This window comes from Lissotriton vulgaris, chromosome 2_1 (assembly GCF_964263255.1).
Source record: "Lissotriton vulgaris chromosome 2_1, aLisVul1.2, whole genome shotgun sequence".
Lineage (NCBI taxonomy): Eukaryota > Metazoa > Chordata > Amphibia > Caudata > Salamandridae > Lissotriton > Lissotriton vulgaris.
Window position 1 is genome coordinate 329,754,796 of NC_141687.1, and position 144,179 is coordinate 329,898,974.

At 45.3% G+C, this 144,179-nt stretch overlaps 1 protein-coding gene across 1 annotated transcript; it reads right to left on the minus strand.

Moving 5' to 3' along the window:
- Nucleotides 1–6,640: 6,640 nt before the first annotated feature.
- ADORA2B (adenosine A2b receptor) lies at nucleotides 6,641–101,048 on the minus strand. The gene is made up of 2 exons (XM_086955066.1): nucleotides 100,374–101,048; nucleotides 6,641–7,564 (listed from the first exon to the last, which is right to left on the minus strand). Exons 1-2 carry the CDS (start codon nucleotides 100,697–100,699, stop codon nucleotides 6,850–6,852), a joined length of 1,041 nt encoding a protein of 346 aa, XP_086811192.1. The 5' UTR covers nucleotides 100,700–101,048; the 3' UTR covers nucleotides 6,641–6,849.
- Nucleotides 101,049–144,179: the final 43,131 nt, after the last annotated feature.

The following is a 144,179-nucleotide window of genomic DNA, read 5'->3' on the forward strand; positions in this document are numbered from 1 at the left end:
AGGCCATTTATCTTCATTTTATAAAATCGGCAAAATGATAGACTACCCTGTTGTGGTGATGTTGTTCCTTATGCTCTTCTAATGTTGAGATATTTTGAGATGCTCTGATGTCATGGTATGCACGGGTGATATGGAGGTCTAGTGGTTGCAGTTGCTCTCTAATGCCATTGCACTTTCTTGTGATGTTTTAAAGTTGTTTTAAGAGGATATTTAACTCGGAGATGTTGTTGCTATCTCGTGATGATGTTCAGCTGTATCCTGTTGCTCTTACACTGCGGTGGTATTGCACTTTGTGATACTGTTGAGGTTTATTTCTATGGTACTGGGCACTATCTTAAGTCATTGTACTTTCCAGCAATATTTCTTCTAAATTTCAGGCATTAAACCACAATGCCCATCTTTGGGGTGGTTACCAGACCCAGATTTGAAATCAAAATGAAGGAATTTTGGAAACAATCTGAAGAACTGCAAAAACATTAAAAGAAAACCACTTTCGCCATAAAGGTTTAAAATAGTAAAATAAGTATTTACTTTTCTGCAAATATATACATTACAGTAACAAATGGATATGAACAATTAATTGACGTAATGAAGCTGTTTGACAGAACACTAATCGACCAGTTATGTGTTACAGGACAAATACAGATATGGATAGCACAAGACATTCTCTCTGGCATTTAGGCTCAAATTCACATTTTCTTTGCAAAAAAATATAAAGATATAAGACATGTTTGATTCGTATAGTTTACGAGAAACATTTCCTCAAACAGCACAGTATTTCAAGGTGCTGAGCAGATGAGGAATAGCGCTTCATTTTTCGATGGGCCTAAAGAGCAAGTTCACCTGTAACTTTGGTTCCACATCCAAGAGATCCCAACTACTACCTCCTCATCTTCAGAACATTGAAAGGTTAGAATGCATGGACAACTCTTCCCAGGGGTCACATCTTGATGGTGCAGTCACCTCACGCGGTCATTGTGGATACGGATTCCTGTCCTGGACTTGTATAATAGTCTGTAAATTTGGGAGTGGTTATGGTTGGTTTGCTTCCTTTGAACAAATTACACAAACACATCTGATGGTCAGGCAAATGTTTCCTAATTGGATAAAATAAAGTAAGATGGCTACCCTGCATGTTAAGTTGAAGATATTCTAGGGTCCAAGGGTAAAGTCACAATTAGTTCCCATGTTTTGTGTGCAGAAAAGACAAGCGATCAGCAGGAGGGCAGACTGAGGACATGAGCTTGGCTAAATCAAAGGCCGGTCTTATTTTTAAGATGTAATTTGAAAAGATCACCTGTGACCTATGTTTGGCCTAGGATGAATAACTGTACAAAGTTTATGCGAAACTGTATCCAGAAAGAAAAGTAGGGTTTGTGGAGGATGGAATATATATTTTTTTGCCTTTCTGCGCTTTGATCCAAACCCCCCTCCCCAGTCAGCAGTGGATGGTGTACAAGCAGAAGATAATCCAAGCAGAGCTTGTCCGCTTTTGAGGGCACTTGTGGTTAAAGTTTGGGCCAAATCAGTGACGAAGCCTATTGCGTAGCGGGCTGGACCTTAATAGTCCTCACAAAGGTTTTTTCACAGTAGAATTGTGAATGTAGACAGGAAAGTATGCAACGCTCATTTGCTTACAAAAAATAGGTCCCATTTGGGGCAGTGCAAGTCCCTCTGAAAAGATATAAGAAAATTCCATTCGTTTCATCAGTCCCTAAAACACTGCATAATCTTAAAATAGAAATAGTGCTTGTTCCTTTCACACCATTTAGCAGAAGGTGAAATGGATTCATTGAAATCCGAATGATTTAGATCCGGACAGGTTTTTAATTGTTGATCTCTCCCTCAAAGTAAATCTCCTAACAGTACTTATGTTACCCAACTAGTGTGGTTATACGGACCAAACGCATCCACGAGACAGAGTTTGGAGCCTGCAACATGTATGAAAAGCCTACAAGTGTTTGTGTTGCTGGCTTTCGCCTGGTTTACTCACGCTGGGGCCACGTTACCTCTCCGTGGTTTCACAAGAGCCTGGTGGGCCTTCATACAAGATAGCACTTGTGTAACCACAAGACAGACAAGTGCATAGGGGAGGTAATGGGGTAACTCGGCCATCTGTATTTTCCAATGCACAGGGTGCGGATGCTTGAAATTCTGAGAGCAGCCCAAACAGAACCAGTTGGACCACATTCAGATTACATTCTTAGCTTCAGCACTAGATTCTTGCATTACATTCGTGCTGGCTCTGTTCCATCGACAACCCATCACCTGTACCTCCCATTCAGTTTGTCATTCACTTCTTTCACTGCATGTGGTCGTTAAGTGAGAAGTGACTTTGTGAAGGAAAGTTTTCAGGGTCACTACACAAATACATTGGGAGCAAAGTGATAATTTATGCACTCACTAAACCAGGACAGTGGAAACCCAAATTCTGACACTCTGCTGCAACCAACTGTGTACTACCTATCGTCATTGCCCCATGTTCTGCCAGATGCATGGTTGGCACAAGTCTAGGTGTTGCCCAGCTTCTTTTTAGTGGTTCTCTGGTGGATGCACATACCATTCAGCTGTCTGGTTTACATCTCCCCTGGGACTCAGGAGGGTAAAATATGCAACATAAAACAGTGCACTAGATTGGAAGGACAGTGATCTTGGTCACATTGTGGTATGTTGTTGGGGGTTAGTCTGGGTTTTTGATGCCCACAGTGAATAACCTCTCCCTCCCACACCCATGACAAACCCCCACCACAGTCCCAGCATTTTCCTTAGTGCAACATTTACATTTTTCACACAGCGCAATGTCTGAAACATTATTAACTTCAAGAGTCATTCAGTGCATGTGTATAAATAACAATAAGGCATTTTATTTCCTTGAACCTTGGGGTTTTACACAAAAGTAAAAAAAAAAAGTGGTGATTTTAATAAATAAGGCAATTACACTTGTGTTATATAATACATTAGATCCTATTAGCTCTAATCGATACAGGTGACTTTACAATTCTGAAAACACTGTACAGCACCGGGAGTCAGCAAAGGTGCCTGCTCTCCCATGTGATAAAGTGTTGAATGCTTCAAACTTAAATGCAGGCCAGGCTTCGAGTGTTTAAGTAACAGCTTGTAAGCTCGGATCCTTCTCTGAGCCTTGAAGTGCCTGGCGAGTAACAAACACACTTTCCAGCATTTAAAATGTAAGTTCTGGGGGAGTTTGTCACTGCCCTCCCCAAGCATATCCTTCATTTAAAAAAAATAGAGGCAATAACAGACCGATAGCTTTTTGAGTGTTGACTCATTTCAGGTCATCGTGCCACACAAAATGTGAACTATGGCTCAGCTCTGCTGGCTTTCTTTGTCAAGTGGCACCTGTGGGTGTTTATTGTGTCTTCACAGGCCATGGGTGTGTCTATCACCAGTGATTCTCTGGAGTGTGAAAGCAGCTATCAAATCAATGTCCTCCTGCAAAGGGCCTATATTCACACCGTTTAGTACGGGCAGCACCACCGCCAAAGCCAAAAGGTCTGGTTTTGATGCTGTATCGCATGGAAAGAATTTTTGCATGCACTGTCACATTAAACTCAGACCTATAGGCTTTGACAATGCTGGTTTTCTCAGCTTTGTATTCAAAATGTACACCTTGATGGAACAAATCGAATGTACATGTATGATTTTCTTTTTGTTTTTTTAGGTAGAACTTGTGCAGGACTAACATAAAACAGCCTTTCTTCGGTTGGGAAAACTGGTCAGTTGTTCTGAAGCAGGACTACAGTCCCCAGAATGGAATGTACTTGGTGTCTGGTGGAAGTAGTAGATGTGGGTCACAGTATTATTTCTAAGGCTTCACGCAACGTCAGGCAGCAAGCAAAACTGCTTTGCTTTGCGTGAGGGGGGAGTAGAAATGTGCTATATCTACAAAGAAATGGCACAGTTCTAGTCTCTCTACGCACTTTTATGCAGCCATGCACCAACGCAGGCACGAGTTTCAGTGTTGTGGTCCGCAGAGTTTTTTTTCCACCAAAACTATGCTTGAAGGCTATTCCATCTATATATATGTACTGAAGAATGCAGCACACATGCAAAGAGGAAAAAACAATGAGAAAGATATTTGTTTTCGTTACACCATCTCCAGGGAGATGCTAAATGTTATCATAGATCCATACCTACAAGTCTTTGTAGACATGGATCTGGTTCAAAATCGATGGGTGGATGCACGGGAATGCTCATGCGCCACCCATGGAACGCCTCGCAGTTGCAAAGTAACACAAGGTTACTTTTTTATTTCAAAGCATTGCAAATTGTGATCTGCTAGATTTACAAACCAAGGCAAAAGACTTTATACCGGGTCTGCATTAAAAAAGTTTGGTAAACTATTCGTAAATCTGGACATAAGTTTGCATGTAGGACAGGGTCACTTGAGCATTGCTAAGTTCTGGTTTGTGCTGAAAAAGCCTGGTTCAGGAAAGAACTCTAAAAGCACCATATTGATTTTGAGTTCTCTTCCTATTCTGAGGAACTATATTGGCCTGGTTGGTGTCCAGTAGGGATAGTGGTTTCATGTTCGGATTAAAACCTAAGGTCCAGATTTATCAAAGGATTGCATTGCCCTTGTGTGACGTAGGGCAACGCAATTCTTAAGTCAGATTTACCTTCTGTGGCACTGCATTACTTGGTACGGTCACTGCCTTGCATTACTGTGCACCAGGAAGGCGTTACATGGGGGGGAGGGGGTGTTCTCACACATCCACCCATGTATTTTGGCGCATTCCCAGATCTGCCAAGACAGGTAAACATGGGACTGCGTCAAAATTCTACCCCTTCGCGACAGAGGAAGCAACTTTTCTATTTTTATTTTATTTCAGGGATCAAAGGGCACACCCATCATGTTATGAGGCAAAGACTGAAAATATTATAAAAACTGTTTTAAATCAGGCTGTTATGATGTATCTAAATTTGAACAAGTGAAGATGAATGAAAACATTTCCAATATTAAATACCTCACAAGCTCTTCTCTGTAAAGTTTTAAGAGATATGGAAATTTAAAAATCGTATCTCCTTATTAGGAGTGCCACAGACTGAAGAGAAAACCTGTTGCACCCAATTGTGTTTAGGCTAGTTTCACAAAGGACCAACTTAAAAAAAAATGTAATACTTCCTCTTTAACTCCAATTCACTCCACAAAAAGGAATTGCCAAATGGTGGTCCAGGTATTGTACACGAGAAAAAAGGAGTTGTGTCCCTATCCGTATTAAGAAAGGGCAGGGATACGACTCCACTGCAGCTGCCCATGAAGCATTAGTGTAGAACAATAAAAAAAATTATTAAAAATCACACAATGGAAAACCTTTTTTTTTAAATGACTCATTCATTCATGTTTGGACCTTTCTGACAATTACCCCAGGCTATTTTGGGTTAAGCGGTCCTTTACTTTGAGGGGAGCTTGATGAACTTTAAAGAAACAATATGCTTTTTAAAAAAAAACACACACACAACAAAATTGTGTGTAGCTGCTGACACTGGTCTCTGTTATGGCTACTGCTTCCTGGCGAAATCGACCAGTCTGGACAAGACCAAATTTGAGGTAGCAGAGACGATGTAAGCACAGGCGTGCATTTTTCTTTTCCTAGTTAATATTTGGGTGTCTTTAAGCTATTTTTATTAACCGTCCTACCAACAAATATGAGGCCATTTTTAGTGTTCTCTGCAGTAAGAGCATGAGGAGGCAGGAGAGCTTTCAAGACCTGGTCTGATGACATGTAATTGTCTCACACACAAGTTAAGGCTGATGAAGTAGGCCCATACCTGGGCCAGGTTTGAGGATGTCATGAGGTTCTGAACTACAGTCTCTTCTCAACTTAGTCAGATTAAAACTGCAGATCGGAACGTCCTGAAACCACCAGACTGAGTGGAAACCATACCTAAATTCGACATGTCAAAGGATTTGGAACTGCATTCTCAATGTGATGATGCATTTTTAGATGCTGTCTACTGGTATTTTCCAATCATCTTGCATTCACTAAATTGTAGAAGACAATGGCACAGTGTATTGGATGCTACGTTAGCAACAGTGCTAGGCTATTAGTATAAACGCCACTCCATGAGATTCTGGGAAATGCAGTCCTGCTCTTACCTAAACTAAGTAGGGGCATTTTCCATTATCTGGCAGGCTTACCATGTCACGATTTTGCTGAGGATTGTACCAGCCAGCCTGTAGAAGACAAAGGTCACAACAGATACTAGAATGAAGCAGGCGGAAGCTAGAAAACTAACAGGATTGTTTGGTACCAAAGTTATTGCAGATTTCCCAAGAGCGGCTGCCTGCATGCTAGCCCTATCATGCTAGCTATTTCCGGCTATCTTGCTTGTACTACCCTCGGAGTAGCACAGATCCCCTCAGGTGCCCTTCTGTTGTATGAAAGGTTCCAGGAAGCAGAACTTCGGAAAGTCACTATAACTTTAGTACACATTCGCCTCATAATGTATTAACACAATTTCATTTTTAATTACGGAGGTTTCTAAGAGTGAAGCGATGTCTGTCTGAGCAACACAAGAGGCTACGATCACCATGGCAACCAAAAGAACAAACCTTGGAAGAAACACATCACATCTATCTGAGGAGGTCACAATGATGTGCACATAAAGAAACATTAAGATCCATAGATGAGGCTCTATTATAAAAATAATTCAAATGTACAATTCTTAAAAGTGTTCAGTTCATTCTTCACATCCTATAAGTCCGGACTCCACCAATGTGCATAAGATGTCCATCCATTGCCAATGAGAGGACAAGGGAGATGTTCCGCTGTAAACCATAACTACTGGAATGATGATCGAGGTGTCTTTGCAGGCACTACTGTATCATATTATGGCATTGGCTGCACTCACGCTGCTGATGTGCATCTGTCTGTTGTGGCTGGCTTTGCCATTTGGGCACTTGGAAAAATTGTCCTTCTGGCAGACAAAATACTTGGAGATGATCTTCCGAAACGTGCAGCGGAAGTCCTGAATTTTGTAGGCATAGATGATGGGGTTGACAACAGAGTTGGCATGTGAGAGGATGATACCCATGAACATCACCTCACCTGGCTTTTGCAAGTGAGGCGCAAAGAGAGTGAAGCAGTTCAAGATGTGGACAGGTAGCCAGCAGAAGGCAAAAAGTCCCACGATGATCGCCAGCGACTTTGCGGCATTCACCTCCTTCTGCAATGTGGACTTGATTGTTCGAGAGTTGTCTGAGCTGATGCACTTGAGCTCGATCTGCCGCAGCTGTTTGCGGGCAACCATGAAGATTTTAATGTAGATGCCCAGCATGAGCAGCAAGGGGAGCAACACACAGCCAAAGAAGTTGAAGTAGACCATGTAGCTCATGGTAACCACACTCTCAAATAAACAATTGATGGAGCATCCCTGGGAGCTCCAGCCAGTCTCATTCATGTTCTTAGTTCTGTTGACCCCACATTCATCGTCCCACCGGTTCCAGCCCATGAGTGGAGTGAGACCAATCCCAAAGGAGAGGATCCAGATGACTGCAATGGTGCCTCTTGCTCGTTTCCCCGTCACCAAACTCTTGTATCTGCAAAGACAAATTCAGATATTGATCAGTAAGGAGAGTCCAGAAGAAACAATGCCTGTAGTGATACATAGCAAATATTCCCCCCTAAACAGTCTTGAAAAGCATTATTACACTAACTCGAATAATTGTTCAGTCTCATGTGCCACCGGTTAGGTGGCAGGATTCTATAATCTAGGATGCCTTCCTGTAAAACACGTTTTACTCAAGAAGGCAGACCACCTTAGTCCAGGAAGGCTGAATCCATGAAAGATTTGTAAGGGTGGCCACTATCTATGTAAATTAATTCCATCCAGGTGGTGCACTTGAAAACCTGGTATTGATCCGGTCCTTCAATGGACACTTCTGTTGTTTAGTCTTCCTTCTTAGAAATGTCATTGTTACAACCTGTTACTAGGTAGCATGAGGCTGTGTATAATACCTAACAAGCACACAGGGGCCATCTAAGAATCACTGCAGTTTTGCACAATTTTTTTCCAAGAGTTAGCTCTTGATACTTTGAATATTACTTCCTACAATTTGAGTCAGAATACACAACTGTGATTCTAGCTGGATTGCTCATTCATTGAGGGGTGCGATGGCCTGGCCACGGCAGGCCAGTGGCATCCAACAAGGATCACATAGCCAATGGTTTTCCAAACAATCCTGCTCCGACCCAGGTTGAAGACTCCGGTGTTAGCCAACGGAAAAAAACAATTTATCTTGAAATGTTGCAACTAAATACAGCTAACCCAGCGTATGACCCTTGTGAGTATATACTCTGTAGTTAATAGGTTGCTTACACTATATGCACCTGCTAATCATGCCTTAATAGGTTTCACTGTTGCATGATCGGAGTGGATGAGGGCGTAGCCAACAGAGCAAGAAACACAATCTGTACCTACACCCTCAATCCTAAAAAACATTCTTGTATATAGACGAGGAACTGCTAGCATGGTTTATTCATTACTGGACCTCTTCCGAGCCGTATCGGTGCCTTAAAGGCAATATTGCATTTCCTTAATAATGCATATGTTATTCTTGATAGATAGTTCCAAGTGATTAAATAAAAATAAAAAAGGGTGATCACATTTCTCGCAATCCATTGTGAACATATCGTTATAAGTGTACTTGCTGTACTGACATAAGAAAAAGACATAACTGCTGGACTTAAGAATACACTTTACATAATTAATTGCCCCTACGCTGCTATTACGGTCACCCAAGTCAGTGGTAGTAATTTCATCAACTTCTGAGGGTTCATGAAAGTCACCTTGCCGGTATCTGAACCTTGGGCCAGTGGGCTGCCGCTGCACCTTCTCCTGTAAGGATACCTACCTTGTGCCATCGTGAGCAGCATGAATGCTACCACTGGGATGGTTTGTGATGCAATCATGGCAGGTTAAGGGTGCATTGCCACATTTCCTTGTATAGTCCTAGGAGTGTTGATGCCTTGCTGATACCAGGCATCACTCATACAACAGATATAGAAGCTCCTGGAGCCCGGTAAGCCGACATAATCCCTGTTACTCAGAGCGGGATAACGCTGTGTATGTGCCCAGGAGGATCTTTGGCTCAACAGCATTTAAGCGTGGAGAGAAAACAAGTGATTTGCAGCCAAGGCTCTGATTAAACATTACGAGTGATGCAATGACGAGGCCAGAATTACATTTACAGAAGGGAATCAAATATTACTCTGTCAACATGGAAAATTGAGCTATTCGTTCTGCAATTCACCAGCTGGAAATCCGAGCATAAATATTGGTCGATTCGTGCATGTTTGTCATGCCTTGGAACGTAGAATAAGTCAAAATATTGGACGACACCACGAAGAAGGAGATCGGGAGTGAAATACTGAAAAATCCCTTCACTATGCACTCTGCTAGACTCACGCACACACCCTAGCACTATGGCGCAAAGGTGTGTGCGTGGCGCTCAGCAGCACATTCTGCACCGGCGCTAGAGAGGGAAGGAGAGGGCCATCTCTCTGTAGATATGGCTATCCTTGTCATGCAGGACTCAAAAGTGCTGTGCTGCGTTATAACTTTTAATCATTCTGGCCAGAGTGAGAAGGGGGCAGGACCAAAAGAAGCCAGCCTCTGCAGCTAGTGTAGTGGGGGCAGCATGTGCATCTGGTGTGATATGTAAAAGGCCATGCTATTCAATGCCATTTTGGAGGGATTAGGTTGTGCTTCCAGTGTAAAAGGGCAGAGGTCTAGGCTGCGCAGTTGTTGTGATGGGGGTGAGGGCATAGCAAGCATAGACCGGCTAGTCGCCGCTGGCAGTGCCATAGAAATGGTGCCAAAAAGGCCAGGCCTTTTTTAGCATCCAACCTTTGCTGCAGATAGAAGAGTTCCATTCACTGCAATTCTTTATCTTCCTTTACAACCCAACCGTCCGACATTTTTCTCACTGCAGTGTTCACACTTGTTGTCTTACACAGTACTCAGTGCCTACCCCAAACGTTATACTGCTTTAGGCAAAATACTCTTTGAACAGTTTCCTTTTCACACCACATAACCCACAAACTTCAGCAAGATGTAGATCATTAAAGAAGAATGAAAACACATTGAAGAGAACGAACACACCTGCTGATTTAGACCGCTGTAGGCGGGGCTAGTATTAACCACAGCACTTGGTGGTCCTGCCCTCTACTAGAGCCTCGGTCTAGCTTTCCTTTTAAGTTTGGGCTCCAGGGCCCATTTTGTTCACTGTGGTTGTTATGATCGTACATCCATTTACATCTCAAATCTAGAGTAAGCACAATTCAGGATGGGGTAACATGGTTGTGAAATGTCTATGCAAACCACTGGGACCCAAGTGTATGTTACAGTGTGATGGCATTCAGAAAACTAGGATAGAAAATGGGTTTCAATCGCCATGGATTGCCTTCTTTCTGCATGGGGCGGCACCACAGGATGATAAACAGAAGACTGCTGGAAATCTGTTCCCAAGGAAGATGCAAGGGCCTCCTCGCATCCACCAGGGAGGTGGGAAATCGAAGCCCATGCTCAGTTAGCGAAAGGAAGCGGTCATGGGGTTCAGGCAGCTTGTTGTTAGACAGCTTTCTGTTGAGCCAATCACAGGTATTATAGAGGGATTACCAGGAAAATGTCCTCCATTTCATTTCCAGGGAAAGTCAGACAATACCTGCTGCAAATAATAGGAGCTTCGCAATTGAAACTCTTTGCTGCCCCTGAAGAGTGAGCCAGGAACACCTTTCATCAAATTAATATGGTACTAAGGCACTTCCGCTTTGGAAGTTCTCCAGTTACCAAACGCCATTTGTGTTGCAATACTAACTCAAATTACTAATTGTACGATTGTTAGACAAACCACACCGTGAACAGATTACTACATTTTTCACACAGGTGCTCCTCAACCCTTAGTAAAGTGTCAGGATATAAGAGGCTTGGGTTTGGGCCAAGCGGGTTTAGCATTGAAAGTACCTTGTACAGAAAGCCTCAGGGTGTCAGATTTAGAGCCCATCCATCCAATGCCCACCCCTGTACTACAGTGTATAAGCCGGGATCTTCCTCAGCTCTTCAGGGCAGTGAAGCCCTGACCCCATGAATATAGACCATCAACAAACCACAATGGACTTGAATATATCCTCATTCTTCCATTCCATTGTGGGCGGGTGATGGTGCAAAAGATTGCAAGTCTTTAACAAATCACAGAAAGATGTGGCATTCTAGGACGGCACCAAATTGACCATTCTTGGAGGAAAACCAAGCTGACGCCCCTAAACTCAAAGTTTTTGAATATTTGTATGCTATTTCTTCATGGGTGACCTGTGCAATTACCTCTGGAGTGGTGGCCCATGAAGCCCATGCTTGGTCTCCTCCAATGGGAGGACATAAAAATGGGTGTACAGGGCGAAGAGAAAGATGCTACCTGTTCAGTACCAGTTCTATGTGACACAGACCTACCCTGCTGCTGTTCTTGCTGTAACTATTCAGAGCGAAGGAAACTTGAACCGAGGCTACCGGTGCTTTATCTGCTGCAAGTCCAAGACAGAAGCCTGCCCTGCTCTTGTGTGTGCTGTCCAAATGTGTACGAGGGAAACTTGGGCAGCTGCTCCCTTTGTTGTGGTTGTGACTGTTCTGTGCATGTGAAGAAATCATGTACAGCCATTATACTGATCTGCCTGCTCGGTATGGGGCACTCTTGAACTGCTCCTGCCAGTGCTGCCCAACAGTTGTGTGCCAAGGGATATGTTACTGCTGCTGCCCATACGGTTGGGGGTTAAAGAGTGAGGTCAGAGTGTTAGTGTGTTTTTGTTTGTTTCTGATGCTGTGCCTACCTTCCGGATAAAGACATTGTTGGGGTGTGCATTGTCCTCCTGCTGTGTCTGCATTGTGGGTGGAGGCATTTTGTCAACAGCGCTTTGGGAAATTAGTCTCCCAACCACTAAATGCATAGAAGTATTCTTTGAAAGAATGGTCAGATTTTGTGATACGTTTGATATTAAAGCAAAATAAGGGGTGAGTAATACGCTTTTCATTCATGGAATTTCAAACAGTGTCTTATAGAATAAGCTGCAGCTGTTATAGCCATTTTGCATTGATATAACAGACCTTTAATTCGAAATAAACCATTTTAAAACCAAAAGTATTTCACACAAGCTCTTAGAGGGGAGCTCTACACTCAATACTAGCTATTGTCTGAGAAACGGTAGTAGAACTTGGTCCTTATACGACAAATTAACCATATAACATTTTGGTCTCTCGCTGTGGCCTTGACTGGTCCTATCGATTCCTCCACTCTTAGAACTCCAAGCCTAATCTCAGACCGCGCAGCGAACTCCGCAAGCTCGAAGGGGTCGCAGAAGGATAGATGTGATGGACATGGAGCGTTGCGTGATCCATACTAAGCGACAAAAGTCCGGGATCTTGTGAAGTCAGGCTGATGAGGAGAGCTGAGGCAGCTCGATATCTTTGCCACCTCATCAATACTCCCACACGCTGGCAGCTGGGACACGAGCAATGAAACATTGGGCATTGCTCAGTAGGTCTTCTGGGGCCCTCTCACGCTCATATCAAACAGACGGCAGGTGCTTAGCTGGACCCCCAAGGATACCCTGCGGAGACCAATAGCAGAGGAAGCATAAAGACACAATTAACGCCTAATCCTTTCTCCGAAATCGGAGCAACAACGCAATATCCATCAACAGGGCTGAGCACACGAAGCCTTTTCGTGGAAAAGGACACGTGGCAGCCAGAAAATACAATAAGATGCGCAGAGGATGACAAGACCATATCCCTGATCTCTGCTGCCCACTCCAGTAAAGGCCAGAGGCGTGGCACGGTACGTGCTCTGTGCGCTCTGCTGGGCTGCACGGTCTGTGTGTTTATTGTAAATCAGTTCGAAGACCGCTTCACATTGCAAGATTACCGACGACGAGATAATTTGGTTACTGTCAAGCTTTGTGCTCTTTCTAGGAATTCAAGCACATAATACTATTGAATTAATATAATTGGTCATTGATTTATCGTACATGGAAGGAAATCTAAACCAGCAAAACAAATAATTGACTAGTTGTTTTTAAGACAATTAAATGAAGGTCATTCTCAACATGGCAAAGGAGAACTGCAGCTGATGGCGTGACCTTCGGGAAGGACAATTACCGAGACCACCGTTTGAAGAAAGTGTGTGTGGGGGGAGGGTAGGGGGGACATAGGAAGCACTGTTAACTTTCCAATATTTGTGATGGGTTGTGAGGTGATAATATTGGGTGAGGGATAACGAAATAGCTTCACCAGACAAGGGAATCAAGCCGGCCATATAATGATAAACAAAAATGAACTGATCGCTTGAAGCAGGGCTGCCCAACTAAGTTCCAAGAGCAGTGCCAGATCCATGCCAGATTTGGAAGATATCCACTTATTGCGTTTTCGTACATTGAACCCAATTGGAATTAATTTATACAGTCAGCCCATGAATGCAGGATCTATGCTGGATTTTAATGATATGCACTGTGTTGGAGACCACTTGAAAGGAATTTTGCCATTAAAATAGGTCACTACCATGTTCCACATGAGGGAATAAAGCAACTAGTATACAGGTAATGCCCAACATAATTACAGATTTATATTTTGAAGAGACAAGGGCACCCGAGCTGTGTAGAAGGGACCTTGGGTGTGAGTATCTGTATAGAAACAATGGTCCCTCACAACATTAATTTGCTTTTGCATTTAACACAGAGATACAATGACATCTATGTTCTTATATCCAAATAGATGTTTATACTTTAATACAACTATTGCTCAAAAAACAAAAAAAGGGGGACAAATTACAACAAACAAAACAGGTTGCCAAACTCCAGCATTGGACATGTTGCCCAGAATACAAGTGAGCATTGTGAGCCAAGGAACATACACATTTGCACCATAGCAGTTTGCAAAAACAAAATTCTCATTTGTGTCAAGGTGCTGATGTCGACGTTTCGATCCCTTAACTAGGTAATGGGATCATCATCAGGACATTATAATTTATGCCTGAGAACAAGGTCTGCAGTTAGGATTCACAATGAAGGTCCAGGTGAGCGTGGGCCTTCTACGTCAGCAGCAGACTGATAATGTTGGTAAGGACTGAATCTTGTGCGCTTTGCATCAAGGTCATGATAGAGTGGAGGCCGGTCATCTGGATTGGGCCGGGAGGGGTTTCCAGGGTTCAGGGTATTGTGGGGATCTTGTACACAATGCTTCGATAGGTCATGAGGTAGTAGAGTCGACGCCAGGCATCAGGGTCAGCCCGGAGGGAGCTTCAGGATCCGGGGGATAAGCAGATCTGGTGCATTACCAAAACCATGGTGAACCCGCGGTCAGCGTGCCATGAAGAGGTCTTAGATTTGCTTTTCATTACTGCTTATCCACCAAATCCTGAAGCCCCACCCGGGTCGAACCTGATGCCCAGCGTCTATGCTACCCCATCACGACCTACTGAAGCACTGCATAAAAGACTCCTGCAATTCCCCCAGACGCCAAAATCCCCCTTGGTGCCGACCCGGACGCCCAGCTTCCACTCTAATGTGACCTTGAAGCAACTCGCACAAGATTCGGTCCTTACCAACATTATCAGTCTGCTTCAGATATGGGAGGCCCACGCTTACCTGGACCTACATTGTGGATCCTAACTGCAGACATTGTTCTCAGGTAACAATTATAATGTCCTGATGATGATCCCATTACCTAGTTAAGGGATCGAAATGTCGACTCCAGCACCTTGACAGAATTAAGAATGTTGTTATTGCAAAGTGCTAAGGTGTTAATGTGTATGTTCCTTGGCTCACAATGCTTACTTGTATTCTGGCCAACATGTCCAATGCCCGAGTTTGGCAACCTGTTTTGTTTGTTGTAATTTGTCCCACTTTTCTATTTTTTTTGTTAAATTCTTTGTATTGAAATATAAACAACCATTTGGATATAAACATAGATGTAATTGTATCTCTGTGTTAAACGCAAAAGCAAATTAATGTTGTGAGGGGGTAATGTTACTATACAGCTACACAATTACGGAAGCACTTGCTGCCAAGTTGTTTTAGTTAATAGCCTCATTTATTAAAGTTATAAGGCCTGCTTCTAGGTACACACTTGTGGCATATCGGAGTTGGAGATTCTCACCTACTGGTGAATTAAAATAATCTAGATGCTGGTGATATTTTCCCCTCAGCATAAAATAGTCTCTAAAAACGCTCTAAAACAATGTGTACACCCTCCAATACAAAAAAGTTAAAAATAAATGAGACGCATTGCACCATACATTATGTCCAGGAGAACACGGTCACTTACAAAATGGGTTGCTCCTATAAGAAGTAGGCATCTAACACAATTTTATGCCTTGTGCAACCAAGGAGTAAACACAGTATTGTACACTGTTTGATTAAAAAGTAATACGTTTTTAAGGAGTAGTTGCCATCTGGGCATACATTTTAAGAGGTGCCATTTCAATATGAAGTGCACATTTGTAATCGCCTTGATTCACAACCATCTTCTGAGGGGGTGTAGTCTACGGTCTACTTATTCCAGGATTAAGTCACACTTACTCATGAAAGACACTTGCCAATTTGAGGATAAGCCTTTTAGTGTTAAACCTAGTATTGAGCTCTGTTGAGGTAGCTGTAGCCCAAAGGCCTACAAATTCAAAACTCCTCTGAAGCGACTCACTCAGAGCCCCCCTCCCCAAACTCGGAATCGATCTAGTAATAGACCCAGAAATTCAAGGTGTCCTATTAAACTTGCTACTTAATGTACCCTGGAAAATTATTTTCACCATTTTACCACGGAATTTTGTACAAAGTGCAATTTTGAACTTGCCGTTGGTAGGTAACCTCGGATACAGGTTATTGACAGGGCAGTTTGGGGGGAAGGAGTGGGGGGGAGGGGAGTTGTCTGTGCGGAATCCTTTGGAAAAAGTAAAGAAATATTCTGTGGTAGTCAGACTGGAGGCCAAAAGCATGACACTAATATGGAGAATTTCCCAGTTCTGGAAACCTTCGAAATGGAGAACTCTTTCTTAAACTGTTACTGGACTAATTACTTCTGGCTTGTGAGGGCATTTGCACAAAAGTGGCTTTATTCCGATAAACCATGGTCTTCTAGTCATGCAGGCTGCCCTGCAGAGATAGAAGAGGTCTAACTTGATGAAGAGTTTTAATATGGTAAGAGGTTAAATGACAGTGACAGTTTGGCCTCCGAGTGAGCATTCGCACTCGAAAAATTGACTTAGGAGTGTGGCTACAGACTGCAAGAAAAACCGTTTGTATTCACAGTTGTAACCATGGTGTTCAATAGACCGTGCTCTACTGATGATTAATGAGTAGACATCTTTGTTTCCGAAAGTAGAAAATTGACCAAGCACCAATGTATTTACTGCTTTTCCTCAGTTTAGCATCTAGTGATTTCAGTCAGTTCCCTGGTAATGAAAACAGAATGGGAATCAGGACCAAATGTGTCTTCCTATTAGGTGGTCGAGTTTATGGCTCTGATTAACAAAAAAATTGAGAAAGGAATGACTGAAAAATTAAGTACGGAATATGTAGGTGTGTATTATTAGTCCCAAACTCAAACTTGAATGCTGTACACACATGGGAAAAATGTTATATATTTCTCTTTAAAATGTATATGTATTCCGCCCAAAAATACGATTAGTGCTTTTAAAAATAGGTTTGGCCTCAACTAAAACATATCCTTGGCAGCGCATTGCATTAGAGTAGGGCACTGAAGTAACTATACGCCTGAATTCTGACCTACCTGTAGTTTGTTGATGCCGGTAACTCGCACACATTTAGTCTGTGAATGTTTACCTTGCCACACCTTTTTTCTTGACAGTCCTCTGAAACCATGCTGGACCGGTAGGTACCTTGGCAGAATTTGATATGCAAGTGGATGACTTACTGAACTTTTTCTCACAAGTATTCTGAGGCCGCGTTGCACCTGGTAGCTCACAAGCATGTTGTATGAGAGTACGTACTTTGCTTAGAGTGACAGTTAATCAACACAAATAACAGATATGCTCTTGAAAATCCAGATTTTTACGTGGAAGTACCCCTTGCAGAGAACTAAGTGTAATGTGTGTGGTCGAAAGGTTTTATGGGAGAATTATGCATGTCACAAGGAAAAACAACTCCACTTTGCATGCCCCTCCCTACACATGAAGAACGGACAACCGATCACTTTTGTAAAGATTTTTATTGGTTTTTCAAGGTGACATGATAGAAAAACAGGCCACAGGGCCCAGTAGATGATCAAACGGTGCAATTAAGGTCCAGTACGGTTAACCCCCCCCCCCCCCCCGCTCAATGTCATGAGGTCTGCCTTCCTCACTCAGTATCAGTTCCTCTTATCTGTTGGACAACAGGAGCACCTTCATTCCCTTCCACCTCCCCTCCTCGTACCTAGCCTTATGGAAATATCACAGAACACCTCTGCATAATGAACAGCCCAGCAGGATCCCTCATGTGAATGCCACCCTCCGCCCGCTTCCCCTCCCTCTCCCCTCTTCCCCAAACACCCTGAGAAACTCACACCACCCATTCTCCCCCCCCCCCCCTTTCCCCCCCAGGCAAGCCGCTGGCTCATTAAAAAGGCCATTCATATCTATCTAGTGCATCCACCGTAGTCCATGTTCCTTACATCTCAAACCCCAGGGGTCAGTATTGTGGAGAAAGTCAGTGGATGCCCTCAGTTAGCCCTACCCAGACCCCACCATATGCTCAGGCTTGCAAGGAACCTCCGGGTTCAGTCGCCCCATGCTGCGCCCATCCCCTCTAATATGTCTTCTGCGTCCTCAAGCGGGTGCTTCACCAAGTCCACCAGTGCCACCCATGCACACGCCATTTCCATCGACTTTCATTCCCAGTGCGCATAGCCATTCGCAGTCTGCAGGTCCCCTCACTCTCCGCCCATTTCACTAGTTCCCTATTCCATCTCAGCAGGTTGGGGGCATTCCTTGACTTCTAGTGCATAGTAAGTTCCCTCTTCGCCAATACCAATCCTAAGTCAATGAATTTACTAGTGAAATTTGTCTTAGCAATGTGCGGAAACCAATGTAACAGGCAACAAGCAACGGACAATTGGTCCATGCTCGCTTTTAGGAATGCCTAAACAGTGACTCTGCCAGATCACAAAACTGCTGAAGAACGGCATTGAATGGCCTTTGAAGTATATGAAAGGAAATGGGGTTCTCAAAAGAAGTGCACACTTGGCTCTATAAAACCAGTGTATCGTAGATTATGCAACACTGAAACCGAAAAGAGCAAGCACAACTAACAGTAGGTGTTTCCTAGAACCATTTTAAAAGCAACGGTAGTTCCTAAAAAAAAGGGGAAAAAACTTGTGCATGGGTCTAGTAGGACTCCAAGCAGAGGTACCCCATGGGAACCCGCCCCGAGGACTGCTACAGCAAACTTCATAGGAAGGTAGAATCTTCCATCCACAGCACTCTTTGAGCAGCCAGATTTGGGCACCTCCTCACCATCTACCTGTCCATCACATGCACAGCTACTTAGGCCAGCCCATGAAGACAACAGCACACCATCTCCCCAAGCATGGCATGCACTCCCCAGTCCACCCTACACATTCATCGAATGCTCTCCCCCAGGCACACCATCACTCTGCCTAGCTCGGGCAGGCTCTGGCTCGCCATCTACCAATCCACTCTGTACACTCCCAAAGGACAGTCCTACACAGCCCAGCCACGATAGACTGGGGCACTTCATCTACAAATCCATCACATTCACTCCACATGCACACCATCACTCAGCCCACCCGTACTCTGGTATCCATATCTACTGGTCCATTACATACACTATGTATGCCATTACTCAGACCAGGCATACTGGGGTACCCCCATCTACACGTCAATTACATGCAAACCGTCATTCAGACCTGCCCAGGTGGACTACGGCTTCCACTCAGGGTTACCAATGGTGGCCTTTTTGCTATGTCATCGTCTCTAGGCAATGCCCTGCACCACTGCCTCCTGTGGAACCAAACTAGGACTCTCAGGTAACGCACAAGACTCTTGCAAGCTATTAAAGAGGACACAAACACCTAACATTAGCGCATTCGCCATCACTCTGGTAAAGTAGTCTTACATCTGGAAAAAGAAACGTTAGGCATGTGCACAGTGTCTGAGACAAAGGTACAATGCACTTTACCATACATGCCAATATTTTCAACCTGTGAAGTGGAAGAATTTTTTTTTCTTAGCAGAAAACGGGGGAACATATTTTCTCCATCGATTAATACTGCAGTAGAGGCAAGTTTAGGCGGGAGCCACCCAACAAAAAAAAAAAAAAAAATCGGGAGCATTCCGTCCAAATCGGGTCTATTGGCATGTATGACTTCACGCGAGTACACAATTTACGCTTTGCGCAGTTTCGCTATCTAAACTAATTTCTTCATTAAAAAAACATCCCTTCACCACCATGTAATACTGCACCTGTGAGCAGGGCTGGTGCTAGGCATGGGCAGTGTGGGCAGCTGCTCAGGGCCTCCCACTCTGCCTACCAGCATGGGGCCCCACACAATTGCAACACCCCACTGCTCCTCATGTACCCCTGTCCTATCCAATTGAAAGAAAAGTGTCTCTTTGCAATTGGGCCATGGGAAGATGTCCTCTCCCCAGGCCTCTTGGAGATGGTGTGAAAATTCCTATGGGAGGGGACACTTCCTCTTATCCAAATTGCAAGGAAACACACTTTGCAGGTTTTTGCTACAATTATGCCTCCTGTCTGGCTTCCCATTCAGAACCACCTATTGTCAGCACTTAAACTCTCCCCCCCCCCCCCCCCCCCCCCCAACTTTAAAGCTCAGCCCCAAGCAATTCTCACACCTTCAGCCCCATACGAGTTGTAAAAGAGGTGCTTGTAGGTGGCCAAGAGGTGGAGCTGCGGCCTAGGAAGAGTCTCCACAAAGAAGCTTCCCCGAGCCCAGAAGGTGTCACTTATGTAAATTATAGGGGCCTCGCACATTCCCCTTCGCCCGGGGCTGAAAATCCTAGAACCCCTTCCTGTGAGGTAAACACACTGGTGCAACGGTAGTGAGACCACCATCTCATCACAAGGGGTCAGTGCTGCCAGGCAACCACCGAGCCAACCATTTCTCAGCGCTCAGCCTCGGTTTCGTTTGCATACAGACAATGGGCCAATCAGCAGGGGTTTCAGTGACGGCAGGGCGCGCTGCGTGAAGGAGCGCGGGGCTTGACGGGCAGGTGGCTCGAGTTTCGGCTGAAACGCATCGATGATCTTGGCGTATGTGGGAAAACGCTGGCGGAACAAGGTAGGGCGAGGAAACAATTTGATTCCTGGATGTAAATAATATGGATTATGCGCCAGCGAAAGGTTATGATGTATCAGTCCGGAACGAAACGGTTGTCTGTACTGGTGTTTATGGTGCCACTGCAAGTAGTGTTCAAATCAAAACATGAATCGACACCAGAGAAACAGACGCCGCAAATAAAGCGAAATAAGCGTTCGACATAATTGTTTTTCCCCAATTTAGAGCACAAAGAAAGAAAACTACTTTCCATATTTATTGAGATTGAACTGAAGATTCTTTTGAAGTGCCTTTAAATATTGGGAGTATCATTCGCGGTATACTTCATAAACACATAAGCATGGTCAAACCATAAATCTGGTGTTGGCAGGCTGGCACAATGGCTAGATATTTTATTCCACTCCTTGGTCACAAAAATATAAAGAATACACGATACCGTCCAAACATGGCAGCCATTGCTTTGCCATACATTTAAAGCATACAGGGTTATTTAGAGCTGACATAGGACGTTTTTTAAAACTTTGAATACACTGGAAATAGGATACTGGTGGAAAGAAGGGTACTTTTTTGACTTTGAATTACTATAACCTTAAGACATAGGCTAAACACACATGGATCACTTACAAAAAAACCGAAAAAAATGGAAGGAAAAAAGCATTGGTGAGGTTATTGGCCCACGAGCTCTGGCAATGAAGTGCACTTCTTTTTAGCCATATGTGCACATATGAGGAAAAAAATGCTGTCAATCAGTGTAAGAAGGCCAATGTCGAAAGTGGGCTTACCGTGTTTTTTGTTGTGGTGCGCAAAAGCAAAATGTAAATGGCAGTTGAACTGAGAAATGGGCGGACCCAAAGCCATCTGATGGATATGTTAATGTATGGATTTAATATTACATGGAACTGAGAGCAAAATTAAATATAACCTTACAGTTTGCACTTTTTATATTGCATCATTAATAGAACAGCAAAAAGAAAAAGCCAAGAATCCACATAAACCATTTTCATTCATAGTTGTAGGTTGTGGTGTGTATAAACCTGCACAAGGGTCAATTTGTTTCTTAAAATCTCTCCAGTGTGACTCGTGCCTGCCTCTTGTCCATACCGAAGATGTAAATAATGAGAAATCATACATGGTTAATTCCACAGTTGTCTTGTTACTGTTGTAGTTTTTATTGTTTTGGCTATTTACATAGGCGTATAATATTGTGGGGTACTTAAGGCTGCAGATGGACAATCTACACCTCACCCACCACCAAAATGCGAGAGCCAAACACCGTACATTCTGCATGGCTCTCGCATTTTATTCATGGGCACTTCGGTTTGCATTTATTTACGCACACCACTTAAGCATCAATGGTAAAAAAGACCAACCCAGCTTGCCTACCTTGCTCCATCACCTCTGGTAAAGCCACAGTGTGCGGGAGAGAAGACAGTAGCAGGGAAAGAGCGCCACTACATTCAACATATGTGTAAAAGAACAAGGCGGATTGAAAAGGCTTAACTGGATCACAAATGGTTGAAGATAAATGATAAGACTACATAAGTGGAGTTCCCAACCTTAGTCCTTTTCTCTTTCTCCCTACTGGCTGCACAATTCCTCCTGCATGCTTCTGTCCCTGCCGTGGAGCATGGACCTAACAGCTTCCAGGTTACGGCCAGTGTCCTTCCAATGGCCAAATGCTGCTACAGGTAAAAAAATGTTTTAAACTTTTGGCCATGCACTCTATAAGAGTGCAAGGCAGTATACGCTCTTTCCACCCCGCCCACCTCCTGTTGTGTGGCCCTCCCCCTCCAGATGGCTGGTCTTTCACTGACCAGACCATTGTCCTTTTAATAGTTCATTCTGCTTAATATTGTCAAGGAGTCGCTGATAGTATATTTCAACAAGCCATTTCAAAGTTTCTGAGTTGTTCTCTACTCCTTGTGGTTTAATCAATGTTAGTTAGCATTGTTTGAGATCAGTTATGGCCTCTTACATGCGATCTGTTAGCAAAGGGCTTTTACGCCTCATCAAGGGTGTAATGCACTACGTAATGCTAATATAATAGAGTACACTTTATTCAGGGCTTTAAGTGAGATGTAAAAACTGGGTGGTTTCTCAAAGGGTCATGGTTGTTGTACTGGCTTAAAAACACATGCTAATAAAAAATAAAATCTGTGCTTAGCATAGTGTTCCACCTGATTGTTATTTTGCAGCTTCTGTCATTGCATCTAGATATATAATACAACGAGTAATATTACACCTAGAACAAGCCAGGACTAGTGGCTTTGCAAATGGTTGTCAGTTGCATAAGATAAAATAACAACCATGGCTTCATTGTACTGCGTGGGCTAGGGTTTGAAAAGAAAAGATCACTTAGCGGTGTCTGACCGCTGCCTCTCCTCCGTCCTCTTCTGTTCCTGACTCCAGGCAGCACACAGGCTCCAAGACTCCCTTAAGCCAATCACAACGCTGTGGTGATGCTAGTAATATTTCTAGCATGACAGAAGGGTAGTAATGTCATGCTGGTAATAATATTACCACCATGACAGCAGCGTCATGAATGGTCTGAGAGGCTTGGTTTGCCGCTCAGACAGTGCTTGCGACTGTTTTCCACGCAGTGGTTCAACAAAGCCGGGTGGATAAATGCTAAGTGTGCATGACGGTTTGGCCGTCTTAAGACGCCCGGTCAAACGCTCATGCGCACTTTTGGTACCCACTGCTCCTCCTCCCCGTTTGGTGCTGCTGTCCGTCAGAATAGCACAGCCCTCTCTGGCTCAGTACTGAAAAATAAAATGATAATAACATTGTGTTATTATCATTTTATTTGTCCTTTTTGCATTGCTCAGAGAGCAGTGGGGTGGCGCTCCTCCGCCCTAAGGAGGATATGCCACTAGTTAATGTAAAGCGCATTCTCAGTTCAAGTCTGTGCTATATAAAAAAGCAATGAAGGATGGTACTGCTGCAGAGGGTGAGTTCAACAATGGGGCGCCCGATAGGGACAGGTCTCGGCACCAGTTGTATTTTTTTTGTAGAGCTGCCGGGGCTGGGTACCGGCAGGATCCCGCCCACTTAAAGCCCTGTCTTTATTGCCACACAGCTGCGTGCAGCGGCAACTTGCTTTGCTCGCGGCGACACAGTTTTCAAATACTTATTTGCTGTTGTGGAGAATCCTGCAGTTCCAGGGTCTTCCTCATCTCCCGCTCAAAGCTTCACTGGCAGAAATTGTGCTCCAACAGATACAAATGATTTTTATGCAGCCAAATGCTGACATCTAAAGAACTGCTAGCAATAGAGTGGACTGACTACCAATGGTAATAGTCAAATCTTAAGTGAGAGGAAGGCAAACACTTCAATCATCATCCTCTGCTGGTTCACTGCCAACGGTGGCTTTCAGCCAGGTGCTCTGTGCCTCTTGAGGTAACCGTATGCCCCGTCTCGAGAGCTGCAAAGATTAACACACCATTGGGACAGGAGGACACACTGGCTGGGCCTGTGCAACTTGTTGTAGAGGGGCTATTCTGCCCATGAGGTCACAAACAATGGGCCGTTCTTTATGCTTCTTCGTGTAGCATGCCCTGCACAACTGCTTCCAGGCACTTGAGCACATAGAATCAGGCACGTAATTGGGACACAGTAACAGAATAGAATGTAACTAGAGCAAGAAGGCAGGTAAGCGCCAAGAGGCCTTATAATTGCTTATCAATGCACTAAAGTAACATACCATAACACAACAGAGCATCATGAGGTCAGACCATGGTTAAACTGGCCTGCACTTGAAGAGGGCACACTTCGACTTTAGTCGCCACAGCTCCTAGTACTGATAATCACTTGTTGGAAGCATAATCGTTTCAAATGCCGCCAGGTCGCAGAGCTATTTAGATTTGCTACTGTTTTTAGCCAGGTTGCATAGCAGCATGGGCTGCTGTGCAAAAAGCCTTATAGTAAATTAAAAGCGATATGATGCAATCAGTGCCAGCCGCACCATGACACTTTGTTTTTATTTACTTTAAGCCATGTAGCACAGCTCGTGCTGCTGTGCAGCATTTCTACAACAAACATTGACAAAGCCAATAGACCTTGCATAGTTTTGTGCTAACACTTCCTGCATCCTGCTTTTAATCTTTTAAGTAGGCAGGATGTTGGCAGGGGTGTGGCCATGAGGAGTTCAGCAGGTGCACAGGCACTGTGGTCAGTGCTGTGAGGGATCGAATGTACTCCAAATATGGCAATCTTTCATTATCTTTCAGCATGCTAGACTTTGGGGATGATGGAACAGAATGATTTGCACAAGTGGGAAATAAATGTGAGCAGGGTCTAGAACTCCAAGTAGAGCTTAAAGGGATTCAAAATATAAACAATTGCTTATAGATACTCTACCCTGTAGTGGGGGCTTTCTAGACAGTGCTCACTGGAAGCCACAGTAACCACAGTGAGGGTGGGCGCCACACCTCTCACATTCTCAAATCCCTTTACTGGGAAACATATTCAGTACAAATCCAGACATTGTCAATCCATCCAACGAAAACAGTGGCAGCCTGGGCAGGGAATCTAAGCTTAGGGGAAATGGCTACGAGTTTCCGCATTATTGAAATACATCCGCACTGAACCTTCTCCTAGGCAAGAGATGCAAAGCAGGCTGCAAACCTGTTTCCAACAAGGCAAAGCAACTAGCTTATCGATGTACACCGCCAAATATAGTGGACAGCTTAGACCCTCAATTATATTTATGTACCCTGCCTCAGAAGCAGTAAGCAGTATTCCATCTCCATTCTGTTGGGCCTCCTTTGGGTTAAATTTAAGTTTTCTTTTTGCGGATTCACCCTCTAGTCCCTACATTAATGCACAATTTTATAACAGTAATAGAAGTTACAGAAAAAGAACATTTTCATGCTTTAGCGCTGGAACACTCTCCAAGTAGTGCGCACTTTATGAGCTTTTTCATTCATTCCTTTATAATAACCTTGATTTGTAAAGCGCACACCTACCTCCGAAGTGGTTTTCTGGCGCTGGGGGCCCTCGTGAAGATTAAGCGAGCTATTGCCCAGAGTCACATGGTGCTGGGCAGACCTGCCGCCAGCGATCGAACTGTTAACCCCGTGGTCCAGAGTCAGGCACCCTGGCCGCTGTGCCACACCTCTTCCACTTCATATTCCTATTCATTCAAAGACCTCATTCTAAACGGGGCCCAGGATCTGTTCTGTCTATATTTGACACAAGCACTGAAATGGTGCATTTAGGCTGAGCTACTAGGTTAGATAAATAATTGCAACATCGGTCAACAACTGCATATTTTCTAGACATTCATAATCTTCATTTGCAGTTCCCTCCCTGCCTTCCTAACCAAATCATCTTCAGTGCCCATGACAGCTGCATAAATGTCATCATCACCTTATTACAGTGTTACAAAGATCCCTCTAGACGTTGAGTCTTATAGAGAGAGAGAGAAACAAAAGCTGGGCCAATGTTTTCCTCTGAAGATATATTAAGAAGGCACACAGACATACTCTCAAAGGCAGTAATATCATAGTTAAAAAACAATGATCATTAGAGCAGGTCATTGAGCGAGGCTTTACAAGATTAGCTAGCGATAGGGCCGTGCAATAAATCTCGACATGGCCTAAAGAGATGTTCTGTTGGAAGGCAGGGCCAGACCTCGCTGCAGATGGCTCCTCCAGTGTGCCGCTATAACTCAGCAACTCCAAACGCCCAAAGGGCCGCCCAGTGATAATGCCTCAATAAGTCTGATAGACCAACCAAACACTCTGAAATCCGGGTTGTTGCTGTTGCATAACTAGGCAAACAGCGCAGGTTGGTTTCTATCCCTAAATGGAGTTATAGACTCACATAGTGTAAATTACTGACTGGCTCTAGGCGGAGCAACAAAGACAAGTTATTAATCATTGGAATAGGAGCAATTAACAATTCTACAGGAAGTGAATGGGAGGACAAAGGAGCGATGCACATTGCTACTGTCTGTATGGAGGGGGCTATGTAGTGTGTGGGCGCTCACTTGGGGCTCAATTACGGGTCTGACGGTCCACGGGCGGTCAGACTCTGGGTGTGATGTAAGGGGCAGTGGAAAGTGAGAAGAATGCAGATTGGTAGGAGTACCAAGAGAGAAAACACAATATTTTGTAAAGTAACCAATATTTTTGAGGACTTTCAAAACAGAGTAAAAGACTGTGTGCATTTTTGTCTGTGTATACAGAAAAATTCCTGCTGAAATGCAACTGATTTCTCACAATACCCAGCTGAAAGCACCTGTACCCAACTACTTATCAGAAAAAGATTTATTGGGGAGGTGAGGTAACACCCCTCCATCTACGCCCCTGTTAGCACCGAGTCCTGCCTATGGCAAAATTTAGCTGCAATAGTTTCAGAACTTTGACCAATGGTTGTCTTGGCCAGGTTACATTAAGGTCAGAGTGATGCTACTTCTACTACATGGAATTTGGAACCCCGCCTTGTAACTAGTGAAGATAAAAGTGGTCCGACATACCCCACTGAAAATTTTCATACCCACAGCTTCCGATTAGATCTAGAATTTCTGGAGAAATCCCACTGAAATGGTTGTTGGAGCATCTCTGCCATTATAAATATATTCTCAACTAATCATTAAGGGAAGTGGAGCTTCTCACCAAGTATTTTTAACTAACGGTAGGACGGAAACAAACTATTAAGGAACATACATTTCCAATAGCTTGCCTCGGACACCGAAGAGGATCACGTACATACACAGGCCATAAATTTAACCCCGTAGATTAACCAAATGAGCTGAAAATTCCGCTCCTTGAATATTAAACATTCTTAGGACATTTGCACTCATCCAGAACACAGAAGCAGCAATCTTCTTACACTCACAACATTTCAGTAGACTGATCAGGTTTCAGCCCTGTTGGTGGCAGTTTAATTGTCATAAAAATTGAATGTCTGGAACAGAACTTAGTGTGCCTACTCAACAGGTAGATCTGCGATCACGGCAGCCCAACCATTTCTAACTCGCCAACAAATCCTAGCACCCCAGTTCAAACCCCTGCCATCGATAACAAAAGGCCTCTATGCTCACTATTTAAATCAATGTCAAAGACTGCCTGGGTACCAAGTAACTGAGCAGCGACAGCAGCTTGGCCGGACGTGCAGCTTATACTAACAGGCTGATGTTTCCATCCGTGCTCTGTTTAAGATTCATTAACACTCAGGCTGCAGGGGCTCCCTTTTCTCCCGATTTCCGGCTGTTCTTCACGGTTGATCGGAGATAGTGGGCTGCTTAAGAATATTTGTTGTGAAGAAATGCTAAAAAAAATAAAAAAATGTCTTTGGTTAGCACGAAATCACCAAAAGTTCGTCTGTATTACTTTATTGCTTTTCTATCTACCCCCATTTCCCCTCCTTCATCTTATTCGCTTTTGAAGCAAAAATCCAATATTATATATACTGAAAAAAACAAAATCACTAAAAACAAATCACCCAAACATCCAAATCTTTTAAAACGGAGGTGGATAGCCATTGTATGCATGCTGAAGCGCTATATTGTGGAATTCTCTCACATCCTTTTACTGTAAAATCCAAAGTACCTTCATACTGGAATCTCCATAAATATGGAACTCTTCGCTGGAGACTAACTCCTCAAATACTACTCTCCTAAGAAGGTTCCGCCTTTTCTTCATTACATCATTCTCTGCTACTCTGGTGTACCCTCAGCAGCACTCTGAAATGCAAACCTATCTTCAGCCCTACATTCAGCTGATGGTCCAGCTATGTCACACCTCCACCCATTTCGCACCCAAATGTGGTAATTTCTAGGGAACTTTGTGAGGCTAACCTCCAGTGTTGTGTCAAGTTTACCTTCTTAAATATCTCTTTTCTGCCCGTTGTATTGTCACCTGGAATCTCTGTCCCAGTTTTCCTATTTTCTCAGCCTGCAATCTTCCTCTGAAATTCCTGTCACAAATGTTTGCTTGCGCTTTTTTGTACACCAGAAGCTCTTTATCTTTGTATCTTGTTTGAAAAGTTCTTTGAACTCACTGCAGGGCACACTGATGTTCTAGCTTGCTGCAGATCTTTCTCAAGCTACGTCCTATGTAGTTACATATTTTGATACCATTCAGCTGCAGACATACAGTCTTCCATTCCCTTCTTCCAGAAGATGCAATCATTCCTTCTTGAATCTCCAATTGGTGTAAGAAAGTAGACTTTCATTAAGGGCTAATGGCAGTCCTCCGTAAGATAAGATCTTCCACAGGGAGAGCAGGTGAGCAGCTGTCTAGTGCTTTTCCGCTAGTGGCTGAGGATAGTTCTTTGAAGTGTTTGAGCTCAGCTATACCCCTTCCATTGTCTACAGCACTCCTCCTACACTTGTACTCTGGAATGGAGAATAGTCTGCCGGCCTTTCTCTGGAATGGAGAGCAGCCTTTCCCATGTCTATCCTTAAGCTGTCGAGCAGATCTCCTCCTCAAACCTTCATTTTGGACGGGCAGCAGTCTTGCTCCTCGGCCTTCCTTTTGTACAGAAATCTGTAATCATCCCCATCTCTTCCTCCTGTATGGAATGTAACCCTCCACAATTCATCTCGAAGGAAGGCCATTCTCCTCAATCCATTGAGATCAAGAATCCATCTCTCTCCTCAGCTCTTCCTTTAGGATAAAGCCCAAACTTCCTTGGTGTTTCACCTGGGATACAGCTGCGGTCATCAGACAATTCTGAGGAACAATAACTTCCTCATCGCTCTCTCTGGGTTTAGGTAGTCCGCAGCCTCTCTTTTGGGATTGATGAATACCCTCCCTAGTCTAGCTTGAGGGATCCAGAACAGTTGTCCTTAACCCTTGCACTCGAACAGAGGTAAATATGTTGTATTCTATCATCTGGGACAAATATCTGCCCCAATTAGCCTATCATTTACCATAAAAAGCAGCCCTGGACATGGCCTCTGAGATCAGTGATCTTCAGTCCATCCTTTGGACAGGAAAAGCTCTCCCACAGTCCTGAGCTTGAATATGATAGCAGACCTCCAAATTCCATCCTCTGGGGTGGACAGGAACCCACTCCGTCTGTCCTCTGGTAATAGAGATGGAGGTACCTTGTCAGCCTACTTCTCTGGGGTAGCGCAGTCCACATTGACCTGCTTCTCAAACAAGCTCAGCCCTATTCACCTGCAATGACAAGTGCTTCACATCTATGGGTTGATAGCATTATCGTGAGCTGTTCCTCTGGGGGCTGCTTTATTGAACTATCACATAGCTTACTCATGTAAAGCAAAATTTAGTGGTACATCACTTTCGGTTGCATCATAAGCATTGCAATTGAAAGGTTTCTCTTCAAATGTGAGCCACTGCCATGAACATTCTGTAGAGAGGTTTAGGAGGCCAGCAGGTGCCACACAGATAGGTCGAGGAGCCAACAGGTGTAGGTAAGGTGAAGTTATTTGTATTAATGGTAAGGTCTCCTCAACAGATGTACCAGCACACCAGAACAAGAGACTTGTATGTCGATAGAACCAAAGAGACAGCTTGCGATGCAGCACGAACAACATTAGTAAGAAATAAATATAGTAGGGAACAAAAGCAAACTAAAGTAAATGTAATCAAAACATGGTAAGTACAATGATACCTGATTCAGTCCATTGTCATGCGGTAGATCACACTGTGAGCAGCAATATCATGAAAAACAGCACTGAGAACAACCGCTGAGAGCAATGCTCCATACCAAAGAACAGTGATGTGCACAGTGAGGATTCCTGGTTGTAGGTCTACGTGAAGGACTTCAAGCAGAAATGGCCCCTTGGAGTTCCAGGCTGCTGGCTTCACTTCCTCAGACTGGGCCTTGTCATGTTTAGTCTTGCAAACATCCTTTGACTCAGACAAATAAAACAAGGACTTGAGAAGCACGCGTTCTTCGGGCTTCCAGCAGTGCCTGTTTTCTGATATTTGAATTGTTTTCTCAAGGATGGGGAACCAAAGCCTGCAGCTGGAGCAACGTTTGTTATGGTCACTGAGTATGAAAATAAAAAACATGCCCGGATGTGTGTGGATGCAGACATGTTCAAAATACAACATTTAAGTCCATTACTGGACGCTGGATTTTCAACCTCTTTACAAGCATCAAAATACCTTTTGATTAGGGAGAGGGCATGTAAACATTGTAATTTACTTTGTGCTAACATTTAAATGTTAATAAATAACCAAAAGGAACTTTACAGTACCTCCTCCATTCGGAAATGCCTGTCTACTGGACGTCTAATAGTACTGCTATTGCTGGCCTATTGAATTTATTTAGCATTTCTAAAAAGCATATATGTTTTTGTCCCAATGTAATATAGGGCAGCATTGCAGATATGCTCCTGTACAGTCCTATTAAATGCACAGCTTATTAGTGCGGATACAGTTCTATTAAAAAGCTACCGCAAACCTCTTGAAAAAATGCTGATGCTGTTCAATTAAAGGTATTCCATTTGTGGTGCCAAATACTTGTCTTAGCCATTGAAAAAGTGCTGGTGCGGTCTCACTAAAAGAGATTGCAGTCACAGGCCATGCTTCATTTGCCTATGGAACAGAATCTGCTTCAATATTCTGAGAAAAGATGAACTCCATTGTATCTCATAATATCGTGCAAATTCAACTTACACTCAATCCAATCGGCAGTTCAGATGAACAAGAAACGGGGAAAGCATCAAGACAGATGGAACCCCTTCAGTGCATAGGTTGACCCACAATTTGGATCCACCCGATGTGAACAATGCCACACTCTACAGTTTACATTAAAACCAAAACCCAGCACAGCATCAAAGATGCATGCACTGCTGTTCTGCAGTGCATACTGGGAATTGCCTTCTGTCGATACTAGTAAGATAGTCTAACTGACTTCTGTATTCCAAGAAATTGAAACATACCTATGGCTATTCGTCTTAAAGAAAAGAAAATTAGAGTATGATCAAAAATGCTTAGATGGATAAGCAAAAAAAAATATAGGTTTGTTAGTTTAATAGTGAGAGGGACTAAGTAAGAGACAGAAGAACTATATGGACCAGGCTCTCACTGACCATTACTTAGATTCTGTAGTTTATTTTCTCTCCTGGAAAAGTTGAAAAGTCTGCAAGTTTTGGGATCAATGCACAGTTCAAAACTGTAGAGATAGCATTCAGTGGCTTGGCAGTGCTTGCTTTCAGAACCAGGGAAAACTCATCTTTTAACAGCACCACCCAATGCCTCTTATAAAGCGTCCTTCAGTGGACACATCTTTGTGTAGAGATCAGAGTTTGTCCATTTTGTGAATTCACTATCCATGCTGCAGAACAACTTCTGGTTGTCTGACCAATAAGATCCACGTCTGTGAAGAGTTTGTGGCATGCATACCAACCACAACATCAGAGTCAGTATGATTAGAGAGTGAAAGTATGGGTGTATGTATACCATGGCACAAACCCCAGATAGTAAGCAAAGTGTTCCAGCCCCAACAAAACATGTCTCTCCGAATGTGTGACGTTACAACACATGCCTTTACAACGCAGTTTTTACATTACAACTTCCTTTACAACGCATACATTTACATTGCATGCCATTACAAAGAATTTGTTTAACTACATTTACAATGCATTCCATTACATCGCATTATACCTTTACAACGCATACCATTACATTGCATTTAAGTTAAGTGTTGTATAGTGTAGGGGTAAACATTACAATAGTAGGGGATGCAATAGTAGGGTAAGTGTTGGATATTGTAGGGGTACCATGCGTTGTAATAACATGCGATGTAATGCCTGCGTTGTAGTGACATTCAATGTAATGGCTGCGTTGTAGTGACATGCGTTATAAAGGATGTTGCGATGTAAAGACTGCGTTGTAAATGTAGTGTGATGTAATTACTGAGTTGTAAAGGTGGTTTCCCCGTCTCTCCTCACACAAACCTTTTGATAATTTGACGGCAGTGCTAACAAGTGGTAGTCGTTTATTCACAAGGCAAGAGGGAATTGCCACTTGTACACGACGTACCGGTTTTCACTTATCAGTCTTTACTGAGTCAATATTCCTTTACATGCGATAAATGTAAATTAATGATCGAGGCCGATATAAAGGGGTCACAGGACCTAGGCCAGTGGAAAGGTAGCTTCAGCAAGGGGCGAGTACAACAGACACTCCGCTACACTAACACCAGGGCTTTAAGTGGGCCGGGTCTCAAGGGGTCTGAGCACTGGCAGTTTTTTTCAGGGGACCTCGAAACGGGTCTCTATCGGGCTCGGTTTTGAGCCTTGACACAGGCGGTCCGTTTTTTTTTCGGACTGCAGTGACAGCAAACAGTCCGGAAAAAAAGTGCCAGGGCGCAGCCCGATAGAGACCCGTTTGGAGATAGCAGGCACATCGATGTGCGCTGCTCACACTGCTCACTTCTCACTACTGGAGAAGTTACATCATGGCGTCACGCATGGTGAGTTGTAGGGTAAGGGAAATCCTTTAAAGAGTCATTTTCTCTCTGGATTTTCCTTCTCTTCTTGAAACTCGGGAGCAGCAACATTGTGGTAGGGTCACCTGGGCTTTAATTGGAAACTTGGTCAATATTATATACAAGCCATAGTTCCAGCTTATTTATCTTCTGCAACTAATAACCATTGACAAAGCCAATAGTCCTTACTTGTTGTAGGTATGATGTTACTTGTTGCATCACATATCTGGAAACAATGACAGAAACAGCAAAAAACAAGTCGGGCGGTACACTATGCTAAGCACAGATTTTTAGCATAAGCAGGGGCGGCTCTAGGCTCATGGTGGCCCTGAGCAGAAAGCGTAGGTAGGGGGCCCCGGAAGAGGGGGTCTGGGCGGGGCGGTGGGGGGTCAGGGTGATTGGAAGTGGAACTGAGCCGGAGGCCGCCAAATCCCTGCCAGTGGCCGCCACGCAAACATGTATCCATCCTCAGAGGATTATTATATTAAGGATATATATTGCCGTGGTGGCCCCTGTGGTTTGATGGCCCTGTGCAGGTGCACAGCTTGCACATGCCTAAGGCCGCCCCTGGCATAAGTGTTTTAAAAACACGCCCCTAATTACACTGGCCACACCCCTTTGAGAGACCCCCCAGTTTTTTCATCACACTTAAAGCCCGGACTAACACACAAGAGGCACCTGGTAAAATGGTCAAGTGCACACCTGTCGGGGACTCAAGTGAGGAAATATCTCGCAGTGGCATTGGTAGCCTTAGGGATACTTGCTATACAAGCCGAATTTCTAGGATGAACTGTCCCTAGGCCTTCGGCTATGCTGCATTCCAGGGATGTTTTCATAGCATAGCGCTGCAGTTTAATACAGCCATCTAGCGAAAGTTCCTTCGGTCATTTTTGGAAATCTCCACTAGGTGCCGTCACTTAACTAAACTGCTTTGTCACTGGAACACTCTAAAATATCACAGCTGTTCAGCTCGCGCAGTCGCTGCTAGTGCGTCATGCAAACAGTTACATACATTAAAATAAAACGACAGCCTTGTTGGCCAAATAAAAAAAAGACTGGAAAAGTAGCGTGAAAATCCTAAGTGGGGGCTCGAATAAATCAAAAACCGAGGCCTGCGTGCACCAGACGTCACACAAGGATTCTACCCCTCTCCTGAAAGCAAACACCATAAAACAAGGCATTTTGCACATGCCTGAGACATGCAGAAACATCACAACTAAGCACAGTGCAGATCCAGACTACTGGAAGCCCATTGATGTTCTTCGGAGTGCAGTGACATCCAGACCAGGCGCAAGCAGGCGAGCTTGTGAAACTTCAAACACATGCGAGGGAGCCAGCAGGACTGCCTAGAGTAGACAATCCACCAGAGACTGACGAGCAGGAGGTTTTCGTCATCTTGTTTGAAAACGTGTCAAAGTCACAATAAATGAGATGGCCAAGCTATACTCATTGTTGTCTGGTGTGCTTTCCACTTATGCTGCTATGCAGCTTGGGTGTCTGGAGACAACACCTTTCAGTACTTTTGGTACTGAAACAACACAAACTGTCAATGTCGCCACCAGATGCTTTCTTAAAATAGCTTAATTTATTACAAATGAGAACACTAACCCATATTAAAAAAGTAAGGGGTACTGTTCAATTGAAGGGCATCAGGGATCCCCTTAAGAATATTCTCTCATCTCTATGGACCGGTCTTTGCAACAAAACGCTGGTGGGACAATGAATTGTACAGTAAGTTAAACACAGCTTTTATGTAGTGCCAAGGAAGAAAAAGGTATGTTGTAGGCCACGATGGAGGAGGTTCATGATGTGTGTACTTTAAGTAATGAACCTCATTTCCTGCAAGGCGTTTAGTAAAGTTTCTTTAAAAAAAATCAATCAATGTAAAAGATTTACATTCAGCAATATAGGTGAAAGTTAAGTTTTATTTATTCTACTGAAAAAAAATTAATAATTTGCTGGGGTTTTCTTTTGAAAAACTCATTGTTGGATCTTTTACCATCAGTTATCTGGAGATAAATCTAATGACGTCATTTTGTCCCAGCCAGTAGGATCATATAGATTGTAAATAAAAGAGGGGAGAGAAAAAGCCCCTGGAGAACTAGACAGTTCTTAGGAACACTAGCACGGGCCTGAGCCGACCAGGTTTTCTTCCTCAATGGAAGGGCTCTTCTATCCAAAATTATCTAGTTTACTTTCAAACACATCCAGGAGGAAGTCATGGTTTACGGTCTTGACGCCGACTGATAACCTGGGTTACTTTCTACTGTCACCTGTGTGCAAGGCAGAGAGCTAATCAGTCAGTATCTAGACATTAATGTCTTTCACGTTGGTTTTGTAACTGTTGAGGCAGCTCAGCTTCCATCACTTACCCAATTATCTATACATTTGATAAGGAGTGTTCGGTTCCTAACTCTGGGCGTTATAGGTGTGCCTTTGTAAAAAATATTGTAACCACTTCCATATTAAAGGGGCCAGTCAGTGCAGCAGAAAGAAGAAAAAACAAAATATCTTTACACAGGGCTGTAACTCTAACCATCACCATGCCAGAATGTTCCTTTGCATGATGAGGACTACTTGAGCCCTACTTTAACATCATTCACTAGGTGGCCCCTTCAAGTTCTTCATCAAAAAACAAAGGGATGGATAGAATGGTTGAATTAATCGCAGCCACTGGTGATCAATCGGGCCACATCCCAATCAAACATGTTTCGCCCACCATGCCACCCCAGTTTGGACCCAGCCATATGCAAATGAGTTTTGACCCTACTTCAGTGGAGACAGTCCAGTTCAACCTGCCAGGCCAGGTCCTCCCTGAACAAGAACACGAGCAACCTAGGACCGATTTTACCTTTATTAGGGCTCATCAGCCAGGTCCAGCTTGGGTCCAGCGGCACGGCCGCAGTTGACAGTGAACAGTTAATTAATTTGGCCAGATGGTGAGGGGAGGGGACATACCAATGATACCTGGATTTTTATTAATGTGTAGGACAAGTGTCAAGTGGGGACGATAACAAGTCCTAGTTTCACCTTGGGCTCGACTCTTCTAGAGACACCAGACTCCATTTTTCACAAATAGCAGGAGATTGCGTCACCTGGGTGAGACTTTCCCCATCAGGGAATGTCATCTAAAATGGTTGAGATTTTGATGCTTTGGTAGACGAAGTCAATATAAGAAACCCCATAACTGAAGAGGGGGGTCACAATAATTCTAAAAGATAAGAACCACTTCAACAAATAACATGACCTGTGTCGGTTCCCATTCCAGTTTCTGTAAATTGAGACCCTCAAACATTTCTGTTGATCTCTGTACAAGGAAAAGGACAGAGAACCAGACATTGAAATCTTCTCATATTATTTACCCTGTTAGATATAGAAGCCAGTTCAATCACCTGCACGATCAAGACTTCCTAAACCCTGGAGACCCTACTACGATCTACACCACCCCTACTACTCACACTAACCAAGGGATACAGGGTTGTGTTTACAGCCTGAGTGTGCATCTGTAAGGACTAGTCTCAAAGCGAGAAACGGATTGAGACAATAAGAGGCCTATTGGCTTTGGCGACATTTACTTTCATGTGGTGATGGCAGCACATACAGCGGCTTGTCGCAAAGATGCTGACTTATAGCCACCTTCGTGACACGAATGCTAGGCTGCATGAGACGAGGTAGCCCTAAGGCGTCCAGACACAGGAAGACCCAACCCGCCTAGAGCCCAGCTAGCAGTCATTTTCCTCCGATTTATTTAGCAGTCAAATATTTGCACAAGACGTTTGTCACGAGTTACTGCGGGTCATTAAGCTCAGTCTACATTGGCACTGATTATTTAACGCCCATCCATTTTTTTCTTCCGGTTTGTCTTGGACGGGTGGTAGCACAGTGGATAATGCGTACACTGTAGAGATAGAGTAGTTATCCGAAGGTCCCAGCCTCGGAACGAACACAGTGGGACTGACTGGGTGTCGCATCTTAACAGTAAGGTTATAACGAGTTCTGTTTGCCAAAAAAAAAACATATTCTTAGTGAGTTTCGCATTAAAGGCATCACTTTTTGATCAGGGAGGACATCAGGGAGGACATATACGCAAAAGACGACCAGTTAGGTTTTTTTAAAATTCAGATTTATGATGAATATCTCTGTTATTTGATCTGGTCTGTTGTGGAGATCTGCATTTCGAGCAGCGACATCCTCACTGGGGCAATTTAGCAATTACATCCCCCCTTTTGTAACAATGCACATGAAAGGATGTCTAAACACCTACCCCTCTCTCTGAACAGCCTACCACACTAACCCAGTAGAAGACTTAGAAAAGGGGTGCTTTAGAAATCCATAGAATTGAGCAGAGGTGTCAGCTTACCTTCATGCTAGTGTGTGATCTTGAGTCATTCACACACCCTTAACCTCACACGTGATCAGTGATTGCGATAGTCGTGCATGAGGTTTGGTATATCTGTCAGGCAAACTGTTTACGACAGGAAGCTACAATATGCAAAATTCCCTCGAACAGCAGAATCGGCATCAAAGGAAGTCCTTCGGGTCTGGGGTGTCACTGCGGGGCAGGGGATTAAGGGAGGGGTTTATACTTTACATAGTCACTAAAAGAAGAATTTCATCCGGTCCCAGGAGGGAGACGCGGGGTCATTATGAAGGTCACTCCAAGAGAGTAAAGGTGGAAGTCTTTTGAAAAGGAAGACGAGGCAGAGGTCACTAAAAGAATAATGTAATTTAGATAATCAGGTGCGTAAAGCCATTAAAAGAGGAGCCATCGTGATGTCATTGCAGGGAAAAGAGCATTCGATTTTTTTTGCAGTTTTTTTTTTTAACTATAGCGCGAACGCGACTCGAAGGTATCAATGCGCTTTACATGAGAACCAGTTGCATTACAGACGGACACATTCATGTTAGGCACGGGGAGATTAATGATTAGCCCCGCATCACAGAATGCTCGACCGCTCTTGCCGTTAAGCCACATCCTCTCCCCTGCTGCAAGCATTAACTGTAGGGTCTGGGAACAATTCCTAGGAAGGATTCTACGCCTTGTGGATTCTTGGCCGCGTTAACAACTGAGACCACAGGAGCGCAGTTAGAAAACTGCACCAGTATATTAATATTCATTCCAAGGGCTGCGCGTCCCCTTTGGAAGTGCCGCAAGGGGCCTGCAGCACCAGAGATTAGTCACGGATCTGCCTCCCGCGAGACGCGCCCCGACGCACGTCTCGGGGGGCCTGACGGAAGAGCGCCTGGACGCCTTCGAAACGAGAGAACTGCGCGCGCGGTGACGAGAATTAATAATATTCAGGTGAGCCTCCTCGTGACGCCCAGGGTTACTCTAGATGGGGTGAATGCGCCGCTCTCATTACATTCCTGGATAATCATACCAGGCGGGTTGTACTGTGTGGCTCGGAGGCACTCGAATGACCTTTAATGAACGTGGACCTTTAATGATCACCCCGCACGCTCCCCTATGTGCAAGGTGCACCGAAGCTACTTACTTTTACGAAAATAGCCCACGCCGCACATTAAACCGCACTCCATACGAAGATTACACACGTGGGCTTCACTGAAACACACGGAGGTGTTTTCATTAAAAAGCCGTCTAAACGCACTCCATTTACAATGGAACTATAAGCTATTCCCCTTTATTCCTTAGCTACTCGTGTGAAGGGAGGGAGTTCGTGTCCCAGCTCAATTTGTCCCCTCCACCACTGCCCTCAAATGCTGCCCGTGACAATACATACAATAATAATGACTATAAATACTCCTAAATGTATTTCACTGCAAAGCTGCGATTATCTGAACGCGCGCTAGTGTCTTTCTGTCCAGCTACAAGTGTGAATAGATCTATATGTATATACACAGTTCCCCTAGGCGAGAGAGGTTTCATTGTGTGGTTTATAGTTTAGTCACTTCACCTCTTCTGGGTGCACAGTGTGAACTCGTGTTTTGAAGCACAAAGAAGGTCTATCAACAGAGAGAAGCTGGGTCCTCTGATGTAAAGTAAGTGCAGTCACTGCTCATCCACCCACTCTTCAACCTTCACAAGCCCCCAAAGGTGCCACAGCAGCAGTTTGTGAAACAGCAGAATGAGGTTTGATCAAAGGTCCATGTGACGGGCAGATATCCATTTTTGGACCAAATACATATATTAATCACATGTGACAGAGTGCTCTCAGCCTGGTCTACAACCATAAGCAGGCTTGGGAATATCTTGCAGGGTGGGAGGCTGGTCCTCTAGCCAATGACTAGCCCATCTACAAACATCCAATACTAGCTTTTTCTAAAGTCTATAGTAAATAGACAAGGGCTTCCTAAAAAGGATGTCGATCCCGAGCTCTCCAACCAGTTGGAGAGGACCAATGCTGCCACTATTGAAACAACCGAACCCAGGGCTCCCTCAGCCCTGCCAAGTTTTCCGTATCCATGCGTGATGTTCAACTCTAGTCAAGTTTTTTTTTATTCTGGGATTTGCAGTCTGGTTTATTCCATCATAAAGGATTAAGTCTCGGAACTCAAAGGAAAAAAATCCGGACTCGAGCAGCACATCACGCATGTACAAGGGAAACTTGGACGCAATGGTCCCTTTCAGACGCTTAAGAAGCAGGGTCCTAATAGCAGCCCAAAGCAGAAAGAATAAACAAAGCCAAGCTTAAATTAGATGCATCATTTGTGTGCTACTCGCAGCAGCTAGCAAAAGGGGTCCTTAGCTAACTATGTGCACTTTTAATACCCCCACGTCCTCCATAAGGTGAGAGCTGAGAAAGGAGCAGGATTCCTCTCCGAAGAGAAACTGGATCATGCGCCCTCCTTGCTCTAGCCCACTTTCTCCCCCCCCTTTCCTACCCTCCCCACCCCCTGGATGAGGCTTCATGTGTGGTGCTTTTGTGCAGTCTGGCCACGGCACTTCTTTGCAAAGAATGGCTTGTTCTTGGAGTGGGTACATAGGGCTCCCACAACCAGTGGTGGCTGGTAGGGAGCAGTGGCGGTGTTAGGGAGGGTGGTGAGGGTTATAGGGAGGTGGGAGAAAAAATAATGAAAAAGAAAAACAAAACTTACCTGGTGGTCGCCGTTGCCAGCCACTGCCTCTCCTCCAGCAGGAAGCACACAGCCTCCCAAAATCCCCTGACCAATCACAACGTGAGCGCTGTGCTTCAGCCCTTAGAGAGGGACTAGGAGGTTGGGCATGTTCTACACCCAGGCTGTAAAAAACAGCCTGTGGTGAACAGGCATAGTGCGCATGAGGGTTTGGCCGGCCCGAGACAAACTGCCTACTCGTCATGTGCACTTAAGGTGCAGTCACAACTCCTCCGGCCTCGACGTCAGGGGAAGCCGGCCCCACCGCGTCTTAACAATCTGGCTGCACTGCAGTGCAACTGCAATCCTAAAAATAAGATGATAATAAAGGACGTTCCGTAATTAACATTTTTTTTTAACTTTGCGCTGCTTTAAAGCAGTGAGACAAGATTCCTCCGCCTTAGTGGAGGAGCCACTTCTGCCCACAACAGCGACCACAGCTGCGCTGCAAAGCTGTTCATCACACTTCATTTATTACAAAACCCATTACAGATGCCCCACGTACCACTGAGGATGGTACAGACTTCTGCCCCCGGGTGAGATGGGCGGTTTTCAGTACCTCAAACTGAGCACCACATAGAGCGGGTGTATCTATACCATGTACGTCCATAACTGAGATAAGCAACAGAACTCTGTACAATGGGGACAGCAGAGGAGGGCCTCAAAAGGAGGCGCTGGCCAGACAGAGGTCCCTGTAGAGAGCCTCCTAGACGGGATTTAAGATTCCAGTAAGTTGACACATCACTTCCTGGTAGGGGAGAAAATAAAATTGGTGTGCTATCCTCAAAATAAAGCATTTTTCATCTAGAGGTGGGCGAACCAACAAATTATCAGGAAAAGCATGCCCCGAGCTCAAGGTCAAACTTAGATCCAGGAGCCAGTGTACAAGGCGAGCCCTTAAATTGTTTTCTATGTAAATCATATAGCACACATCAGGGTGGTTCCTTCGTTGGAGCAGAGGAGTGTCGCCCCACATAAAATGAAAAATAAAATGGTTCTATAATACCATTTTATTTTTCATTCGCCCATGCTGAATTGAGCGTCAGGGCGAGCCGCTGCTGAGTGACAGCAGCAGGGAGGAGAGTGGGCTGGCTATGCACTTTTCAAAGTCCGCATGTTCCTTTTGGCTGGCTATCTTGCGACGGCCAGCCAGACATGCACACTTACTGCAGCATCCGTTTAAAAGAGGTCCAGCTCTGAAGCGGAGTGAATGACATCTATTCAGGTAAGTTAAAAAAAAAAAGTTTTATATATAAATACCCGGCAACCCTATGGATGCCAGCCTCCACTGATAAAATATAAAGCCTCTTCAAAATAAAAAAAATAAAAGTGTATTTCTTTAACATGGGCATTTTGTGATTAATAGGGCACATTATAGCATTACACTGAAGTTCTTTTTAAAAGTTACGTTTTGTACAACTGGTAGTTTGAATTCACATATTTGAACATGCTTTCTTAGGCTACAACCAAGAAAAAATAAGTTTTTGTGAAATACAATATTTGCCTGAGATCACACAATTTAAGCGGAGTAGCCGCAATTAATCCAGGTTTTCTGGCTTCACTTTGTACAGATAAGCCAGTAAATGGGTATCTATTTGTATTCCATTATGTTAGGGCTTTGTTTTTACCTTAGTGTATTTATTTTTCTGCAGTTTCTGAAATATAGCACAAACTCTACATAAGGGTATTGGAGCGCTTTACACGAGCACCACGTGCAATACACAAAGTCACCTGTATGGTTCATAGGCAGGAGGAGATTTATTTAGTGATTTGCCTGAAATCATGGTATGTGGAGTCGACGCCGATACTCAAACCTAGTTCCCCAGTTGGAAACGGACCGAAACGCCCCAGGATAGAGTGAGGGAGGCAGAAGTTAGATTAAAACTCTGCTTGTTATGGCCTTGAGGCTCTAACAGGACCAAGAGATGAGCCAGAGTCCGGCTTCAAGCTCGAGTTTTCAATGGCTTGGACATTTTCCCAGTTGCATATTAGGATGTGTTGTTTTGGGCAGCCATGGAGATTGGTGAATCGGGAGCCTTGAGTTTTCAATGGATTTACGTCATTGTTCTGGTAAGTTGTGATTCAGTTTATGATGGTTTGGCGTAATAAGCGCAATCCTAGACGTTTGCTGTGTTTCATCATAAAGGAGATCTCCAGTGTGGTTGATTTTGCCTGCGCAAGCTCCAACGTCATAAGTGACGCCCATCCCCTGTTGTTCGGAGGGCTTCAACCAGGGTTTACCACCCACCAAGAAATGGCAATATTAAGGCTGGCACAGAGTTTGCACAGTGGTGTTGGGTGAAGTGTCTGCATTGAGCAGCAGTGTACAGATTCCACAAGGCCCGGGAGCAAGAAAGTAAATCTGGCTCTTTACATCAGGCCCGCAGGACGTCAGACTGACGCATCAAAAGCCCCACGCATTTCCTTTTTTAGGCCCCTCTATTTCTAAGTATAAAGCTATTGAATTAACTCAGAATCTCTGGATTGAAGGCTATGAGGATGAGTCATGGATTCGGCTCAATTTTTTTCCATTTTTACACTTCTTCCTCTCCAGTCAGAGGGTGATGGTGAGCTTGTCTGAAGATAAGGGGGGGCGGGGGGGGGGGGGGGAGCGGTGCTGGTCGTAATGGCTTTGTAAATGATGCAGCTGGTTTTGAAGATAGTATGGGCCGGTTAGGCCACACCCTCGGTAGAAGGCATTTCATGACTTATGTTTTGCATAACCTTTCAATTCCATGCAGTACTTGGAGATAAGAGTCTCTCACTGTTCAAATATTGGATGGGCTCGAATTACATTCGTAGTAAGACTTGCAATAAATGTGTATCTAGGTACCTTCTACATACCTCTGGCTGCCAGTCTGACAGAACACTGTACAGAAAAAGTGTTAATCTGTACCAACTCAGGCATACCTGTTGATCCATCCAAGGAGAATCAAATGTGGAGTTGATCTTAGTGGGATTCAAACATAAGACACACATATTAATGCAGCAAGAGCATTGGCCACTCGACCGCTCATGATCTATTAAAGGTTTGTAGCCTTTTATCAGGTCTTATCACTGCACGACTTCGGACTATTGCCAGCAAAGAGAATAAACACCACAGACTGACATTTAAATGAACCCTCTACCTTCAGCATTGAGAATGAACACCATAGGTTGTGACATTTAAGTGTACCTACTGCCTCCAACATGGAAAGTGAAGATTATAGTCTACAATATTCACTCTGATCTTTAGGTGCATCCAATGCCACCAATTTAGGGAATGAACATCAGAGACCAGAAGTCCATAACCTTGAGTCTATGACACGTAGTCAGGGTGTCCATGACTGTTTATAGAAAGTTATTTCAAGTAGCTATAACTTATGCCCTACGGTAACTATAACACACACCCAAATGTTGCAGAGATATTATCAAGGATGTCACGACTGATGTGATATGTGGGGCAATTAGCAATGCATGGAGAGAGCATGGGTTATAGTTATTTTATACGGTTTTGTGGGAGTAAAATCTGAACCCAAATATAATGTCCCTGTAACCTTTGTTTTTTTAAATTCATTTCTAAAAATTTTTAAAAATATATTTCCTAACTATATTGTCTCTGTAACTTTTGGTTTTGTGTGAGTGTGTGAATGGAATTGTGAGTAGGTGTGTAAGTGGCTGTGTGGGTGTGCAAGTGGGTTTGTGAGTGAATGGGTGAGTGGATGTGGGAGTCTGGGAGTAGGTGTATGAGTGGCTGTATCGGTGTGTGGGTGTGTAAGCAGGTGCGTAAGCAAGTGTGTAAATGTGTGAGTGGGTGTCTAAGTGGCTGTGTGGGTTTGAGTGGGTGTGAGAGAGTTTTGTGGGTCTGAGAGTGGATGTGTGAGTGGCTGTATGGGTTTGTGAGTGGTTGTGTGGGAGTGTAAGTGAGTATGTGTGGGAAGGGGCGTGGTAGTGGCTGTGTAGGCCTGTGAGTGGGTGTGGTAGTGGTTCTGTGGGTCTGAGAGGCTGTATGGATGTGAATGGTTGTGTGAGTTGCTGTGTAAGTGGCTGTGTGTGTGTGTGAGTGCATGCATGAGTGGGTGCATGAGTGGCTGTAAGGGAATATTTAAAATTAAATAAATCAGGAGAATGTATTTCTCCAATTGACTTCTATTGCAACCAGCATCAGGTCTATCCATCGCTGCGTATGAGACTTGCAAGTGTGCTGCCGAAGGATCAGCGATCACAAATTAAAATATATGTTTTTTCCAAACCGGTCAGAAGCACAGAGAAATTGTTATGGCAGGCAGAGAAAGTGTGATAAAAATAGTTTTTACTTGCAAGCAGGAGCAGGTTACTGTTAGTGCATAATCTGAAACACACAAGACCAGCCCCTGCCATCAGAAACATGCAGTGTATTTGGGTTTTGCATGCAGGAGGTGGGAACCTAACCTTGAATTTGGTAGTCTCTCACCTGATTTGAAGTGAGTGGCTGTGTGTGCGCGGGTGGCTGTGTGGGTCTGTGAGTAATGTTGTGAGTCTGTGAGTGGGTTTGGTAGTGGCTTTGTGGGTCTGTGAGTGGGTGTGGTAGTGGCTTTATGAGTGGTTGTGGCTTTGTGGGTGGGTGTGTGAGTGGCTGTGTGGGTCTGTTTTTTTGAAAATTGGAGTCTTGATTCGCCACGCTGAGCGCCACAGTGTATCTGCGGATCCTCACGCGCGCAAATGTTTTTTTCCCCCACAATTTCTTTCCCATGAGCAGTCTCTCACAGACCCCTCTATCAGTCCCATGGGTTCAGGATACCTCCATCCTGACCCCTTATATCCTATTTCTAATGACTACTGAACAGATTTTCACAAACTTACAAACATCACTCTTTCTGGACCAATATCTAGCTTTCTGCCAAATTTGGGGTAGTTCCGTTTAGCGGTTCAGGCTGTAGTTGTGTCTAAAATCCCTAAAAGAAATTGCACAGGGAAAATGTGTTTTGAACCCCACCGCCCCCCTTTTTGCTTGGCCCCTGCTATACAAATCACCCAAAACTTTCCAGACATCAGCTGAAGTGAGTGGAAAACTAGTTTTGAACATTTTGTGACGATTCGTCAAACAGCTCCAGAGTTATTAGCAAAAAATGCTCTTCCTGTGAAAACTAGGTCTTAACTAGAGCTACCTTTTGCTGACTATACTGTAAAATTGAACATTTTAGAATGCTCTGTAAATTTGATATTGGAGGATACAAATTAGGTTAGTATCTTTAGCTTGGGATCAGTATAAGTACAGCTAAAAGAATATAGTATGGATGACTGGTTGCCTTAGTTGAAGCACTGGTGTAAGCAAACAAAAAGAGCATGGTTTAGGAGCAAAAAAGACAAAGGGACATGCTAGAATCCAACACATCGCTTCATCTTTTAGAAGTAAAGCCACATTTTTGAAAGTTACAACCATCTCATTCAAATTAAAACTTACATTTTTGTATGTTTTGTGTTTGTGAAATAAAATATTCATAATTTGTTTGATGTATACTTGTTTCTCTATATTGGTTTTCAACCCAAATAATAGAAATTCCTTAGGCATGGGTCCCAGTCTTCCAGTAATGATTCAGTGGGGGACATAACGTCAAACGTTTAAGAACTGCTGCCATAAACTGACATGTAAATGAACCCCTTACTAGAGGTGGGTGAACCACTGAAAGCTTGAGGCAGGTACCTGGCTCGTGTTAAGCTAGAGGCCCTCTTGACCACTGAGCCAAACTCAGCCAAGCTTCTGTGTACCTTCAAGCTGCAACCCTTATATATAAAAAACATAAAACTAGAGCAGTGTAACCCTTTGATGTAAAAAAAAAATAAAAATAAAAAATGCAAGAGTAAGACATAACCATCAAGCAGCTGAATTGCAAGTGAAACCAGAAAACCAGGGATCAATTCCAGGTTCCCTATGTGACCAAACTGTGTGATCCTAGTCAAATATTTAATTCCACAGAGCCTCATTTTTCTTCATTACCACATTTGAGATAACCTTCATGTATGCAAGCTCAGGATGTTCATTGCACAAAAACCTCTTGTGTTTGATTTAATAGACTATAAAGATGCTTCACGCGTAGTAAGAGTCTCGGCCTCTTATAGAATACACATAACAACTGACTTTCATCTTAGTTCAATAATGGCATTGTCGTCAGGACAGGGAGGAGTGGGGAGAAAACTTTGTGTTCATGTTAAAAAATATCACTTATAATGGATGCCTCTCAATGCAGTGATATAATCCAAAGTACTAAAGTGATATGCTTCCGCATGTTAAAGACATACAATTTTTTATTTTGAAGAGATATTCTATTTTTACTTGATTTATGATGCTTGATTTCCAGCGCAAATATTTTTCAGGCTCGGCTCATGCACAGGTTCTTAGATCCAAATCAGACCCTTGGTTCGACTCTTCCTGTTATTCGTTGACTTGCCCACATCTAACCTCTACTTTCAACATGGAGAAGGAACACTATAGTTTGTGACGCTTAAATATACCCAGGGCTGCCAACTTGGAGAAGGAACACCTTGAGCTGATGTTTAAATCCACCTACTCACTCTGACTCTGAGAATACTTAGCCAGACACCTCGTCCGCGGAGTTTCATAATGAAGAGCCTTGGCAGTGATCCAGACCGCGTTGGCTCAGGTTGCACACACTTTTCACATAACTTCCTCATGGTCCCTGGAACTTAGAACCATTGAATTAGAATGAGGAATGTGTTCCTTGTCCAGAATTCGTATCACGTGCAGAAAAAGATAGAAAGCAGCGCATCAGGTTCGGTTTCTAGAGTTAAATCATTTTCTGCAGAAAACATGAAACTTTTTTTTTCGATTTACATCTCACCCTTAAAAATTCGAATACGCTCGGGAATCAAATCTTTCAAGAGTCTAGGCGGGTTTGGGGTAAATACAGCACAATTCCAACAAAAGTAGTATCTGATGATTAAATATGAAATGTACAAATGTACCACCTACGAGGGTCGAGGGGAAGGGCGTATTCTAATACAGTTAATGCTGAAAAAGTCACAGTTAACCATTTTTCTGCAACAATCTCTTGGTTGTTCCAACTTTCTCATATTAAAAAACATTTTAATGCAGGTAAAAGATCCTGGGGAAAAAATTGTGGGTAATTTTTCCCGGAAAACATTTTTAGTAATAGTTATCAAAACATTTTGTGCAGCACAAAACTTTCTTTTAGAACTTCTTAACCGCTATATTTTTGTAACACCATAGTAGGTTTAAATAAAACAGTGACCCTTGGCAGATGTACACTTGACACTTCTTAATCCCAGTCAAGAGATGGAAGGAGCTGCCATTCGCACATTACAGGTGGCAACAGAAATGCAACCAGAATCCTTCTCACTACATTACCCCACCTGCAGCCAGGTTTTTGAGGTTACAACACTACTCCTAAGCCTCTCGAGGAGTGCCCCAGAGTTTGGCCCAGTAACACCACCCTTAGTTTCAGTAAAAAAGATATATTAAATAAGTGCAGGGGAGTAGTTTTTTTTATTGAGTTGGCTGCCATCGCAGCTGTAGGCGGAGTTTCTCAAATCACAAGAAAGCAAAGTCTTGATTCTATCTCATACCACTGTCATCCAGCTGGGCTTTCTTTAGAAAATAAAGAGTGCCCGTGCCCAAAGATGTAGCTGCCGAATATCAAGGCTGCATAGTCGCGATTCCACTTTATGCCTCCCTCAGCTTACACTCCTCATCCCTTTATCTCATTCTTGCATGTTCTTTTTTTTTTTTAACTACTTTCTCCCTTTTTAACAATTAACAATCTCCTTTTTCATCCCCTTTTGGTGTTTTTTTTAAATCCTATTCTGGGACAAAATATTATGAGGAATATTAAGTGCGGGTCCCTAAAACGAGTGCTGGTGTGCCTGACCTGCGACCACTGGCTCCATTTAAGAACCCTACTTCTCTTTATATCCCTCTTGCAGGTTCTTTTTATCAACCATGTGTTCTCACTGTTTTTCTATCTTTTTTCTTCCAACCTTTTCTGCATTTCTCTCTCTTTCTCTAGATCAAAGTCTATTCATGAAAAGTAAATAATGGTCCCGCAAAACGAGCACCAGTGCCCAGCACCTGCAACCACCGGCACAAATTAGACACTGCCTACCAAGGAGTTTGAGTGCAATCCTCCTTATTGTATACTGAATGGCAGACAGCAGGGGCCTCTCCTGCGCCAATCGATCTCTGCATAAATGCAGATGAGTTTTTTTGTTAACATCTGCGTTTATAGTTCTAGATAACCTGTGAGAGCAGTGGTCTATTACCAATGTACTTCAGAGATCCCAGAAAAGCAAACAGCTGTCCGAGAATAGAAGCTAGTCCTCATGTTCTGCTGGTTGCTCCTTGCCAATGATGCCCATTCCAATAGAGCTAAAAGGCAGATTTATCTATGTGACTGAAATGCCTCTTAATATATGTGTGAAGCACTGGCCCCATGACCTTGGTGGGCATAGAGTTTCAGTACATGTTCAGACTAGATTCCATTTCCTGAAGCTGGATTGTCTTTGTCACAGGAAGTCTTGAGGATAAAACCAATTGGACAAAAAAAACACAACACAGTTTACTTAGTTAATTGAAATCAGTGCTTAATTTGAGCCGGTGATTTCCAGTGTTCTGCAACGGCACCTAATTGTCAGCACTAGCACTTATGGTAATATGCCACATGGTGGCACTGCTGGTCTAATTTACAGATGAGCACAAGAACAGTTGCTTATTAACTGAACGTACATTAACAAATTAAAATACCTGCCATCCTAGCCATTTTTTGGCTTTGGGGGCCTGGAATAGTGCAAATTGTCACATTTGTAGGAGTGTGATGGTTAGTAGTTGTGTTGGTACTCTGGCAATGCTGGCAGGTTCAATGGGAGATGCACATTGCAGTGGCCTCCTGAAACTGGCACTTATTGTTTCACAAATGAAGCACTGATTGAAATAATGCCTTCTTGAAAAAATAAAATAGATAAAAATACAACTTAGTACAATAAAATATTTTGTGGATGTATGACGTTAGCACGCATACTATTACCACGCATACCTTTACAACGCGGTATTTGCAACGAATACCGTTACAACGCATAGCGCTTTGAGGTGCTGGATAGTGGTAAGTATAATTTTATATTCCAACTCCAGTCCCCGTGGACACTAGGGAAGGTGTTGGATATAAAATTAAACTTATTCCCTATCCTAGAGCGCCCCCCAGCGCAATGCGTTGTAATGGTATGCGTGGTAATGCCTGCGTTGTAGTGGTAGTGCGTTGTAAAAAATGCGTGCTAAACGTTGTATACCGTATAGAATACTGCAGGAGCTGAATACAGTACCGGCATTGCAGAAGTGCTACGGTCAGGCTAGTTTACTTGTGGTGGTTCTCCACAGATTCACAGCTGGCATCGTTTTTACAGTTAGGTGTTACCCCGAAACTAGTCCCAGGATACTTGTTTCTGGTCCAGGGAGGACCGGGCCTGGCAGTTCGGGCTGGACTGTTCCCATGAGGCACAGGGTCAAGACTGATTTACATATAGCTGGGTCTGAACTACGGTGGCGAAGTGAGCTAAAGAACTAGGATGGATTCAACCCAGATCTGTGACTGGTGGTGAGTCTGAAAAGTTTCAGCCATCCGTCCATCATCTCCTTGTGTTTGTAATTAAACGCTTACAGCTGTATCACTGTAGATACAAAGGCAGTCTATTTCCATGATCCACTTTGCATACATAATATAGTTAGTGTAGGTCCACCGTTATCACAAATGTATAGTACCGCTACATAGTAATTGCTATCTTGATATAGTGATTATAGGTACATACTTACCAAAAGTACATATTAGCATCATTGGTACGGGAACCTAGTGAAGATATATAACCAGAACAACCAAAAGAAGAGACAAAGTCGTTCAGATTTCTCCCAATTGACAAAGGCTGGACATGCATCTAATGGTGCCCAGCACATGAAAAAAAGAAAACTTTTAGGAAACAAAGCAAATTTTCTTCTGAAGATGGAAAAGTGTAGCCTTTTTTCTCATCACCGACTAGCAGATACAGAAAAATTCCTTATTACCTCCTGGTAATACTACCAGCAAGAAAGTCGAGGACAAAATAATCAATAGCAAACACCTCTAAAAAAATAAAAAAAATCAAGCCAATCAAATTTAACCATTGAATGAGGCTTGAGCAACCCCACAGATTCAGGCCATAAGCCGCTGTGGCGGCAGGGGGCCTTCCTTCGCCTCAGGCTGCAAGTGGCCGCCCTTAGCCTCAGGCTGCTAGGGGGCCGCCCTTAGCCTCAGGCTGCTAGGGGGCCGCCCTTAGCCTCAGGCTGCTAGGGGGCCGCCCTTAGCCTCAGGCTGCTAGGGGGCCGCCCTTAGCCTCAGGCTGCTAGGGGGCCGCCCTTAGCCTCAGGCTGCTAGGGGGCCGCCCTTAGCCTCAGGCTGCTAGGGGGCCTTGCAGCCCGAGGCCTCTACGGCTCTCCAGGCTGCAAAGACCTGTGGTGGCCTCATGCTACAAGAACCCGCAGGAACCTCAGGCTGCAAATAGCCGGAGCAGCCTCATGCTGTGAATAGCTGCATTGGCCTCAGGCTGCAAGAGCCACGCAGGCTCAGGCAGCAATTAATTGCTGGCACAAACTGATGTAATTCTCTGGTTCAGGTTACAGAACCCACAGCTTCTGGCTGCAATAAGCTACCTGATGCTGCAAGACCCCACTGGCTTGTGCTTTAAGGTACTGCAATGGAAGCACTGGTTCAGGCTGCAAGAAATGGCAATCCCAGGCAGCAAGGTCTATTTTCGGAATCTGTATCATCTTCGCACTGGTCTCTGGCCAAATACTGATTATCTCCATTAGACAGAATTACAAAGGGCAGACACATCACTCTCAGCATCTGTTTCCCGTTCCATCGCTAAATAACTGCCCCTAGCAGTAGAATGGCCTCTCAATACCCATCACTCATCTCCAACTCACTTGTGGTGCTGTGTTTGTGATGTTTCCAATTCTGGAATGGTATTTTTATATATTGTGCCTGTGAGGACTATATTGCCCAACAAGAACTGCATCCTTTCAAGTAGGAAGAGCAGTCATGGCTGCCACGTGTATTCTGTGCCAACTGATTTATTTTATTTGTTTGGCGCCACATGCCGCTCGCCAGCAGCCCACAGCCAACTATGTTCCATCACAACTAACAGTGTAATTCCCTTTCACAAACTATCCAGGATGTGAGGTTAGAGAATAGAGAAGAGACTAATGACTCACGCTCAAAGAAAGAAACAAACTCAGTATGTGATAATCTTTCGGTGACGTAAAACACGTTTATTAACGAGGCTTGGAACTGCTCTAAACACATTTATTACATCCCCAAAATTGTAAATCTTTTTGTTCTTGATGTCTCGTGATCCATTACCTCAATTTTCTTACAAATTAAAAGTGATTTATTGCTTATTCAAATCATAGATACATGGCCAACTCTCTAAACATTTTCCATGTTTAAGGATATCTTACACAAGGACAAAGATGCATCCTCACACGCAATTTCCAGATGTAGATTACAAAATGATAGGATCTGCAGAGGTTCATGTGCGAAAAAGTAATGTACGATTGACAATCAGGTTTAGAAGCTTTTCCCATTTCAAGTGTGGCACTTTGAGGTGGGAAAATGTGCGAGTTAGAAGAGTGGGCAGTGAAAATGGAATGCAGGTCAACAATGTTATAGCTTAGCCGGTAGTCACAAACATTTGGAAAGCCTTTCCTACTCCTATTTGCATTTCCATACATATAATTAAATGGCCCAGGTTTAAAGGATTCAGTAGGCATTAAATGGTGCCTGCAACACCCTCATCTAAATCTGTGCAGAAAGCCCCTCTTCACTTCTTCAGGTGAATAGGATTTAATCTTTTAAGGGAGTTAGTACACTACCGTCTATGCTGGCTTCCCTAAGAAACAAATTTCATAACAGTGGGTTCAAAACAGAGTAGCAACAACGGTGCTGAAAGCCCTCTATGGTCTCCTAGCAGAAACAATTGAATTAAAGATCTTCTGCACTATACATAGAGCTTTTAGGGAACGGGCATTGATGCTACAGCATCAAGCAATAGGCTCCCTTCCATGCCCTATCCAAAGTCTTGAGGTCCACCAAACCTTTCGCCCCCGATTACTATAAAAACAGCAAGAAGTAAAAAGCAGGACAAAGTCATAAAAAGCAACCAGGTCTCCAATCCGGACCAGTCTTGATCAACCCCTCAGAAAACAACCATCCGATCTGAAACTCCTCAAGAATACTCTTCAGGGAAACATTTAATGTGGTTTGCCAATAACCAACTCACCAACTCTTTGGTCCCGAAAAAAAACCGCCCACAGAGATGCAGAATAACAGAAACCAGGCAGATCACCCCATCCTACTCTACCCTCGCCATCAAACCCAGAATGGTGATGTTTGCATTACCAAGAGCATATATATGGTGGAGGGATACAGGAGTACACTAAGGAAAATTACAATTCCATGCCTTATGCCTGGAGAATTTGTGAATTATATAAAATTTGGAAATCGTTTCAGTTTACATGATCAAGCCTGCGGGTCAGGCGAAACGCGTCCGTTTGCAGTGGTCACAATAAATTAATTTGTGGCCAGAACGTGGTGTCGTCTATCCTGTGTGCTTGCTGACGAGGGAACGGAATATATATATATATATATATATATATATATATATATATATATAAATAATCTATCTATATCTATATATATATATATATATATATATATATATATATATATATATATATATATTCCAAAGTTCCCCACCAGAACATGCATAACTCGACACGAAAGTTATTTGCATCGGCATGCCGGTTCCTTTATTACCCTTTAAAAGCCTGGTGCTAGTGGATGTCTGAGTGCGTCTTTGTTCTGGCGGGGAACTTTGGAGCTTTCATTATATGCGGCGTCCCCAGCCGCGAAAGATGCACCACCCTACTAAGGTTGGGACCCACGGGCTCTGTAGTTCACAGAGCCACTACGTGGGACATTTGCTTGGGATATTGAACGGCACCCACATGTGGAGGCCCATTTGTGGGCTCTGAACTTTTTGGCAACAGCAATATTTACGTGCACCCATTAGGGTAGAGTTCGCGGATCCAGACTACAACACCCACAAGTCCATACGCTCAACAGAGCAGCCCATCGAAGGGTGAAATTTTTCCTTGTGTGTGTATGGGTCAGAACAGCACGAAAGACTGTTGAAACCTCTGATGAAGTGCAGCAGCACAGAAACGCGCCAGGCATGCATAACTTACTCGACACGAAAGCGGTTATTTGCATCGGCATGCCGGTTCCTTTATTACCCTTTAAAAGCCTGGTGCTGGCGGATGTCTGAGTGCGTCTTTGTTCTGGTGGGGAACTTTGGAGCTTTCATTATATGTGGCGTCCCCGGCCGCAAAAGATGCACCACCCTACTAAGGTTGGGGGCCACAGGCTCTGTAGTTCACAGAGCCACTACGTGGGACATTTGCTTGGGATATTGAACGGCACCCATATGCGGAGGCCCATTTGTGGGCTCGGAACTTTTTGGCAACAGCAATATTTACGTGCACCCATTAGGGTAGAGTTCGCTGATCCAGACTATAACACCCACAAGCCAATACGCTCAACAGAGCAGCCCATCGAAGGATGAAATTTTTCCTTGTGTGTATGGGTCAGAACAGCACAAAAGACTGCGGATCACGGACACAACATGAGCTGGTTGCCGATTTGAAAAGCTTTTTTATTTAAACCATAAGGTGAAAGGTGAAAGGTGCAAGTCACAAGACGCGTTTCGGACACGGACTGTGTCCTTGGTCATTCAAGTTACTGTTGAACAACCGGGAAATTTTAACTCACAGGCACTTCCTAGTCACGTGGTCGGCAGGAAAATAGGGACAGTCTGCTGAGAAAGAAGACCAAGGATAAACCAGAGACCTTCTGTGACCAATCGGTGCAATGCACAGGTTCAGTGGGTGAGGGCAACACAGGCAAATAAGTCATCATAATATCGAAGGAAAAATGTAGTTGAGACAGACGCATGTCTGCTGAAAAAACGATTAAATCAGTGCAGGGAGGAGGTCTTCTTAGAAACACAGCGTAGAGAGAAAGCATAACTCAAAGAGACTAAAAAAGAAGAAATGCAATCATTAACGAAAACATAGCAATGGCTTAAAAAAATAAGTTGAAGCACCAAGATAAATAGTTACTGCTAAAAGTAGAAAGTACAGAAATCTTATATCCTCCCCGCCTGCACCCATGTACGCACTGAATGCAGGGTGGATATGATTTCCCTACCAAAACCCTTGGGGGGGGGGACAACACTGAATTATGTTTCTCGCATTGACTGCCAAGCCCTTTGCACAGTCTCCCTCCGTCTGCCATGCCGGCAACAGAATTAGACAATCACCGTCTGCTGTAGTTTCCAGCTTCTCTTATTGGATCAGCAGGAGCATCATTTTCTCCCTCTGTAATGGCCCACTGCCTGGATTTGTTCTTATAATAGTTCCCAGTAATAGGAATGCTTCCCTCCAGTCATCTCAGGTGGTGGTGATTAAGAGGACATTTCTACCCCTGGAGGCAAAGGCTGCACAGGGGATACAAAAACATCTACAGATTGCCCGTCCAGTCATTAGGACGCCCACCTCTGAAGTGAGGAATCAAAACTATTGTTATTGGACTCTTTCCTAGTACAGTGTACCTGGATATACAATTCATCCCAGGGAAAATGAATGCGCACCATTGAAAAGTTAACGGGACCAACTATACTAATGAACAGGGGTTCAGAGGGAATATTAACATGCAAATGTAAATTTTCATGTTACTACCACTACCCTAGTACAGGCGAAAGGCGAATCGCCACTTGACTATCTAGAGAAATCCCCTAAATCTAGAGGAATCCCTTGTAGTCTGTTAAAAGGAAAAATTTGCTATATCCAAAGAAATTCCCTATTGTCGACTAAATATTCCCATTGAAAAGAGCAAGGTCCATTCTTACTTTTACAATTTAATAAAAGCGTTCTCTGGTTTGGGTTAAATAAATATGTAACTGATACACATTGAAAACATTGTGCCATAAACCATATATGGGGATCCCCTGAGAGTAAAATGCTGTATATCACCACTGTTGCACATACATACATACATACATACACACACACACACACAACAACCATATATATGATTTTGGTTGTTCAAAACACTAGGTCCCAACATGATTCGAAGTGAATGAAGAAGAAAATTAGAATATGGATAAAGCCTAAAAAGTCAGGGACAGATTTACTTACATTTCATGCAACGAGGCGCAGCTAGGTTGCGCTGCATTGCTTGAAAGACACATTAGAAATTTACCATTTTACAAAGATATGGTGCATTTCAGCTACTTCCTTGCACTGGTGCGTTGTGTGCTGACTAGCACCAACGCAGGCCCCTTTGCACCATGGTGCAAGGGCGCATGTGTTACGAGCAGGGTTCTTTTTGTGCATGAAGGGAAACCTTCCGGCAAAAAACAATCCATAGTGTCATTTCCTTCTTCTATGTGTAATGCAGAATGCTCACACATAAAAAAGGTAGTAACAAGGAGAAGTAAAGATATTTCTCCTCGTTACGCCAGAGTCTGAGAGGCGTACCATTTTGACACCTTCCCTGGTTTACAACTATTTGTAAAGGTAGGAATGCGCCAAAATCCATGGGTGGTTGCGTGGGAACGCCCCCACTCCACCCAGGGAACGTCTCCCTGCCGCAAGGTAACGCAATGCACCGGAACGCACTGCCTCACGTTACCTTGGATTTACTAACCCACGCAAGTGGCTTTGCGTTGCTTGGTAGATCCCATTTAAGAGTTTGTATTGTCTTGCGTGAAGCAAGGGCAATACAAGCGCTTAGTAAATCTGGCCCATAATGTGTAAAGAGAAAAGGCAAAGCTACGGCCTACAGAAATCACGGTGTACCTATTGATGCAAGGCGTGATGCAACAGATTTGGTTTTAGTAGGGAAAAATTGCATAAACATACAAAGGAAGTGTTTCAGGACCAACCTTAAAGGAACATGGGCAACTGCAACACCCAACTACTTGTAAGCTACATAGCGACGTCCGCACATGTTTTTGAGTGGTTAACCGGAAGGCAAATTCACAAAAAGATATTACCTACTACCTGGGAGGATTTTTCAAAAGGGCCATTAGTAGTGGTTCCGCTTCACGTGATTTTTTTATGCTCTGCTTCAAAAGTGCACTTTTTGCTGAGTTCTACTTTGAAAAACTATCTTACTAGCAGCAACTATCAAATATTTACAAACCAAAATAAAGCTCCCTCTGACCTCCTTTCAGTGTTATGTTCTATAGTGCTTTACGCCAAGGTTACCCTAAGGATCTGAGGAGGCCAGAAGAGATGGAAAACAAACGGTCGTGAGCGGGGAAGGGTTGGAACAAAACAGAGAATGAAGAATGAGCATGAAGAATGAGCCTCGTTGGTGGGATATAGGACTGAATAATGCAAGCCTTTACTACGCGTGTAATACAACGCTTGCATTACATTGTCGGTCCTTACAGTGAATTTTTGTGGTTTTATCCATCTATATACACATACATATTCATTTTTTTAAAGTTTTACTTTTTTGGGGGGAGGGGGACAGACCAATCGCCATATACATCTCATGTGATCAAGGCCTCTTTGAGGCCGAAACGCGTCATGGCGGCAGTGCTGGGTTTATGAAATAATAAACACTTTTGCACGCACGTTTGGGTCAGTATCCGTCCTTTCAGTGGAATTGGATTCATGTGGCGGAGTTCATATTTATTACACATATATACACACACACACAAACATCGGTACCCTTTCAAGCTTGTGAATATGTATGTATGTATATATGTGTCTGTGTGTATGTATGTGTAATAAATATGAACTCCGCCACATGAATCCAATTCCACTGAAAGGACGGATACCGACCCAAACGTACGTACACACACACACTTTTTTTTTTTTTTATAACTTTGAGTACCCCAAACTTCCCAATTCTTTTTGAATACTTCTAACCTCCTTTTATCCCTACCCACCTCTTCACCCTACAAATACTCTTACCTCATGTTACTTCTTCTGTCCCTTGAACCCCAAAAAACACACTTATCTCCCTTTACCTCTATCCACCCCAAAATAATAATACCCTTACCTCCATTTACCTCCATCGACCCATTACCATAAATAATACCCTTACCTCTACCATCCCTAAACTCTAAAATTACCCTTACCTTTTTATCACTACTCATCCCTACACCCACATATTACTATTACCTCCCTTTACCTCTACCCGACGATAAAACCCCAAGTTACCCTCATCTCCTTTTACCTCTACCCACCCCAAACCCTACAAAAATACCCTTACCTCCTGTTACCTCTACACACTCCTAATCCTGAAATCATACTTACTTCCCTTTACTCCTATCCTAAAGTTACCCTCATCTTTCTATACCTCTGCTCACCCCTAACCTTTACCTTAACATCCACATCCTCTTAAACCCCTAAAATCACCCTTACCTCCCTTTACTTCTAACCCAACCCTAAAATTACCCTCACTACTCTTTGACTTTACCCAACCCAAACGATAAAATGATCTCAAATATGAAATAAAACAATCTTTACCTCTATCCACGCTTACCTGTATCCACCCCTTAACCATAAAATCACCCTTACTACCCTTTACCTGAACATTAATACTTTACTTTCTTAAAATAACATGTAATTTAGAAATATATATATACACACATATATACACACGAACATATATATGTGTGTGTATATATATATATATATATATATATATATATATATATATATATTTATATTCTCTTTCTAAATGTGTGTATGCATATTTACACACACACACTTTCCTGTACGGTAAAGTACCACATGGTAAAGGGTGCGTGGTAAAGGTTAAAACCTATACTATGTACTTACCTGTGTAGTAAAGGCTGTACTGTAAATGTTATGGGTGGTAAAGTCTATTTTCTCCCTTGTGGGTGGTGTGGCATTCTACAAAATATTCATATCACACTGGAATGAGAAACTGTGTGTGAGAGACGTTTGTCACAGGCGTCCGACTGGCAGTTGCGTAGCAGGACAGGTAGTGGGATTGGCACTGGGGTGGGATAAATGGGTGTAGATGGAAAGAGGAGATGTAAGGTGTCGAGGAGAGGTAGGGAGCAGTGCCTTAAAGCAAAATGAGCCCCCTTTCTTGCCGAATGTGGTTCGTTGGAGTTGCTGAGACCTGCATTACGCCCCGTTAGGGAAGACAATTAGTGACATGGGGATGAACCGAAGCATAGCAAAGTTAGAAATCATGGTAAACAGTTTGAAGAGTGTTAGGGCAGGCCAGAGAGAGAAAATCAGGAGACCTCTTCCTCAGTTTCCTCTACAAGTAGAGTCCATTTCTCGAGCCGCCCACGTCTGACAGATACATTTACCCGTGTCATGCCCTTACTTGTTCTCCACTTTCTGAACACTGGGACAGTTAAAAATCCTGAATAAGCACAATGCGGGGGCGTAACACCTGCAGCCACTGCGGTGCACAGTGCCCCAATCCTACAGGGAGCCACCAAATCTGCAGGCAGCCCCTTTGGTGCCCAAGGGCAATAATTATCTGTAAGATATGGGAGACTGTGTATATAAAACTTTCATCTGATCTTTATCGCATTATTTGTAGTTTTGCACCTCACTTTTTTAGGCAATAGAGCCTTAAATTGCTTGACGAGCCGAAATAGGTAAACTATGTTCAAAATGGCAGGCCACGCAACCATGGGGTGAAGCCTTGAGCTAGATTAGCAGGTAAGGCCAAGTACATCAATGCGACGGGCAAGCGACCGAGGGAGATCGGAGTGGAGGGTGCAGTCTACTTAGTGTCTTACCACTCTTCTTCAGTTTCACTTTTACAAACACCAGTCAAACCACTTTGGGAAGCACCGCCCTGAATATGCATGTTGCCAATTATTCTCTGCTAAGCTTGGTCAAAATGTCACCCAGCTGTTGTGATCCCTATTGTTTTAGTCCAACATTCGTTCATTTGGTACTCAAAAATGCTGTACAGAATACTACTGCATGCAACAAGTGGACCGATACATGGTATATGCAAACCCTCACATTAAGGAATTACCCTTGTGAGGCTGCATTCCAGGGCCAGGTGGGCATAAATAAAAAGAAAAGAAAAGTTAGTTGAAGGAGCAGTAAGAAGGGGCGAGAGGGGTCAGTACAAGAGGTCGACCATTGAGATTTTTGTGGGCCTTCTTCATATTTGAGTATTTTGACTAGGATCATTATTTCATGACACTTTTCATATAATGTTTATAGAGACAGGTGTTGGAAAGAGCTTCATTTGAGGAAGCCGTGGGCATCTCAGGTTTCAGAGAATTTCTGGATATCTCACAGCATATTTGCCCTGTGTTATTTATTTACCGGGGTAACCATCGGCCCTGCCGATGGATGGGATATTGCTACCGGCATCTGACTATGTGCGCGGCGCAGTGCAGACTGAAAGGGTATGCAGCCTTCGTGCCGCATCTCGCCTGAGACAGTCACAATACTAATCCAAACGCAGAGAAGGGGTTTCCAAAGGTTCTAGTTGCGACTGGTTAGGACAGTGCGCTTTATTTGTGATACTGAGACACGCCCTTTAAGTGCATTAGTAGGTTGTCATACTTCATATTCTGTTGCATGGGTTTCATTAAAAAAAACACTACAAATAAGTTAAGCAATGCCCACAATACGGCAATAATTGAGTTGCATTGATTCACACTTTGATTAAAACCAACCACAATGAAAAAAAAAATGAACGCTCATTTATACATGCAGCTGTTTCTGGTCTCTGAACAGTAAAGCAGCCTATTTCGTGCCAAGCTTCGTTCAAGTCCGTTTTAGGTCATTTCCAATTCTGATTCCCAGGCGCCGGTTCACTTCTCACGCACGGGGACCACTGAGTAGCAAAGTAATCAGACCTCGGAGCCTCCACTAGGAGCCTAGGAGAGAAATTCAATTTGCTGCTTTGCACTCCTTCCCAGCCACGGTGCCAGCTGGGACTGTATGGGGTCTCGGTACTCTTTAGCGGGAGAGATTACAAGACCCCTAACTCCAGAGGCAGGCAGGCTGCAGAAGACCTACAAGGCCTCATCAAAAACACTGGGAACGTCTCTTATGCTCTGCAAGTTTTGAGCCTGTGTCTTGAATCACCCATTGGATGGAGCCCTTGCTGATTGAGTGGGCCTCGGGAGGGCGGGCCCGTTCATGCGCCATTCCATTGATATTTACACTCAAGAAGCTTCAGGGAGTGCCGCAGAGACGAGGGAGCCGGGACTACCGTCGCGTGCAGATGGACCCAGCACAGGCCATGGGCTTGACTTCCTCTAGGTTTCATATTGTTCCATGGGTGGGGAGTATGCTGTTGAGAGAGTGTTTCCCAGGGAAGGAGATCCCAGTATGGACTCGGATGAGGAAATGAAAGGGGTCAGTAGTCGTGCCCATTGCCCAGATTACGCTCTATTGCAGTCGTCACTGCCACTGCAGACCGGTGGTTAAAACCTCCCGTTGAGAGATTTAGAGTATTCCTGGTCTGGGCAGAGGACGTGAGAGTTGACTGCTGGGCTGTTGATAGATAAATTGATTTATAAATATAAATTAAGGATGTTTTTGGGTAGTTGAGGCTATTTACAACCACTGCACTATTGCTGCATGATACTGGGTCAGTGAAGAAGTGGGCTTTACTATATGAATGGCTCTTAGCTGTCCAGGACCGCATGGTTACACTAGAGATAGTCTTAACATGGTATTGGCTTATAAGGTCACACGACAATGAGGTGTGCTCGAGCTGCAAAATCAGTGCATACGATGCAGGTTTTGAAATGCAGGTGCAGCTAGCTCAGCTAAATAAAATGAGTTTCATGGAGTTACCACGCTGAGTCAAGGGACAACATGCGATTCGGTTTACTGAAGCCATAGAAGCAGCAAGGAAGGATAGTACATCACTCAAACCTGATCCCATTTAATGGCTGAGTTAGACTCGTTTCACGCTTTAGAATAAAGCTATGGAGGCCAGCCCCTCCACTTTGGAAATTATTCACTCAGCTTAAGTCAGACATAAGCAGACTGATTTCAAAGTACAGCACTGGGTACAAAGTGGCCATAACACTCTTATTAAATAATCCTGGAGCGTAAGGTTAGGGGGAGCAGTAGGTAGCAGAAAGTAATTCCAGAATGTGGTCCCTTAGTTCACATTGAATAGGAAGTAGTAGTCTGTCCTTTAGGCTCTCTGGACCCATTGCTGTTCTTCCCCAACATCGCTCTGCATCCCGTACACCTTTACAGCAGAGCTTGTTGTAGCCGCTAAAGTATCCTACAACTGGCCAGAAGCTAGATATTCTGACTAGGGGTCTTGGTGCACTCTCATCGTTGGGAGTCTGTTAGCAGTTGGCTCTCAGGGGTCAAGGCAGCAGCAGCAGAAACAGAGTAAAGAGGATTCTCAGTGACATAATTGTTTCCATTCTTGTGGCTTCCATCCCTTGCCCTTCCTCTAACCCTAGAGCAACAAAGAGGCCAACAGTGTAATGAGGTATCAGCCCACTGAGGTAATTGGGTGCCTCATGTCACCTGCATTACCTATGGCATTTTGGTGATATGAAAGTGTTTTCCCTTCATACCAGCTTGGTGAGGGAACCAGTGTCAGACTCTGAGAATTAGGACAATGTAATCAAATTGGGGTTGCTTATTGCTCAGTCGTGCAGCCCAGAGGAAACTAGCTTTGAGGGCAAGAGGTTGGTACCACAGAATCTTTTGCAGGGAGTGCTGACTCCAAAGTGAGAGATGACAATGTGGAAGGCGTGAAAAAGGAGAAATGATTACATCGTGCACATGAGAATGGCAACAAATGAACATGGAGAGCTGAGCCAAGGGTCTGGCTGGGAAACAGCCTTTATAACATGGCCTTAAGCACACTTGCTGTTTCCCCGCAAGCAAAACAACGCTTGCCATAAACCAGATTATGCGTGGTTAAGGCAGTCGGTGTTCTAGCTGTCTGAGCGGATGGGTGGGGAGAGAAACCAGGAGGATCGCGTCAGGAAGAAGGACCAGGACGTGGCTTGGTAAGTTGGGCTGGGGCTGGTGGGAGGTTGGAGTAGGTTTTAGGGTTGGGGGCCGGGGTCAGAGGTAATTTTTAAGCCAGGGGGAACGAATTTAAAGGCTTAGAGCAGGGGGAGTGCAGTTTTCAGGTCTGGGGGCCAGATTTTACGGCTCAGGTAAGGGTGATGGGTTCATGTTCGTTTTTGGGCTGGGGGTTGAGTCTTAGGGCGGGGGGTTGGGGTAGATAAAAGGGCTGGGGGTTGCATCTTTACTACACATATACCTTTACCAATCATAGCTTTACAACAAAATTGGTTGTAAAGACATGCATGGTTATGACATCGTCGTTGTAGAGACCGCATGGTTAAGGCATGCGTGGTTAAGGCATGCATGGTTGTGTCATACAACCATCTGGCTGGGCTCTAAGAGCCTGTGCACGAGCTGAGCTCTGAAAATAGTCGGCATCTAAATGATGCAACTAACATTATGTGAACATTATAAGCGTTTTAAAACAAAACAAAAATGAAATTTCTTTAGCATGCGGAAGACTATCACCTTACTACATCAGATTATTTTTTACAGCACACACTCCGGACTAATGTGTTGGAAGGTGCTGTGATATGTAACAAACAAGAAAAAGGAGGCTGTGAAAAATAACATATTTGCCTAGGATCAACAATTTGCTCAAGGAGGAGAAGCCAGGATACATCCCAGGTTTTCTGGTTTCATATTAAGCATTTCATGCACTAGATGGCTACTACCTCTTTCTCTTTTTTTAACACCAAAGGTTTATGCTTTGTTTTTAATTCCTGGCAAGTAAATGTGGTGGCAGGTAGAGGCCACATTAAAGCATGGCTCATTATAGGCTTTTGTGTTCAAGAGTACCTTGAGCTGAGCCAGAGCTAGTCTTTCGGTGAGCCTGCAGTTTCTCGCCCACCTCTCATGAAAAGTAAACACAGTACTTGAGAATATCTGGCAATACTTCCAAATCTGCAGAGGAACTGCTAGATCTAAAAAATGAATGCCTCACGTAGAAAACATTTGAAAACCTTTACGCTAAGACTGCTGCTGAACCCTGACAACAGATGCAAAGCACTCTTCAGAGTACTTTAACGCTAGGCAAATTCGCTTTTAGAGCAGTCAACAACTAGGCAAATTTGCTTCCACTTTAACACTAGGCAAATTTGCTTTTAGAGCAGTCAACAACTCAACAACTAGGCAAATTTGCTTCCACCGTTCATTCTCCATCCCCCATTCTGTTGATAAACAAGACATCAGCAGCTTCTTTACGAACAAAACTGAGGCCGTCTGCAATAACACAGACCTTTCCATCACTCCGGATCTATGTACTTCCACAGCTCCATGAAATATCTCTTCCTGGCATGCTTTTCAAATGCTTACTTTAACCCACTACTCTATTCTCATATCCAATCCTTCAAAGCAAGATCTTATGACAATCACATTCTCACTTCGTTAATCAGGGGGTTGTAATCTCAGGAGTCCGTTGTCAATCACAAGGTGTGTGTTGTTGCCTCAGAGGGTGTCTCTTGTGCATCACAAGATTGGGTGTTGTAGCCTCCGAAGAAGTCTCCTGTATACCAAAAGGCTGGATGTTTTACCATTGTATACAATCTGTTATGTATCAAGTTAAGTACTGCAGCCTCTGATGGCATCTGGTGTAGATCACAAAGCTGGCGTGTTGTAGCCCAAGAGCTTATGTGGTGCTTCACAAGGATAGAGGTTGTAGCCTCTGGTGGAGTCCCATGTAGATGACGGGCCTTGTGATGGTAGCCTCAGATGGATTCTGTCTGCATCAAGCGGAAGGGTGTTGTGTCCTAATATGGAATCTTGTGCAGATTATGAGGCTGGTGAGTTGTAGCCTCAAATAGCGTGACTTGTGTGTCACAAGGTTGAGGATTGTTGTGCAACATTGAGACTCATGTTGCAAAAGGCTGGGTACTGTAGCATCCTGTGTATGTATATTCCAGTTGTATAGGGTGAACCTAGCTGAAAGGCACAGAGTGATGTACATGATCAAAAGCACAATCAAATTCTGATGATATGGAATGCCTGTGAACGATAAGTGAAAATTGATTGTCACTGTATCATGCTATATAGTGTCTTTTAAAGAAGTCAGTCTTCAACTCTTTTATAAATTAGTCCTGATGTATACAAAGGGTTCCCATTCCAGATCCTGGGTGCATAGAAGATTCTCTTGTGTATCATGAGGCAGAATGTTGTAGCCTCAAATGGAGCCTTGTGTGTATCTGGGTGATGTAGCAGAAGATTGATTCTTGTGTGTTGTTATTGTTTTCGTTTCAAAGTCTCATATAAATCACAAGTTTGGATGTTGTAGCCTAAGATGGGAGTCTTGTGTATCATGAGATTGGATGCTCTTGCGTAAGAGTGAGTCTTGACTCATGAGATTGGATGCTCTTGCGTAAGAGCGAGTCTTGGCTCATGAGGATGGGTGCTGTTGCCTAAAATGGAGTCTTGATGAGACCTTGTGTTGTAGTTTCAGAATCTCATACTGATCACAAGGCTGGATGGTGTAGCCTCAGATGGGAGTGCCTTGTGATTCATGCGGTTGGATGCTCTTGCGAAAGATGGAGTGTTTTGTCTCATGATGATGGGTGCTGTTGCAAAGGCTGGAGCTTTGAGTAGCATGAAACTGTGCGTTGTCCTTTCTGAATCTCATACAGATTACAAGGCCGGGTGTTGTAGCCTCGGACGGCATCTCTGGAGCCCTGTAGCCTCAGATGGGGTCTTATCTTTTAGACCTGCAGGGTCTCTGAGCGGAAGCACCGTACCTCCCCCTGCAGTGGGTGGAACAGCTCTTTTTAACGCGGTGTTCTGAGGGGCCCACAGGTGCTGCCACAACACAGCAGCGGTGACAACCCAGCTGAAAAGAGGCTGCCAGGTTCTCCCCGTAGACACGGTGGATGTGTCGGGTTACTTCCGGTTGTGAATAGCATCGATTAAAGTCCCGCTGAGTCGCAGCAGGTGTCCATCTGCCCTTCACAACCCCGCAGCCGCCAGATAGCTGGCGATCACCCCCTCCCTCCTGGGAACAGGTTCCTGGCAAGGAGCCCGCACCGCAGCCGAGCTGGCAGAGAGTGCTCACCCACCATATCCTGGAGGAAAACAAATGCATGCCTTTTAAAGAGCCAATCAAGAATATTAACTTGTGAAATATGTCTTGTTCATGACATATGGTTTGTCAGTAGCATCTTTTTCAACTCCTTACTATTATATATGATTTCATAGGACTGAGAGGTGGGCGAGCCAATAAAATTATAGGGAGGACGGAGCCAGGGCCTATGCACCAGCCGAGCCGTGCAAATGTTTGGTATGTACACCTTGCAACAAACATCATGGAAAAAAATATGATGAAGTCTCTTCAAAGCGCAAGAAAACGTATTTCTTTAATATCACTACATTGAGAGGCATGTTTTTAAAAAAAGATAGTTTTCAAACATGAACTTAGAACAATGCATGGTCCCTTTATCCCCGCCTGCCGTGACGACAAAACCATTCATGAACTGAGTCCTACTTTCGAGAACCCCCCTTGGGCTGCAGAAACTCGTGGACAAATTTGTGGATTTTATCAAAGGGAGGAAATTAAAAATTAATAATTCAAAAACTTTTATTTTGGCCTGCGGCAAGAAAGTCAAAAATCTAAGACCTTTTACAGTTATGGATCATACAATACAAGTGGTTGAAAATTTTTGCTACTTAGGTATCACTTTTAATAGCGGAGGGATGTGGGCCTCTGAAATGATCAATGTCAGAGCTAAAATGGGCAAGTGTTCTTTTGGTATATTCAAGTTCGCATCAAAGTTAGGCTCCAGGCGGATACCCGATATGTTGTACCTATATCGCCATAAATGTGTTGCCCTGGCCCTTTACGGTTCAGGTGTTTGGGGCCATTGTAATCATAATGTGCTCCAGGTGGAGGAAAATAAATTTCTTAAAAAGCTTTTGTGTCTACCATCCTCTGCATCAACAAATCTGATCCATCGGGAGGTTGGTCTGGATCATCTTTCCGACCTAATCAGTCTAAGACCTCTTCTAGTGTGGAGATCTATCTGGATCAAGGAGCAGACGGGGTTCACAAAAAAGATCATTTTAGACTGTCTCCACTTGGACAAATGTTCCCGTATCCCCTGGCTCAATTATATCATTCATGCATTTAAAGATGTTTTTAACTTAAGTGTGCGTGAAAACCCATCCTGTGTTATAGACATCCCCAAGAAAGAGCTTAAATATGTATTTTTAAGGGCCAGTGCTGTGAAGCGTAAGGCTGCTACTTTCCAGTATTCTACACATGTTTTTTATGATAGATATAATATGGTAGGTCCGGGATTCGCAGGATACCTTAAATTGGTTACCATTCGTTCTCATCAATATGTATTGACAAGATTGCGGATGGGGACCGTTCATTTGCTTGTTGCGTATCCATATATTAAGATTCACACTACTGCCCCCTGTCCATGTGATGGGATCACAAAGCAAAGCTCGGAGCACTTTTTATTGTTATGCCCCTTTTATCTTCATCTGCGTAAAACCTATTTGAAACCACTTTTTAAAAAATATAATGTATCCACTATTGAATCTGCCATGAGGCTTTTATTTGGTCTTGATTCGCATGATATCTGCTTTTTTACTGCTGTATATATTTTAAAATCGGTACACCTGAGAAATAATATGTCCTTTGACCCATGAATATGTTCTAAATAAGCTGTATTTTTGTGTATTTTATGCTGTATGTATGTACTTTTATGATTATTATCAACTAATGATCGAATAAAGTTTTTGAATTTGAGTGGTAAGTCAGTTTGCGCCTAGATTCGTATTATACAAGGAGTCACCTTATAATTATTACATTTCAAACTAGAATCCTTTAGTACAGCACACATCTTTGTACTCGCCTATTTCAAGATGCTCTCATGTGCATTACTGATAAAAGGCAGTTGTGGTAAGAGTAAATAGTAGCAAAGGATCACCCAATTTGGTCAAATGGAGAAGCTGGGATTGAACCCAGGTTTTCTGGTTCACATTGTTCATTCCAGTCACTAGATTGGGATCTCTTTTTCTCTGTCGTTTTAGATCAAAGGTTAATGGTTGTGTTTAATTCTTGGCGCAGGAGGTTAGGAAGGCAGAACCACATATAAAAAGACAGGCTCGTGAGCCAGACATTTGGTGTGAGTCTTCAGTGGCTCACCCCCCTCTACTTGAAGTATGCAGATGTGCTTACAGATTCTCAAAGCACTTGTGGAGTGAATAGTAGAAACAACTGAACAGAGACAGGCCAGTTCCTATACCAATATGCTATGTGTATTTGTAAAGCTCAATCTCGCCTGTGATCTACAGCAAGCTCTAATTGTGCAAGTGAATGGCTGGGGAAAGAGAGGGACCAGGCGAAAAAATAAAAGTAAAAAAAAATAAACCACATACATAAACCAGCAATGTCAATAGGTCTGGCTTTAAAGTAATGTTGCATGGTATGGTGAAGCATTACAAGTAAATAGCATGGAAATAGATATGTATTTCTGTGGAGGCAAAGAACCGTGCAAAAATATTGGTGTAGGGTAAAAGATCAGATGAAAGCTGCACTGTCAAGCAAGACCTAAAGTACCATGTAGGTTAAGGAAGGTCCTCCTCCCATCTGGGCTGCTGCCAGAGAAAAACAACATGCAGTATCTACTTATCTAAGATGCTTTAATAACATCCCAGCATTGTGTGTGACCCTGTAAGTTCAAGCTTAGGCTGCTGGATAAATAAACAGAAAGATCACAGATGTGAGGGCAATCGCTTTTTTGTGGAAGCATGACTTCTGCCCAATCAAAACATGTACTCCTAGCTGCCAACATACAGGAGGAACCAAAGCTCCTTTCTAGTTATGATCACATTACTGCCCGACGTCAGCTGTGCAGTCACGCCAGACCATAAACAGCATATTTGTGTGACAGTTCATCAAGTCACAATATACGGCACAGAGTACAAAAAACTTTTTGGCAGTTAGACTACCAATGAAACAGCACCTGTAATAGAAAGCAGTTCTTACTGCTAACAAATTATGTGCAAAGAGTCCAGAAAAGAGAAAAACAAAAAACACAAAGGCTCCAGCACGGACAATGCGGTATTTGTAGAATAGCAATACTGCACATGGTATTACCAATACCAAGAGGATAGGTAATTTTAAACGTCAGTAACACTAGAAGATTACGCTAATCCCATACACGACCACATAAAAAGGGGAGTAACATGCAGAAACACCAATGCGGTGTTAACTCATGGTAATATTGCAGGACTCGTAGGTCCGCTTTGGGCCGAAACTCATCATATTTCTGCTCCAAACTGCACCGAGAAGCACAGTCTCTTGTATGTGGGCACAACAAAAATAGACATTGATCTACTGATCATATTTCATATTTCCTCATTTCTGTTTATGGTACAGACAAGAATGTCAAACCTTCATCAACTGGACTGTTTTTAGTTCATAAGAATGCAACTTTGCACAAGGCGTCGGCTGCATTTTCCACAGCAGTCAGTGGTGGGGAGTGCTAGGTATTCACCGTGGTGGGGTGCGCTAGAAAGTCACTAGGGTGGGGTTGGAGGAATCTTCGACTCCTAATCTAATGTCCCTTAACCAGTGCTTAATTAGCAAAATAATTCGTGCTGGTGCCCATAGTTTTGCTCAGAACCTGCCCTGCCACCATTCAAGGTCGTTTGAGTGCCAAATACCAAGGACGTGCAGTCTTAACTTCGCCTGATGCCAATTTGAACCAACACCAGTCACCCGGTTATCTCACTCTTGCACGTTGTGTTTTTCATCAATGCTTTCTCCCTTAGTCTTTCTCTCCTACTTTTGTGTTTTTCCCCTCATGCTCTGGATCAATGTCTGTTGAGGGAAAATAAGTGCTGGTCCTCAGAAAGGAGTGCGGATGGGGCCCCACCTGCAAGCAGCAGCTTAAATTAAGCACAGTCGAGAGCTCTTGCTATACATAGTAACCAGCCTGCTGCATTACTCCAGAAACATGCATGGCTGTGACCCCTCTCTGACCCCAGAAAAGACCAAGCCTGCCCTCTTGCATACAATAAGCAATGGAGGGGTTTAGTGTTAGAGTTTTGGAATATTCAGAGCTCCACTGAAGACAATAAAGAGACTGATGGACAATAGAGGCTGGTTGGTACAGGCCTATGTTTCAAAATTCCACTGCATGCCTGTCTGTTCTCTCCGATTGTTAAAACATTCTACTCTCAGTGGATGGCATGTTCCAATAGCATTGTGGCCCTTTTGCCTATGGCGGTACCAATCGCAATATATGTTTTATGCTTTCCACTTTGTTTTAAGGGATATTTTTGAAGCACAAACCTAGCCTCTTAAGGGACTCTGGAGAACGCAGCAGGTGAGGATGAAACTAATTGTAGTGTCACACTGATAAGACAGTAGGGTGGAGAGGTACAATCATAAAGGCATGGGCTGGTTTATTTACATCGTCATGAGGTTATGTTATGTTATGTTATGTTATTTATTCTTTTGTATAGCGCTCGGCTACTCAAAAAGAGTGTCCCGGCGCTTTATTGGAAAAGGAAAACTGCGACAGAATAACATAACACCGATAAAAGAAAGAACAGAGTGCCAAACAAAGACCCACAAACAAAACAGGCTACTGAGTAAACAACCAAGTTTTAAGGCCTTTTCTAAAAGCCAACAGGCTAGTAGCTCCCCGCAGAGCAAGCGGCAAGGAGTTCCACAACTGTGGTGCCAGCAATCCAAAAGAGCGGCCTCCGAGGCGCGCTCTCTTTACACGCGGAACAACTGCCAAGTACAGGGATTCCGACCTCAGAGACCTGGTAGGTTGATAAAAGACCAGTCTCTTTTGAAGGTACTTTGCTCCCCCCTCGTGGAGAGCTTTATAGGCCAGAGTCAAAGCCTTAAAGGCGATCCGTTTCCGGATGGGAAGCCAGTGCAAGGTTTTCAACAGGCCCGAAGCACTGGAGCGTCTATTTAGACCATAGATTGCCCTTGCAGCGGCGTTCTGCACCACTTGAAGCCGCTGCAGCAAGTACTCTGGGAGGCCCAGGTAGAGAATGTTGGAATAATCCAACCTGGACCCAATCAGAGCCTGCACTGTCAGTTTCCTGTGCTCCTCGGACAGCAGGGGAAGAAACCTCCGCAGCATCCTAAGGATGCCGAAGCAGGTGCCGACACCCCCAGGATCTGGGATTTCAAAGTTAGCCTATTATCCACCTTGACCCCCAGATTCTTGGCAACCTGGGAAGAGCAAGACGGGGGGAACATATTCATCGGCCACCAGGCCTGCCAGTCTGGCTCTGTGTCACACCCAAAGAAAAGTACCTCGGACTTATCGGAATTGCACTTGAGGCTGTTCAGATGGAACCATTGAAAAACAGCCCCAAGGCAATCCCGGATACTCTCCCCATCAAAGTCACCTCCTCTCTTACATGAGAAGAGGAGCTGGGTGTCGTCAGCGTAGGATACGATCTGGGCGCCATGCGACTCCACCAACGCCGCCAACAGGGTCATAATGATGTTAAACAGGGTCGGGCTCAAGATAGAGCCCTGTGGGACCCCGACTCCCAGAGGCGGCATCACGGCGGAATCAGGCGGAGCCCAGATCGTTTGCCGGCGGCCGGCTAGAAAGGAGGAAAACCAGTCGAACACCGTCCCCCGTAGACCTATCTCAAAGAGTCTTGCGAGAAGACCATCATGGGGAACGGTGTCGAACGCCGCCGACAAGTCTAACATCACCAGCATGGCTTTGCCCCCAGAGTCCAGAACCCCTTTAATGGTTTCTGCGACCTCAAGGAGCGCAGTCTCTGTGCTTAGATGGGGATGAAAACCCGATTGGGTGGCATGCAGGATCTCGTTGGTTTCAAGAAAATTGGAAAGCACACCCTGAACGTGTTTTTCCACAATCTTCGTGAGAGCCGGCAGCAGAGAGATGGGCCTATAATTAACCGGGGCCTTCGGATCTAGGCCTGGTTTTTTGAGCAAAGGAATCACCATCGCCTGTTTCCAGGCTTGTGGGACCACTCCCTGACTCAGCGAGAGATTTAACAGCGGGTTAGCCAGTGGATTGATCACCTCCGCACCTTTCGCTAGAAATTTAGCAAGGCATGGGTCGAGGGGTGAACCCGATTTTAAATTGCCCATTAGAGCTAAGGAGTCAGGAGCAGAGATCGGTGGAAACACGCTCAGCGTCACACCTGGCCAGGTCTGCGGCGATATGGTGGTCTCAGGTTCAGTCTGGACCATGGGCCCTGGTGGAGGGAATGAATCCTGAATGCGTTGGATCTTGCTCGTAAAGAAATCAGCAAGGTCCGTAGCCCAGGTACCTGATGGCTTTTCGTCCGAGGTGTTAGACCATGGGGAAGTGAATTCTCTCACAATGGAGAAAATCTCCTTGCAGGAGTTAGAAGCAGCTTCTATTCTCCTGGCTAGATATGCTTTTTTTTCCAGGCGAATGTCCCGGTGATAGGCCTTAACCACCGTCTTGTAGGTCAGCTTGGCAACAGTATCATATTGTGCCCGCCAGGCTCTTTCGGCTACCTTGCACTGCTGCCGCGTAGCCGACAGTGCAGCGGTGAACCAAGGCGCAGAGACCCGTTTCGGTGTCAGGCGAGATGTCAATTCCGGGGCGAGATCATTTAGCCTGTCAAAAAGCCAGTCCTGCAGGGTATGCAGATCCCTGTCCAGATCGCCAGAGAGGGGGCAAGGGTGGGCCACTGAAGGTTTATCCATCTAGTAATACCAAATAGGTTCATGTTGATTTTAGACTGGTGTTTGGGTTTCCTAAGTTGGTGAAGCCTCAAGGGGGGGGTTCATGAATCTACACAATTCTAGGAGAGAGGGTTCAGGTTGGAGTATGGAATGTTGTAGAGTACAGAAACTTAAAAAAGCGAATTTTAAATATACCTTTGCAGAGTATGTTGGCCATTGGAACAACATTTAGGATCTAGCTCATTCAACGCAAAATGAGTACACAAGCTTTTGGCGTAATGTAGTTTGAGGCTAGAGAATGGACAATGTTTTTTTAGGATGCAAATACAAAAAAAAAAAAAGAAAAAAAGAGAGATTTGTATTGAAGGTTGTTACACCAAATTAAAGCTATGCAGCATATTAATTAGTGCAAGCCAATCCTTGCATGTGTTAATGCAAGTGCCTAAGTAACAATCTGACCGGTGGAAGATGCCTTCATGGTGGAAACTTACCATAAGCATTTATTTGTTCATTCACCTTTAAGTAGACACCACAGACAAAGTCTACAAAACAGATGTTTCTGGCTGGCACAAAAACTCCTGCTTGTAGATGTCATAAAGGTAGAGACTGTTAAGGATCCACAGCAGAGCCAACAAAAATACACTCAGTTTTTGTTAGCATCCTGTCGCTGACTTTGCTTAACGCTAGGATTGCTGCATGCCACAGGTAACTACATGTAAGTGTTATTTGGGAGTACCTGAATCACCCTATATGAACCTGGGGTATATAAAGTCTCGTTATGAAAGGTTCCCTATAGGGTTAAATACTAGATATTATTAACATCACCACAACAGTGAAACTAGTCATTACTGGAGCTTGCTCAGTAAGACTGGGGTGGGGGCGGGGGTTCAGAATTTTTCACAATCACGCCAGTAGATCATGTTAGTCATATCTGAAGCAGCACATGGGGGAGGCTTAAGGACCAGTGGAAAGGGAAAGGAGTGCAGATTATGACGGGTCCTTAAAACACAGTATTTGGTAATATAACCATGCTTTAAGCCCTACCAAACAGAGACAAGAGTGTGTGTGTGTGTTTTTGTCTGAGTATTTGTAAAATTCCAGGTGAAATCCAACACACCTTACCATGAATTAATGCATTTATAGAGCGCACAACTACTCAAAACTAGTGTCCCAGCACTTAAAAGACTCCCATCTGCCCAGCTGCGCCCCTGGATGCGGGAAACCAGGTTTTAAGCTGCTTCTTAACCCCTTGCATGCTGATGACGGCCCCCATCCATCATGCACCACGGCGCTTGTGTGCGGATGACTGCTGGGGGCCGTCATAAACCCGCCCACTCGCGATTTTGCCGCACAGGCACAGAATCGCGGCAGCATGCAAGGGGTTAAAGATGGCTAGATCCCTTGCGGAATAACCAGGTTTTAAGCAATTTCTTTAAAACGCCTAGGTCGGTCACAGTTCTGAGATTCATCGGAAGAAGGTTCCAGACTCTGGCTCCCTGGAACCTAAAGGAACTGCAGCCCGACCGGGTGCGGCATATTCTGGGAATGTAAACCAGGCCCAAAGCAGATACCCGACTGAAAGCTCCTAAACCAAACTATCTGATAAATAATTAATTTCTTAGGGGTTACATCCCTGGAGATCATCTTATGAAACAGACTTATTGATATGCTTCTTTCCACCCTCTCTCTCTCTCCTTCTTGGATAAAATGAGAATTACTGATGATGCCACATGTTGTTAATCTGTACTTATGTGGGGAGGGTAGGAGGGAATAAATGGATATCCTCCTATGGAAAAATGCTGTCTGTGATGCCAATAAAGTTATTAAAAAATATATAGGATACAGACTTACCTACTATGTACTCATTTAGTGCCTTGCCTTAGAATAAGACCCGATTGTTAATCCCAATGCTAAGGCAATGCACTAAATGTGTACACATATTAGGTAAGCCTATAGCAGGAGTTGATCTCCATTACTGACTGATTCTGCCATCATACTGATGTTTATAATATCTATAACCTATCCCCGCAGAGACCCCCTTCATAATGAAAATGGATAACTAGCCTTGATTCCAAAATGTACCTCGTTTTCGCCACCACACTGCACTTGCTTTTTTTTCCCTTTCAGTCATCCAGCTTCTTTATCACCATTTTTCTCTACTTTAGCGCAGTTTTGCAATCTTCCTTTTCCTCTTTCTTTTTTCCCTTTCTGCCACTCACTTTCTTGCCTTGGGTCAAGGTTTGATGATGAAACATAACGGCACCCAAAATTGGATGCCAGTGCAAACCACCTGCAGCCACTGGGACAAATTTAGCTCGGAGACAGCTGAAGCACACTTATCTTTGTGCACATTTATCTGTGGTGACCTTCCTAGCAATGTCAGTCATGCAGAAAGTCACCCACGAGGTGGCTGCAAATACCACACCTTGTGCGAAAAAGAAGATTTGCATCTTGTGCTAGTTCCCCTATTTCTGACCCAGAACTCCCTGGGTTGCTAACAATAAAAAAAAGTTCTGTTACTCACACCCCTTAAATATTGCATTTATTCTCATATATTGCGGCCCAGGCCCGCTCACACATCAGAGTGCAGAATAACAAACACTAAGCTGAGATGGGTATTCAAACACAAGTGACACTGACGTCACATGCACAGGTCTGGTCCTAGGCCTGTGGATGCGGAATATTCAGACATGGATAGTGACGTGTGTACCAAAGGTGGTGTTATCAAAGCTTGCGTGCAGTAGATACCGAGGCAAAGTTGACACCGTGTCACAACCCATCAGGTTCAGGAGGAAAAAGCTAGGTCTACAATTTACACAAGGAGTCGATGCTGGTGTAAGAAGAGAAAGGCAAAATTAATGACTATAATGTAAAGAGCCAAGAGTAGATGCAGCATGGCATCTGTTACAGAAGGGACAATGATGGACAGCACCAAACATTAACAAGTCCCACAGTGGTGGCTGTCCACTGTTTGGCAGATATATCTGCAAGCCCACTGGAATTATGTCATGTAATTTTTTGTGTAAATAATTATACATTTGCCACATAATCCTTCATATTCAACGTTTTCTTCTCAAACCGATCAAAAGGCGCTTAATGTGGTGAACTGGATTTACAAGGAGTAGAAGGCCCTTTGTAAAACGTAACTGGTCATCTTTTTGTTTTTTTTCAGCATTTGGTTTTTGAACTGGTACTAATGAGGATACATGAGCCCAGACAGTATTACATGTGTAAAAATTACAAAATAATGAAGCAATAGTATAAAAAAAAGTGCTGCATAATTTCCCCATTGTAGCAGAACACTTTTTTGCTCCCCTGCGGCATCTTTCCAATGGCACTGTTAATATGTGAAGCATGCAGCTAATAGTATCAAGTGATTTTTGATGCCAAAGCCATTTAATGGCATTTTTGGACAGCATTTGCCATATAGTCCAGGTGTTGGATGGATGGTGCGTCGTAAGTGCTATTGCAAGATCGTGGATAGCCACTTAAGTGGCATATCCGTGTTGTGGTGGATGTGGTTGAGTGTGATGGTTTCGTCCGATGCATAAAGAAGACCAGGTACGCACGAGAAATTCACAGTGAACTCTAAAAAGCTCACACGCGCTTCCTCAGACATTAGTGTAGGCGTGAGCCTTGCACAATCGCAGCGCGTGCGGCAGCATCGAGCCCTTTTGTGCAAAAGACACTTTGTAAATTCCAGTTAACTAATACTTCCCGAATGTACGTGGTGCCCTCCAGTCAATCCATTTTTTGACAAGCAAGGAATGGCAACCCATTCAACCCCTGCCACCCTCAAGGTCACACCGGTGTTTGCAGTTAAATACCTCACACTTCCTACCGGTCAAAGCGATAATCCATTTTAAGCCACTGTTATCTTTTTGTTTAAAAATGCCACCGTTTTTACTCGTGGGACTAAAAACAGCAACAGTAGTACTGTATCCTGTACTACTGTTAATGTTTTTCTGCGCGCACATATTAGTACATGGCATTCTGCAAATTGGCCACTTACGGCTCTGCAGCCATAGTTCAGGGAAAAACTGGGACATGTTCCTTATAAAACAAGCGCAACTATCTTCCTCTTCCTGTTGCGTTAAGTACCTCAGGTTGTGCCCAGGTGGTCCTACAGAAGAAAAAAAGCCCCTTCCGTTCCTCCTAGGCCGGTGCCTTCTCACCCTTGAAGGTGCAGGGAGCAGACCCGGTATTTTTCAAGCAGGTTACAAAAGACGCCTCATAATTATACGACTTTCCCCTCAATGACCTAAGGCATTCTAAAGGCAATGATGTTGCAACTGACATAGTTGGCTTGATGCAAAGGATTTAGCTGGTGGTGTGTGCATTATTAAATTTAAAAACCAGCATGGACAATGCCAATAAGTTTGACGTGGCATTCGAGTCCTGACAAACGCAACTCAAAAATGGCAGCTGCAGTGCAAACCCCCCCCCCCCCCCCCCCCCCCCCCCCAAAAAAAATGCAAGGAAAACAAATATGAATCACGTTTGTGATGACCGAGTGTACTTTTCATATTTAAAATAGTCCTTCATGAAATCCAACGGCCTTAGAAGGATACACCCAAAGAACTAATAGAAAGCAGCTGAAACTAAACTATTTTGCGATTGAATAAAGATGTGAATAACAATGCCACAGCCTTCGAGCTAAGGGTTCCTAAGCCAATGTCATCAATGGCTGAAGGAGCCTGAACCAGAGCCAATGAAAGTATTTGTGGAATGTATATTTGTTCGCCACCAATGGTTCAAGCACCATAGGAGCAAAATCTGACAAAATCTCAATTATTAGTTTAATTGTAGTCCGCAGAGCTTCCCGATTTTGGTCTTACACTCTAGCATCGTCTTTCTCCTACAAAGTGGCTGTGTTTCATCACAATTTATAGCTAGCGCTGAAAACGTGTGTGTAGTTTCCTCATGAGTTAACTTTAAAACGATCTGGATACTGGTAACATTTTTTCCTTGAAACAACGTAAAAGCTACCCAAAAGTCCAAATTTTGATGCTAACCAGCGGCCATATAACTTCACAAACTACAGACATAGCCACAGTGTTCACAAGAATCAAAGGAAGTTAACTAAAGAAATTTAAAAAAACTTTGCAACCTAAAATGCATTTACCCAATTACAACAACTCCCATTTACATGTTTAGTTGTGTGATTTATATAAGCCCTTGAGATATATGTCAGCCTTTCAGCTTTCTGGAAAAGGAGCTCTGAATCCAAGACTGATACTTCTGGGAGAACATATAGTGAGGTCTTGATTTAGGAATCTCTACAATCTGTGAAGAGATAAGAGATGGACCACCCTCTATGAACTGTTTGCCAACCCCCAGTGGTCACAGGATCCCACCTCTAAAGAACTGGGAGGCTGTCCAGTTGCAGTCACCATTCTACATCCCTTTCCTTTCTACAGCCGCTACAAAGAATATAACGATAAAGCTGCATCAGTCTTTGTCCAAGGCTCTGGAGTTGTATCAAAGAAGATGTGACTACACTGGTTTCCCTGTGGTCAGACTCCAGCACAGCCTGGCAAGGTCTGGAGCTAGTGTGGCGACACTCTGGCACACAGACTCTAAGCTGGTAGGGGTCCATGTGCACGTCATGTTGCATCACAACTGGGGTGTTTAAGGGTTGGAGGAGGTCCGGGGATGGCGGGGGATGAGACGGAGGAGATCGCCGTATTTAAAAAAAAAGTTACAAAGTGGTGCAGGAGTTTTTTTCCTGGAGAAGTCACTGCTCCATGGTCTCCTCACCTGTACATTATTGTGGCAGAAGTCATCATCCGCCGTATCTAGAGAGTGGCCACTCTAAGCACAGGGCAATTCTGTACCATCCTTTGGACTGCTTGGAGTGGACGAGAAAGTCAGGTGAAAGAATACAAATGAGAAAAAAAATGCAAGCCAAGGCTAAACAAGCAGGTTTGTAACTCCAAATGTTGCCTGGGAACAGCGGAGTTTCAGCCTCAGGACAGGAAACAACGTGTGCACATTCCTTCACTGTAGCCTTCTAAAAAAATAACAGAAAGCCGGGGTTGCTTTCTACTGGTCAACAAAAGGATGCCAATCAAATCCACGGTAGACATTCAATCTCAAAATATTCAACTCTACTTTATATGAAGACGCACTAAGGTCAGGTGAACTACTGTTTGTACTTGCGAGCTGCGTATGTATGTGGTGTGAATGACTAGCCAGGCATCAGGAGATGGATGAACAATCGAAACGCTAGTAATGGATGATGAATTCATTATGGTAATATCGGACAGTTATAGCACATAAAACGGAGGTATGCAGGTGGTTCACCGCATCACCAGGTGATAAGTGAAACAGTATTTGATTATATCTGCTACAAGTTTGCCGAAAGACAAGCAGCACTCTAGCAGCCGCAGGTAGAGCAACCTCATTTATTAGGTATGGATAATTGTCCCATGAGCAGTAACAAAGGCAGTCTCTCGTCAAAATTAGCCTGACGCGTTTCGTAGTCCGTAGTCTTCTTCCTCAGAGGCAATGATGGAAGAAAGGCCTTGCATGACCCAACAAAGGTTCGAATTTAACTGTAATGCGCCCAGATGCATTTTGGGAACTGTGGTGCCACTGATCAAGCCACAAATTGGATGCACTAAAATAACACTGCAAAAAAGTCCTTGGATAGAACCCCTGCTTGTGAAACACATCCTCAATCCTGCGCCGCTGCTCTGCAAACACAACTTGGTTGAATAACAAGCCGCACGGACCCCAGGGTCTTGGGGTGGTGCACGCTTCACGGCAGGGCTGCCGTGTGTCAATTAACGCTCTAAGTTTGCCCAAAGACAAGCAGCACTCTAGCAGCTGCAGGTAAAGCAGCCTCATTTATTAGGTATGGATAATTGTCCCACCATTGTTCAGAATTTAGATGGTCAGACCTAGTGCAACAGGCACTACTCAGAGGTGCGTGGTAATAGTTAATAATAATACAAGATTCAGCAAGCGTTCTAGCATAACGTAGGTTACAGGAATAGAACTGAATGGATGTTGGGCCTATTCGAGTAATTATATCGCAGATAAAGAAGAGTGCAAGGAACTTGCTGGCACTTCACAACGTTCATCATCCTGATTTCAAGCAAGGCCCATAAAATGTGTGCAAATTACACCACTGCCGTTTTAAAAAGATTAAACAAAAACAATAGAGTATCAACACGACTAAAGGTGGAAATGTCACGCTGACAAATTAAGATCACAATCCTCATAAATATATCCTCACGCAATTACCAACGAACCTGTCTGCATTCCAGTTATTACTTAGGAGTCAATACTTGATTACGCAAATAACGCAAAGATAAAAGAAAATTACATTCAAGGAACATAGAAAAGGGCATGCTGCAGCAACGGTGGATATTATTAGTCACAACACACAGTAGGGCCATTTGCCAGAAGCCAGAGTGGAAAGCACAGATCAAATCTTGAAACAAACACCATGAAACTGCCTTGTTATTTATGGAGCCATCTGACACGCAGTGAGGTCATTGACGCAGAATAGTCAGACAGTCTAGGGATGCGCAAACCCATGGGGGCACAAATCTCGGTGCAGACATTATTCATTGGAATGGCTGAATTTTCAGTCCTAAACAAACATTAATCACCTGGAGTTCGATATATCTCATCGTGCCAACACAATTTCTAAACAATTGAAAATATACCACTGTTTATAAACCCAATCTGAAGTGGAACTAGCTCATGCCACTTCACAATACCTGGCAGCCACAAACTGGTCCGCAGAACAGTTTTGCATTTCTCTCACTTGGAATGCTTTGAAAAAGTAGTAAAACTCAAGTTCTTCTAGTCGCGGTATTGCAAGAAAGTAACTGTGCAAATCCAAAAGTTTGTCTTACTGCTGCCACTGGACCATTTGCAGGGTCCAATGAGAGGACACAAGTCTAAATCTCACCTACTGTGATGCAAGTCAGGTAGATGAAACACTATTGGAGGTACAGAAACGTTGAATCCACCTCAAATATACTAAAATCAACTTGAGTCCAAAGAGCTTGGTGGCCATTAAGCATCTGCACATCGACCAGCGCCCAATATGGAGACAACTAGGATGAATGATGTTTGGATAAAGAAGTATGGTACTCCCACAGAAGCTCATTGTTGATGGAAATCATCGGCTGATGTGTCAACAATCGACTATCATTTGCTCGGGCCTACTGCTTGGGCATTCCATCACCGACTTGCAAGATCTCATTTGGGTCTATACCACGGCCAGGTCTAGAATGTTATGGGTTCAAGAAAAGCAAGATAGTGAATTTCATTTACAATCAGTTCAGCTTATAGTGGAATTATAGTTTTGAAATTGTGAAGAAAAGCAGACATTAATGGGAGGTGATCTCTAAAGCTACCACAGGTGCTGGACGCCTGTGACCAAGTAGGTAATCCTGTCGAGTGCGCTACAAAAACATAGGCCAAGCGATTGCTCATCTAGAACGGTGAGTGCATCATTCAAGGTACAATTACGTTTATTTAGCCAAGTGACTGGGCCATTTACAGTCTCCTCATTAATGGCCCGATAATCAAAATGTCTAACAACTTGCAGGGTAATGTTATCTACAGTATGATTATCTCAAAGATTTATTGTGTCCAAGCATATAATATGCTAACAAAGCTGCTCGGATACATGCTAAGAGGGCAGCCATATTAGCATACCGCATAGAGGTTACCCATTCACGCAAAGATGGAATTTCTCTCTACTGGGTGAGTCTTTACAGCTCTGTCCTGGCTATTTATAAATATATTATAATTCACTTATCTTTTTGCAGCTGGAAGCATAGAAGCTGGCTGTACCTTTTTTGTGTGCATGTAAAGTCCGCCGCTCCCCCCGCCTCCCCCTCTCCCGCCACTGGGACTTTCCACTCAAGATCACTTGAGGGTACGGCAAGTCTTTTAAATTCAGGAAGGCATTTAAAGAAAGACAAAAGTACAGTTTAAGTGATCGTTAAGAGTTCTTTCACGGAGCCCCCTATGCTGAAACCGCCGCCATTTTGTGTCAGTTTCCGTTTAAAAAAACAGAAGTTTGTCTTGCATTAGACAGAAACATGCATGCCTTGCTCTATCACCTCTCAGTGACCTGGTCACATCCTGGCTAAGATCAGCAATGACGTACACAGAGAAGTCGTAACTCCCACGATGCAGTTCCCCCATCCCCTCTCCCACCATTTTCCACCCCTTGAGTGCTGCACATGTTGGACCAGCATTCAGTGCTCAAATATTACACAATACCAGCCTCTTCGTCCCCAGGCAGAAACCACAAGAACACATTTAGGCAGCGGATTGTGGAAAATTCCAAAATTGCTCAACGCACATCTATCCAGTAGGCAAAACAAATTATTTAGTGGTGGTGGGTATGTACGAATTAAGGGATGGTTGAAGGTGACCATTCATATAACGTACATAAAATCTACATTTGTTGTTGACACACAAGCAGAGGTAATTTAACAAAAACAAGAACAACAGAATTCTCCAGTGATGTGGTACTATTGGGTTACCAACTGGCGACCTTTGGTTTATTCCTACATCCCTGCAGCAGGTGCTCAACCCACTAAGCTGCCTTTCAATAAGGTTCTGAAAGATTCTGCAAGAGGGTACACTACAAATATTGCTCAGGTACCATTGAGGAAATCATCATGAAATGCGCAGGTTACCAAACAATTTTGATAGATCCAAGAAAGACTTCTCATTAAATCCTGACATTCTGGTAGTTTTTAACTGCATTACACCAAAGGCACATACCTCTATTTGCATATACAAGATTTTAAAGTGGGCAGAAATACACCAAGTTGCATTAACATCACTCAACGTCTTGCTGACTTAAGAGGGGAGCCGTCTGTTTTAAAGACCCAGCTCCAAAGGTAAACCATGGGCATCTAAGTGAAAACACCCCCTTTTATGCCCTTTTCACACACAATGTGCAGGCTAGACTTGACTTATCCCCTCTTGCTGACTGATACCAAGCCTCTTTCAGTGACAAGACCAATAAAAAAAAAAAAAGCATATGCATCACGTTCTCAGAGTATGAAACTGTAAATTGGGAGTAACAGGACATAAAGCAAGGCAAGTATCCTCCTCCTTGTACAGCTCTCTGTAAGCCCCCACCACTGCATTGCATTAAAAGAGTTCTACACAGCATTCCTCTGAGATACAAATGGCTAAAAAGAAGATTTTTTTAAAAAAAAGGATAATTTGCAACAATTCACACAACCACACTTGGTTCTTGAATATGTTGTGATACAGAGACAGAAATAGTCACTTTTGTACCCATCCTAACACAGTGGGAAAAAAATTGATCCTTTGCCCAATCTCCCTTCATGAGCATTGTAGAAGGATAGGCGAGTACCTGCTGGACAGGCCATTACCACCCCCTTTTGTACCGCTTTGTTTGCCATAAGTTGGCAGGGTATGCTCAGACGTGAGTCCCTTGCTCACTTTGCCACTGGATTCAAGCTAGCCTGGCTGAAGAAGGCTGTAATGCCAGAAACCGGTCCTAGGAAGCTTGTTTCCGGTCCAGGGAAGGCATGGATTAGCAGTTCGGGCTGGACTGTTCCCATGAGGCACAGGGTCAGACTGATTTGCATATGGCCATGTCTGAACTGGGGTGGCAGAGTGGGCTAAAGAACGGTGATGGATCAAACCCAGATCTTTTGACTGGATGTGAGTGTTTGATTGGTTCAGATGCTCCGTCCATCACCACCCCCTTTTGTACCAGGCCACAAGTGACATTTTTTACAGGCTCTGGTGGCGCGAGCTTCAGGCTACGCAGATCTTTCGTACAGGCACGGTATTCTGCAGATGTTCCCTGGGTGGGTTAATGTACAAACATTTTCTTATCTAAGTAAAGTGATCTTGTACCCCCGACCCATCGACTCCACCCCAGCGTAGAGTTGGCATCACCCTAAATAGCCACCCAATTAATCACAGCCTACAACATTGTTTGCTTAGATCAACGCTACAGACCGAGATATTGCACAGTCGGGAAAGCCTGTAGACTTCACAGATCCTATAGACATGGGATTTGGAAAGCAGAGCTAAGCCTTAACTGACCGGTCTATTTATTAGTAATAAATGGTTCCTTGTTGTTTTAAGTAAACTACATAAACAATAATAAAGTGATTGTGCTATCTTACTTCAATTTACGTTGCTCTAAATTTGTCTATGTATGATGAGCAGGCAATTGCCAAAGATCAAGAGTTCTGTTTTCTGTGTATTTACCGTAAGGTATGCCCAGTGCATACTGAAATTATGAGACCACTACGTAGCAGGCCAGTTGCCATTTTAGTAGTTAGTACCACATCAACATCGTTAGCTAGGACACAAATTGTGGTCCTGCCTAACTTTGGTGGAAATAGAGGCAATCCTTGTAGACTTGGGCCTCAAAATTAGGCATGGGCGTGAAATTCTGCTCCGTTCGCAGTTTTTCCCCACTCCATGCTCTGTGTAGAGCACGGAGTTCCGAAAAAATCTGCAGAGCGGAGTTTTTTTCTCCCTCGCTCGTGCTCGCCTACGTTAAGTTTGAGAGAGGGGAAAATCTTACTCCAGACCACCTCACAGCAAGATTTCTCAACGGGGGTGGAGTGGATAATCGCTACCGCTCGCTTTGAGAAACCTTTCATTCGTGCTGAGGAACCTGCCGCTCGATTAGAATCTCTACTTGAGCTGCAGAAAGAAGCAGCCCCCTCTTGCCCTGCGCGTAGTGCCTTTTTTCCCAGCGCTGTAAAATCAGTGAAAATACCTAGGGGCAGATTTACAAGCCCCTTGCGCCAACCGTACGTCACTTTTCCCATGTTAAAAATGATGCAAAAGTGGTGCAAGAGGCTTGTAAATAAGCCCCCTAGTGTTAAAAATAAGTGCGAGCAGCGTGACGCAACGCACTCGGCCACTTGCAGAACTCTGCATAGTGCACTGGAGTTTTTTGGTCACACTCCGCGAACTCTGCCCCGGCCTACTCAAAACGCACAAATGACACACTCCTCTATGTAGACAGTAGCACAAACAGAACTAGTTTCACCTGGCTCAGGAATTGAGCTGGAGAGCGTATGCTATCACAAAATACTGATTTAGGCGTTTTATAGGGTGCCCCAGAATCGAATATAGATTGATAGGGAGGTCTTCACCCACTCTGTAAACTTTGAGTTCTCACACATAGCCTAAATTCCATGTATGAAGTACTGTCTAGTAGTTCTCTCTTTTCATACTGGTAGATTATAAGGAGTGCTGGACTTCCAATACCGCTCCCTGTGCCTGGGAGTAGGCACACTTGCTCAGATGATGGCACCACAAATAGCCATGTTCTGAATAAAAGTTAGCAGGATGCCCCTGGCGACACTACAAAATGAATAGGCATTAGAAGGAATCAAGACTAGGCAGCCTTGGTATGGGACTATGGTGTCATCCGTAAACACTGTTGGTGGGATCCTGAGAAAAACCTTCGGCCTCTGCACTTTATTAGTATTATTTATTTGCCTGTCTGAGTTCTCCTCTGCTAAGCATGCGATTTAAACTATTATTTGTGACGCAGCCTTCAACCAACCTATAACTCCTGTCCCTTTGTCTCCCTCTTGCAGGTTATTTTTCATTTCCGTTTTCTTACTTGATCGCTGTTTTCCTTTTCCTCCCTCATCCTTTCTTTTTCCTTGCTCCCAGTCGAAGTCTCGTGATGAAAAATAAGACCTGGCCAGGAAAAATGAGTGCCGGTGCCCACAGCTGTATGTGAACCAGTGCCAACAACCACCCGGAGAAATTAAGCACAGCATGGGGATTATTTGCGCCGGCCAGCACAGGCGTACGGTAGGCGGAGCCGGAGCCGGAACAGGCAGTCTAAATGTTTGTAACACGATGACTCATTCTTCTGACACAATCTATGACTCATTCTTCTGACACAATCACAAAAGAGTTAAACCTCCCCTCTACACGCAGTTTACTGCCACACACTTTACAGCTAATCCGGTGTTCCTCGAATCTACCCAGGTCAAGTGAAGGTCAACCTGTAGAACTATTTTCTAGCAGGAGTGTATCCACTCAAATACTGCACTGAACTATTTGCCGTTGCTTGTATGACATCATATAAAACACACCCACATTACAGCTGTGAAATCGAATCCTTGGGTGTTATGTTTGTGAAAGGGCAAAATTCCATCGCTCACAGTGTAGTTAGCCAATGGCTGCAATGGCCTGACCCACTTCCTCGTTCTCTAGCAGGAGGGATAAAAATGTAAGTGACCCAATAACAAATCAATGGCTGAAGAAGGCTGGCTTAAAGGGCGTATAAGTTTATTAAGCATACGAATTAAGTAAAATCAAAAGATCTCGGCCAATGCCAGACCTAAAAATAAGCAAGCCTCAGTTGCCAGTGTAAAGGCCCTCTGCACCCTCTTGTTTGAAGGTCTTTGTGGATGATGGATAAGGCGGGCTGTTGCTCGTGGCTGGATTCATTCATGTACAGCTAAAGACCATAAACCCTTCTAGGGCTGTTCCGCTCCCTCCAAAGACACTTTAATAGGATACTCTAAGTGGCACGGTATATTTTTCCAGTGTGGCAGGAGGTTGATATCAAAGGTCAGTTTACTGTTCCTTTTTTCCAAATGAGTTGATTTGTGTGTGTACTCTACCATCAGGATACACGAGTCGTCGTAGTGTTAAAGCATTGTTACCTAGTATATCTCCCAGCAGCACGCGGAGCTTAGATAACCATTCAGTATGCTTCTTCCACGAAAGCAGTTTCCCTGTAAGACCCAGTAAAGAGAATTTCCAGGAAAAGAAGGGAGTGAATTTATAACTATAGACGGCCTGCGTAACAAAATCATAACATGAACTACTATCTTTTACAAAATCTCCCTCGAGAGGTCTCTGTGGATACTTTTTCCAAGAACAAAAGTTCAAGAGTTGTACTTCCTCCGCAGACACTCCACGAGTGTAGTAAAGCACTACCGGGACAGAGACAAGTACCACATCGGAAGCTCTCCATGGTTACCAAAACCCAATAGACAGTCATCCAAGTACAGCGGCTCCCTCGGGGTGACAACTCTTGGCAGTTCGTGGAGAGACTTCCATAGACTGTGACAATACAATGGACTCTCACATCCTTAAGCATCTCTGACAGCAACAGCTAACTTATGGACCAGTGGTCGCGACTAGCTCTGTCTCAAGTACAACAACCCTTTGAACATCTTATAAACTAGCAAGACAAAAGCACATTGAGCCTTTCACACTATGCAGAAAGAAAACCATCATAAAAACAAGTCAGCGTACAACAAACAACTGTAGTAACATCAACCAATGCAAAATAACTATATAGAGGACAACCCCCTTGAGAGATCCTTAAATATATTCAACTGTCAATAATATTCACCCATTGTGTTGCTTTAGAGAGGAGTGGGGTCTATTGACCAAGTGTTTTGATGGTGGAAACATAACACAAGAGTTCTAAACCCAGCTTAACTATTTGACATTGTTTCATCCTTGGCGAGAACGTTATCCTCCTTGGAAGAGTTCAGGATGTACAAACCCCGAATAAAATGCTAAATATAAAATGGACACTCCTGAACGCTGCAAACAACAAACTGGGTGATGGACAATAATTTATCAAAGAAAGCTTTGCTCAGGCTTAAGGCAGCTCATTTGAGATGGTGATTTAGTACCACTGGAATTGAAAGCAACCGGTCTTCCAATCAGTAGCCATTTTTCACCTCCTGAATTCTAAGGTGCTCCCTGTAAACCATGCTTAATCCTTCTCTTTTCCTCCTCTCATCTAGTATGATTTAGTTTCCAAAATCACACAAGATTTCAGATGAAGGTAAAATTTCACCACATGAAGAGAAATTCTCAAGGTTTTGAGATTTAATGCACACATAGGCCAGTAATCCAGATGGGCCTTGCAAAACAGAAAACAGGTCTTAGAATCACCTTCATCCATGCACATTGGCCTTTTGAATCGCTACCCTTCTTAAAGGTATAGTGAAGTCCTCCCACCAGCCTACATCTAGGTAAGACTCGAGCAGAGATGGCCTAATCTAGAGAGGATATGCCAAATTCCTAGAAACTCTTATGCATCAACGTCAGGTGCTGGAGGAAGGCCAGTCCTAATCTAATCTCCTCCTGATTTTCCTAGTGGGCAGACTATCTCTGGCACAATAACTCTGTTACTCAGGTAGTTTAATTATTGCATTATCTTTCAGTTATTTAACAGCACAAACTTAGACCCTTCCTAGTGCTGGGGCAGCATAAGCAATAGTTTTAAAAATAATTTTGCTGCCATAACATTTGGTCCAAAATGGCAGGAAGGAGACACCTTTCCAAAAGGACTTTCATGACAGACGCTTACAAGAATAAATAGGAAATTCCAAAGTTGCTCCAAAATTGTTGACCATGGAAATGAGTGGCCATCCTGAGAATCCAGCATTGCTCTGGTACCCCTGAACCTATAGTGGACACCCTCGACTTAGCACATACCGGCATTTTAATATATTCTTTTAGGAAGGGCCGGTGTATTTGAACATACTCCACAGTTCCTCCGCACTCGTGAGCCTACAATAAACAGACAAGACCTGCGATTCACTTCTGCCTAGCCCAACACATGCAGGTCCCAGAAAAGTAAAATCTTATTTCTGGGCTGGAGTATCAGACTGCCAGCTGCTAAGTGACCAATCTACATTTTAAGTATGCATTCATACACTGAAAAAACATAACGTTTGGCTACAGAATAGTTAAGGGAATGTAAAGGGGGCTATGTAATTAGAGTGATATTTGTCATGCAGGCACAAAGATATTAGACATAAAAAAAACATGCTTTTCCCGTGTACCGTTAACAAGAACTCCAACTTCGCTTTTACAGACACTGTGAATCTGCTTCTGCTGTTTTCAAGATGGCGTAATTTTTTGCAAAATGGAACAAGTTCCCCCTTCCTGGTTTCAAACAGGCCAAGTCAGAGACTCGCGCGCTTACTCATGGTTAAGGTCAGAGGCAGGCCATCCCGCTCCACCCGTGATTTTTCAGAGGCCCCTGTGACACAATTTCTCCAAGAGCAGTCTCCACCGTTGGCGTCCTCTGGGCCCGAATATAGATGGATACGGATGCACACACACAAGACACCTGTAATTCGCACTCCGCGGGACGCTCCCTTCATTCCACACTGCTGGGGCGCCCTCAACAGATCTCAGGACACATCTAACAAGGTGAAATGTTGGTTTCACACAGAGAGAATTGACATGGCGACAAAAGGGAAACTGAAGATTGCTTCTGCCTCACTAGAAGTCATTTAGCAAGCCTCAGTGCGCGAGATCGGATTCCCATAATGTCGGTGTAGGCAGCTTTACGCGACCAGCAGAGACCTGTTAAAAAGAGTTCCTGGTATGGCACGTGTAGAATGCATAGCTGCCAACTCCCTTTTTTTGCAGGGACAGTCTCAGGTAATATTGTTGCAGAAACTGTTCCTCTTTATTACACACAGGTACGCACCAAGAACTTTCTATCTGCAGCGGCCATGTGCTGCAAACTTTGCCCGGGAATTTTTTTTCAAATGTTGGCAACTATGAGGATGGACCATGCGCTACAACTGCAGTCACCGCAATTAGAGGACTCTCCTGTTGCCGACAGTTTTCCTGGCTACGGGTGTTGCAATGCTTAACCCAGAAGTATATCCTGGCAACAAACATATTGGCCAGACCACCATCACCTAACCACCCAGCCCCCCCTTCTCCACTAATTAACCCATATTGTGCCCCACTACTTCAGCTCAACCAGGCTCATGACCTCTTCACCTAACGAAACACTTAAACAAGGGTCCACCTTGCAGAGACATTGATGAAGGTTAGGTAGGTGCACGCTGCACAGGTCTCCGTCCAAGTCTTCTGGTTCAGAGTGCCTGGACAGTGCCCTGCTTCAGAGTGCCAGGATGACCCTACAGCTAGTGTTGCAGGGCTCTTCAAACAGAGGAACGGATGGCACAGTAGCAACTATGAGAGGGAGCCTTAGAGGGCATGATTGGTCTGCACGAGTGGCAGTGCACAGGAAAGGAATGCCATTTGACTGGTGGGTGATGGAGGCTATGTCTGGTCTTAAGAGTGTGCAGAAGGCTGAGCCGGGAATGAGTTTGCTTGCTGTAGCTGCAGTGTTACCCAGGATTGGTCCTCATGACTTCTCCACTTGGGATGGGCTCCTGCTCCATGCCATCATAACTGGGGCAGGAACCAGGTGCGCCCAAGAGTTAGCCAGGAAACCACTATGCTTTCCCAAGGCACTGCAAAGCAGTCTCCTGGGGCGTGCATGCCGCACCATCTCAGGCAGACTGTGTTGGCTGCTGAAAGCTTAGAGTCATCGGGTAAAGGCTACAGGAAACCAGATCAGCATTGCGCTCCCGGGATGAAGTGAGAGAGCACATCATGGGTCCGTGAACTACTTGCAATTCCCTGGAGGGTGGCCTTGATTCAAGATTATGGGGATGCAGCCTGGTAATAGGGTGCTGTCAACCTAGTTCCAGCGAGGGATACTGCAATCAGCATCTATGGCATGATGTGTGCTTGATCAACTAATGATTGTGGAATGGAAGAGTGTGTATTGTGGAGCAATTTTGTTCTTATTTGAAGGATCCAGGTAGAACTCACCCCCTCAATTAGATCCCAAAGTGGTTTTGGTCATGCCCATCGGACCTTCCTGTGATAAGTTGTGTTGGTACTTGAAGTACAAGTATGGTTCTTAATGGATTGAGAGTTTTTGCTGTCAAAATCAAGTGGATGCACAGATTCGGTTTCTTTCATCAAGGGAGTTAATGTGGTCGCCAAGTAGTGCACAGCCTCCCTCCTAGAAGGCTGCACAGTTTGGGTACTGGGAAGCTCTCTTCTGGTTAATGACCAGTGGCACTACCGCAGGTTACTCCATACTCTGTGGTTGATATTGCCACTAGGTTGCAGATACTTTGTCCATCAGAAATAGAACGCTGCATGCACCAGGGTGGTCACAACCAAAAGGCTCTAAAACAAAAGCTGCACTCTGGAAAAAAGGATTGGTATTGACAACATCGACAACACCCTACTGCAGGGTATTGTGTGTTCTTTTTTGACCATGAAACTGAACTTACAAAGAAGGTTAAGCACCTTAGTGTGTGGGCAGTGCATTGCCAGGTTGCAGCAGATTAAACACATTTTTAGCTATAGAAGATGCGTAAAATACTGCATCGTTTACCTTTGAATTTGAGAAAGTGTGCGGTAGGTTTTGTGATTAGTTCTCATCTGGATTATACAGCCTATATTTTGGAAAATCCAGAGAAATTCGTATCCAGTCTACATGTGGGAAGTAAGATTCACGCTATAAATGGGGGGTGGGGGGTGGGGGACCTCTCTTATCTGCCTGGGTACACATTTACAGGATGAAAGAAGAGGACAGGGTGAGCAGTAAAAGTGTGGGTTTATTGTACAAGGCCCTGTGGCTGCCACACACTATTTGTAGATGAAACGCTCCACTGCTCAATCAGCTAGTGAGATAAGATCATAAGCAAACCTTTACTACAACCACTCTTTGTAAAACAAGCCTTGGTGGAAAGGAGGAGCTTATCTGGTCTGGCTCCTAGATTATGAAACAATATCGCATCATAAGAAGGACCGAACTCTCCCATCAAAGGTTTTGTAGCTTCATTAAATTCAATAGGTATTCCACTCCCTACTAACTCGGGGAGCCAAGGGCTATGCTCGCCTACTACATGAAAGCCAGAAAACAGATCCCATTTTAATGTCTGAGAGACATCTGCTTAAGCAAATTTAAACTTTAAACTTAAATTTAAAAATTAAATATCGTCACCTCACTAGACCAGAGGAGAAGATTGTCTTGTCACCATAATGTTCGGTATTTTGATGTCAGCATTTGCCCAGGACTCTAAATACCATCTGCTTTTGACCCTAAAATCATCCTCGGCTTGGTCCACTATTGGGAGATTGAACGTGTTCGGAGTGCTGTATGAGGTGGGCAAAAATATTTTTAGAACTATTGATGTCAAGGCAATGTCCCGCTAACAACTGAGGGAGCCATTTATAAGGCAACATTTGTAAAATTGTGTGTTAATGCTTGTATCTGCTGACAAGGACGACTCACTCCACACAGTTGCCGCTGAAATGCTTGTATCATGTTTGCATTACTTAGGATATGTGACTAGCACTCCGACTGCAACTGGTATTACAGATACATCAACAACCTCCCTGGAAGGGATGCACCTGTCTCACACAGGATCCCAACCCCACAAGGAGAACCAACTCCCTGTTGGAAAGGGCGCACATTCAGGTTGTATGTGTTCGATTAGGGCAATGCAGCTTTGTCACCGACAAGCAATACTAAACTCCCTGCAATATTGGAAAGTTGGCCATACATCCTTAACGGACCCAACCCCGTTGAACTTTGGTATAGCGCACAGAAGTACTGCTAGTCTCCAGCTAGTGGATTTTGCATCCAAACCCTGCAACAAACTGGTTTATTAAAGGAACGCACTGGGATTTCCAAACCCGTTACTAACAACTCAGCAGCCCACCTTTACATTGAGTACAAACTAACAGGCAACGCATTTGTTTTTAGGACCTTTTGGTTACTTATTGTCTCCAGTAGTGGGAGAGGGTGACTGCTTTAGCCAAGAAGTCCAACCAGACCATGCCTCATTGATACATTGTGTGATCCGGACGTGCAACTTCTCTTTTAGGATTTTTTTTGCATAAACTACTTTCATTGCTGTCAGCATCTAGTGATAGGCCCAATTAATTTTAGCTAAATGAAAACAGTCAACAAAGTTGCCCCTAGAGAACTAGTGTGTGGCCAGCTAGATTGCGAGAGTGACCAAGAGACCCTGAAAATGGATATAAAAGTTGTGCCTGAGAGTAACAGATTTGGTGTGTCCACAGTCCTGTTCTGAAATTGGGCTGTCTCTGACTCTCTGGAGACAAAAGATAAACTGGTCAGGCTACAAACAGAACCTTTCAGGGAGGAGAGACTATATGCCAGAAGGTGAAGGGTAATGTGCATACTATAAATCCAAAAGGGACTCACTGTATAGCCAGTTATCCTGAAAAGCTGATGCAAAACCAGACTTCCTGAGCCTACCATGGCCCATCCATAGATTGGTGCATGCAAACTTAATTCTGTCTAAGCGGTTCTCCACCTAGCTTCACCAACCAGTCTGTTAAGTACAGCAGATGTAAGCCACTTTTGATGTTACGTGTGTTTTGAATGGTTCACATCACCTTAAAGCCACATCAGAGTGCTAGTCTACCCTGCATGCACTGGGATGGTGAAAGTGTATATCTCTTGACGATTAGCCATAGTGACTGTCTGGTTGTCCGATGGGTAGGTTGCCTGGAGATTTTAGTAGAATCACTGGCAATAGCTTGGGTAGCACTCCAACCCATGGTTCTTTTGCTCACCATCCACCTCAGTTTGGAGCGAGCAATATGCAAATCAGTCTTGACCCTGTTCCTCATGGGAACAGTCCAGCCCGAACTGCTAAGCCAGGTCGTCCCCGAACCAGAACACAAGCAACCCAGGACCAGTTTTTCCCTAGTTATGGGCTCATCAGCCAGGTACAGCTTGGTTCCAGTGACACAGGGAGCATGAAGATTTACATAGAATTCCCCATTAGGGCATATTTCTTATGATGATCAAGGTTGACTGTTGTGACACCCACCAGGTTGCTCTACCCCTGTGATCACCTAACCAGGATAAAAGGTTAACTTTTACACATGTACCCTGTTTTAAATATCTGGACATGAATAAAAAAAAAACGCTGAATGCCCCAAAGAGCTCTTCCTAAAGCGGACTTCTTGAGAGTAATCATTCTCGATAGCCCCTCGCACATCAACTCCACCTAACTGCACGTCACATCAACCTCAAGCTCTTATGTACTGTTTGATGGGACATCTCTGAATCCTCTCTCTTTGAGATGCTTTCCATCTAAATACGAACAGCTTGACCTGATCAAAAAAGAACTCACAAACATGGCTCATCTACAAAAGGCACAAATCTGCAGCCTAATCCCTCACTCTGTCCACATCAAGCACCCCCAATCTAGGCCCTAGCAAACATCTGCTCAAAGAAATGCCACCAGGGCTACCAACAAGGGTGTCTATTTACAGTGCTATGGTGTCACACATCGCTAAATACTGGTCTTAATTTGCAGTGCTGGAATACATCTTTGCTCTAACAAGCATTGACAAAGTGAATAGGTCTCAACCTATACAAGAGCTATTGGCTTTGTCAATGTGATTTAGCCATGTTGTACAGGAGTGTGGCTGCTGTGAAGAATGGCTACTAGTTAGCTGGCACAGTCATGCAGCTTTTTTCTAATGGGAGGTGGTCAGGCTAAGTAGAAACAACACTTGGTTGGAGGGGTGGGGTGATGGGGAATGGGTAAGCAATGACAGGTCAAGCATGAATGTAGTGGGATAAGAGAGGGCAGGGATGATCTGCAAACATGCACTCTTATGGACTGCTGCAAGTAAAAAAGAAGAAAAAAAAGTAACTCCCAAAAAGTGCAAGCTTTGGAAGGACATTGCACTGGACAAGGAAGCAGTACTTGGGCCATGCTCCAAGGTAGGGAAAAACAGACAACGAGTAAGTGAAGCCTTTACACGCGGACCAAAGAAAAGCAAAGAAATGAGCAGGTCTATGAAGCCAACCAATGGTAGGCAGTGGACAGGCTCCAAGCCCCGTTGGTAAACAAAATGTTTCACAAACGACAGCAAATGGGTTGTCTGAGGTAAACCTAAAATTTAGAAAACGCTTGGGGTGGGGGTTGGTAATGGCCGATGTCCTGCTACCTGACGGGGTCACTCTTCTAGAACGTCTTTCTCTGTATGTCCTGCCTCTCTGCTACCTTCTCTCAGCAGTATGATCGCAGAGCATGTAACTAATGTGCCTTTAAAAACATGCAGAGCGGTTTCATAAACAAACAAGCGAAGAGTAGGGACGCTGTTTAAATAGAGTGCCTGCAACACAGATTTGAGGGTTTCAGTACGAGGAGGATGCAATAGATATGGGGATTACCGGGGAGGAACTGTTGATGGATTGGGAATGAGGGGGTGTGCCCATGAAGGTTTTCTAAAAAGAATGGAGTGATTAGGGTAGAATATCGAGTGAAACATATGCTATGCCTTTATTGAAATTAATGTGTCAAAATGTACATACGGAATAAGGAATGCGAATCTATATTATGTTAGGATGACACATCTACTTAGAATCATTGGTATTAATTGTTTGTATTCATTTTAATTTCTAGTGACCCCCGAAGAAGGGCCTCAGCAGCCCGAAATGCATTGGGTCTTTTACCTATAATAAAGATTGCTTGTGATGAACTTTTGCATCAGTCCTATTCTTTGAAAGAGACCTGGAATGGCTCAATTTGAATAGCAGAAATTTGAAAAATGGCATTGTAAACCGGTAGTGGACCTTTGGAGAAGAATGATAAAAGATGGACATATGAAGATGTTGTTAAAACTAAGTAAAATGAAAAAATTGATAAAAAATGATTGTGAAAAACATGCACGTCAGCGACGGCATGGAGCTGTGCGAAAGGTTAGATGGGGCTATCCAGTCCCTTCTCACATGGAGTTTTCATAACTTATGGCAGTTGGGCATGCCTACACCGATCTGCACGCAACTTGATGAAAGCGGGATAAGAAAATGATGAATAAAGATATGTGAATGAAGAGGTGTGCAACCCCTATCTCTAAGAAAACTCTCTGCTACCTTCGCCTGCTCGTAAGACTCATTATGGTCAGCTGTGCCCCAGTGTCTCCTGCAGTATAAACCACTGTGAGAACAACTCCTCCACACATGGATCCAGTTTTAAGAAACAGTCTGTACCACTTAAATGCGGCATCACTCCCTACGAACCAGTTCAAACTCGAGAAGGCCAGAATCAGAGAGTGAGAGTGAGTGAAATCTGGAAGTTACTGGGCTAAATGCCAGCTTGAAGTCAACGAAAAAGTAGTGGAACATGATTGAAAGGGGAGTGAATTGGTGAAACCAGAATACAAATCAGATGCCTCTCAGATCAACAGCAGCACAGTTAAAACAAGTGCAAGAGTTTTAACAACAAAAATGAATTGAACAATGAAAGTGACTACAAAGAAGTAGCACAAGTATTTTCAGTAAAGGGGGAGGCGGGGGGGTGGGGGGGGGGGGGGGGCTTGGTTCCTGCTTGTCGGCACAGACTTTCAGCTAGGAGACCGTGGGGAGAAGTGCTACACACCTTCAGACTTAAGCTTTTTCCCATGGCTGATCTGGACTCTACGACGTATTGGGTGGGGGGGTGGGGGCAGCTCTAGGCTCATGGTGGCCCTGGGCAGGGAGCGTAGGTAGGGGGCACTGGAACAGGGGGTCAGGGCGGGGCGGGAAGAGGGGGTCCGGGCGGGGCAGAGTACGGAGGCAGTGAAGAGGGGGGTCAGGGTGTTTGGAAGTGGAACAGAGCCGGAGGCCGCCAAATCCCTGCCAGGGGCAGCCACGCAAACATGTATCCATCCTCAGAGGATTATTATATTAAGGATATATATTGGCGTGGTGGCCCTGTGCAGGTGCACAGCTTGCACATGCCTAAGGCCGCCCCTGGAGGGGATTTTGGGAAGGAAAAAAAACGTGCTTTTGCCACAGAGGTATTGTATAGTAAAAGAGCACAGAAAGACGCAGCTGGGTCCATGAATGACTGCCACCCCCAGAATGTCCTGGATCTGAGAACTCGAGGTGCTTCACTAACAGAAACGTGTCTGCATCCGATGGGCGGTGGCAGGAGGCAAATAATGTGGTCTATCTCCTCGAACTGTAGAGGGATGGCACAAACTAACTATATATGCCTTACAGGCCACCCTGGAACCACCGAGAAGCACTAAGCTGCGAAGGGACCGAAGATGGAGTTGTTATTGCTGTCAGTACAAGAACGCTTTTCGCATACAGAAAAAAAATACAATAATTACAGGAAATATCAACTTAATTGTTCATGCACGCTCAAAATCGATCAACATTTTACTGATAAACAGAGCGGGGGACATAGCTAATATTTTACGGCACAAAATCAGTTTCCAGCTTCATTCACATATATTTTTTTTAAAGGTTACCTTTCTGTTTAAATAGTAATTAATAGCTTTTTATGTTTGTCCGTTTAGGGCGTCGCTCGCAGGTAAAATTGAAACCTAGTTTGTTTCGGAAAGCAGCAGATGTGTGGCTGCATTGCGTGATGCTTAGGAGCGGAAGCGATCTTATGAACGAGCAGTCTGAGTCCTTCCTACCACCACCCACACTCGCCCATCATCCCCCACAAAAAAAAAAACAAAGGCGGGGAAGGGTGAAGAAATTGCAGTTTGAATACCGACGTTGTGATCCCGGGTCTTCAGTTCGCTTTAGATACGGTGTAATCTTGTGCAGTACAGAATGTACAGCTGTCATTTTCTTCTCGTGCAGCAAACTCACAGCCAGCGGCTGTAGGTTTACGTTTTTTCCTACATTTAATTTACACTATTTGAGGAGAGCCCTTTTCCCCTCTGCCTCCCATTGGCTGTCTTATTCTAGTGAACACTATAGCTACGGAATATCAGTCCACACAAAAAATAGTTTATAGAGAAAAAAAAAATATTTCAAAGAAACTATAGACCCTGAAACGGTGCACAACCGTCCAGTATGTATGTGCAACTCACTTAATCCCGTTATTTCGCCACCGCATTCAGGCCCTTGTAGTCAAAGAGAAAAGGAAACTCCAGGTACCACAAAGTTATGATTTCATGCAACAACAAAAAAACAACAAAAAAACGAGGAGGTTGTCTTTGGACTTGAACATGAAATTGTGGTCCTTGCTTGGCTGTACTGCCCAGTGTTTACTTTAGAGCGTGGGAACTCGGAGGTAGCCACAAGGGTGGGTGGGGAGATACCACGCCCACTCGTTTTTCGTGTCCCATACCCTAACATTTGCACCTTTTACGATGGTGATTTACAGAGCCGGTATGATTTTGCAGCTAGAGGGCGCAACGAGCTCATTAGTTCATGCTCATTCAGTCCTTGAGCTCTCTGCTGAGACTGCTTTTAGGAGTTCCAAAACTACCCACGGGATAGAAGGACGACAGCCAGTCCTAGTGCTTCATGCAGCATCACTGTCTCCAGATCGGGGCAGTGAGATGCATGCACGTACCGGGAGTGAGTCCTGCCATGCTTAGTGCTGCTGACTGGAAAGGCGGGGCCTCTCTTCTGACGTGGAGCCAGGTGGCAGCTATGCTGTTTGTTTGAAGTGTAATCAGTGTGTTGTGCACGCTAGTGCGGTAAAGAAATGGTTGGGTGGGGGACAAATACGGGAGGAGGCGATACTGACACATTCAGGGGCCGTCACGCATATATTCGATAGAAAAACCACATCCGATGTGTAGAGCGCCGCGCTGCCCCGCCCCTGTGGCTTTTAGGTGCTTTAATTCACAGAAAATGAAACTAGCAGTTGCACAGCAAATGCCCGGAATTTTGAGGGGGGACTTCAATTCGCCCTTTAGTAAAACACGTGAGCGCGCGGATATCACTAAGCGAGAACCGCGGTTACCGGTTGAAAGTTAGAGAGCAGACGTGTGCTTTCCCGGGTTTCCCCTCTTACGGGTTGTGGCACCGGCTTCCTCCAGTCCGTACATTCAGGTAGGGTGTCCGGAGCAGCCTCCGACAGCGCGCTCCTTCCCTCCAATGCGCGTGACTGAGCATGTTTCTTCTGGGGGTTGCATGTCCAAACAAGCACCATTTGAGGCTCTACAAGCCCGACTTGCTTAAAACAATTACTTTCATTCAATTATATGACCGATTTGGACCACACCCGCGAAGAAACTGCTGTAAACATCGCATCGGCACCCAGCGTGTAGTGTCCTTATAGCAACATTGCTTCCAGCGCTCCCCCACAGCCTGAACAGCTTCTAGGCGCAAGGTGGAGCGGTATTTAAAACAACTCGACATGAACTTACGGATCAAACGTGCTTACCATCTGCCTTTTAGGCCATCAGAAAAACAATGTGCGGAGTGAGCAGACTTTGAAAACCAAAAACCAGGACATTTGGCAAAAATAGAACTACAATGTTACAGCCCAGGGGCACAGAAGGACTTAGATGAGAGTGCTCATCAACATAGAAACACAGTCTGCAAGGTACTAAGGGAATGCATTAAACGCAACTTTTAAACCCAGTAGCTTGCATGTTAATCAAATAGCTTTTCTATAAGAGCTGCTATCTAGTCCTGACTTGAAATCCACAAAGACATGCCTCCTTGTGGTTTTAGTCGACCTCTGCTGAAAAGCGGAACTTGAGGTAGCTAAATTTGCCAGGACAACTGGTAAATCCGAGACACCTGGCCAGCCATCCTGCTATGTAAGGTTTTTTTTCAATGCAACATGCTGCACCTCTCCCACCTCATTTCTCTTTTACCATAGCTACCAATTGACCCATTATGTTTGACATCTTCATATAGCTTTGAAAATTGTACACTCCCAGCTGAGCGAAATATGCAGTAGTGTCCTTTGGCACACACATCCATGCTCTGCACAGATCCATAACTTATTCTTGTCACCTCTATCCAATGTATTTTATCGCTCATCCATACATTAGTGCATTCCAACCTTGCCATCCACTAACCAATACGACTCACATCGAAACAATAGGAAACACAAACAAAATATCAACAGATCACTTTAACTTCTGGTAATGAGAATTCCAAAACTACAAGTGGCAACCAGAGATATACAAGTGGCTGGATTGTGCTACACAAGCACTCGCCATCTCATAACACTTGATATAGGGCCACTTTGCAACTAAGATTTTATGGGGAAGAAGTACAAAAAGGGAATTTGGAGGCACCATGAACATAGAAATCTCTCTCAAAAATTCTCTAGATCAAGGGTCTCCGATTTTTTCTGTAATAGGCGATGCTTAAGTTCAATGAAAATTATCTTGGGTAACTAACATTGTTAGTGTTGTAATAGTGAGTACATCACCCAAAATTACATAGTAGCTACCCGTGCAAGATTACCAGTAGTGGTTGCCTGGCCAGTAGTATTATAAATAGGTGTTATCAGTTTGGAATGCCTCTTCATGGTTAATGTATGACAGTCATAATTGTAATATCCCTGACAATGAGTATATTAATAATGTCTCCCCAATGCTGCATGATTGATCACTCGAACATCAGCTTTTAATATATTTTGAAAAGTCAACCATTTTCCTCCATAAATCAGCTTATGAGTTCTGAAAATATGCACATTTGTGTCTGGAGTACAGACTTTTCAATTTTGTCATATATACATTCATTCAACAAAGTAAAAGCATCTAATTCAGTATGCCGGGGTGCACACAGGAGCGCAACTTACAGGTACCCAATGAACTACCAGTAGCTAGTGAGCTACTTGATGCATTATCCTGTTCTAGATAAACCAATGAGTTTCCAGCGCCTCTACCCCAACAGGCAAAAGGATTCTTCAGTGTCCTCAAAGTTCATGCCAGTCGTTTTATCTTCTAGGCACAAACCACACTCCGGTTTCAAAGCAGGCAATGTTACTATTAGCTAATGTAACTGTGAAGATTGGGAACATAAGCAGAGAGCAGTTGAGATCAAACCTTCAAACAGCTTACAGTACTTAGGTCGTCCTCTTGAAGACTGAGTCTCAGCTACATTTGGATGAGAGACACCCTTCCCTCCCAAACATCAAGAAAACATACAATCAGGTTTAACCCCTCAGAAACGTAGCCAGTGTTCAATTTTGTAAATGAATAAGTCAGTGTCCATACCCAAAGTTTTGCTCAGAAGCCTGCGGATGGCGCTATAAAGGATGCTTGGTCTTGATTCCACTGTATACCTCTTTAATCTGTCACCCCCCTGCCTCTTTACCTCACTTTTGTAGGTTCTTTGTTATCCCTACTTTCTCCCTTTGTCACTGGGTTTTATTCCATTTCTATTTCTTCCTCTCTTTAGTGTTTTGCTCTCTATTACTTTGGATCAAAGTCGGTTGAGAAAAAATAAGTGCAGGTCCCCCAAAACGATTGACAGTGGGCCCCACCTGCAGCCACCGGTTCAAACCAAGCACTGCACATAGGTTCTGAAAAGGAGGTAGACCACTCCTCGTGGGATGCGAGGTCTCTGGATCCATTCCGTACTCAGAGTAAACACGTGTATTTATTTATAACCCTCAAAGTGCAGGAGGAAGCCTAGCTTCAAGGCGCCTATGAACAAAACGATTCACAAGATAATAAAATAATAAAAGGTAAAATGGATGTAAAGTTTGTGGGAGGGGCAAAAAAGCACTACATTTTTTGATTCACTGCACACACCTAATTTCTGCAAGTTTCGTGATTTCATTAACACGCACATTCACCCACTCGCTGTACAGTCATTAACAAACTTGTTTTTCCTCTGAACTAAATGGTTCAATCATAACGACAGAGAAAGTGCTGCTCATCTGTGTATATAATCGATATATCGCATGTTTATGCAGACAAACAAAACAAATGGAGCTGCTTTGAACAACACTGATCACCCACATAGCAATATTTGAACTTGGCACGCATTCCTAATGTAATCAGCAGTACCAGGTAAAGGTCCTGAGCATTCATCTCAGAGGCCATCAGCGAACTTTGCGACACTCCCTCTACACATCTCCCCAATTTGTGTTGGCTTAACAGCACACATCGTCCCCTCCACAGCCCCCCGGTGCTACAGACCCCTCGCGTCCTTACCGGAGCGGGATCTTGATGGCCAGGTAGCGGTCCACGGCCACGGCCAGGAGGCTGAAGATGGAGCTCTGGGTCAGGACCAGCACGAAGCAGGCGAAGAAGAGGCAGGCGTGGAAGTCCGTCTCGAAGCCGATGCTGATGGTGATGGCGAAGGGGATGGCCAGCAGCCCCACGGCGATGTCCGCCACCGCCAGCGACACCAGGAAGTAGTTGGTGGCATTCTTCAGGGTGCTGTTGATGGCCACGGCCCAGCAGACCAGGACGTTGCCCGCGATGGAGAGGACGGCGATGATGACTTCTATGGTAATGTAGGCTGGGTTCACGGTCATGTCCAGTCCTTGGCGAGGAGGAGCAGGGGGTGCACGCACCGGGCTGGGAACTGGGGGCCCCTTCACTTGGCAGGATCCATGAAGGGCCCATGCCTGGGAAGCGTCATGGTGCTGCAGACAAGGTCCTTCGGGAACTCCAATGTTCTCAAAACTCCTCAAAAAAAGGAGGCACGCTCGGAAATGTCCTGAGGCTGCACTCCCGCATACCAGTGGCCTTCTGAGCACAAGAAGGCAGAGCCCCTTTCCAGATATAAAAGCCAGCGAGAGAAGAGAGCAGTACTGGGCAGAATCAAAGACAGAATTGCCTTCCCCAGAAACTCTCAGCCCTGCTGAAAACTTCCCCTGCCTCTTCCTCTGAGCTCAGCGATCCCCCTCCTCCCCACTTCCATCCCATTTCCAAAAGGTCGATACACAAAACTGGGCGTCCGTTCCCTCCTCCTGCCTGGAGCATATCTCCTCCCTCTGACTCCCCCGGGGTGGAAGTGTTTGCCCACCTCTGCACTGAAGCCAGGAGAGTCTGCACGGGGAGTCAGCCTGAGGGTCAATAGGACAATGGGGTTTATGCCCTGCTGTCACCCGGCCGGCAGCGGAGCCACGCCCCGGGGTCCCGAATGGTCCTCATGCCGCCTTTAGAAGATGCCGGCGCGCCCCCAGCAGGATGCAGACTCCCCAGGACTCACACCTGTTGATGGCTTTAGGTACCCCCAAGGAAGCAGAGACGGGCACTGGCGAAGCTTGTTTCACTGCGGTTCCAACAGCCTTCTCCTAAAATCACATTATTTGCTTTTAGTCGTCCGGGCAAAGGAGCCCTCCAACCCCGCGCTCCCCCGACAGACAGACCACGCGTGGAGCGCCAGAAGCTGCTGGTCTTGTGCAGCCTTCAACTTTCCTTCAGCGCGTGAGTGATGAGCAGAGGCGCCGAGGAGCGCGAGCCCTGCTGCCGGGCTCCGGACCGCAGCGCGCGCCCCTGCAAGGGTCCTCGCGTTTCTTCTCGCGCAGGAGGTGGGCGTGAGTTCCCTTCTTCCTCCAACAGCTCTTGGTCTGCGACCCTCGCGCTCGCGCAGCAGCCTGCCCCGTTGCAACCCTCCTGTCCCGGACAGTCAGCCCGAGGCTCGTCTCCAGGTGTCAAAAGTTGAGGTGTCCCTGGCGTTTGTTTGCAGAGGGGGCTGCAGCGGCGGGGGTCTCTCTGGCTGAGGGAGGGGCTCTCTTTGCCTGCCCCTTTCCCGGGCGCAGGCCTGGAGAGGTCTTTCTCTGCGGGAGTAGTAATCCCAGGACTCTGTCTGACGGCGTCCGGCTACTCCTGCACAGCGACTCCGTGCATTTATACCGGGTGTCTCTCCTTTTAGGAAGCCACTGAGACAGCCTGCACGCAGTCCCTCCTTCCTACTTTACCGCCACCTACAGGGCTGCGCTGGCGCTGCTGTGCGGGGGCGGGACTGGCTTTCATCAGCAGTGTCAAGTTTAACCGTTTGGACAGGCAGAGGAACTGTCGTACCTTTGTCTCACTTTTGACCTGTATATTCATTATTCATTTTTGTACTTCCCGCTTTGCATAAGATGCCCCTCTCCGTTCAATCTTTCATTCGATCCTTCCTTGTTCCCGCGCATTTTTTTCTAGTTTGCATCGCCCTCTTTCACGACCCCTCCCTGCTTCTCTAGTTCTTGCATCCCCCACCAGCGTGTCTCGCTTTTATTTCACCTATCTCCACACCACCTATTACTGCCCGGTCTCTAAAGTGACCAGGGACACCTTGTCATCAGGGATGCCGTGTTCGAGCCCAGAGTTTTCCATTTCACAATCGATATTTTTCAGGTATTTAGTGACCGTGTAACTGGTTACGCTGTCGACTCGTGACCCAGGGACACAAGTCACATCATTTAATAGATTTATGTATTTATTAAGTGCGAACAGGACAGAGTGCTGTACGAATAGAACAAGTGCAAGCAGCCATACGCTTGGAAGTTAAGTAGTAAATAATGAATGCACAGGACTTAAAATGTTTTCCCTACCGCGTGCAGTGTCTTGCAGCATTTCATTAACTCCTATTTCAGTCATACGCCCCTCCCTTCCCCTCTCTCTCTTCATATGGCCTCTTTGGACCGTTGCCTTCTTCCTCCTTACATTCGGTCCCAACACTTCCACCACTCCGCCCCCACCTTTTATCTCCTCAGGTTCACCCTCCCCACTATAGCTAAAATGCTTAATTTTTTCGAGCCTTGTTCTTCCCGCTGTTGTAAAAGTGACCCCCGCCTGCGTGTCTGTCATCTATCAACACGTCGACCCCACCCCCGACTTTCACACACCTGAACGAAAGGGCACACACGGGTATTTAGAGAAAGATAAGAAAGGCATTTTAAGTGGTTAAATCGGAAATCCAGGTGTCCTTGGGCGCAGTCCTACTGATCGGAAGGGGGTCTGGCATTCCAGAATGAATGAGGGATGGGGGTCGAATCCCAAGGCACACATCCGGTAAACACTAGGAATGTCCCCTGGCCGCATCTGTTAAGTTATTTAAAACACCGATTTGCAACGTTTTTTATGAAACCATGATACGAAAATTTCACACTATTTTCTCGGGCAGTTGTCTCGACAGTTAAATATACCTTTACACGGTTATAAATTGTGTTCTGTTTTATTTAGCAGTCTTGTTACACCTGTAGAAGAGTTTGGAGAAGTTAATAAGTGAAATGACTTATCATTGTTTATATTTCCCCTTGCAAATTACATTATGGGCCTTGGCCAACTTCCCGGATTAGTTGTCACCACCGGGAATTTCCGAGGGGCATGCGAGTGTCTGCACCATTGAACGGGGTGTCACTGGCATCCTACTAACCCAGTGGTCTTGAAACATTTTGTAATGAGGCCTTCTTGAGTAAAGAAATGTATGCTAACCTCCCAAATGACTGGGCTGAAACAGATACTGTGTGAAATGTCAAACAGCCTCGTTTCATTGTCCCCTAGGGCAGAACATCAGCTGTCTGTTGCGAGACCTTTTGTTACCTTAAAGGGGGCTTAGATGCCGCCCATTCCTTACTATTGGTTGGTTTCATTGTCTCTCTCATTTGCTTGCTTCTAATTTGTCCGCATCTGTAGTCTTCCGTCCTCTTTGTGTGTTTGTTCCTTCCCCTGCAGCATTGATGTGTTACTTGTGTTCTTCCGCTACTTGCTTTTTCAGGCGATACTTTTTCCTTTTTGTTTAAGCAATCTATAAGAGTGTGTGTGCTTATCAGCTATCTCTCTTTTGTACTTCTCCCCCCTTTTGTATTCTTCTCCTGTCCCATACGTTGTCGTGTGCTTGCTTCAGCCCCCTACCCAAGTCTCTATTATCCATGTGCTTGGCCCCAGCCCCTATCGACCAACCTCTGTTGTTTGGCTACTTGCCTCCAGGCCCTCCTGACCACTCTGTTTGTCTGCTTGCCCCCGCCCAGCACATCCCGACCACCTACCATTGTCCTCCTGATTTCCCCGACCCCTTCTGACCACCATCCATCGTCTCTCTGCTTTCCTTCAGCCCCTTCCAACAACACTGAGTTATCTGTTTTGTTGCACCACCTCTCCCAACCATTGTCCGTCAGCTCGCCCCCAGCATGTCCCGCCAACCCTCAGTTGTCTCTCTGTTTGCCTTCAGCCCCTCCCTCTTAGCCTATGTTAGCTGTATGCTTGCCCCCAACCCCTCCCACCCACCCCCTGTTGTCAGTGTACTCCTCCGCCCCCTCTAGCCTGTCCTTTTTAGTTCTTGGATTAGCGTACCACGCAGTGGGCGGAGTCTGAGATTTTATGTTTTGGCAGTATGGGGGCTTGAACCCGCCCCTCTTCTCCATTGGCTGGCCTCGTAAATGCTGGCCAGCCATTGGAGGAGAGGGGCGTCACTTGGTTCAAGCCCCGTCTTTTTGTAATTCGGGGGTGTCTTTTTTGCAGTTTTTAAGCTGTGACGTCATCCGTCACTCAACTGCTAAATACACGCCCCCGAATCGCGAAAATGGCAGCGCTTTTGTTCTGGCATTTCCCCCCCCCTGTGTTAACCAGCCCCCCCATGTGTGTCACCTGCCTCTCCACCCACCATGTGTGCATCTAGTGTCTCCTGTCTGCATGTCTAGGTGCCTGGGTGCATCGGGACACATGGCACTGCTGCAGCAGGGAGCGGGGCCGCTGAACGTCTTGGGCGGACCTTGCCCCCCGAGCGGAGGGTGTGTGTGGGTAGAGCCTGGTACCAGCCAGGACAGCCACGGTCTCCCTTTAATGGTGCCGCTCCCAGTTGCCAATAATGCCCTCTCCGCATCTTCCTGTGGTCTGAGGTGGCGGCAGCGGCTGCCCGCGCAGCTCCGAGATGACAATGCATCAGCGCTGTGCCAGCCACTTCCGGGCTCCCAGACGCGCCCCTCCCATGTCTCTCCCACCACACTCGCTGCCTTTACCAATGTTTCAGCAGTCACCTTTGTTTGGGAACATTTTTGGATTTTGATTCTTTCGGTTTTGGCCTCCCACGTTCTATGTTATCTGTGGTACAAGTTTATGTTCATTTGTCCTGACCGTTCACCTATGTTTTTTACCCTTTAGGCTACGACCTTTGAATTTGACTTTGAACTTGTGCTTCTAACCAACCAATGCCATTTGCTTTCTGTGATCTGGTTCTGATTTGTGACAGGCGCCTGCGTTGTCCTAGTCGTGACCGCTCTGTGTGTGTGGGGCTCTGTGTCTGTGGGACTCTTTATGTGTGTGTGGGGCTCTGTGTGTGTGTGTGGGGGGCTCTCTGTGTGTGTGTGGGGCTCTGTGTGTGTGTGTGTGGGGCTCTGTGTGTGTGTGTGTGTGGGGGGCTCTCTGTGTGTGTGTGGGGGGGCTCTGTGTGTGTGTGTGGGGGGCTCTGCGTGTGTGTGTGGCTCTGTGTCCTACTACTCCTTAATGCTCACCTATTGCCATTGTAAATGACAATACCATTTATGTTTAAAAAAAAAAGAAAAAAAATGTCATGAGCAGTGCCAATAGCTCTACCTTTAATAATACCGAGACCATTGCATTGCAAATGATTGTTTTACTCTCCTTGTTGCCTCAGGGGGAGCTCACAGCTATGATAAAAAGTGCTATGATACGACCAGAACTAAAGTGCGTTTAAAAAAAAAAAGAGCCTTTGGGGCTGGCCACGTCATAGCACTTCAGAATGGCTAGAAAACAATGACTAAACCTGTAGCTCTTGTAGGCCAGATCAATTGGCTTTGCCAGTGCTTGTTTTCTAAAGGCTTGGGTTCTCCTCGACTCCCTATCTGTCCTCAAAGTAATTAGATATCACTGTTCTGCAGGCTGGAGTGGAGGGGTCATCTTCCAGCGCTGTGGTGTCATGGAGCGAGTGACGTCTATAGTAGTGGTTTTCTCTGATTGAGGGAGAGGGTGGTACTTGCAGAAGAAATCTGAATTACTTCTCTTCTCTATGTAGTATTTTGCGCCAAGTGCAGAGGCTGTACTCTCATCTGAGCAACGCAGGCATCTAGTAGAGGTAAGATGTACAGAGATGAACTGGCACAGTTATGGATACTGGTCAATGGATGCCATCGAAAAATATATTTTATGTGTTTGGCTACTTTTTGTATAAACGAGAAAATCAAGGACCCAATGCATATGGGTGGCGAGTTAGCAAAGTGAACATCATGTGTGCGCTCTAGCCTCAGCCTCCTACTATAGGTGCTCTAGTTCACCAATAGGGTTTGTGGGCTTTTGATGTTTTTAGGCACTTATCCCAAGACCCCTTTATTTTAAAAATCCAGTATAAAAAATAGAATCTTGTTTTTTCACCTGGATCAACATCCCTTGTTATGGCATCATAGGCTTAGTGATAGAGCAGCACTGATGCTGCTCCTGTTTAGTCCCATTTTTTGTTTGATCTGTTTATTCAATTTTTTCCATTAGTAAGGTACATACATCAATCACATATATAATAATCGCAACCAATAAACATTTTAAAGCATTCAAGTCAAATACATTTGACAATTGCAACATAAACATAACTCAGCCAGGCTGGCCATGACGATGATGTTTAAAGAACCAAGTGCCCTACAGGAGCCTGTATCAGCTCCATCCATACCTTAACTGCTCCTGTTTAGTCTCATAGTGGACTGCTGTAGCAGGTCTTAAAATCTTCAGGTCTGGACTTTCGGCAGTGTGCAGTCAGCCAAAGCCATCTTTCTACATGTCATGAAGACCTTCTAATGGTGACTGATGTTCCTGTGTGTTGGGATGATACACACCTAACAATAAGCATGGACACAAGTGAATTCTTGGCATTGAGGTCATAAAGAAGACCAGAATCAGCGTTATTCCCTAGTGTGAATGTTCAAAGGCACTTTGTCTACATAGAATCCAGTCATAAGAGCCAAAAGTGAAAACGTGGTCTATGTTTGGTGCGGTACCTTAGGCGACAGTTGAAGTTAGAGGGCAGGGTCTTTACACAAGAATCTGGAGCCCTTCAGGTGAGAGGTAAGTTCTTTATTTCATGTTTGGCCCTTAGGTTACAGCAACAGCAAGTGTGTCCTGTCAGGGCTACATTCTCCCTACAACTGTCTTTATCTCCTAGCTACCCCTCGTTATTTATTACTCCATTCACTCTCAGCATTCCAGACACCAACTCAGCCATACAGAGAATGAGGAGACCCAGAATACTTTTTTATATTTAAATTTTATGAGGATTTTTTTGCCACTGAAAAAAAAATATTACATCATAGTTTTTCAATAATAACAAATCGATGATCGTTTGTAGAGCACAGAGGAGCATCGAGAAGAAGAACAAGAGAAACAAAATGAGAACAACCACATTTGTAAATATAACTGCTTACACACAATGACATAAAACATCAGAAAGAAAGCTATTAGTTATATAAAAGAAAAAAATAGATTAAATCCTTAATCCCATTGGAGACAGGACCATACCGTTCGGAATTTTAGCAGAGACCAGAATACTACAGCGCCCATTCTCTACAAGATGACCTATAGGGCATTTTTTCACATGAGAGCCTCTAGAAAAGCATGATCAAGGAGGATCTCTGAGGAAAGTATTCCTCACTAAGGCCCAACACTGTGCTCTCTGGACACACACCTTGAAGGCACATCCGAAGAAGATGCGAAAGGAAGGCCTGTGCTTTGATGGACCACTACAAGGGCAATGACAGCGAGACACCACTAAGAAAGAATGCACTATTGGGGAACTACATGAAGGCATGCGGCAGAGGGCTTTAAAAGGTACCCTCTGCTTCACAGGAAGCTATTGATGTTTTCTCCTGGCACCCGACACATGATCAAATGCTCTTAATCCAATTGCTTTCCTTACGGAAAATTCTATATATGTTGTAGTTTGTTTATGGCCGAATCAAAGAGGTCCAGGCATAGGCCCTGAAATGCAACAAGTGGCTCTTCAAAAAAGCAATACCACTGAGGGGAATCAAAGACTGTAGACTGTAGAACAAGGGAAACAGATAAAGGCATGCCCTGTGTGGGATGACATAGAAACCTGTCCAACAAGGCCGTGTAAACTCTCTAGACATGGACCGTGCCTTGCCCTTTTTTCACCCCTTGTTTGGGCAAGGCAACAGCTTTCTTCTATTTGTGATCGCCTCATTTTTCCCTTTTCTTTGAAACTGTTCTATTGGGCTTGGTGTTTTATTGAGGAGAATCTCATTTGAAATTAGTCTTGTAGAATGGATTTTATCAAAAGACTAAATATGTCAACGATGTCTCGTTTGACCTTAGTTTGAGCATGTCAAAGTCTCCATTGAATTCATTCTTGTCTAAAGTAATATCTTTTGTTAGGATGGTCTTGCTGACTAAATGTTTGGGTGAGTAACTGTATCATGGATCATGTCTTTGTGGAAGAATATAACCCACTAGTCCAATTTCTTGTCTTTTCTGATCTAGTGTACGTGCATAGTATCTGTGGAATTAGTTCTTGAAAATGTGGATTTTATTAAACCATGTTTGAAGACTTGAAGTAACAGTTACTCCATTTATCTGATTCTTAAAATAATCTAGTTTGATATATTTCCATTTGAAGTGGGAAGATTTCTGTCTCATTTGGCTAAGAGTTTTGTATGATCACTTTGTTTATAATGACATAGGGTTTAGCAACGCATTCTATTATCTGACATGCTGTATTTAAGGAAAAGGTCTGCAGCTTCATATCGCTCTTGGCAGAGTTAAGAGGGAATCCTTTGATACAGACACCAGAACTTGGTAATCTTGGCTAGCATGGTTGTTTGGGGAAAGAGTTGTCTCTTTTGAAAGGTGCAAATTGCTGTGTGCTTTCAGTTTACTTTTCTGGTAGGACATGTATTGAACTATCAGCTCTGATGACAAGTGTATTTTTCCCAACTTTAAGTTTGTTTTTAACTTGGTCATGGGTGACAGGGTAGCTTCCCCGCAGCCTCCCACCCTGCATGCACATCACCCGGGTCAACAAGGAGCTCCACTGGCTCCCCATCCACAAATGAATACTATTCAAAATAGGGGTGGGCGGTAAACTCTGCTCCGCCGGCGGAGTTTACAGAGTGTTCCCCACTCCACTATCAGAGTTCCAGAAAAGCTCAGTAAACCACTAGCAGCGTTTTTCTCATGCGCGGCTCGCCAACGGTAAGTTGGCAAGCAAGAAAAATTGAGCGCAAGGACTAGTTCTAGCACGATTTCACAACGCAGGCGGTCGCACCAGGTCACTACCATTTGCGTTGAGAATGCTGCAGCTCAAGCTGAAAATGTTCTCAAGTGACAGAAAGAAGCATCGCCCTCTGACGTTCACACTGATTTTACAGCTCGGAACAAGCTCCCGGCTCTAAAAATCATTGCGAGCAGTGTGATGTACCGAAATTCCGCCGCTCGCTGAACTCTGTGGAATCTTGCTGAGTTTATATGTAACTCCGCAGAATTCCACTTGGTAAAAAACTCCACAAGTTCGGTCCACCCTTAATTTAAATTTCGCAGGCACACATTCAAAACCTTACAGAACATGGGCCCCGCATACCTCAACAGTTTCCACAGAGCTATCAGACAACTCTGCTAAGCAGAACTTCTACTCGCACACATCACCTATATACGCAGAACCAGAACTGGGGGTCTCACCTTCTCCCACCTCGCTACTGAAGCCTGGAAAAACCTGCCCCTGCACATTAGAGCTGCAAACTCAGTTATTCAATTCCACAAAAAAAACAGAAAAAGTGGCTTTTCAAATAGGCCAGGCCATGGCGCAGCACACACTACTGCTTTTCAGAGCTAGGATAATCTTCCAGATGATTGTGCACAAAATACACATAAAATTACATAATTTATAAAGAATTCGTAAGGACGGCGGGCGTATTTTCTGACCGGATGTCTTATGGATAGGGTCTGCAGAGGACCGCAGACTCAGTGGACCAAGATCTTTGAAGTGGGGTTTCTCTTTGTGACCAATTTATTTGGGAGGGGAGGAGTCTTAATTATTTTCGTTTTTCTGGGCGAGAAGACTAAAATGGCGCTGCTTAGCCGGTGTAATTCGCCCCTTTCTGTTGCAGATGATTCAAGGTTTGTTTGAACCGCCAGTCAGTGCTTAATTTGTGCCAGTGCTTTCCGGTGCTCAGCACCGGGACTTATGACTGTCTGCCACATGGTAGTGGTATTTGCCAATTTCGGTAGGAGCACAACAACTTCTGTTTCTTATTTCAATTTCCAATTATTAGTATTTACCTCTAAAGCCATTATTATAGCTTTGGGGGCCTTTAATAGTATGAGCTGTCACACTTTTAAGAGTGTGATGATTAGTAGTGTGTTGGTGCTGTCATTGGCAGTGCTGCCAGGGACAACGGATGGTGCAAGCTATAGTGTCCTCCTGTCGAGAGCCCCGGCACTAAGTTTTTTTTAACAAATTAAGCACTGGTGCCATACTAATGCCAGTTTTATCCCTCATCTTGTGTTTTAGTTTGCAGTTGGTGCTCACTTAGTCTGATGGGATTGATTAATAATATATTAACAATGCACCACAGATCTAATAAAAAATAAGGGTTTTTAGCAGCTGGTTTTGGTTTTTCAGCAGATGACAATCTTTACCGGCATTTCAAGCATTCTTGATAAATGTAACTCAAGTGTGCTGCAAAGGGACACGGGTCAGTATGCCGCGAAGAGTTTCCGAGCCGCTGCTTGCCAACCCCTGGCGGAAGTTCTTGTACTTGAGTGACTTTCTCTTGGCCTTTAACTGCAGCATCTGGAAAGCGTTGCATGCAGTAGAAGCTGTGGGAATTCCAGACAGCGCTCGTGTAAGAGGAAGGCAGGGCTAGAGAGAGGTTACTTGTTAAATATTAACGACCGGCGTGTGAAGCTGTTTGCCAAGGCATGATGGCGTCCTAGTGAAGTTTGATAGTGTGCTTTTTTTTGCCGTCAAGCAAGGCGCTTCAGAGAAAGTGCTGTGAAGTAAATACGTGAATACACTGCTGCTCACTGTCTCCGAGACCCTGGGGTTTGCATGCAGTAGTTTGTCCAAATCACCATCGCCACACTAAAAGTCACTGGCAGATCATTCGCACACTACACGGTGCCCACCAACAGCATACATGTCAATGGACCCGAATCAGGCGGGAGGCTCCCGATGCATGAAGTCAAAAGTGGCTTTATTTTCAGAGTCTTCCCGCCTAAAATTGCCTTTTCCCCCATTTAAAGCCCAAAGGGAAAGTGCATTACGCTTTCAAAATCCTACTTCCCAGTTTGAAAATATTCGTAGGTATGGCATCTGGATATGGTCGGATTGGGATCAAACATAGGCAAGGGCACCCTAAAATAAAGTGGCCCATGTTTGCAGATTGTGCCTTTTCGCAAGTCACTGCTTCAGTGTTTTAAGTATTATGATAAGAAGGGAGGTTTGGGTTTGCTAAAAGAGGCATATTTTTTCAACTTTACAGAGATCAAAAAAGCCAAATGCGGGCAGGACTCTTTGTTCACAGTTTAGTTCACAATAGTGAACCACACCTGAGTAGAAGTGAGTCCCCTTCTGCTCAGGCCCCCTGCCCCTGCTCAATCTGCATACATTAATGGGCCGGCCCAGCAAGAGACTGGGAGTGACACCTCTGGCCCTCTGGTAAAAGGGAGGTAATATAGGCCTATCTGCCTCCAGAAAGGCCTTCAGACCTCCACTGAGCTGCTGGCAGCATTTGAACAGCTCAGACACACACCAAATCGGCCACCACACTGACCAAATAGCGGCCCACAGCCAGCCACGGCCCGTGGAGGGAGTTTTCGTGTGGCGGAGAGGCGGGGTGGGGGAGGGGCAGGGTGGGGGGTGCTAAAAACCGGAGTATGGATAATTGAAGGTAAGTAATCAATTTAATAAATAAAACGAATTTCGTAGCGCACCTGCATCACATTTTGCGATGCAGGGCGCGCTACGAAATTAGTTTTATTAATTAAATTGTTTACTTACCTTCAATTATCCATACTCCAGTTTATAGCACCCCCCACCCTGCCCCTTCCCCGCCCCGCCTCTCCGCCCCACCGAAACTCGCAGAGGCCGCCGCACCCTCCCGCAGGGGGGGGGAGGCTCAGAGGCCGGCGCCATAACCCACGCGGTGCCTACCAGTGGGTAAACTGGTTTAGGGCGCCTTAAAGCGCCCAGGTGACCAGCGGAAGTGTTGACGCTCCAGCCCGCTCCGGCCGGAAGTGACCCCTGACCCGGGCACCCCGAATGGGCAGCCTATGGACGAACTGGCATCCTTTGAACCCCCAATCAGGGAGGGGGGCACCAGGGACCCTATGGATGGGCCCAGGGGATATAAGTCGCCGCTCTCCCAGCAAGGACACAACTTCGGCGAGGAGCTGGGAGAGCGGCGCAACAACGCATCAACTGAAGTGGAGTGAAGATCCGGACGTTGGAGACGAAGCCCTGTCGGTGAGCATCGGGATCCGGAAGGAGCAAGGAACGAATAGCCGTTCGTGCGCCGAAGCTTCTCCCCACCTCCTCGTGTCAACGGAGCAGCCTCCCAGCGCGCAGCAGGCCGCTGGGGAGACAAAAAGCACAGCGGAGCGCGACAGCTAGGCCCCGCTCCGGCCTCACCAATCTTTGGCGCCAAAAGACTCGACCTCCAGATCGGAAGACCAGGGTAGGTCTCAGAGCCAGGAATCTCCGGGCTGAGCGCGCACGGAGCCGCTACTAGCCTCGGGGATAATAGTCGAGGCCAGGGGGGTCCGGGGTGAACCCGAAGCAGGCATCGGGCGAAGTGGAGCATTGCAACCCGCTCGCCGGTGCTGACAAGAGGCGCGGCGCACATTCCCGCCGCAGCAACCCCTCCCCGGAAGATAAAATACAAAAGGTGAGCCTACCGATCCCCCAGATCCCTGGCTGAGCGCCGATAACTCTCCGCTCGAACTGCGCGAGCGGAGTAAGCCCGCACGGGCCCCGCCTTCACAGACGCACGTGGTCCCGAAGCAGGCAGGCCGAGCGCGCCATCCCCCTCCCCCCCCACCGGAGCTCACGCATCGGGCAGGACAATGGCATCGGGGATACGCTCAGAGCCCTGTGAAAGCGCACGCATTTGGCGGTGCTTCACGAACGGCCTGACGCAGGTTCAGACGCACACAGCCATGGCAGAGGGCCAGCCCGAGGAGGTAGCACAGCTGCTGAAGAGGATACGCGAAGTATCAGCCATCCACGGGAACGACTGGCTGCAGCCTCATTTGGGCCTGGGAAAAACAGCACTCCTGAAGACCGGACAGAAGACGAGGCCGGCCCTTCCTCACCTAAGAAGCGCAAATGCGCGCCACAGAAGAAGGCATCCAAGAGGAACCCTCCGAGGAAGGAGCACCAGAGAGCCCGCCCGCCACGGCTGGACGCGGAGGGACGGAATGAGACAATCGACAACACGGCGAATGGTGAGCATATATGTAACCTGGTAAAGAAATGCTTAAAATCATTAGCGCCAGCATGGCTTAATGGCTCGGGGCAGGGGTCAGCAGGGTCAGAGGAGGCGGCAGGCATGCCATGGCATATGGTCGACCCAGGGTGGGCACGCCAGGCGAGGGTACAGGGACACATGGGTTTACCAGCGCAGGGCGAACAAGTTTCCCCAGTGTCGAGTTGGGGGTACAGGGCCACGGCAGGGGAGGGGCTAGTCACTGACCATTACAGCAGGCCATCCCCCGGTCCGGCCTCACTGACAACAAAGGCCACCAGCCTAGCGTGTCTCATACCCCTGGCAGTTAAGGAAAGAATATGGCGCAAGGAATTTATGGATATATTCTCCCTGCTCGAGATACAGCTCGAGGGCCTGGACCGCACCACGTGTGACAAAAAGGAGGAGGACAGGAGGAAAAGGTGCGGCGCCAGAAAAGAGCGTAATTTCGAAAACTGGTTGGACGCGTTCAGAATTATGGCGTGTATTATCATAGAAAAGTTCCCTCGCTGTGCGGCAGACTTATGGTTATATGAGGCTAATATCCACCTGGCGCAGAGGCAGTTCCCTGGGGATGCGTGGCTGGAATATGACAAAGGTTTTAGGCTGAAGATGCAGAGGCATCCGGAGATAGAGTGGAATGAGGAGGATGTTTTAGGTTTCATTCACAAAATGCTCACGGCTAAAAAGGTGAAATTTTGGGCAAGTAGAAGCGACCAGTCCTTTCGGAGTTCTTACCAAAAAGGAAAGGGCAGGCCATATCAGAAACAGAACGCTAGGAGATCTCAATCACCAACCAGGGCTAAAGCCATATGTTGGAGATATGACGCGGGGGAGTGTTCATGGGGTTCCTCATGCAAATTCCAGCACGCATGCTCTGGATGTGGAGGCAGGCACCCAGGGGCTTCCTGCAAAGGAGGCAAGCGTGAGGCAAAGGGCGACAAAAAGGAGAAGAACAAGAAGCATTAGCCACAAGGCGAGTAGAAGGGGGAACCTGGTTGACATTCGAGATTGCCAGCTGGCCAGATCCCCTATTAACATACTACAGCTGCGCAGATTGGCGAACAAATACCCGAACAGAGCAGATGCCAGGGTACTGGTGGAAGGATTCGCGGAGGGTTTTCGCAGTCCATTTGAGGGTCCCCTACCACCGGGGGGGGGGGGGGGGGGGCGAACAACCTAAAATCGGCAATGCAGCACCCTGAGGTGGTGAGCGCCAAGCTAGCTAAGGAGAAGGCGCTGGGCAGAATTGAGGGCCCCCTCACAACAGATCTGCACAGGGGCATAGTTGTTTCTCCCCTGGGGGTGGTTCCCAAGAAAGAGCAAGGCCAATTTAGATTAATCCATCACCTCTCATTTCCAGAAGGGTCATCTGTAAATGACGGAATTCCCCCTGAAGCCTGCTCTGTTGGTTACGCGTTAGTAGAGGACGCAATAGAGTTAGTAAAGGCAACAGGGAAGGGAGCCCTCATGGCCAAGGCGGACATCGAATCTGCTTTCCGCCTGCTGCCTGTCCACCCCTCCAGTTTTCACTTGCTGGGTTTCCAGTGGGAGGGAGACTTGTTCATTGATAAGGCCATGCCCATGGGCTGCGCTATATCATGCGCATATTTTGAGCAGTTCGACACTTTTTTTTGGAATGGGCCCTCCACGACCGCCATCAAGAAGGCGGAAAACTCCATTACCTGGATGACTTCCTTTTCACGGGGCCAGCAGGGTCCCCCATGTGTGGTAGCACGCTAGCAGCATTTGAAGGGTTGGCCAGGTCCCTGGGGGTCCCCTTGGCAGCTGAAAAAACAACGGGCCCAACCACGAGACTCACTTTTCTAGGCATAGAGCTGGATTCCAACGCAGGGACAGCCAAGCTGCCCACGGACAAGGTGAAGGAATTCAGGGAGGATGTGGCAAGGTTGCGGGGCCGGAACAAAGCTACCCTCCGCGACATTCAAGGGGTGATCGGGAAGCTGAACTTTGCAGCTCGGGTGATCCCCGCCGCCAGGGTATTCTCCAGGCGCTTGACACAGCTGACATCAGGCGTTACCCACAGACACTACCACATCCGGTTGAGTTCTGGGGTCAAACAGGACCTGCGTATGTGGGACGAGTTCCTTCAGGACTTTAACGGGGTGTTGATTTGGAGAGAGGGATGGGTGACGGCCAAGCAGATAGCCCTCTTCACCGACGCAGCCGGGAGCCTGGGTTTTGGAGCAATCCTAGGGAAGCGATGGTGTGCGAGCCAGTAGCCAGACAGGTGGCATGCGCAGGGGCTCACCAAGAATATCACTTTCCTTGAGCTGTTTTCAATAATAGTGGCTCTGACAATCTGGAAACAAGAAATAAAAAACATGAAACTAACCCTATGGTCAGATAATAAGGGAGTAGTGCAGGCCATTAACAGAGGCGCAGCGAGATGCCCTGACACACTGAGGCTAATGCGACAGTTAATTAAATTACAGCTGGAAGGGAATCTGGAGCTGAAGGCGCGCCACGTGCCGGGGGCAGAGAACACGGTGGTGGATGCTCTATCGCGGTCCCAGATGAAGCAATTCAGAGAACTGACCCCTGGGGCAGAAAAGGAGATGACCCCTTTCCCAACATACCTGTGGGACCTGGGGGGGTAGACCTATCCAGATTGGTAGGGCACTCACTCACCCCTGAAGCCACCAGGAGATACAAGAGATGCGCAAGTACAGTAATGAGAGTGGGGGGCATAAAGTCACTGGATGACAAAGCGGAGACACGAACAGCAGTAGAGAGGTTCGTGCAATGGGCATTCAGCGCGAAGAAAACAAGGTCATGGGCACAGGCCCACCTGTCTGCCATTGCCTACTTTGCCAAACTTCACACAGGAGAGGATCCCACGTCATCGCTATATCTGAAGACAGCCTTTAAGGGATGGCGGAGAGTTGAGGGGACAAAGGCAGACAGCAGGCGCCCCATTGACTTTGGCAAGCTGGGCCAGCTCTTGGGAGCGTTAGTAGGGGTCATTATAGACAAATATGAACTACTGCTTTTTAGGGCTGCATTCACCACGGCTTTCTTTGGCGCTTTCCGCATCAGCGAAATAGTGGCGCCCAATAAGACGGACCCGGCACAGCAATGCCTGCAGGCCGGGGACATCAAACCATTGGAAAGGGCTGTAGAGATCACATTGAGGCAGTCTAAGACGGATAAGGCTCGAAAAGGGGTGACGATACGATTGCATTGCATTCCAGAGGCCGGGCTCTGTGCAGTTTGCTGGCTATTCAAATACATGGTGGCCCGCCCGGCGGGCGAGGGTCCCCTCTTCAAGCATCAGTATGGCAGGAACCTGAGCAGGTTTCAATTCACGGCGGTGATGCGCCAGGGCCTCAGGAAAGCCGGATTTCACCCGGCGTCTTTTGCCCCACACTCCTTCAGAATCGGCGCAGCAACCACGGCATTGCAGCATGGCATGCCGGAAGACAGGATCCAGGCCGTGGGCAGATGGAGATCCAGGGCCTACAAGTCATATATACGCCCACACCTAGTGTGAAAAAAAAATATATATAGAAGATGGGGGGGGGGGAGGGGGGAGGGACAGTCACTTTGGAATGCCGCACGGCAGGGTGCTGGGAGGGCCACCCCATCCCTCTCCCTCCTTCAGTTTACACAACGACAGACAACCCATGGTGCGCAGCAAGCCACCTTAACCGAATCATTTCTCTCATCAGGGGGATGCCCGCGGCTGGTTTGGGTAGTGGGAAAATTATTCGTGTCCAGAATGGAGTCTTGGTGGCGGCATTCGGGGCACAAGGCAGCGAACAGACCCAAAGCGACATGCATCCGCTGGATAGGGCAACCAGGGATGAGATGGGAGCAGCTCCTGCCAACACTGGACGGCCTCCTGGCAGACTCGGCATGGCATCCGGACTTCCTGATCATTCACCTCGGCGGCAATGACCTAACCCGGCTCAGGCGCAAGGCGGTGGGGCAGGCCATCCAAAGGGATCTCACCAAGGCGGCGACATGGTTGGGCCCCACGACTGTGGCCTGGTCTGAAATGATCAGCAGGAGGCACTGGAGAGGTGCTGACTCCAATAAAGCAGTGGATAATGCAAGGAGAAAATTAAACATCGCGATGCACAAGTTTTGCACCACCAATGGCCTGGAATCGATCAGGCACAGCCTCATTCACCCGGGACGCCTGGAGTTATATGGGCATGACGGGGTGCACCTCTCTGAGAGAGGGATGGAGGTTTTCTGGGACAACCTGTGGGGAGCAATGGTGCTGGCAGGTTGTAGTTTAAAAAAAAAGAAAAAGCCACAAACACAGGGCTGGGGGGGGGGGAGCCGCAGAAAGACGTGAACCTCTCTGCGGCGTGGCGTAAATCCTACAATGGTTGGATAAGGAAACACATCGGCGGGCGGTGTGTAGGAAGAAGGCCACTCACTTTTGGATGCCGCACGGCAGGGTGACGTGGCCGCACCAGGGAGGGGAGTAGCAGGAGGAGACGGCACTCGCGGCCCAGACCCGGCCGGACGGCAGGGCGCAAATGGTAGCGAGCTGGGGACCTAACTCCAGAAAGAAAAACTCCCATCCTCGACACGCAGAAGGCGTGCGCGACCAACCACGGGAACACCAAGGACTGACAAGGAACTGTTTTTTGCACAGTGCCATTTACGAACTGAAGAGTACACAAAAGACCCTGACACCTGTGCTCACAAGATGGTGTCATGAGTTATATATGACATGTATGATTTATGGGTACAGTTCGCAAATGTGAAGTGGCATAACCAGTATGTGTTCCTTTTAATATGTATTTTATAAAAAAATTAATAAAACTGCGGCCAACAACGACCACCACGAATAACCGGTATTGTTGGCTGACTTTGTTGCAAAAGCGAAGAAAGGGTATCTAGAGGGAGGGGAGGCCGGGGAGGGGCTGTTGGGGTACCCGTGGGATGGACACTTGCGGGGGTTATCGCATAGGCCGCCGCACCCTCCCACAGGGGGGGGGAGGCTCAGAGGCCGGCGCCATAACCCACGCGGTGCCTACCAGTGGGTAAACTGGTTTAGGGCGCCTTAAAGCACCCAGGTGACCAGCGGAAGTGTTGACGCTCCAGCCCGCTCCGGCCTGAAGTGACCCCTGACCCAGGCACCCCGAATGGGCAGCCTATGGACGAACTGGCATCCTTTGAACCCCCCAATCAGGGGGGGGGCACTAGGGACCCTATGGATGGGCCCAGGGGATATAAGTTGCCGCTCTCCCAGCAAGGACACAACTTCGGCGAGGAGCTGGGAGAGCGGCGTAACAACGCACCAACTGAAGTCCCACCCACCCACACCTGAGGAACAGCTAAGTCACAGGGCTGGATGATGGCAGGGGCGTTTGCGGAAATCCTACAATGGTTGGATAAGGAAACACACCGGCGGGCGGTGTGTAGGAGGAGGGCCACTCACTTTTGGATGCCGCACGGCAGGGTGACGTGGCCGCACCAGGGAGGGGAGTGGCAGGAGGAGACGGCACTCGCGGCCCAGACCCGGCCGGATGGCAGGGCGCAAATGGTAGCGAGCTGGGGATCTAACTCCAGAAAGAAAAACTCCCCTCCTCGACACGCAGAAGGCGTGCGCGACCAACCACGGGAACACCAAGGACTGACAAGGAACTGGTTTTTGCACAGTGCCATTTACGAACTGAGGAGTACACAAAAGACCCTGACACCTGTGCTCACAAGATGGTGTCATGAGTTATATATGACATGTATGATTTATGGGTGCAGTTCGCAAATGTGAAGTGGCATAACCAGTATATGTTCCTTTTAATATGTATTTTATAAAAAAAATTAATAAAACTGCGGCCAACAACGACCACCACGAATAACCGGTATTGTTGGCTGTCTTTGTTGCAAAAGCGAAGAAAGGGTATCCAGAGGGAGGGGAGGCCGGGGAGGGGCTGTTGGGGTACCCGTGGGATGGGCACTTGCGGGGGTTATCCCTCCATGGGTCGTAGCTGCCCACAACTGCAACTCAGGTACCGGCCCATTGCCCGAGTGCCCAAATTACCAATCCAACCCTGTGCAACCTTAATGTTACGTTGCACACTTGTATTGGGGGCACTTGACATAAGGCTTGTTGTCGTTCTTGGTGTTGGCGCTTGCAGAGTTTCTGAGGCTAGAAGCTGAGCATGGCTGAGCACTCAATTAAGTGATGCTATATTGCACACCAATCCCCCAGAACCTGTGCCCGGGGTGCTATTTGCCATAGTTATATAAACACTTTCTGAGCGCTAAGGTATGCTAGGGAGAAGGTGTGAGCACAGTCAAATTAGAGAATTGTTGTCCACCCCAGCAGATCCCTCCACCATTTATCTTTCCAGCTGTGCCTGCTCAGGACCATAAACATTTCAGCAAAATATCTCTGATTGGACAACCTACTGCATTAAGTGGCTGAGTGGACTGTGATCATAGAGTAAAGAGACCTGTGGAGCTGCTCAAAGCTGCCAGCCTAATGAAAACCCGTAAACTGCATTCCTATTCTACACACTTATTGAGCCAGCCACTGCTAAGCGCTGAATCCTATTACATGACAGCAGCACTCGGTGGTCATCAGACTCAAGATTCAAACACTTCCCACATAGGAGCAAAACTAAAGACGACACCCTTCCAACCACACACCCTGTGTGGCACAGCATGCTGCCCATGTAGGCAAGTGCCTAATTGCCCCAGATGGTGGGAGGAGGCATTATAGAAATGCTGCAAAAAAATAGAAAAAAATAGAAAACTATTCTTTATACCGTGAATGGTCACATCAAAGTGCTGGGGGACGTGGGTGGAGTAGAAATGGAACAGAAGAAGCAGGCGAGAGCAAGGGAGGGTACTACATTAGGGGTGTAGGGGACGAGCCTGGTAGATAAAGTAGTTTTCCACCAAATACTAGTATCTCATTAGGTGGGATGATTGTGCATTTGTGAGGTGCTGCCCGTACATAATTGACAGGCTGGAAGGAAAGTGGGTGGTAGCAGGAGGCAGACCCACTCAATGACTCTTGTCATACTCAATAAGGTCAATTTTTTGTGCCCACCCTTTTTTGGTACTAGTGTAGCTGGACGCTAGTTCAATGGATTCATAAGTGTTGCTCCCAGCAAATGGGGCTATAGGCAACCATCTGTGTGGTCTGTTTGTAGAAGAAACCCTGGAGAATGAGAGGGCCATACAGACAGGTAGAAATCAATGTTTGAGAGACAAACTAGGGCAGAGACTAGGGCAGGACCAAGATAGTCCATGAAAGGAAGGAGATTGATTGTTTTCTCTATCTTCCTCGCACAAGGTCTACAGTCAGATCCCATTACACAGCCTCACTCAAATAGATTAAGTTTACCTACCAGCCAGTGGCTGACGAGGGAAGGGGAGAAGACTCAATTTTCTAGATAATCGTGCTTCTGGGGCACCGTTTAGGGAGGTGAAGTCACCGGGGGCTGAATGCTTGGTTCTAGCCGTGCTTGGCCTAGGTTTTAAATGCTCTTGACCAGAGTAGAGACGATCAGGGAAGAACTAAAGCCAATGGAACAGCGTGCTTAGGACAGTGAACAAACAGAAGTCAGAAGAACAGAGACACAAAAAGTGCCAAATTGAAGATATTAGGCTTTGTTGAAAGCGATGCTGACTTGAAAAGTGAGGAAACTGAAACTCGCCCCAGTGTTTTTGAGAAACCCCCATCCACAATGCTACCACACGTAGAGATTCAACAAAAGTTTTGATGAACAAACTCAAATGACAAGCATTCAGGTGTTTGAAAGTCCATGTTTTGCACTTTATTTAGAGGAAGATGTTAGGTTACCTAAGTATCCAGCTGAAGAGTAGAAGCTCCCTTTTGGTATCTAGTCAAAGTTGTAGATTCCTTATACTGAACAACCAGATTACACTGAAAAGAACTGAAAGTGTTGCCGTTTGCGCGGCAGTGTCAACAAGTGGATTTTTGATTTTTCTTTTTGATCTGACTTGAGAGAAACTATGTTGTCAACCACACAAAAGGGTTGCGCATTTATTTTTGTAGTGTTGGCATTAGCCAATATTGGGCTTAGTAGTGAGTCTTAACTCTCCTATCAAGCATGCTTGTACCAAGACTAGATCAAACCAGTCCTATCTAGAGGGGCAACGTAGATTTAATATGAAAATATTACATAATTACAACTTTGAATGAACTTTTCAATTTTTATTTTAGACTGTTAAATTCGTATTCTAAAGTTATGGGTATCCAGGACTGTTCTATTTGCATGTATTCACCAGTGTCTACGGCAGCTGGTGTGACCTATCGCCACTTGCCTCTTAAATAGTGCCGTTCCTGTAATATAATCATGAATCTGTTTTATCGTTAAGAACATTTAGAGTATTATTTTTCAACTTTTGATATGACTTTCGATGATGTGCCTATGTTTAAGTCTTTAAATCCAAATGCTGGGAAGAAGTCTGTAAAGTAATGTTTAAGACATATCACACAATTTAATGTGACTAACCAATTAACTTTAACGCTTCATGTAAGTTGAATAGGGCTGTGAAAGTCTTTCAGGAGAAATGAAAGAAAAATGAAAACTGATAAAAGAGTAAAGAAGGTAGGAAGAGTTAGTTGGGAAAAAGAAGAAGAAACAATTAGGAATACATCTTAAAATAGCCTGAATTTGCAAAGGAGGGGAAATCCAAGTGTGGTGACAGGGAAATATAAGGTTCAAAAGCCAGAAATGGTAGGATGGAGTGATTGTTTACAAGAGTTCAGAGTTCTTGGTGATCAGGTTCTGTCAGGGAAAGTGCGGGTTGGAAGGGTTGAAAGGGTTGTAGTGCGGACCGGGAGCCGAGCGGTCGTAATCCGTCTCGGCTCCCGGTTCCTGCGCTCTGTGGGAGCATACTTTGGCGGTCCCCCAGAGTCCTGGAGGCTGAATCCAGCACCTTTGGGCAACAGAAGGTGTAGCGCACCGCTGGAGAGCGCCTACCTGCTCCATTAGACGTGGAATCGTCCTTGGCACGACCTCGGAAGGATCTCGTACCCGTGAGGCAAAAAAGCGGCTGCCGGGCGGCCTTGATCACTGGATCCTTTGGTGCCAGGGGAGGATGCCACATGAAGACCTTGGCCTCCCATTTTATATCAGCACTAGAGGTGAGCCGGGACCCACCGCGACGAACGGGTGCGCCCTTGCTGCTTTCCTCAAAGAGCGCTCCAGTCTGCTCTGCCCCGCTGACCCCAAAATGGCAGCGCCGTAGGGACCCCGGCACCAACGACTCCCCGGACGGACTTGCAAACCCGCGATCAGCTGCTGCTAAAGCATCGCCTGAAGAGCCTGCCCTCCTCCTGTGGCCATCCAGCTTCGGCGTTGCTCTGGCTCCTCCATATGGCTCCAGATAATGTGGGACGGCTTTGAGGCGTGTTCTCCCCTCCTCCCGAGACAGCGAGACGTCTTTGCTGATGTGCCCCCACTGGCTGCCTGCCGCCCGCTGTCTCCCCATGCAGACTATCTTCCTGGATTTTGCCTCACCTCTTCATCGACTTTGGGGACACCAGTGAACTTCTCCCTTGTATGAGGGCGTGTGAGCCACGACCAGCAGATGGTCTTCGGCGTTGATCCAGTGGGCCGAGCCCACACGCCTCCTCTACCTTACTGACTTTGATTTTCTTTAACTATGTACCTCCTCTGGACTTCTCCTGGCACTTTGGGTCATACTCACTGGGTTACTCTCATGGACTTCTTTACTTCTTTCTTTTGTCCTGGCCGCCATTTTGCTGCTGCTCTCCGCCGCTTTTTTCTTGTGACCCTGGTCCGCCATCTTGTCTGTTCCCTTGGCCTTTACCCTTCTCCCTCGTTCCCCCCTTGACGATCCTCAAATGTTTCTGATTTGCCTTTTCTCCATACCTTTGTATCTCTCCCACCCTCCCTACTCCCACCCAAATCTACTATTTGTATATGTATATAGAGATAACTCTAATCACTAGTATATGCAGTAGACCATTGTACTCTCTACCATTCCTATGTGACGCTTAGAGTTTATCCATTTATATAGCTTCTTTGAGTGACTTTACAACTTGTACATTTGCACATTTTTTTTCTGTTCGTATCTCTTCCTTGTGTGACTTTACAACTTGTACATTTGCAATTTTTTTTCTGTTTGTATCTTTTATGTAACGCATGTAATCCTTATGTATTGCAACTGGCTCTTATGTAAAGCGCTCTGACACCTTCGGGTAAAGTTTGCGCTATATAAAATCGCATTAAATGATTAAATAAATAAAGATGATGAGTTTGTTATGAAAACAAACGCTTATTTTCAGCTTCTGCGAAATTTGGTAGGTAGTTGTATGGGAATAAGCCTTTTTAGGGGCCCACCGGTTGAGGGGTTCACCCTTATCTGACCACTGGTCCCTAAACCAACAAAGAAGAGATTGGCACAGAAGCTGTAATATCAAAGAAATACGTTTATTAACCTCTCATGAGTGGGACTACATCAATACAGTACCCTCAGGCCACTGTAGAAGGTAGTCCATAGAATACAGAACAGAAACCAAGGGTGTTATATACTCTGTTTACAGCTGAGTAAGCATGGAAACTCAAAGAGGAGGTACAAGCATATACAGGAATGGTTATTGACTAACATACAATATGTCTTGATCAGCAAAGTGGGGGGCAAAACATTACTGCTTACATTAGATGAGACAGCCTGACAGTTACAGTCTAAGACAGGTGCATTCTAGCAGCTGCAGGCCTTTCTGAGCATGTGCAGAGCTCTGGCTCAGTACTGAAAGAGTTAACTATAGTTGATGACTCAAGCAGAATAGAAAAGCAGGCAACAGTGAAGACGGAAGAAGCACATGGCTAACACATGGCTAATTAAAATGGATGCCACAAACAAAATGGCTTCAGTTTATGCTAACGGTAATTTCTGCGATTTCTACTGTTGTTATGTAGCTTTAGTTTTTCCAAAAGTGTATCATGTAGATTACATAGATGATAGGAGTGTAAAGGCTCTTGGGGAGATTAAGTGAAGCGCTTCATAAATAGTAGGATATATATTTGGAGCTCTGATACCCTCTGTAGGTGTAGTTTTGAATTACTTGAAGATCATTAAGGTGTCTACTTTGGGAGATCATTTTGCTACTCACACAGCTGGTGCTTTTACTGCAATAAATACAAAGCTTATGACCATACGAACTATGGTATTGCAGAATAGGCTTGCTCTAGCTAGAAAAAGAGGGTTGCAGCTGCCACATTCTTCGCATTGAGTACTGCTGCATGTACGTACCTAATATGGATAACTAGATTACGAAGTTCACAACTAACTTGACAGATATCTCTTGTGAGGTGGTGGATTTGAAGGAGTAAAGTGTGCGGGAAGGAATAGAGACTAGATCCTCAAAAATTGGTGAGTGGTTTAGTGGTATTGGATGAGGAATTCTTAGAACTGTACTATTCACAAATCTAATCTTATTGATTTATATGATACGCATATTGCCTTTTATAAGTGAGATCAAAATTGTGAGAAAACAGGCTTTTTGCATGTCCCCCACACACTTTTTGCCCCTGTTTGGACTACTAGCTGCTGGTTTTTTTAATCTGAGAGGGCACTAACACCTGCTAACCAGACATAAGTGCCAGTGTTCCAACCCTCTACAAAATGTATGTTGAATTGGGTGCCCCAATTGGCATAAGCTGGCTTACTTATGAGTCCCTAGTATAAGGTACCAAGGCTACCCAGGGCATGTAAGACAGAGTGTCCAGCCAGGGCTACAGCACTGCACAGCACTGATTGTGCTTCCATGTATGTGGCAAAGTAAACAATGATTCCCAGCCTACTACTGCAGCCTGCAAGAGCAGTTTAAAAACTGCTAGCTTGACTTTGCCATTTAACCCAATGGCAAAGCACCCACTTCCATTAACAATAAGGAACCTAAGGAAGGACTATAGAGCCCCAAGGCAGGGAGCTGTACATTATTAAGTAGGACATATACTTTTAATATATCCTAACAGCAAAACTTCCAGATGATCGTTTTTGATGTTGAAAAGTTAGTAGCTACGAAATTAAAGGAGGACCCCGCACAGGCTAGTAGGGGACTGGGGGGATAATAGATCTGAAAAAAGGACAAGGGCGTCCCCACACAAAAAACAATGTAGGAGTGTGTCACACTTCTATTAAGTGCACTCTATAGTGAGTATTTTACTCTAAGAACAGCATGCCATCAATACGGCGGGAAAGGTAAAGTTACAAGAATTGAATCTCAACTTCTAAAAGCGTATTTCAACTGGAGAGGCGAATTCTGTGTACTGATATTCCTATGTATCTACAGATACCAAGTCTTTAGCAAAAGTCCTATTTTTTAACTATATATTCAACTCAAACATTAGCACTAAAATCTGCGATATTTAATGAATAACATAAATGAAACAATTAAAAAAAACAATTAAAAAGAGATGTTTTCCACACCATAAGTTTCGTAAACCTCTGTTATACATTTATTGCATTTTAAAACATAGTAGATCATTATACAGTATACAATTTTTAAAAAACATGTTTATACATTTTTATAAAAAATGATTAAAAAAACAAAGAATCACAAGCCGACGCGGCGTTTCGGTATTCTGTTTGTCTACCTTCTTCAGGACTGATTCTAGATAGATTTAAAAAGATTTAAAAAACACAGAGTTACTCTTCTTACGTTGGTGCAGATTCCTAATAGTTAAAAACCATAAGTAGTCACAACTATAGCGGCTATAACATTGTCTTTTAATAACATCTCTTGTACAAAGGGCATCAATCTTTAACACCATAAGTCCTTGTCCTTTTTTCAGAAAAGTTAGTAGCCCCATTGGCTAACACAGAGTTCCCAGCTGATCTCTCATCCTGTCTAACTTCTGAATGAGACTACTAAAATGGGTACTTCAAAGTATCAAATTAATCGTGTAATTAAACTCGACCTGATGCCTAGGAGGAATTTAATGTCACTTTTATGGAAAGGCAACTTTTAGAAAGTAGCCACTCTGTTGCCTAGCTTGTCCAGTGGCATTGCACAGTTGCTGGCCACCGACAGCCTTCTGCCCTCTTGAGGGGTAGTGTGACAACTCCAGGGGCTCAGGAACACTAGAATCCTGCTACAGAGGGAGGTGTCCCCTCACCCTTGCAGGTTGTTAGTCCATACGGTGAGCTTCAAAGGTGAAGCCGCCTTTGGTTGGCAAATGGCGATCATACTCCTGAAGGGCTGCCCCTTTGTTCAGATAGATAGGCTAACGGTGGGAACAGAAAGAGGAGACCAGTTCTCAAACCGGCTTTCTATGGGTGTGTAGCCCTTAGGTAGCCACACCTCTAGGGTGGGCTACCAAGCCCCTAACATTCAAGGTTTAGACATCTTGAGAGTGGTTAAAATAGTGCATTCTGGGATTGCTAGATGCCAAACATAGCTGGAAGTCATCATGAGGAGGGAGGGATCCCGGTAGGCCATTCAATAGTGACTGAATGATCCCCCAAGGAAATTTCTGGACATAAATACGGCACCCCTGGCACCCTGAAACTCAGATCACAATGGAATTGGAGAAAGGACCGAAGAAGGACTGCCCTGCTGACTCCTGGATCTGGCAAGAGAGGTGCCCCGTCGTATGGTGTGGCACCTGCTGCACCTTGGGCTTGAAAAGAGAGAACTGCGCCTGTGATTCCTGGCTCATAGAAAAGTTTCTCCCAAGCCCCAGATCAAAGAAGTGACTCCAAGTGTCAGTTGGCTGACCCCCTGGAACCAGCACCAGCGCCATCAAAACTGAAGCAGCCCACACCGGCAAATCAGTAGCCACATTCTTTGAATCACTGCTGACTGCCACTGGGCAACCTAAGAGGTTGATCCTCAATGGCCAATAGTTGCACCAGAGTCTGCTGGACCCGGGAGTGTCATTGGAGTCCAGATTACTCACCAAAGATGGACACCAGCTTTCACCAAAGGATACTGCTGGAATTGCTATGTGTGGAGACTGGTAGCCCAGCCGCAGATGGCCCTCTACAGGCTCAAAGAGGAGTTGGGGGACATCAACCCCTCTGGCCATAGTCACCCCACCTAATCCATGGATTGAGAAATAACCACAAAGACACCTGCTTCAACCACACAGTACCCAGAGCATCTTTCAGCATCCTGCATCCCCAGTATTAGGACCACTCCATTGACGCCCATGGCGGTCTTGATGTAAATTGTTGAACTGGACTTGAAACTGCTTTGGTGACTAGGTAACTGTCCAAATACCCCTTACTTTCCCCGACCTTCTCCCTGATGGATTTGGTCACCCCTCTCGGGCCAGAGTAGCCAAACCCAAAGCTTTCTAACTTATCAAAAGTTTCTAAACTTTATGACTACCAGTGCTTGTTTATACTTTGGACTAAAATCTTGAGATTTACGTTTTACTTAAATCTAAATCTCCGAAACCCTCTGGTGGATTTTGCTCATCTTGGTTTCTAAATATTCATAAAAATATAGTCCATTTTTAAAAATTGTTGGATTTCTTTTGTATTGTGTGACTTTCTTATTTCGTTGTGTTGATGTTTCTAAATGCTTTACACTAGTCCCTTTGTCTAAACCTTGCTGCTCGAAGCCACAAGTACTCCGGGTTGGGCTAAAGGATTTACAAATGAGCCTGACTGAACCCAAGATAGATTACACTGTAAGGTTGTACAACCATACCATATACTACACATCAATTCTCAAAAAATAGATTTCGGCAAAGGGTGGGTGAAATTAGAGTGGAGAAAAGCTGTCAGCAACAAGGTGAAGAAGCGGAAGCATACAGATTATGAACTAAACGACATTCAAGACAAAGTACATTGTGACCTTAAAGGGTTGGAAGAGGCCAGACATAGGCTGGGAAGGTCGACAACCTCTGTGTAATGGGAGAATTCAATTAGTGAAATTGTGATTTGTGGTGATTTCCAGAATTTCCAGAGAAAGGAATTGGATTTTGTTTTTCATATATTGAAATGTCAGCATTAACACATAAGCACACAAATGTTATTTGTACGGAGAACTTCTGTTTAATCAAGTTTAGATTGACTGCAGTTAATTTAGGCCTGAATGTAAAAACGGCTAATATTGGCTGTCATCTTTGCTTTGTGACACATAAGCAATTATTCCTACGTGATCTGGAGTCCTAAATAACAAACACAATCTTATTTTGCCCTCTTCCCATGTGAAGATTTTTTTTTGATTAACTTGGAATGTTTAATAAATAGAGGATTCAGCAGACACCTCCAGAGTACAGCTTGTTATGTGGATCTCATCCGGATAACAATAGTGTAACTTTGAAAGACACAGAGAAAAGCCTGTATTGTTAGGAGTCCTGAGAACCTAACAAGCAAATCCTTGTATTAAGTTGCTTTAACCTGATTGGACAGCCTTGTGAGAACTGTGTGTAGGTGTGAAAACCTTTTGGAGTTCTGTTTTTAACATAGTGCAGATTTGAACTAAGTATTCAGATATGGACTTAAAACATTAGATTCTATATTCAGATATGTATTGAACAGAGCAGAGCAACGCTGGAGATTTTAGAGTGCTCTCCCAAGTTAGAGAACTGAATTTCCTTTGCCATTTTTTCCCCCAGAGTTTTATAAAGCACGAACTTGACCCGAATCGGGTATCAGAGCGCTTTACATAGCACCAGTTACATTACATGAGGACACACATTCATTATTGTTAGGCACAGGGAGATTAAGGGCCATATGTAGGTAGCCCAATACCAGTCGGTAACGGCCGAAATTACCGAATTTCGGCCGTTACCGACCGGTATTTAGGGTTTGAGATGTAGGAGGCAGGTTTAAGGATTCGGTAATTACCGATTCCTTATTTTAAGGAATCGTTAATTATTGAATCCAAAAAGCTATGTAGAAGGTGAGTGCCTTCTTACATTCAGGATTCGTTATTTACCACCAACTGCAAGTTGGTGGTAAATATCGAAAACCTTTAAAAAAGGAATTTTGTGCTGTTTTAAAAGTGCCATGTGGCAGACATACATGCCCTTAGGGTATGTATGTGTGCCACATGTACAATTCAGGGGTGCAACAGGGTGTCAATGTAACAGGGTGTCAATGTAACACCCTGCCATCCTTGAATATGTGCCCCCTATTACGGATTCAGTATTTACCGAATCAGTAATAGTGAATTGCTTCCCATTCATTCCTATGGGCCTTGAGGCCCATAGGAATGAATGGGAATTACCGAATCGGTAAATACCGATTCTTAAATACCGAATCGTACAGATTCGGTAATATTTACCGAATTGTTTCCTACATACCATTTACCGATTCTGAAATGCCGAATCGGTAAAATTCGGTATTTTAGAATCGGTAAATGTAGATTACCTACATATGGCCCTAAGTGATTTGCCCAGAATCACAGGATGTTCAGCGTCATTGCTGAGACGCGAACCCAGTTCCCCAGATTCGAGGTTGACCTCCCTAGCCATTAGGCCAACTGCTCTCCCCTTGCCTTTAAGGCGACTCTGTGCTGAATTTAAGATTTTGATTTTCTTTAAATTGCACATTATTCGAAGCATACTCATTTTGATTATTAATTGATGCTAACCAGAGTTTGCTTTCTGTAAACCATTAATATTTAATAAACTTTCATGGTTTAATAACTAAAATACTCTCTGTTTTTCATGTGGAGCCTAATGTGCTTTACATTTATGGAACGTATTGACTTGTTGACCAAGCTCAGTTTTGAAACATGATCCGTCCGATAGCGCTTCATGGTTCTCTAATTTACGCATAGAAAAGCCCTAACAGCATCAATATATTTTTGGAGAATGAGACAGTATGGCAGATGCAAATGTTTTCAAATGCTTGAGGAGCAAAAGGTTTGGGGCTTTTCCGAAATGAGCGTTGGTGCGCTAGAAGTTGCCAGTGCATTGGTTTTAAACAAGGGAGGAGTATAGCTTTCTTGGAATTTTTTCAATTAGCTGTGGCACTTTTGATATAGGGAGATGAACTGACTAACAGGAAAGTGATTTTCAATGTCGAAAACATGCCAATTCAATGTTGAATTGGTGAACAAGCAAAAGGCAAGCGACTTGAGAGAGCCTGTGATTACTGAAGAGGTTTGTGTTAAGGTTTGCAGGTATGCACAAAAACATTATGCCAGGTATGCAAAAAAAATTATAGATGCTTTATCTTGTTTGCTGTCGCATCGGTTGTGAATGCTGCCCGAGACCATACAACTGTAAAACTGAGTAACCACAGGATATTGGGCCATTGGAAGAAAGAGAATTGTTGCATGGTAGGGATGGGACAGAGCAGAATGTTTGGGTCAAACAGGTTCTAGATCAAATGTGCAGGCATGATCTCACTATAAAAAGTGGGAAAATGCAAGTTTGAGGCCAGAGCAATTGATTATCTCGGTCACACCATAAAGGGGTAATTCCTAAGGCCGAGCTTGTAGACACCATTCAGAATATTGCCTGTCTGTCATCCAAGGAGGAACTTATGTGCTTTCTCGGGATGGCTGAATACTATAATAACCCGTTTGCTGCACCCGTCGGCCTTCGCGAGCACTACCTCCGTAGTGCTGCGCACGTCCGTTGGCCGACGGGGCCCCGCCCACCTAATCAAACTGCCGCACCACGGAGGAATTCGCGCCACGGTTAGGCGGTTAAGTTTATTCAGAAATTTGCTGATGTCAGCTCTAATATGAGAAGTTTATTGAAAAAGTGGACATATTTTGTGTGCAATGCTGATTGTGAAAGAGAATTTTGTGGTCCTAAGAGTAAACTGACACAGGCCCCTAAACACAAAAATGTTGATTCCAATAAAAGTTTGTTTATCACCATGGATGCCAGTCTCAAGGGGCTGGGGGCGGTATTGCAGAAAGGTTGCTGTGTGGCTGAAAACACTATCATGTTCATCTCAAGAAGCCTAAAGGGAGTGGAATGTTGATTCTCTAGTAGGGGATGTCTGTGTATAGTCTAGTGAATAGTCCCGCCCATGTGCGTGGACCCCGGAGCAATCAAAAATAATCTCTTAAGTCGTCAAAAAAGGCAGACCTGCACAGACACTTAAGAGAGAATTTAAAGACAGATAATGCAGCCTATATCCACAGGCTACTCTGTCCAGTACTTCAACTAGAAATTCCACCAAAAACCAACAAACAGCACAACCTGTCCAGTGTTCTCCACAGGGAAAAACCTTCCCCTACCAGCAAAAGCCTCTGGAATGATAGAGAGAAAGGAGTGGACAGACAAGCCCCATAGGCTGCCATTATGTGGCTCAGAACAGGATACTGTGCCTTTAAGAGAACTTTCCAGAACTCTCTCAGTATATCAGAATGCACAGCAGGTCCCTTTTACTTTCAGTTCTTTTTTCCGGCTCCTGCAAGCAGGATCCTGGAGCATTGAGCTCTCCCTTTCTAGGGCTTTCTTTACAGATTTTTTCACTTTTCAAGTGTTTGAGTGCTTTCATTTGAAGTACTTTGGTGCTTTCTTCCTTGTGCGTGTATTTGAACACTCTTTTATATGTCGCAATGCCTGCTTTGTTTGACAAATGTCCAGAGTGTTCGAGGAAGAAGGCCAAAATGGACCCAGTCGAGGTGTGCATCATCTGCCTTCCCTCATCTCATGTCCCGGAGGAGTGTGACATTTGCCAGAACCTCTCCAGCAGGACCCTGAGAGAGAGGATGAAGATCAGGCGCCAAGGCCTGGAAGATAGAAGCCTGTAGGCACAAGGTGGGTCTGCCCATGCTGAGGCCTCTGGGCGGCCCCCCAGGGGCAGGAAGACCGGCAAACGTCCCTGTTTTCCGCCGGCGTCGATAGCATCGACAACGTCGTCGAGAGGGATGACAGCAGTCTGTTCCCTGTCTCCCCAGGGCTCTGGGCCGAGGCGACGTCGATGTTTGGCATCGAGAGAACTGACTAGACCGCCGTCGAGATCGCCGTTGACGATATCTTCATCGTCGTCATCGACATCGAGAGGCGGGCCAGCGTCGGCGCTCGCCATCGAGGTGACACCGCCGTTTGCCGTCGGCAAAGAGGAGGAGGGCAGCATCGAGGGGATCCTTGAAGTCGAGGAGGACGTCAAAGTCTCGCAGGCGTTTGCCGTCGAGGAGGCGTTCACCGTCGAGGAGGCGTTCGCCGTCGAGACGAAGGCGTTCGCCGTCGACAGAACGACGGTCACCGTTGAGGCGGCGTTCTTCGACGCCAAAGAAGCGCAGAAGGAGTTCTGGCGCTAGGAGTTCCTCTGGGTCCGCTGGGACGCGCCGGCGACGTGCTCCGATAGGCTCTGCCTCACCATCGCCTCCGCCTAAGAAGAAAAGGGAGTCACAGGGCTCTGTGTACTCCGAGGTATATACACCTCCTAATCCGAGGACACCTTCCCCTCCACCTCCGTTGCCCAAGGATCCTCCGCCACGGACTCCCACTCCGCCTCCGCTTCCACCACCTCGCCCTCCTCATTTTCATCCTCTGCTTCCTCCTTCTGGACCACCTGTGGTTCCGCCGAGGAAATGCTTCATTACCACAGTACCCGATGCCGCCTAAGGGGACTCCTCAGCCGAGGCGCCCGGTCAGGCCGCAGTCTCTTGCTCCTGTGAGGCCTGTGGAGCGTCCGAAGTCGCCTGTTCCTGTGAGGCCTGTGGAGCATCCGAAGCCAAGGAGATCGCGTTCTCACTCCGACCGGAGGGGGAGATCGCGTAGTCGTCACCGGTCGTCGACAAGATCAAGACGACGCCACAGGAGGTGCAGATCCAGATCCCACACAAACTCTTCTGGGACCAGGGAATACTCGCAGACTTTGTCGGAATGCCCAGGGACGAGGGTGTCGCCTGTAGACGACATTGTCTCATTCCAAGATGTTCTGCTGAGGGATTCGGCTAAGTTGGGCATCACGGTGACGGTGCCTACGCCCACGACGTCCGTGATTTTCGAGACGCTACATAAAAAGCGCCTGTCTTGACCGTTGCTTCCTCTAGTGCCAGGATTGGTGGAGCCCGCTGAGGAGTTGTTTCTCACTCCGGCGGTGACGAAAGCGGCCCCCTCCAGGCTCCTCAAGAAGTACCGGGCTCCGGTTTCTGACCCGGCTTTTCTTAGGATGGATCCGACACTGGACTCGGTCATAGTGAAGGCGGCTAGGAAGCAGCATGCCACCACCACGTCGTCTACAGTGCCTCCTGATAAGGAGAGCCGCTGGATAGACTCAGCTGGCAGGAAGGTCTGTCGGACAGCGTCTACCACTATGAAGGCGGCCTGTGCCGCGGCCTTGCTAGGGCGATACAATCGAGCCCTTTGGGATTCCCTCCAGCAATTCGCTGAGCTCCTTCCTTGAGAGAAGAAAGAAGATTTTCAGGAGATCCTGAATGAGGGGATGTTGGTGTCGAACCAACTCATCAGCGCGGCTGCTGATGTGTCCCTTCAGGCGGCGCATGGGTACTGCCATGGTGTCAACCAACGGCGCTACGCTTGACTTCGACTTACGTCTCTCAAGCCAGAGGCTCAACAACGGGGGGCCAACCTGCCTTTCTCGGGGGAAACCCTGTTTGGCAAGCATGCGGACGACGAGATGGGCCGCATGAAAGTGGAGGCCGAGACCCTGACGGCTGTCGGGTTGGAGAAGCCCAAGTAGAAGAAGACCTACCGTTCGTTCCAGAGACGGTTCGGGGCGCAGGGCAGAGGGCGAGGACAGGCTTCTGGACAGCAGCAACAACAGCAGCAGCAGTTCCGGAGGCCCTTCCAGAAGCGCCAGAAGGGCAGAGGCGGCCATCAGTCCGCAGCGGCGAACAAAGGCCCGGCCGGGTCTAGGCCCTGAGCGGTTACTTCCCCTGCATCCGTTACCCACTCCGGTGGGGGGAAGCGTTCAATTTTTTTCTGGCAGAGTGGAGAAAAATTACTCAGGACAAGTGGGTGCTGAATATTGTTTGCTATGGATACAGTCTTCGGTTAACCAGCCCGCCTCTAGCAATTCCACTAGTCAGCTCCAGTTTCTACTGCGCAAGCTCCAGGCGGAGGCCGATACCCTGTTAAGGAAAAGGGCGATAGAAGACGTACCTCTGTCTCAAAGTGGAAGAGGTCTGTACTCACGGTTATTTCTGGTTCACAAGAAGGACAAGAACGAGTTCAGGCCCATTCTGGATTTGTGACAAGCAAACAAGTGGATTCGCAGAGAGAACTTTTGCATGCTGTTGTTGCATCAGATTTATCCTCAGCTGCAACAGGGAGACTGGCTATGTGCTATAGACCTACAGGATGCTTACTTCCATGTGCCCATTGCACACAAACACAGGAAGTTCCTGTGATTCCAAGTCGGCGCCAATCATTATCAGTACACAGTACTGCCATTCGGGCTGAAGTCTGCCTTCAGAACATTCTCGAAGTGCATGGCAGTGGTAGCTGCACACCCGAGGAAGAACAAGGTGTTCGTCTACCCGTACCTGGACGATTGGTTGATCAAGGCCTCCTCATTCTCGGAAGCTCAAGCGCACTTCCAGAAGGCGTGCGTTCTCTTGAACAAGCTGGACAGGCTGTGCTGTTTGTGGGTTTTGGTGGAATTTCTAGTTGAAGTAATGGACAGTGTAGCCTGTGGATATAGGCTGCATTATCTGTCTTTAAATTCTCTCTTAAGTGTCTGTGCAGGTCTGCATTTTTTGACGACTTAAGAGATTATTTTTGATTGCCCCAGGGTCCACACACATGGGCGGGACTATTCACTAGATTATGACTATAACAGAGATACCCCTACTACAGAACTGGAGTTACAGGACAGAAATACTCCTACTCGGCGATCAAAAATTTAAAGACATTTTTGTGGGCAGTATGTTCATGGCGAAGACTGACCACAAGCCCTTGTGTGAACTTTACACTACAAAATGCATTGAGTCCATTTCGGCTAGAATTTCTAAATGGGTGGTGAGTCTACAGGAATGCAACTTTAGCGTGATGTACATTTCAGGGACTGAAAATGTTATAGTAGACACTTTGTCCAGGTAAGTACCTGAGACAATAACAGGACATGATAGTGATTCAGCCGCAAGTAATTCCACAGAGTTTGTCTGTGAAATTGATTGCAAAATTATTTCTGAAGAAAGGTGGCGTGTGGATGTGGAAGGAGGATTAGGTTTTGCAAAGGGTGATGAAACTTATCTGTACCGGCTGAAATCACAAAGAAAAGGGTGGTGCGGATTGTAAGGACTCTTGGTGGGTGAAAGTTCAGTTATCATCTAGTTATGGTCTCTTAAGAAGGGGAACCAGATTAATTCCTCCTGTTAAATTATGCGAAGAGTTGCTAGATCAAGCACACAAATATCATTGAGGGATCTCGAAGACTAAAGAGAGGCTACCCTCAACATATTGGTGGCCTGGGATGGGTCTACATGTTAAACGCTTGATAAGAGAATGCATAGAGTGTGCTTTGAGCGAGAAGAGCATGATGGTGAGAGTCCAAGAGTCCTGAAGCGTTCTTGTGGGCCATGAAAGAACATTGCTCTGGACCTTTTGGGGCCTATCCATGGGGAAGGTCATGAGAGATATGTTATTGTGGTAATGGGTTTCATTTCTAGGTGGACAGAAGTATGTTTTTACTGAGGCATTGAGACGCGTAATGTGATCAATTTATGAAGGACCTTATTACCAGGCAGGGTCTTCCTGAAACATTATTTACTGACAACAGGGTGCAGTTGGTCTCCAGGGAGATGGAACATTTTCTTCAATGGTGTGGTATACTACACAAGAAATGTTCTCTCTATCATCCTATATCCAAAGAGATGATAGAGAGAATTAATTGTGTATTGAAGGAAATCATCTCTCTAGCAACAATCGCCTTAATTGGAAAGAAGTGGTATCTAAGAGGGTTGGTGTTTACAGGTTCACGCCTCACACCACAACAGGCAAATCGGCATTTGTTTTGTTTCATGGAAGGCATCCTTATACTGTTCTGGAACTTACCAAGGTGATCAAGCTCCTATATGATGGGAAGAGAGGTAGTGCATCTGAGGAGTTGAAGGTGAGGGAGGACCTAAAAATAAAACCCATTAAAACCCATTTTGATGATAACCACTCAGTCAAACCTACCGTTGTTGCTGTAGGTGACCTTGTCATCATTAAAAGGCCGGGATGGAATGTAGGGATGGAAGTTGTCGAAACCTATGAGGGTGATAAAAGTGTGCACTAATGCCTTCAGGACTCAGGACTATCTTGTGTGGAATCTCAACCAGGTGGTGGTATATAAAGGAAGAAAAGCTGGGGAATGGTGAACGGTTCTCTCAGGAAGATCTGGATGACAAAGAAAAGTGTGAGGGAGCTAGTGAAGGTAATGGCAAAACCAGTGATGAAAGTAATGGCAAAACCAGTGACAAAAGTAATGGCAAAAAAGTGACAAATGTGAAGACAAGAGGCAACTTTCTATTTCAAGAAAATCTGATAGGAAAACACGAAGTTCTGTATATCTGGATGACTATGTGGTTCAAATGTTCTTATTTCCCACATGCATTTTGTTGTGCATTCACAATAGCTTTGTTCTCTGTATATAGGTTGTGTTAGCCCTTGTAATGTGTGCTATATGTGAGGGAGGTATGTGGTAATGAGAACAGATACCTGATCATTCCAGAATTGTTATAGACTCTTAGAATGTTTCGCTCTGAAGTCAGACCGGTGGTGGAGATTGATGGGGAATGGCTGTGCTGTATTTCATGTACCGTTTTACTTAATAAACCAGTTACTTCCTTCTTCACATGCTGACATGTATGCATCTTTTTAACAGCACCATATATGCTTGGCCTGCAACCAAGAAAGAATGGGATACTCTCTTTCAGAATTGGTGCGGCGACAGAAGATGCCAGGTTGGGTTTGAATTGAGAGGAATTCAGGCGGATTGGGAGATGAAAGTCAAAATGTTGTGCAAAGTATAACAAAAAATGAGGAATCAATGGTGTGATATGTCAGGATTATTGAAAGGTTTTCTTTACCACAAGTTACATTTATGGACCGTTGCGAGTAAAATGGTTACGAGGATTGTTGGATATTTTCTAGCACGCTAAGAAGTAAAATATGCAGGAGACCGGATATATGGCCTCTCTCTGGGACTGTCAAGTAGTAGACATGATGGGTGAGGTAAAAGCAGCATGCGATGTGGCAAGCTGGCCTTTTTTACCATAACGTTTTCTAGGTAGAAAGTGCCTGGTAATGTGGGTTACCCATGTAAGAGAAATTGACCTGGTAAAACAGTTAGGTTTGATATTGATGAAGCTGGTGAAAGAAGATGTAGTGTTGCGGAAAAAGAAATGGAAAGGACTGTGCCTGGTGTGAACGGAATTTATTCTTCGAATAAGGAGAGGGGCACACATGCATACAACTATGGACAAAGCAAGGGGGAGCTAAATTGGGCAATAAGAGTTTTTTGCAGAATGCCAGGTATTGAGGTTTCTTCCCATGGGAACATTAAGGAGGAGGAAACTTATTTATAACCTATCTACGTTTGGAAATGCATACTATGTGTTAGAATTGAGGGAATTGTTGAACAGAATGTGGAATGAGAAGCTGTGGTGTGGTGGTGACTACAGATATTGAAGTGCAGGTTTAGTAAGGATGGGCGCGAGAATACCGAGTAGGGTTTTCCTGAATGGTGGTAGTTTGGGGGCTAGTGATTCAGGTGCGGGCATTTCCTCCCCTGGGGATGGCCGTGGGGGTGTGGAATAGATAAGTTTGAGGGTCTAAGGCAGGCAAAGGGGAAGTTGCTTGGAGATGTCTGGTGGGCGTGAGCTAGAGATTGGAGAACGCAAATCAAGGGCTGTGAATAGAAGAAGAAGAATGAAGGATATTTTGGGGTAAGGCGAGTTGTTTGGGGACTGTTCACATTATGAGGAATGTTAATGCACTAATGAGGTTGATTTAGTGATGTGTTGTAATTTAATGAATTTAACTACAGACCTGTACTGATAAATTGACCTTTTTTTGCTAACAGCAGGGTCTGTGGTTTATTGTGTAATTCGCACGAAACCCCGAAATAGGAAATCTGCAACTATTTTTGAAGCATCACCACAGCCTGCTGATTCATCTGCGTCATCCTAATGCTTCTGGGGAAGCTGCAGACTGAACCCACTGAGAGGTCAGCGCCTGTTCCCTCTGCAGAACCACAGTTACCAACACACCTCTGAAAGCCACTCTGCTCCTGAGATGGAGCTGAGGAAGGTGGCCTGAACTTGGATGACCGATGCTGAACATGTACTAGTGAGGGTAGGGTTGACCTCAGCGCTCCAAGCCACACATCGATTCATTTCAGTCATTTCTCTTGAAGTCACCGGGTCAGACGCCAAGTCATCATTTCCTATGACCCCAGGCCCTGAGTCCTTTGATGCGCTCATCAGGCCATATGCTATGTGATACCATTTCTATGGATTTTTTTGTTGTATTTCATTCTTTATTAACCTTTTAACAATAGTAAGCAAACAATGATCAATAATCAATTATCTGCTTAAAAATATAAAATGCAAAGAATACAATATGAAATATAAGCATAATACCACAAAAAGAGATGGAATACAGCATAAGAAAAAACAACACACGTACCGCAGCAACTTACAAACAGTCTGCTCCTTTTTGGTCACAGAAATGTTGTCTAATTTGTTGAGGATGAGAGCGTAAGTGATGTGGGTGTGATTTACGCTGACATTGCTCTATCATTTCGAAAGAACTGTTGCTGAGAGTCAGAGGACAAGCCTGTGTAAGTGAGAGGCCAAAAATAGGAGAATTATAAAAAAAGAGATGGTAATATCTGGCAAGAACTTTGTGTAACCTCACTGTTTGTGGCTTATTGAGTAAATTTACTGCTGTTTTTTAAATGCGCTTTGGCTGGGCTTTCCCCTTCCTCCCCCTTACCTGCATTTAATTTTGGAACATTCACCACTGTTTGGTGGGTCCGGGTTCCGTGGGTGGTGTGGAGATCGTCGACAGGCGCCATCTTTGATTGGGACGCTGGCATTTTCGGCGGGCGCCATCTTGGAGCGTCCTTGCGCTCCTTCCTCTATTTCGCCGCCTATTTAAAGTAGCTCTCTCCCGCGCAGCTAGGACGCCGTCGCTTGCCGGAGTCTTGCCAGAGTCCTGCCCGTCTGCGCCCGTCCGCGCTAAGGACGCGCGGGGCGCAGCGGGCCACTTCCGCCCATTATTCTCTGGAAGGCAGGATGCTTGTGTACACCAGTGCAGCGCTCCAGGCGATTGGCCACTCCCTCCCTCGATGCGCTGTCGCACTTAAACATCCTTTGTGTGGCCCTTACCAATGTGCCTGCAAGAGATGGTCGCTTGACCAGTCCATGGGTATTCGAGCCTATGATAACTCCGCCGCCCCATTGGCTGGCATAAGGGTGCCTCGGTTGAGTGATGGTCGAGTTCAGGGTCTGCGGATATTAAATCTCAATACCAGATCTCTGGTTAAACACCATCTTTCTATTATGGACCTCATTACTGACGAGGAGCCGGATCTATTTATCATCACCGAGACCTGGCTCCAGGATACAGACACAGCCATAATTAATCTGGCTTGTCCCCCAGGTTACTCACTTTTTACATGGAACCGGCTGTCTAGAGGTGGAGGTATTGCCCTAGCTTTAAAATCTACTTTTGCGTGCTCCTGGACTGGTCAGCATATTGCAGGCTGCGAAAGCGCCTTGTTTAAGATCACTATCAGTCCTCAGTTCACGCTGTCTGGGATGGTCGTGTACCGCCCTCCTGGCAGCGATGTAGCTTTCAGGGGAGCTTTCCCTGAGGCAGTGAGTACGCTAGCTAGTGATTGCGCTAATTTCTGCATCATAGGTGACCTCAACCTCCATTTTGACACCCAACAGACCGCGGCCGTCAGTGGTTTCCTGGCGGATATGGAGGCCCTTCAGCTGACCCAACTTGTCACTCAACCCACGCACGTGGCAGGGCACATCTTGGACCCATTTTTCACCAACTTATCGGATGTCCAAGTCTCGGCTATTTCTCCAGTGTGTTGGACTGACCATTATTTGGTGTCCATGTGGCTACCTCTCCCCGTAACCCCTACTATTCCACCTCCAAAGTGGGTTCCGCGGCGGCATTGGAATAAGCTCAGGCTTGAGGATCTTCATCGTATCATGGCCGAAGAGCCACTTGGCCCTCTGTCTGATGCTAGTCTGGGCTACGACCAATTTTGCAGCTGGATTACTAAGGCGCTTGACAGATTGGTGCCTGTTATTGCAAGTAAATCCAGCTCCAGGCAGTCGAGCCCTTGGTACGACAGTGCTCTCCGCGCTCTGAAGAGCTCGTGTAGGCGGGCAGAAAGGGAGTGGCGGAAGGCGTACGACGCCGTTAAAAAAACCGCGTACTTGGCCGCTGTTAAGCTCTACCATCGAGCTATCTGTAGAGCCCGCGCGGCGTTCTACGCAACGGAATTCCGTAATAGCCATAACCCCTCGAAGACCATCTTTAAAGCCTTAAAAGACTTGATGGCTAAGAGAGCGGCTCCGCCTGTGGATGGTTCCACCTCGCAGTGTGAGATTTTGGCTGCTTTCTTTTTGGAGAAAGTTAAGAACATCTATTTGTCATTTCCCAGCATGACATTACCACTTTCCCCTCGGAATGACCTCTGCAGCCGCCTGGTATTACATTCTCTCCCTACTCTCTCTTGGGATGGGTTTGTCATGCTGGCACAACGTGTCAAGTCCGGCTCCCCGGCGGACCCACTCAGACCTGCTCTCTTCAGAGATCCGTCTTTTCAGGGGCGCACGGCAGTGTGCTCATTAATCAATCTTTCCCTGACCTCAGGCACTGTTCCTGCCAAGTGGAAGCAGGCGGTGGTTTCCCCGATCCTGAAAAAACCATCTTTGGATCCTCTAAAACCGGAAAACTATCGCCCGATCTCATTGCTTCCCTGGCCGGCCAAAGTCATGGAGGCCCATGTTAACCTAGCCTTATCTGAGCATCTGGCCCTGGCCAATGTTCTTGATCCTACGCAGAATGGGTTCCGTGCTGGGCACAGCACGGAGACCGCCCTTCTGGCAATGGTGGAACATCTGCGGAGTGTGTTGGATGCAGGTCAAACGGCAGCGCTTATTCTATTAGATCTTAGCGCTGCCTTTGACACAGTGTCCCATCGCATCCTCCTACACCGCCTGGAGAACATTGGCATTTGTGGCCCCGCTCTGCAGTGGTTCCGCTCCTTCCTTAGCGATCGTTCCTTCTGCGTTGCCACCCCTCCTTTCCAGTCCAAATTCCATCAGTTGGACCTGGGGGTCCCCCAGGGCTCCTCGCTGAGTCCCACGCTTTTCAATCTCTACGTGCGGCCGCTGGCTGATGTCGCCAGGCAGTGGGGCCTTACTATGGTCTCATATGCCGACGACACACAGCTAGCGGTCACGATCAGCGGGGACGCCGAACTGGATGCCCCCAGGTTCCGAGATGGGCTGAGAGAGGTGGCCAGCTGGATGAATAACAACTGTCTCCAGCTGAACGCAAAAAAAACCGAGGTGATGATCGTGGGAAGAGGAACGGACTGCTGGGGGGACAATTGGTGGCCACAGGAGCTCGGGCCTGCCCCCATACCGGTGATGGAGCTCAGAAACCTGGGAGTATGGCTCGACCACACCTTATGTTTTACCACCCACACTAAGAGAGTGGCAGCATGCTGCTTTGGTGTTCTGCGCGGACTGAGGCCGGTGCTTAAATTTTTCGATGCCCCGACGAGGCAGTTGGTCATCCAAGCGACGATCATCTCCCGGCTGGACTATGCCAGCTCGCTCCTGCTGGGAGCTAACCAAGCTGAGATCGTCCGCCTGCAGCGCGTCCAGAACGCGGCTGCGAGAGCAGTGGTGGGCCTGCCGAGGTCATGTCCCACGTCCAACACTTTGAGGTCCTTACACTGGTTACCAGTGAAAAGCCGAATCCATTTCAAGGTACTCAGCCTTGCTTTTAAAATTTTAAAAGGCTCGGCACCTGAGATCCTCAATAACCTTATATCCCCTTATGTCCCTACTCGCCCCCTCAGATCCCTAGGGCAATCCCTTGCGGTTACCCCGCGTTTCAGGCTTAGCCGGATGGGCGGCCGCTCCTTCCGTGTGAGAGCTGCGGCTCTCTGGAATTCGCTTCCTTTGGAAATCCGCCTGTTAGAGGATCTGCTAGCATTTCGCAGGGCCGTGAAAACCTATTTGTTTTAATCTTCTTATGTTGACTCTCACCTTTTTTCCGCGTTGTGTTATGTTCACCTTTTCCATGCGCCAGGACGCTCCTTCGCTGGAGCAGCTGTGCGCAAAATAAATGCAGTTAACATAACATAACATAACACAGAAACATGAGACTGAGAGTTGAGAGTTTGTGGACAGAGAGTAAGCCAGTGACTACGAGTTGAAAAGGCCAGGAGTGGGAAGAGGTCTGTGGCTGAAGGGAGAAGGGCAGAAAACAGGTCTATGACTGTGTGACAGAGTGTTGTAGAGCGAAGCAAGTTATGTCTGTCTGTGGAAGCTCAAGAGCAGATGATCAACCTTTAAGGCTAAAACTGTGAAAAGACCTTTGATTGACGAATGTGATGCGTATTCCACATGTAATTTCCATGCGGTCTTATATATATATTGTATATATTTACCTAGCACTTTAGGCCACAATTATGCTGGTGAGAGGGGGACTGGAAAGTGTTGTATTTCATAATATCGACCTTGGCCTACCAACATATCGTCTAGGTAAGAATATATAGGGAAGAATAGAATTTCAGTTCTTAACGCTGTATATACTAACCATAACAATATGTTGTTATTTAAGATGGTAAAGCTAGTATAAATTCAGGTTGTTAATGAAACTTCAATATTGTAGCAGAACAGCCATGAGAAATGAAAAATATGGGACATGCAAAGTGGGAGTAAGGAAGATGTCTTGTGGCTGTAGTTTTCTGAAGGAGAATAATAGTATCTCACTGGACTGACAGAGAGTGTATTCACAGGGAGAATATGACTAGGACTAGTCTATACATGCTGGAGATCTCACCCTAGATTGTCTACCTAACTGCTCCGGTAAGGCCTGTGCTCTTTGTCTTGTGAGGACTGGATCTCGCATTTGTACTTCTCGATTACACAGAGCACAGATCCTAGATCATTTTGCACTAGGATTTCTTGACAATCTCTCTATGAAGCAACCATACTAATGCCCTGATTACTGTTGGGCTGGTAACTGGTGTGATATCTATCACACCTGATAACATCTCTCCACTGAGTCGGAATTTATCAGGTGCACCCTGAAAATGCGGCACACACAACATTGACAACGGTGTGGTACAAACTTATTACCAGGCAGGGTCTTCCTGAAACATTATTTACTGACAACAGGGTGCAGTTGGTCTCCAGGGAGATGGAACATTTTCTTCAATGGTGTGGTATAGTACACGAGAAATGTTCTCTCTATCATCCCATATCCAAAGGGATGATAGAGAGATTTAATTGTGTATTGAAGGAAATCATCTCCTAGATGATGGGAAGAGAGGTAGTGCATCTGAGGAGTTGAAGGTGAGGGAGGACATAAACATAAAACCCATTAATACCCATTTTGATGATAACCACTCAGTCAAACCTACCGTTGTTGCTGTTGGTGACCATGTCATCATTAAAAGGCCGGGATGGAATGTAGGGATGGAATTTGTCGAAACCTATGAGGGTGATAAAAGT

What these genes read in the sequence shown, in the direction of transcription:
- ADORA2B (XM_086955066.1), bottom strand. Translation starts at nt 100,699, where the DNA reads ATGACCGTGAACCCAGCCTACATTACCATAGAAGTCATCATCGCCGTC. An exon ending in GCCATCAAGATCCCGCTCCG is followed by an intron (nt 7,565 to 100,373) that starts GTAAGGACGCGA and finishes TTGTCTTTGCAG; the next exon opens with ATACAAGAGTTTGGTGACGG.